Source organism: Nansenia antarctica (genome assembly GCF_963989245.1).
Source record: "Nansenia antarctica genome assembly, chromosome: 12".
Taxonomy (NCBI): Eukaryota; Metazoa; Chordata; class Actinopteri; order Argentiniformes; family Microstomatidae; genus Nansenia; species Nansenia antarctica.
The window spans coordinates 12734810-12878988 of NC_137682.1; the positions used below are offsets into that span (position 1 = coordinate 12734810).

The window sequence follows — 144179 nt, forward strand, 5'->3', positions numbered from 1 at the left end:
TTTATCATTTATGGTTATTTAACTTAAACCCACGATAATGACGATTAGTTCCCACTTCACACGAGATAGATAGATGGATAGGTTGACTGTGTGAAAGATAGATAATTTGATATTTTGAAAGTGTGATCGATCGATAGATAGTTTGATTGTGTGATAGATAACTTGATATTTTGAAAGTGTGATAGATAGATCGATAGATCAATAAAGAAAAGAGTGTAAAAAAAAAGAAGTAATTGTCTCAACTTGCATTGCTGTCATCACAGCGGTCTGGCTGGCGTAGTGGTTAAATGTAAATAATAGAGCTAATGTATGTATGTATGTATGAATGTTATGGAAGTGTATTGTCTGTATTTAAGTGTTTAAGATGAACAATTGTTTGAAAGTATGGTATGAGGACCCCAGGAAGAATAGCTACTGCATATTTGCTGTATCTAATAGTGGATCCAAATAACCAAACCAAACCAAACCCCTCCTCCCCCTTACCTCCGATGGTGGTCTCCTGGAACTCGTCGAACTAGCCCTTGACGAAGCGCAGAACCAAGCTGGACTTGCCCACAGCCATGTCCCCCAGAAGCACGAGTTTGAACTGGCAGATCTTGGTCTGGGGCAGCGTGCCGTTGGGGCGACTGCTTCCTCTGGTGGTCATGATGGAGGAGGGCAGGTGGGGGGGGGGGGGTGCCACCCGGGGAGGGGGGGGGAGCTCAGACAGACGGGACTCTGGGAACGGGTACTCTCTCTCTCTCTCTCTGCCTCTCTCTCCCTCTGGTCTCCTTTCGTCTCCTGTTCTAACTAGCTAGCTCAGAGGTGATTAGATGAGCTAGTCTGCTGCACACTTGCCAGCTAAAGAGCTAACTGGATGCACTTTATTATTTTACTTAAAGTAGATATACAATCTTTCTTATTCTGCTAGAATTGGGTTTCATGGTAATACCATAATGGCATATTTACAGTACATGGACAGTGGATTGAAGCATTGGAAATGTCTGTTTTTTATAGATGGACATACGATTTTTTTTCAGGTGAGAGTAAAGTCAAAATGACATTATCTGACTGCATTGCCCACAGCAATCCAATATTCAATTATAATAATGTTATAAATTGATATGGATCAATTTATACCTCTTATTAGATTATAAATACTCTGGTTCTTATGTTGGGGGCCACCCGCTGTGCCGACGGACCACGATGCCGACAGTTTATTAGCGGATTTCTGCGAGAGCTGACAAGACGGTACATGTGGGAAAACTAGGGTTAGGGTTAGGTGCAAGGGTGCTACGGTTAAGGTTAGGGTTAGGGTTAGGGTTAGGTGCTAGGGTGCTACGGTTAAGGTTAGGGTTGGGGTTGGGGTTAGGGTTAGGGGTAGGGTTGGGGTTAGGGGTAGGGTTAGGGTTAGGGATAGGATTAGGGTTAGACATGCCAGCATGTACCAAGTCGACGTAGCACCTAACCCTAACCCTAGTTTTCCCACATGTACCGTAACAGAGAAGCGGAGAGCATTCACATGCAGGGAGGGCTGTCGGCACAACGGTCCGTCGGCATTGATTGATTGAATTGATTGAAAACCTTTATTGTCCCCAATGGGGAAATTTTGTTGTCAAACAGCTCAGTTAGGGCAGAAAACATTCAATACAGAAAACAGAAAACATTCAATAAAATACATAAAACAGTGCAGGCTCAATAAGTAAAAAGTTCCAAAAGTTCCAGCTCCAGGAAAGTGGACAGGTAGTCAAGACCACATAAGTAGCCTTGTGAACCGATGGTTCTCGAGCCTAATGGCCCATAGGGCAGGATTTTCCTGTTTCTGTAGCGTGAGGCGGCTTGATGTACAAGTACACCCCCTGGACATGACGCTGGTATGTCGCAGGGTCTTACCCCCAACCAACCCTTAATGCTGAGTTATCATCACCGAGGGGGGGGGTTCCATGCCACAGTCCATGCCACCCCCCCAGGGCAGCAAACCTAGGGGAAACACTGAGAGCAGATAGATGAACTGTTCAGTGTCAATCCTGTAGAGATGGAGATGGAGGTTAAATCTCCAGAATAATGTCCAGCTACAATCGCAACAACATTCACAACATTTCTGGAGCCTGGTAGACCCAGACAACTATAAGAATATTCACCAAGCAGCCCTGAAAGTATTTGCTTTATTTGTCTACATACGTTTGCGAATCAGCTTTTTCTGATATGAATGTAATGAAATCTACATTCTGAACAAGCCTGACAGATGACCATTTAAATGACTCTATAAGAGTGAACCTAAGTGGATACACTCCAGCATACACAACTGTAGTAGACTCCATGCAGTGACAGTCATCTCACTAAGGGTAGGAATGAGTCAACACACTTATTACACACATGCACAATATTTTTTGAAAGAGACAAAAAGACAAAATAATTCGTTATGTGAATGAATGTAAGTAATAAGATATGAGTAGCTCTCGGCCACTTACATTTTTTCAAAGTAGCTCTCAGATGAAAAAAGGTTGTAGACCCCTGCTTTATGCTGATACATGCCTGCCATCTAGTGGACATTTAAGGGTACGACCAGGTAGGGGGACATTGCTTGTAACACAATCCTCATTCCTTCTCTCTCTAGTCTAACCTAATCCCATAGTAACCTTCATAATTCAGTTCTAGATATGTATTTTCTTTATGTGGCTAACACAACTCCAATTAAACTGCTTCATAAAGTTAAAGTTAATACATGTATAGTAATAAACACTTTAATAGTAATTACTTTGTTGTTTAGTATCAGGGAGGGAGGGAGAATGGATGACCATCTTTCTTCAGTAGGCCTACCATTTCTAGCTCATGTATATTTCTAATGATTCATTATATGTCTTGTACATGATTCTTGTTATGATTCTTGTATATGATTCTTGTTATGATTACATTTCTATTGGGATATTGCCTCAAGCATAGCTGTAAACATGCTTAGCTACTATATTTGTTGCTGTAATCGCAGTTGCTTCTAGCTATGATATTTAAGATCACTTATCTAGTTACACAATCTTCAGCATAACAAGTTCATAAGATATGAAAAATGCACAAGCAAAAGGAATGCAATCCAAATTATTTTTTATTCACGGTGGGCAGCAGCTCCGGCCAAGGCTGTTTGCAGTTGTGAGCGTCCTCTGGAGGACGGGCGCTAGAGACAGGAGAGAGAGTTCATATGAGCTTCACCAGGCCTATAGCTACAGAATAGAATACTTTATTAGTTTAGTTAGTATGTCCTTGGTCTATGTGTTCTATGTGTTGACTTACCTCTGCTGTGTCCATCGTCGTGAAGACGGTTACTGGGGGGACGGAGGCCGTCTGCCTGGACCGCAGCTCAGCAGCCCAAGGCTCTTCACAGATGTGAGCATCCTCTGGAGGCGGGAACGCTTCTGTTTCTTTGAAGCTCCGCTCTCCTCACAAGGCGGCGTCTCAGCTGTCACTGGGCTGGCCGCTAGAGAGAGGAGAGAGAGTTCATATGAGCTTCACCAGGCCTATAGCTACAGAATAGAATACTTCATTCGTTTGGTTAGTATGTCCTAGGTCTATGTGTTCAACATGTTGACTTACTTCTGCTGTGTCCATCGTCGTGGGCAACCTCGATGCCCTCCTGTCCTGGGGCTGGAGGCTGGACACCATCATTGATGTCCTCCGGTCCTGGGGCTGGAGGCTGGACACCAACCTGGTTGGTCCTCTTGCACTATATCAGTTGTTACAGAAGAAGAATCAATGACAGAACATATCTCTTAAAACCCCATTATTCCTACAACAACAATGCATAGCTTGTCTGCTGTTTTATGATAAACTGGTAAGACTTTACCTTTACATTACACTTCCTTAATGTGAAATTATGTGGAATGTGGCGCATAGAGAAGCAAAGAGGCGGGTTTGTTATTATCAAACTAGTAACTAAATTAGAAACGTTATGCTAGTTATTAATTAACGTTAATTTCGCAATGTGTTTCGCAATGTGTTTTTTCTCCAGCTGACGTTATGTTAGACTCTAGAATCATGGGCATCATTTATTTTGTAAATTGTTTTTGTCAAACGTAGCTTATTATTGCCTATTAATTCTTGTACCTTACTCAATATCATTTTTGTTATATTTTTTAATTCTCACTGATTATTTTGGTGAAAGTTGTCAATTATTATGACAGAAATTGGCAGACCTCCTGCAGTACCTCTGCGGACCCCCGGTTGAAGACCACTGCTGTAGAGGATACAGGCCTGGAAGAGCTTTGAGGTTTGCTCTTCATCGATTTCGGAGGACTGCCGTCTATTTTCTTGGAGCCCTGAATGTTGAGAAAAGGTGCAAATGGAAATGCCATACCTGTTGCAGCTTATCAATCCCAATAAAGCAATGCAATTATACAAACTAAAATACTACACATATGAATATAAATGTGTAATTCTGTATCAATTAGTTAAAGACAAGGCAGTGTTATCAATTAACATTTTGAAAGATATAGATTCAGTATGTGTAATATACCTTCCAGCGAGAGAATAGTTTTCCCTTCTTTCCTTTCTTGGCTGCCTGTGCTGCACCACACGCACCAAGAAGCTCCGTCGTCAATGACGTCTCCAAAACATTGACAATTGCTGGATATTTGGACTCAGCCGCCATCTTGAGGCCTTCCTCACCACCGAACTGTTGCACAAGCTCCTTGTGAACATCCATGTAGATCTTGTAGATGTCCAGACCCCGAGGGTATTCCTGAGTCCGTGGGATGCGTGACGCTGCGCAGAAGTCTGAGAGGACCGACTCTGTGACGCGTATGCTCTTCTCATTCAGGTCTCTCGCAGATATGGCGGGAAATATATTCACCAGCAGTTTGGTGCAGATCCCTCGCACCAAGAGGCCATAATCCTCCTTGCCAAAGTTTGGCAAGACATGTGATACCCTCATATCTGGTGTCACATAGGCAAGGCGAGGTGAGTTTATTTGTAGCACATTTCATACAATAGAGGCAATTCAAAGTGCTTTACATACAGCATTGAACAATACCAAGAGGAGGATAGTAAGAAAATATATATATGTGTTACGGTACATGTGGGAATACGGTACATGTGGGAAAACTAGGGTTAGGGTTAGGTGCTAGGGTGACTTGGTACATGCTGGCATGTCGAACCCTAATTCTAACCCTAACCCTAACCCTACCCCTAACCCTAATCCTAACCTTAACCCTAGCACCCTAGCACCTAACCCTAACCCTAGTTTTCCCACATGTACCGTATTCCCACATGTACCGTAACATATGTTTTAAATTACAAGAATAGATATATATGGATAAACATTTAACAAGATAATTAATAAGATAATAGATAATGGATGAAAAGACATAGATCGAAGTGTTAGTGTTTAACCATTACTGTTGCAAAACATTTTTTTAGCTTAGATTTAAATATTTTTAGGGGCCTGTTTGATTTCTTCAGGGAGTTCCAGGAGCATGCGGCAGAGTGACTAAAAGCTGCTGCACCGTGTTTTGTTTTCACTCTTGGAATGATTAGCTGATTAGTCTACCAAGACCATTTTGTGATTTGTATACAATTGGGAGTACTTTGAATTCAATTCTCTGATAGGGCTTTCACACCGGCAAAGAACCGTGCCGGTTCGCGTTCGCATTCGGAAACCTCCGAACGTTGGCGCTGTCCGGCGAACGATACACTGGTATGAACGCGGGCTCGTTCGCCAGACAGCGCCAATGTTCGGCAATCTCAGGATTGGTGCAGTGTGTTCAAACTTCTTCGTTATATAGAGGGGTGAAACTAGATAGGGTTGGGCAATGCCTGTACCATTTGGGTCCTGCACTGAGTCCTCCTGAATAACCGTCCTTATAATAGGACATCCAGGATCAGGCGTCTGGTTAGTATGTCCTAGGTCTATGTGTTCTACATGTTGACTTACCTCTGCTTTGTCCATCGTCGTGGGCAACCTCGATGTCCTCCTGTCCTGGGGCTGGAGGCTGGACACCAGCCTGGTTGGTCCTCTTGCACTATATCAGTTGTTACAGAAGAAGAATCAATGACAGAACATATCTCTTAAAACCCCAGTATTCCTACAACAACAATGCATAGCTTGTCTGTTGTTTTACGATAAACTGGTAAGACTTTACCTTTACATTACATTTCCTTAATGTGAAATTATGTGGAATGTGGCTCTCTTATAAATTCACTGTATATTTCTGTTTTACCTTGCGCTTCACCATTGAACAGAATTTCCTGAATTTCCCTTTCTTCTTCTTCCCACTAGCATCCCTCTGAGGCTGTGTGACCGAGGCTGTGGAGGTGACCCCGGCCAGGCTCCCCTCAGTCTCTCGCTGGGCAGCGAGGGCCTGGCTCCTCTCCTTCTCCAGGTCGGAGTTGTCACAGACAAGACTCCTCTTCTCCTGCTCCATAACATGGACTTTTCTTTTGAGGTCTCTCTCTCTCTGTCTGCTTTCCTCCACCTCCCTGTCAAGCACCTGAGCCTTCTCAGCTGCCGCCAGCTTGTCCTCCAGGGCCTCTTTCTGCAGGGCCTTGATGTGGTCCTCTGCCTCCCTGGTGGCGTTGGCGGTCTCCAGGAGGGTCGCCTTGACCCCGGCCAGGCTCCCCGCAGTCTCTCGCTGGGCAGCGAGGGCCTGGCTCCTCTCCTTCAAGACTCCTCTTCTGCTCAAGACAAGACTCCTCTTCTCCTGCTCCATAACATGGACTTTTCTTTTGAGGTCTCTCTCTCTCTGTCTGCTTTTCTCCACCTCCCTGTCAAGCACCTGAGCCTTCTCAGCTGCCGCCAGCTTGTCCTCCAGGGCCTCTTTCTGCAGGGCCTTGATGTGGTCCTCTGCCTCCCTGGTGGCGTTGGCGGTCTCCAGGAGGGTCGCCTTGACCCCGGCCAGGCTCCCCGAAGTCTCTCGCTGGGCAGCGAGGGCCTGGCTCATCTCCTTCAAGACTCCTCTTCTGCTCAAGACAAGACTCCTATTCTCCTGCTCCATAACATGGACTTTTCTTTTGAGGTCTCTCCCTCTCTGTCTGCTTTTCTCCACCTCCCTGTCAAGCACCTGAGCCTTCTCAGCTGCCGCCAGCTTGTCCTCCAGGGCCTCTTTCTGCAGGGCCTTGATGTGGTCCTCTGCCTCCCTGGTGGCGTTGGCGGTCTCCAGGAGGGTCGCCTTGACCCCGGCCAGGCTCCCCGAAGTCTCTCGCTGGGCAGCGAGGGCCTGGCTCATCTCCTTCAAGACTCCTCTTCTGCTCAAGACAAGACTCCTATTCTCCTGCTCCATAACATGGACTTTTCTTTTGAGGTCTCTTCCTCTCTGTCTGCTTTTCTCCACCTCCCTGTCAAGCACCTGAGCCTTCTCAGCTGCCGCCAGCTTGTCCTCCAGGGCCTCTTTCTGCAGGGCCTTGATGTGGTCCTCTGCCTCCCTGGTGGCGTTGGCGGTCTCCAGGAGGGTCGCCTTGACCCCGGCCAGGCTCCCCTCAGTCTCTCGCTGGGCAGCGAGGGCCTGGCTCCTCTCCTTCTCCAGGTCGGAGTTGTCACAGACGAGGCTCCTCTTTTCTTGCTCCATATCGTGGAGCTTTTGGAGGAGGCCTTTCTCTCTCTGTCGGCCCTCCTCCACCTCCTCCCTCGCTCTCTCCAACTCCGCCTTTGCCAGAGCGCTGCTGGCCTTCTCCGCCTCCAGCTCAGAGTCCTTGGCCTCCAGCTCAGAGTCCTTGGCCTCCAGCTCAGAGTCCTTGGCCACGGCCCTCCACTTGGCCTCCACCACGGCCCTCCATTTCTCCCTCTTCTCCTCCAGCTTCCTCTGAGTGCTCCTGGCCTTCTCCGCCTCCAGCTCAGAGTCCTTGGCCTCCAGCTCAGAGTCCTCGGCCTCCAGCTCAGAGTCCTTGGCCACGGCCCTCCACTTGGTCTCCACCACGGCCCTCCATTTCTCCCTCTTCTCCTCCAGCTTCCTCTGAGTGCTCCTGGCCTTCTCCGCCTCCAGCTCAGAGTCCTTGGCCTCCAGCTCAGAGTCCTCGGCCTCCAGCTCAGAGTCCTTGACCACGGCCCTCCACTTGGTCTCCACCACGGCCCTCCATTTCTCCCTCTTCTCCTCCAGCTTCCTCTGAGTGCTCCTGCTCATGACTACGATATAAGAAACGGAAGGAAGAGAATATGAAATTACGTATTTTATATTTATATATTATTATTATAGAATGACTTGTCCCCTATGAGTTCATGGATGACTGTGAGGCTGTTTGAACTTCAAAAGTGACTGACGTATAGATATTGCGCGACATTGTGATCGAAGCATTAGTTGTAAGTAAGTAAGTAAGTAAGTAACGTGCCAACGTGCCAAAAATCTGTATCCTTTCCTTGTTGTATTTCTACCTTCCTAAATGATGGCTAGGACGTCGGGTTATAAAGCAAAAGCTTCTTTATATTAAAAAATCTGTTGGCATACACTTTCAGCACTTTCAAACAATAAACGAGTTATTGGATGTTCACTTTAATTCTGGACGTTACAATTTGCATTTCTCAAAAACCAACAAACTAAACTGTCAACTTCTATGACGTCTTGCCGCAAGGCCTTCTGGGACCAATTAAAGTGAATAATTTAACCTAAAAAGTTAAAACACTCTATTAATACAGGCGGGCCGTCAAGCCCATAGACTTTTACTTGTCAAGGCACATTTTTAAAGCGCAAATCTGTAATTCAAGACTCTCCGGTAATTTACACACAAGACTCACGTTGATTTCTACTCAGCGCGCGCACACACACACACACACACACACGCACACGCACACGCACACGCACACGCACACGCACACGCACACGCACACGCACACGCATGCACACACACACACGCACACACACACACACGCACACACACACACACACACACACACACACACACACCAGTGGCGTAGCGGACGGGCCCGCAAGCGACGCACCGCGGGGGGGCCCCAGCCACTAGGGGGCCCCCTAACATTGGATCCAAATTTTTTTTTTTTTTTTTTTTTTTTTTAGAATTTAAAAAAATATAAAACAAAGAAAATAAGTGGCCCTTCATTGTGTCAACCTTAATTTTAATATATAGGCCTATATTAAAAAAGATATACATAGTTAGCCGTATCCAATAGCAACATGACTTTGACGTCACACGTAGGCAGCGAGACACAAGGAAAATGAGCAAGCGAAAATACAATACAAAGTACAATAAGCATTCTTTAGGTGGTGGTAGATTCTCTATTCGGACATTATAGCCGCTATATGTGGGACTGTCGGTCCGATATTGTAAAAAAATAAAATTAAAAAATTATGTTTACGGAAGTACATGTCTCAAGTATTATCTCGGCGGTTAGTCGAGTGAAAGAAAAACAACATACAGATGATAATTCACACAATATAATACCACGAAAGCGTACAGCACTAAACAATAACATTTATTTGGGCAGCATCATACTCAAACTCAGGCAGAAGGGCAGGGTCTGGCCAGGTTCACAGTCACAGGCTGTCAGTGCATCATACAGGTACATAATTCAGCATGGTTAGGCTATATATAGCTGTTTATTTTTCTATTCTACTATTCTATTCTACTTCTGCTGTCTGCGTCTCCCTGGGTATTCCTAGACCAGATGGCAAACATTAAAGAAATGCCACAATATACCAGGACTTAAAGAAACGAGATGTCCAACAAAGGATTTGACTAACCCTGGCCAATTTTACGCAACAAGTAGACTCTGATGCAGCGGAGACAGGGTTGCCAGATGGGCTGGTTTTTGGTGGATTTAGAAGTTTTTAGATTGGTTAGGTTGGAAATTCTCAATCCCATCTGGCAACCCTTAGCGGAGAGTCTACAGCTTGTATGTTTACAGATATCGCGCTGCTGTGCACACCACACTTTGTTAAAAGAAATAAAGCTTGTACTTTTCTACTTATAATACATTCTACTGATGTAGTCTACCATTTGGTTTTAGTTATTGCTCTCACTTGTTTGTACTTTTTGCTAAGTCAAGCATTTAGAATGTAGAGTGCATATTGTGAAATTTCGCAACGTCAATAACGCATCGGCCTCTAAAAAACGCACGTTTTTTATTTTATTTTTTTTATTTTTTTACTCCGTTGCGAAAGGGCCCCCACCGCCACCTTGCGGGGGGGCCCCGGGATTTTGCGCTACGCCACTGACACACACACACACACACACACACACACACACACACACACACCTCTGGGTTCTGCTCTGTGGGCCAGAGATTCGGTTAAGGTGATGTCGTCATCGGGAAACTCCTTTTCAAGCTGCCAAGCAGACTGGACATTGAAGTCATCTCCCTGGTTCTTCTTCTTATTTGGCATTTCTATAACTTTCTACAAACATCTGAACAAGGAAGAGAATGTGAAATGACGTATTTTATATTTATATATAATTATTATAGAATGACTTGTCCCCTATGAGTTCATATATGACTGTGAGGCTGTTTGAACTTCCAAAGTGACTGACGTTGATATTGCGTGACATTGTGATTGAAGCATCAGTTGCAGGAGCAACGTGCCAAAAAGCCATTCTCCTTTTCGTATTTCTACCTTCAAAAAATATGGCTAGGACGTCGGGTTGTAAAGAAAAAGCTTCTTTATATAAGAATCTCTGTTGGCATTGACACTTTGGATCACTTTCAAACAATAAACGAGCTAGACTTTGACACTCAGCGGAGTCAGCGCTCACGCGCACACACACCCGCGCAGCCACATCCAGACCCCCGCCCCACACACACACACACACACACACACACACACACACACACACACACACACACACACACACACACACACGCACCCGCGCAGCCACACCCAGACTCCATTTTTTAACATCTTTAAATCCATGAGGTCTAGGGCCTATATACCCATCAATAGTTCACACTGCAGCAACAGCAGCATCACATCCGAGACACAGTGCCAACTAAGTTACAGTAATAAATTATTACTTCATAAATTATCACTTCATAGATGTTCTACTACCAGTAGATGTCGCTGTTTGAACACATTCCTGAGACTAACATTCACATTTTTAGCAGGAATTTCACCATCACCAAACTAGTTAGCCTATTTACAACCTGTTACATAATCATTATCCAAAGATATCGTACTCACGTAACCTCTTCAGTGTCTCTGTACCAACTGCTAAAACCATCTGTTGTTCTACTCTCACCTTCTAGAATATCACCTGGCAACCCCATTATTGGAACCCTCCAATGATGTCACTCTGACATGTAGCCTAATGTTACCATGACAACCCAGCAAAATGTAAACACAATTTATAATTTTCTGGGTTGTCAAAATGACATGGTTATTATTGCTAAAAGATGGAGGAAGTGTCATAACTGCAACAAGTTCCTCAAATTCATTGTAATAATAATAATAATAATAATAATAATAGTAATAATAATACATTAGACTTAAATAGCCCTTTTCTAGACACTCAAAGACGCTTATGTAGTACAACTACAGTAGGCTTTACATACATAAACATTTTCAGTGTTGAAAAAATACTATTAGAGGCCAACAAGAGTATTCAAGTAATCCACTCATGTGTAACCAAACAAGTATACAAACTTCTCCTTATCCTACCTAGTCAGCCCAAAGTAAAACTAAATGTTGCCAATGACACAGAGGTATTCTTTGCAGCATGACAGTGGGCTCAGAAATACATGAAGACTAATTTCCAAACAGTCTTGTTTACTGATGAGTGCCGTGCAATCCTGGATGGTCCAGATGGATGGAGTAGTGGATGGTTGGTGGATGGCCACCATGTCCCAACAAGGCTGCGACGTCAGCAAGGAGGTGGCGGAGTCATGTTTTGGGCTGGAATCATGGGGAGAGAGCTGGTAGGCCCTTTTAAGGTCCCTGAAGGTGTGAAAATGACCTCGGCAAAGTATGTAGAGTTTCTGACTGACCACTTTCTTCCGTGGTACAAAAAGAAGAACCGTGCCTTCCGTAGCAAAATCATCTTCATGCATGACAATGCACCATGTCATGCTGCAAAGAATACCTCTGTGTCATTGGCTGCTATAGGCATAAAAGGAGAGAAACTCATGGTGTGGCCCCCATCTTCCCCTGACCTCAACCCTATTGAGAACCTTTGGAGCATCCTCAAGCAAAATATATATGAGGGTGGGAGGCAGTTCACATCAAAACAGCAGCTCTGGGAGGCTATTCTGGCATCCTGCAAAGAAATTCAAGCAGAAACTGTCCAAAAACTTCAATGGATGCAAGAAGTGTGAAGGTGATATCAAAGAAGGGGTCCTAAGTTAACATGTAACTTGACCTGTTAAGATGTTTTTGTTTGAAATAGCTTTTGATTTCAGTAAATATGACCTCCTAATATGACCTCCTAACCCTAAATTCATCAAATTACCATTTTTAGTTCTTTACAACCTATACAATGTTTTGAAACTCTGTTGTGCATAATAATTTGGAACAGTGCATTTTGAGTTTTTTATTTTAAAAAAAATTACTGTTATCATTGGGAGGTTTGTTCAATAAAATTTGAATTATACTCTAACGGTTGATGACTTGAAAATTATACTGATTGTCATTTGCATCGACTATTTAGGAAAATCTGAGAAAAATATATTTTGCATAATAATTTGGAACGAGGTGTAGTAGAGCCGCCTTAGAATGTAAATCTGCTATTTACACACAACGATCATTAGAGGGCGCTTCTTTTTTAGCCTGCCTCCGACACAAAAAAACTGCAAAACAGCTTTACTATCTTATCCTGAAGTGATTTTGAAAATGTAAGGATACTGGGTGGTAAAACACAGATATCTAGTAAAAGTCATGAAAGGAGGGTCCTGAAATGTTATCGAGTGCAAAGATATTTAAAAAAAAAATACTCACAGGGGTCACCATGACCCCTCACTCTTCTAGTGTTAAGAAAATACTTCCCCCAATTCTACATCAACCTGTGACCCCATCTACTTCTTGAGATCTGAGCAGATTGGACAGGTGTACACAATTGTTGGACGGGCTGGCTGTAATGCATGGAAAGGTATGACACCATTTCCTGTTCCATCCCATACATGACAATGAGCCCGTTTTCTGATGTCTACCTCCTCCTGCCTCTCCTGGTGTAAAGCTGTGGTGAAGATCAAATACAAAAACATCTGTCTCATCCATAAAATTCTGCATAACAAAGCTCCTCCCCCGCAGCTTGATGTGCTTTAAAGCACGGATGTATGATAGGGTGCTGGAATTCTATAAAGAGGTGTTTAAAGCCTGGGGTAGTTTTTTGCCTGAGGTAGGATATCAGTGTGAGAAGAGAGGGGAGATACTAAATGTTCCAGTTTTATTGAACCCTGTAATAAGAAGAGAGGGGAAAATGTTAGAATCTAGGAGTTTCTGGAGGGCAGGACTGATTAGAGTAAGGGATTTTAGGTATGAGGTAGTGCCAGGGTTCCTATCAGAGCAGGCAATTATAGAAGTTGTTAGGGAAACAGATGAGGAGATGAGAAGGGGAGAAATAGTGAGCAAATAGTGAGCGGCACTTCTGTTTCAACTCTTACTCTTCACTGTTACTTATGCTGGTGTTAGAAATACATCACTAAAATGAAAACATGCGGTATATAAACTAGCTAGCTAGCTAGAGATTAACATTTGACTACAAATAGTTACACAACTAACTAGCTTGTTAATTGGGTTAAGAGTAAATAATAGGCTACAGACTAATATGAAGTCAATTAATAACTGACAATGGCATATATTCTCATGTGAAAAAGATCGTTCTGTACTTACCAAATGATCAGCTGATATGTTCTCTCTATAAATAGTGATTTGCAGGATTTGAGAGGAATTCAAACAACCCACGACCCTCTGACTCTGTAGCTTTGCTCCGTAGCTTGTAAACCAACACGTCCCACAGAATTGTTGAATTGAACGTAATAAAAGTCAAATGCTATGACATCATCATAATCTCCATAGACTTCCCATTTACAGACAACACAGAATTCAAGTCTTCCAAGACATTCATTATTGGCTCTTCACACATTGCCTTTCCTTGTGTCAGGCTCATCATGGGAAGAGCCCATAATTAGTCATGTTGTTTCCATGTAGGCCATCAAGTTCAAAAAGATGTCCTTTGGTACGGACAAGCTGATTGTCAGTCACATCCACCTTGAATAAAACACAATTTAGTCATGTCCTCATGACTAAATGGTGTATCGCGCATTTCTCACAAGATGTGACTCAATGCGCTTCACATGATGACAGAAAGGTAAAAAAACTGTACACTGTGCAGCCAGGAAAATTCCCTTGCAGCCCTCTACTCATAGAGCGACTACTACCAGTTTGCCTACCAGCACACACAGCGCCACCCAAACCAGCCGCCCCACACACCCGACCCGCCCTACCACCAGCACACCCGGCCCAACCAAGCACAGACCATAATAGCCCCACACCAGGCTAGCCAAGCAGGTGCCCCAGCGGCAGAACAGACCAGGCACCCGAGGCGGCTGGGGGCCCTCAGAGGAGATGCCCGAGGACCTCCGGCACATAGCAAGCAAGCAAGGGCGAAAAACCTGATGATCACATGATCAGCTGATATGTTCTCTCTATAAATAGTGATTTGCAGGATTTGAGAGGAATTCAAACAACCCACGACCCTCTGACTTTGTAGCTTTGCTCCGTAGCTTGTAAACCAACACATGTCCCACAGAATTGTTGAATTGAACGTAATAAAAGTCAAATGCTATGACATCATCATAATCTCCATAGACTTCCCATTTACAGACAACACAGAATTCAAGTCTTCCAAGACATTCATTATTGGCTCTTCACACATTGCTTTTCCTTGTCTCAGGCTCAGCATGGGAAGAGCCCATAATTAGTCAGAGTTGCATTCTGGTTGTAAAGACCACAATTCACATTTAATCTCAACAGGTTTGATTACATTTGTTGTTAATTAGGCTATTCAAGAATTCTTCAACCTCAGGCACAGAACAGTGAAATATCAGTTTCATTTTTTTTTTTAAAGAAGTTAATATCGGCAGATGTCTGTAATCTGAAAATGTTTCCATTTTGTTGATTATCATTATTAAAAAATAATTGTAATAAATATTGCAATAGCCTATTTAACAATTGACAGCGCTAAGTACATTCATGGGTAGGCTTATCTTTACCTTCTGTATCATACAAACTATTCTGCCATCTATACACATGTTCTGAAAGGTTTGAGCTCAGCAGAGAAGCTGTGGTAACACCATGTTCCTACCTGATCCCTGGTGATTGGCCACATCTATACAGTGTTGAATACCTCTACCAGTTGAGAAGGTCAATCCTGTGACGATTTGTCTTTTCCTCATCATTCAGCAAGCACATCTTAACCTCTGATCCTCCACCTAGAAATATATGGTAAAAATGCACCGCATAAGCCATTCTGATGCAGGTCATTAAGGAATCATACCCCACGATTTAATTAAAATAATAATAATATAGCCTAATAATTACATTAAAACAGCTATTAGAGGTCGGTACTGAATACGGTATGCCGGTCTAATTCAAGTCACAGCCAAGTGAAATAATCATTTGAAGTACTGTAAATTCTAAATGTGACCAGTTAGTGGGAACCAATGTAGGGTTTATACTCTAGGCCACTTCTTGTTAACACTTTTGTTTACTATTGCAGTAAATCTATAGGCGGGATTGATTAGGGTTTGTGTCAAAGTCGATAAGGGTTTGAACTGGAAATGTAACACATTAAAAGTGAATTCCTGTTTTCCCATACTGAGAATACTAAATAAAATGTGTACAATTGTTACAAATTGTTGACCGAGATTCTCTCAGTGAGGAAAATACAATACATCCGCTATACTAGGCCTACTGAATACGAACAATCAGCATTAGCGCAACAGTTTACATGATAAGTAGCCTATGTAGGCATGTTAAATTGAGTGGTCAAATGATCTGTTGCACCTGCTCATACCGAAAGATGAGTCCTGCTGGGATTTTTCCGACTTCATCTTCGTCCTCCGGTATCAAGAACATGTATATGGACTTCATAGTCATATTATACCGCACTTGCAATTCATTAAATTACCGGAAGACCCTGTTAGTGGTGCGTAAAAGTTTTGACCGACTATCACCGTTTCAAATCTCACTTGTTTTCCTTTAAATTAAAGCACAACAGATCAAAGTGGGCGGAGCTTAAGTCAAAGTGGGCGGAGCTTGTGTCAAAGTGGGCGGAGCTTAAGTCAAAGTAGGCGGAGCTTGTGTCAAAGTGGGCGGAGCTTGTTATGGAGTTCATTCTACCCTCCATTGCCTAACTACACCCTGGGAGTTCATTCTACCCTCCACAGTCTTAGAACATACATATACTTACCACACTACACTATCATATATCACACTTTACCGTCCTTCCTCCTACTTTTTTTTTTAAAGTGTTTTGGAGGGAAAACCAAATTCAAAAAAAAAAAAAAAAAATTAATTTTTTGCACCCGTTGTGGTGCAATTAAAGTTTAATTGACCGTCTATGCAGCACCATTGTTAAGTGGATTTGTCGCACTTGCAAAATGCTGTGAAATGTTTGACGATAAAACATTTATAAACGTCATTGTCAATATCCGTCATAATGCCCTATTTCATCACCTGTTTCCATGGAGCGGCCGTGATTTTCTGTGCGCTCTGTTGGTGCATAATAATAATAATAATAATAATAATATTAATATTAATAACAACAATAATAACGTTTATTTGTATAGCACTTTTCTTGCAAACATAATAATAATAATAATGACCTGCTGTATGCAGAGTGTCGTTATAAAGTTGGTACCGTTATCTTGATGGCGTAGCTTATATATTTGCCTATGTAGATACCATAGACACATATACCATGGCTCAATACACAATATGTTTCTGAAATTCATAAATTAATTGGATATGCAGACAAATAAAAGGACATGGCAACTTCCCTCTGCCCAGTACTGTCTAGTAGAAAGCACCACATGTTATACATTTGTCTAACCATGTCCTTACCGTTACTACTGCACCATTGCTTGTCCCAGTTGAACTACCTTGCACAACAATACACAACAACACACATTAATCACACACACACAATAATATTCTTGCTCCAATAAACATTTATGTTTAAACGTGCCTTCTTATTTTTAGCTGAAAGTAATGGCTTTCTTCTGGCCACTCTTCCATAAAGCTCCAGCTCTATGGAGTGTACGGCTAATTGTGGTCCTATGGACAGATACTCCAGTCTCTGCTGTACTCTGCAGCTCCTCCAGGGTTACCTTTGGTCTCTGTGCTGCCTCTCTGATTAATGCCCCCCTTGCCCCGTCCGTGAGTTTTGGTGGGCGGCCCTCTCTTGGCAGGTTTGTTGTGGTGCCATGTTCTTTCCATTTGATTATGATGGATTTGATGGTGCTCCTGGGGATCATCAAAGATTTGGATATTTTTTTATAACCCAACCCTGACTTGTACTTCTCAACAACTTTGTCTCGGACTTGTTTGGAGAGTTCCTTGGTATTCATGGCAGTGTTTGGTTGGTGGTGCCTCTTGCTTAGGTGTTGCAGCCTCTGGGGCCTTTCAGAAAAGGTGTGTATATACTGACAGATCATGTGACACTTAGATTGCATACAAGTGGACTTCATTTCACTAATTATGTGTCTTCTGAAGGTAATTGGTTGCACCAGAAGTGTTTAGGGGCTTCATAACAAAGGGGGTGAATACATATGAGCATGCCAATTTTCAGTTCTTTATTTTTTTAAATTCTTTTTATATATATATATTTCTCATTTCATTTAAAAACTAACACTATTTTGTGCAGATTCATCAAATACAATTCTGATAAAAAAAATGTTTAAATTACAGGTTGTAATGTAATAAAATAGGTAAAAAGCCAAGGGGGGTGAATACATTTGCAAGGCACTGTACATACATCCAGACAGACACACCCATTCCCAAACTTTTACTTTTATTAAAAGTCATAAAAGAGGGCACAACATTTACAAACAAGCATGGGACAGTTCAGTAGCTCTTTGTGGTCTCGTATGCGTCTGGGAAGGGGTGCATGATACTGCTTTTCATGCAGTCTCTTCACCAAAGAGTGTCCATAAAGGAAAGCTTAATTTAAATTCACGTGTTATCTCAATCTGTATATTAATTCCTGAACTTAATTTAATTCCTGGTTAACCATTACCATATTAAATTAACTAATTGTTCTGTGCAAACCTAAAGATACTATCTATCTGCCACTGAGTCTCAATGGCCTAGCTTGACTTTGACAACTGAACAAATATTTAAGTTGAATTTCAGTTGTGACCCTAAAAACATGTATTGGCCTAAAAATGTAATCTCAAACTAAACAACCTGTGGCAACTGTTCAACTGTTCAACATGTGGCCAGAGCCCATGACCAGGGGCAGGATGCCAGCGTTGGGTACCACGTTCCATGACAGGGTCAAGGTGATGTTCTTGTTTGCCCTGGGAGGAAAGAATACTTAGTTTAAAAAAAAATCACACTCACTCAAGCCCACACGCACACTTCAGATCTAGAGTTTATAGAGGCTACATGTCAGGGTTTTTCCTGGCTCAAAATGTTTTGTTTACTAAATCTAAATCTAAGTCTCTTTGTAGGATACAGGTCTACTCTGTATACTGCAAGTATATCTAGATGTATGATATATAATATACATGATAACATGATAACATATAGGATAACATGATAACGTTACAACCGGTTTCATTTTCAAGTTTTTGTGCAGCGGAAGCCGGCAAAGATATGAGCAAGTGCTCATATGACGTAAAAGTCGCATTAAACGCGACTTGACAGTTCAGACGGGGGGCGGGGGCGCGTTGCTAAATAGCAGATATGTGTCCTATTATGGCAAGCCGTTTTAACATTTATTAGCTACATTTGACTAGTCGAAATTCGATTTTTACTAGTCTAAATTTGTATTCAAGATATCTATAACGTCATTCTGACTAGTCAAAACGACAGTTAGAGATATCTGTAATTCAGTTTTGACTAGTCAAAATGTAATTACAGATATCAGCAGTGATGTCACCGAAAACGACACTCAACTCGTCACACATCCTTAAATGACATTGCAGATATCTGTAATTCAGTTTTGACTAGTCAAAATAATAGTTGCAGATATCTCAAACGTCATTATGACTAGTCCGAATTGTATTGCATGACGATGCTCATGATGCGAGGTATCTCATGATATTGGCGGGACCAGCAAAGCATTTGATGAGTGTTGGCAGAAGCAATGGCGGTTGCTGTGGTGGATAGGATAGCGCGAAAATGCCATGAAATAGAGAGAATATATCATCAAGGGATTTGTGGTGAACGTGAGATTCGTTCACTAGATGCTTGTACTAGAAATAGGGCTGCAACTAACGATTATTTTGGTAGTCGACTAATCTGTCGATTATTTTTCCGATTAGTCACGATTAGTCGTGTGGCTTTTCGCTGCGCGTAAATGGCGACGCAGAAGCATAAATCCGGCTTAACTAGCTATCTAACCTAACGTTACGCCAAGCTACAGCTGCTCACAGAGCTAGTTGACTGGCTAGCTAGCATTGCTGGCTAGACTACAGACAGCTCACGTTAGTAGGCTACGCTTGGCGCTGTTTATCTTACAGACAGCTCGCTGGTGGACTCAACATAATTGAAATAGCATTCACTTATCAAGCATCATTCATGATCATCCACCATGACTACCTGGTATTTTAATAGCGACCACCCCTCACTTCATTTCATCTCGCGTTCTCCTGGCTTCAACATGGAAAACCCCTGCTACGTAACGTTACATACAAGCGCCTCTGTCTGTCACATGCGCACAGGGCAAATAAATTAATAGCACAAACGCTCATAGCATGTCAACAGCCCTGTCCATGAGACGTTGTTTTCCAACATGTAACAGTAAAGCTAACATAAACATTACGACCCTAACAATATAACGTTAGCCAGTTGGCTAACAACGTTAGCTAAAACTTACCCAGCTGATTCTTGCATGGCTCCCTAAAAAAAAAAAAACTTTTTTTTAATATACTTTTTTTATGCGATTAGTCGACAACAACATTTCACGTCGACGAATTTTCGTAACCGATTAGTCGTGACTAGTCGACTAATCGTTGCAGCCCTAACTAGAAATCTACAGCGCAGTAATTGAAGCTGCTCCAGCGTTTTCTGACAACAACAGACATATCTGAAACGTCATTTCGCCTAGTCTAAACTCTAATTTAAGATATCTGTAATAACATTTCGACTAGGCAGAATGAAAGTTAAAGATATCACCAATTTGAGATATCAATCATTAAAAATGAATTTCAAGATATCTATAACTTTATAATAGATATCTACAATCGGCGACCTTGAGTGCCATGAAAGGCGCCATATAAATAAAATGTATTATTACAATTAAATTACGATTATTCCTAATTCCAGTTTGAGATATCTACAACTTCATTCAAGATATCTTCAACTTAATTTAAGATATCTTTAAGGACAATGTAGATATCTTGAATTAATGGGAATTAAAGATATCTTGAACTGGAAGTATGACTAGTCAGAATGAAACCGTAGATATCTGAAACTGTAATTACAACTAGTCATAATTCAGTTGCAGATATCGGCAATGTGAATAGCTGATATCTACAACTGAATTGTAGATATCTGTAATGACAAACCCCATACACTTGAATGGCAAAATACATTTGAATCTTACTAGTCAAAATATAATAACAGATATCTAAAATGTGAGTTTTGATTAGTCCAAATATAATTAAAGATATCTTGAATTTGAGTTTTGACTAGGCAAAATGATGTTGCAGATATCAGTAATGAATATCCATTGTAGCTAATAAATGTTAAAACGGCTTGCCATAGTCCGATATAATACCACCTCTGAACGCGACCCAGGTCTGATTTTAAAAAGTCAGATTTCATGTGATTTGCGCTATTCACATGGTCATGCATAAATCAGACCTGAGTCACAAAAAAATCGGATTTGGGTCGCATTTCACTGCCATGTGAACGAAGCCCTAGTGACCCTGCACCCTGCAGCTCTTTTAACACCAGACAGTGAAAAGGCCAATTGAATTCATGTATGGTTTATCAGTGGGTACCCAGTTAAAAGCCATAACCATCAGACTGTATTCTGTGTGTGTATATGTATCTGTGTGTGGGTGTGTGTCTGTATAATATCTAAGCACCTGGTGGATATCAGTATCACTGTGAGTGCCTGTGAGTGTACATTTGTGAAAGTTGTCAATCAAGTGTATGTGTGTATCTTGTGTGAACCAGTTGTTGTGTATTTGTGATTGGGTGTGTGAACCCGCATGGTGTGCATTTGTGAAAGTCTGTGTGTGTGTGTGTGTGTGTGTGTGTGTGTGTGTGTCCAGGTCCCACTCTGTACCTCAGGCTGTCCGGGGGGAGTGGGAGGGGATGACAGTGATGGGGCCGTAGGGATGCCCCTGACACACACCCAGCTCTCTGCCAGTCACCCGCTCTGGACAAACACAGTGGCATACAGGTCAGAACACACCAGAACCAGAAGACCGACCCCATGTAGTAATAATTTTAAATGTAATAATTTTGCCATTTAGCAGACGCTTTTATCCAAAGCGATTTACAATTACGAATTACAGGGACATTCCCCCTGGAGTAACTGAGGGCTAAGTGCCTTACTCAAGGGCACACTAGTAGTGTTCAGGCAGGAGCTTCAGGCGGGATTTGAACTCACAACCTTCCGATCACAAGTCCAACTCACTATCCACTAGACCACCACTACCCCTATGTAGTCCTACAAGTGTCTAATGCCTGAGCTGAGCCCCAAACAGTGGTCCATCTTTGGTTGGACAACAAAGTTCTATTCTAAAATAAATAAGGTCAGCCCACTTTTCAGGGCCAAAAGTGAAGTGGAAAGTAAAGTCAGTCTTTCCATTTACATTTTTGGAATTTAGTGGACACCTTTTTTGGTAATATACAGTTGAGAAACTGAACAGGGGGATTCAGAGGTTTAAGGAGGGACAGTTAAGGTGTAGCCTGAAAAGATGAAGTCTATGGCAGAAGATAGGGAGAGACTCTGCAATCCTGACAGCAATGGGGAGCAATCTTCAGATTTAAATCCAATTTAACACGCCATTATATGGCACTCTATCATCAATTCAGTCATTCAACTCCTCACCTAACAGTTGGAAGAACATTTGAGCTGCAGTACTGCGGTCTGCATCAGGGGGCAGCAGAGAGTGGAAGTCCTCTTCCAATGACACCTTTCTGGAGAGGGAGATGAAGAAGAGGAGAGAGGAGTGTTTATTGTAGCATTGATAGTGGTTTACCTGTGGTTCTCTGATGAAGGGTGCTCCGTAGGGACGGGTTAGGTTGATCCATTTATCTATCAGTCAATCACGGACTTCCGCATCGATACAAAGATATCTAATCGACAAATCGAAAAAACCCATTACAAGTACTCAGTATTTGTGAGATTAAAAAATGCATGTGGCCGTGTTTTTTCATTCATTTACATAACAACCTCGCTGAGTTCATTCATCCCCTCTCAGTTGTTGCCATGGGCTATTGCCACTGCTCACGATAATGTTGTTCAATGTAAACTTTGCAATAGTAAATTCACATACCACCATTTGGCAACTGTAATACTTCAATACTTCAAAACAAAACACCCAGCGATCTCCAGTGATGCTGAGACACAGGCAAACTGACATGACTAACTTCACAGTTCAAACACAGACCTATGAAATGGTTATTTATTTTACATCGTGGACATAGATACGAGTTTGAATAAACAAGATAATTTAAGTCAGCATAAATATAGCATGCACGATCGATAAATGACATTTAGCATCCATCATCTAACTGATTGTGAAAAATGCAGTCGGACCCATCGACATTTACCTCAGCAGGCTCTCAGGGGTGAGCTCTGGTTCTCTCTCAGGGAGGTCGACACACTCCTCCACTATGTCCTCCATAGCCACCACCACCTCCTCTTCTATGGGAGACCTGCCCCCCCACACATAAACACACACACACACACACACACACACACACACACACCATTATTAGGTAGAGTATCTTCACCCATTAGCCATCAGTTACAATTCTAAGAATTGACTTTTGACATGAAAATGTTAGTACACGTTGCTACTTGCCCTCTACACCCTGACAAAATGTAAAAAATGGCACCTGGGATTATGGACGCCAGATTAGATGTCAAGCCACTCCTACTAACCCCCCCTTTAAAAAATAATAATCTATATTTAATATTCAATTTATATTTCAGTCGCTCTCATCCTCTTTCTAGAGAGATAATGTTCACTGAATTCTTTTTCTCATCTCTCACCGTCTGCTGGCCGGAGTGTGTTCTTTGGACACTTCCTGGAGCTCTGAGACAGCTGAAAGAAACATGTGATCGATCAGGCTCATGATCAAGCCCACTGTAGTAGACAATTGACTATCTTCCCCAAGCACACCCCATGTAAACGGACTACAGAAACCTTAAGCTCCTAGCCACTTTACTACTGAACTATCTATTATCACTAGTTGCACCACTAGTGTATTCTGTCTTATCTGTACTATTGTCACCTTTATCTGGTATTATGCCCATTTTTTTCTCCATGTATGTCCTGTACTACTGTTACTTTCTTGAATTATGTCTATTGCCTTATGTCTTGTGCTGCAACATAATGTCAGGAACCGAAGCCTAAGAATGTTACTCTCTTACACTTGTGTAATGTGATGTAACAATAAACTTGAAACTTGAGATAGATCCCCTGGTGTCTGACCTGAGGTTTCAGAGGGGGCTCGTCCTGACTCCCTCAGCTCTCGTGTGACCTGTGTACAGAGGACACTCATCGACACATGCACTGTAGACATGTTGTGTCGTGACAGAGAATGTACTCTCAATAATCTGGATGAATCATGGGTCGACGTATATCAACAAACAAACCAACGTGGGGAACGGTGGTGGAATAACGTTGTAGCTTGATGCACTCGTCTTGCAATACTGTTGTTGAAGTGTGCATTGTCGGTGCTGTGTTGGTGTGTTATTGTAAGTGTACAGCTAAACTAGCTAGCTACATTGACATTGGGAATGCAGTTGAAGAAGTGATTCTGCATGCATGCAGGGTCATCATCAAAATGTCAACTATGGCAATGCATTTGAACATGCAAATAGATATGGATATAGATAGGAACTACATATCAGCAGCAATACTTTTGGAAAATATGATTTGAGCCTAGCTGAACACATCCCATATGCCAACAAAAACAAACAATACAGTATAATAACTCCTTATTTTGTTGGCAATGAAGAGGTGCAAATAAGCGTATTTTGTAGTTTTTGTCTGAGAAATAGTCCTAATTTGGCTACAATCTCATATCGTGATCGTATTGAATCGTGAGTTGAGTGCATTGTTACATCCCTACTAAAAACTAATGTTCATTGATTGATGGTTGAATGAAAACAAATGCGGTCATAGTCAACAGAAATAAAGAATTTACCCCTCTCACGCCAGAGCCCCTCCTCTCTCTGTCCTTCTCCACCCCCATGTCTACGTCGACCTCAGAGTCTCCCCCCTCCCTGCTGCTCTTCTTCCTGAGGACAGCACACTGTTGCCATAGTGACAGGAGGTCAGGGTGGAGGTGAGCTGTGTTAGGGAAGAGGGTAAGGAGGGGTGGGGGTGGGGGCAAAGAGAAGATAAGCAAACTTGTCTTATCTTAATCGTAGTCATCTACTTATGTGATCGCTCTCTCTAAAAACGCCACAAGGGTTGTCTATCTATCCATCTATCCATCCATCCACCCATCCGTCCAATCGTCCCTTCCTGGGTCCATCTATCCATCATGGACTGAACTGCATACTTCCTCCCTAGACCGCAATGTCCACCAACTCACAATATATCATCACTATCATCTGCGGTGGCATATATACGCTGGGAAAGATCCATTATGTCTACCTCTGGGTACGCTGAAACGTCAGACCTTGTCATCCAAGTTTCTCTCAGTAGAGGTATGAGATACTCACGGCAGGCGGGGGCGCTGAAGAGCTCTCCGGGGGCGGCCGTGGACCGGGAGGCGGGGTCTATCAGCACCTTGGACTGGGAGAGAGAGACAGCAATACTAGGCAAAGAGGTCAACTACACTTCCTCAAGCACGGATCACCAATAGGCGGCCCGCAGGCCAGATCCGGCCACTCTATAATGTGCAGCTTTATCACACAGCACAATGCCACAGATGTCGCAAGTTTTGAGGGAGCGTGCAATTGGCATGCTGACTCCAGGAATGTCCACCAGAGCTGTTGCCGGTGAATTGAAAATGTATTTCTCTACCATAAACCATCTCCAAAGTCGTTTCCAATTCCAATTCTCGGACACACCTTTGGAGACGGCTTATGGTAGAGAAATGAACATTCAATTCACGGGCAACAGCTCTGGTGGACATTGCTGCCAATTGCACGCTCCCTCAAAACCTGCGACATCTGTGGCATTGTGCTATGTGATAAAACTGCACATTTTAGAGTGGCCTTTTATTGTGACCAGCCTACTGAACAGTACTTCCTTAAAACAAAACAAAAAGATCTATTTAGATACCCAGACAAAGATACTTGACTGATTTGAAGAATCAATCCTTCAGTGAATTCCTCTGGTGCCTGGTAGGAGGGTGGGTGGTCTTACCAGGGGCATGGTCTCAGCAAGAGGGTCCTTGATCTGCAACTGCATTGCCTCCATGGAGATCTGCGTGTGAGGGTCGGCGAAAACAAGCTGTCGCCTGCGACCCTGTCTCTTAGGAGAGGGGACAACTTCGGGGAGCTAGGTGTCGGAGAGAAGGAGGTAGAAAAGGATGTAGCGGCAGAGTGGAATGTTAGAGGTAGAGAGGAGAGAAAGGATGTAGAGGCAGAGAGAAGGAGAGAGAGGATGTAGAGGCAGAGAGAAGGAGGGAGAGGATGTAGAGGCAGAGAGAAGGAGGGAGGATGTAGAGGAAGAGAGAAGGAGGGAGAGGATGTAGAGGCAGAGAGAAGGAGGGAGAGGATGTAGAGGCAGAGAGAAGGAGAGAGAGGATGTAGAGGCAGAGAGAAGGAGAGAGAGGATGTAGAGGCAGAGAGAAGGAGGGAGAGGATGTAGAGGCAGAGAGAAGGAGAGAGGATGTAGAGGCAGAGAGAAGGAGAGAGGATGTAGAGGCAGAGAGAAGGAGAGAGAGGATGTAGAGGCAGAGAGAAGGAGAGAGGATGTAGAGGCAGAGAGAAGGAGGGAGAGGATGTAGAGGCAGAGAGAAGGAGAGAGAGGATGTAGAGGCAGAGAGAAGGAGGGAGAGGATGTAGAGGCAGAGAGAAGGAGGGAGAGGATGTAGAGGCAGAGAGAAGGAGGGAGAGGATGTAGAGGCAGAGAGAAGGAGGGAGAGGATGTAGAGGCAGAGAGAAGGAGGGAGAGGATGTAGAGGCAGAGAGAAGGAGGGAGGATGTAGAGGCAGAGAGAAGGAGGGAGAGGATGTAGAGGCAGAGAGAAGGAGGGAGAGGATGTAGAGGCAGAGAGAAGGAGGGAGGATGTAGAGGCAGAGAGAAGGAGGGAGAGGATGTAGAGGCAGAGAGAAGGAGAGAGAGGATGTAGAGGCAGAGAGAAGGAGAGAGAGGATGTAGAGGCAGAGAGAAGGAGGGAGAGGATGTAGAGGCAGAGAGAAGGAGAGAGGATGTAGAGGCAGAGAGAAGGAGAGAGGATGTAGAGGCAGAGAGAAGGAGAGAGGATGTAGAGGCAGAGAGAAGGAGGGAGAGGATGTAGAGGCAGAGAGAAGGAGGGAGGATGTAGAGGCAGAGAGAAGGAGGGAGAGGATGTAGACGCAGAGAGAAGGAGGGAGGATGTAGAGGCAGAGAGAAGGAGAGAGAGGATGTAGAGGCAGAGAGAAGGAGAGAGAGGATGTAGAGGCAGAGAGAAGGAGGGAGAGGATGTAGAGGCAGAGAGAAGGAGGGAGAGGATGTAGAGGCAGAGAGAAGGAGGGAGGATGTAGAGGCAGAGAGAAGGAGAGGGAGGATGTAGAGGCAGAGAGAAGGAGGGAGAGGATGTAGACGCAGAGAGAAGGAGGGAGGATGTAGAGGCAGAGAGAAGGAGAGAGAGGATGTAGAGGCAGAGAGAAGGAGAGAGAGGATGTAGAGGCAGAGAGAAGGAGGGAGAGGATGTAGAGGCAGAGAGAAGGAGGGAGAGGATGGAGAGGCAGAGAGAAGGAGGGAGAGGATGTAGAGGCAGAGAGAAGGAGAGAGAGGATGTAGAGGCAGAGAGAAGGAGGGAGAGGATGTAGAGGCAGAGAGAAGGAGAGAGGATGTAGAGGCAGAGAGAAGGAGGGAGAGGATATAGAGGCAGAGAGAAGGAGAGAGAGGATGTAGAGGCAGAGAGAAGGAGAGAGAGGATGTAGAGGCAGAGAGAAGGAGAGAGAGGATGTAGAGGCAGAGAGAAGGAGAGAGGATGTAGAGGCAGAGGCAGAGAGAAGGAGAGAGGATGTAGAGGCAGAGAGAAGGAGGGAGAGGATGTAGAGGCAGAGAGAAGGAGGGAGAGGATGTAGAGGCAGAGAGAAGGAGGGAGGATGTAGAGGCAGAGAGAAGGAGAGAGAGGATGTAGAGGCAGAGAAGGAGGGAGAGGATGTAGAGGCAGAGAAGGAGGGAGAGGATGTAGAGGCAGAGAAGGTGGGAGAGGATGTAGAGGCAGAGAGAAGGAGGGAGAGGATGTAGAGGCAGAGAGAAGGAGAGAGAGGATGTAGAGGCAGAGAGAAGGAGGGAGAGGATGTAGAGGCAGAGAGAAGGAGAGAGGATGTAGAGGCAGAGAGAAGGAGGGAGAGAAAAAATAAACATCTACAAACAAAGCTGTGTGTATGCATGGTTGATGAATGAGGCCTATTGAGACACTACAGCGAGTCTGTGACGGTAATAGTATAAGCGTGTAACTGGCGACCGTGAAAAGAAATAAACAACCGTCAAACACTTTATTACATACATTTCCGCCTATCTATCAAACTGTCTCCACCCCCTCTAGCACACTATCTCCCTTCTAGCCCTTCCAATCCTCTCCAACCTGACATTTTTTGTTAATTTGTAATAATAATAAAAAATACAATTACTAATAATAAAGTGTTATAAAGTGTTATTTAACAGTTATTGGAATGTTTGTGTCCAGGTAGAAGACTGGAAATCTGGAAATTAATAAATTCTTTATTCACGATGTGTCCTATTCTCCAAAAAAGAAAAGAAAAAGAAAAGTGCTTCCTCTTTTCTTTCACTGTGCTCAACGCATAACTCACTGGGAACTTCAGAGTGTATATCTGGTACATCATTGTTGTGACGGTAAGACTGTGTGTATATATGAATGGCTAAAACGAGGGCTACGACTATTACCAAGTCTATCGCTGGGTTTATCCGCAAAGACCTTTGCCCGTACAGTGTAGTCGAAAACGAAGGTTTCCGACGAATGCGCCATAACACTGGCACCAATATATGAAATACTGTGTCAAAAATATTTAACTGAAACGGCTATTCGAGTGTTGTATGTAGTTCTTCCTTTAAACATTTTAACTCCTGCTTTCTGGGCAGTTAAGCCTTCTGGCACTTTATTTTGTATGAATGATGGCAGACACACATGGACAAGTTGCAGAAGAGTAACCTTAGATAGTCTATTAGGCTAGGCTGATGACTGTAACTGAATGTAACTGTCTCCATTTCTCACACACACACACACACACACACACACACACACACACACAAGCACAAACACACACACACACACACACACAAACAAACATACATACACACACCTCTCCACAAGAGCTCTCCGGCGCTCTCTCCGGCGCTCTGTCCGGTGTTCTCTCTGGCCCTCTCTCTGGCGATCTCTCTGGCGCTCTCTCTGGCGCTCTCTCTGGCGCTCTCTCTGGCGCTCTCTCCGGTGTTCTCTCTGTCCCCTTCTCTGACTCGTCCTCTCTCTCTGAGGAGTACGGGGCCTCTAGTGGCATCTCCATGGGCTGGCCCGTTTCCTTGTCCAGCAGCCACACACTGTCCCCCACCACCACCGTGTCCTTCAGCCTGGACATGCACACACACACACACACACACACACACACACACACACACACACACACACACACACACACACACACACAATGGTGGGTACTATCTTAATAACCATCTAGCTTCCTCATTTATTGTAATCAGAAAACACACACAGCAAAAATGAAGACTGTTCAAGTCCTAGCTGGACTTGAACAGTGACCACAGCCCTTGTGGCAGTAAGATCCGCCTGTGAAAGGGTCCCAGGGGACTTACTGGTCAATAGATGTCATGGCTCCCTCCTGGTCCCTTGTTCTCTCCGTCTCTCCCTCTCTCTCCCTTTCCCTCTCCTCAATCTCTGCGTCTGTCACACACACATTTTAATCATTTATTTCTGTCCACATAGAAACAAGTATACAAGGACACAAATACTGAAGGCACAGATGGGATGCATTCACAAACAGACATGGACAATGTCTTTCACATACAACAGGACAAGACTCACGGGTACAAGTAACACCGTCTCCGCCATATTTGGCGGCTGCCAATAATCGCAGAGACAGAGCAATACTTGCTGAGCCTTTTTGCTTCTCCCTTGGACATTCCCAGTAGACACACACACACACACACACACCTTTTCACTCCTTTCACGCTAACAAATGTCCATATCGATCGCCTGTCATTACTTAGAGAATCCTACTATCCTCTCTCATCTCTCTTACCCCAGTCGAATAGGTCTGGCTGCTCCAGAAGCAAGTCGATCACTCTGCCTGTGGCTTCAGTTAGCTCCGCTCCCTCAAACTGATGGAGAGAGACAGGGAGAGAGAGATAAGTAACCATAAAAAACCCAGCTCAACACTTGTGTCTTGAGCCATTCAGTGGGGAACAGTATTCTTACGTCAACATCAACGAAATACAACATCAAAATATAAAACACAATTTTCGATAAAAACAGTGCTAATAACTTAGTGAATCTTGATTTATTATTCAGCACAGTCTATGGCGGTGGTGGGTAAGGCTAAAACGTTCATCCTACGTTATTTGGCGTTCAGGAGACCTGTAAAGAATGGGATGGGTAATGTTTTGTATCTTGCTGTTCTTGTTTTGGGGATCTCAGTTGGGTAGTTTCTGATTTGGCGATTTGATATTTGGGCTCTGGTAGGTGGCAGCCAGGTTCTGAAGGGGGAATTCAGAAGACCCAAGGCAAAGTCCTTGCACAGTGTATTTCTTCTGTCTTAAGTATGTTGCATCAGGTAAGGGACTACTGTTGTTATCAGGCCAAGAACCCACTGGTCTGATCCCATAACGTTAATGGGAGACTGTGGTATCAGTCAATTATTCAGTGCAGGAGTGCCCGTGTGTTTGGCTTGGTAGGCCAAAATGAACCCTGAGTGGTTAACTGTGGGCCAAAAAACCCTGACCATCCATTACAACGAATACTTGAAATTGCCCATTTGGGAGTGCAATTATTCATATTATGATTTTATTACTAGTGACTAGTAGTGACCACTACTAGACCACATATGTGACATGTTCTAATGCTTTGATCCTCATATGTAATGATCAGACTTTTCTTTAGAAAAATGTGAATACAATTCCTTGTTGTTGAAAATAAATGACACATCACTAGTCAACTAATGCAGCTTGTTTTGTGAGCCTGCTAAGTATTGTCATAGTTTAACTAGGTAGCAGTGGGGATTACTCACCGAATCCATTGCGTTGCAGTATTTTGGCTTGACTAGCGAGTTTGTGTTGTGATTCTCAACAATGTTGAAACGTAGTTCCGTGTTTCAAAAGAAAAGTCAGAACATTTTGACTGGTCGCCGATATGAGGACCAAAGCATTAGAACGTGTCACATAATGTTGCTGGTGAAAAGGTCTGTATGTCGGCGATTCTCACGTCACGCAAATGACCTTTTTAAAATATATATATAAATGTGAAGTGTTGAAGTGTTGAAGAGCCCACTCGATATAATAATAATAATAATAATAACTTGCTTTAATCATTATATAATAATAATTTAATTATTGAGTCATTTAAAGGCAATATTTAAAAGATGGGTTTTTAGTCTTGACTTGAAAATATTTGCTGAGGTTATAACAAACAACAGTTTGTTACTTATGATTTGTGAATTGTATTCACTACATCATCTGCCATGGACTACTAGGTAAGTGATAGATGGCTTGTAAACAAACTTACGTTTTAGGACGTGTGATCATCTAATTATGTGGAGTTATGTGTTTTTAGCATGTTGATGTTCAATCAGCATGTTGTGATGTGATGCTACAAATGCAGTTAGGTGTTCATAGTGATGTTCCTTGCTAGCTACTAGCAACTGTTTTGCGTGTGTTTTGATTCAGAGCGTCTTTCTCCGGTATTTGGTTTGAGGGGTACCAACATTCAAATAAGCATATCTTCTTCAACTAGATTTCAGATGTCAATGTATGACACATCGTTTGAAAGCTTACAATCTGCACTTTCATAATATGGAAAAACAGTTCAAACGAATGAATTTCAAAATGACAATTTTCGATGCTAATCCAAGAACCCTCTCCCAGGCCCACGCCTTCACCTGAGTGAAGTGAAGCATGACCGGCTCCGGCTCTTTCAGGGTGATGGCTTCTGGCGTGGATTGGTTCAAACCTGAGGTGAGAGGGACATAGAGACAAGAGAAGGAAAAGAAAAAAGGGAGAGTGGAGGAAAAGTACCAACGTTAGAGACGCTGATCTCTTGGTGAAGATTTGTCATCTGATCTCAATAACAGACTATGTTTTAGCCCTGTCCGGAAGCAACGGTGTGCCCTTGAAACTCGTAAAGATCTTTAGAGGATTTTACAAGTGGAAGCAATATACCTATTCCATTCTGTCACATCCACACATGCTTATATTAGGGGGGGGCAACTCTAACATGTCTTATTATCTTTCTAGCGGAAACTTCTGGTGAGTATTTTGACCTTATTCCCACTTTCTGTTTCAGTCTGTGTCTTTTTTTTTGCAACTCGAGAAAGAAGCTTCTTGTAGAGTTACAACTAGTAGAGGTTGGCTAGGAATTGACTCACCCTGGCTAGGAATTGACTCACCATGGCTAGGAATTGACTCACCCTCCCCCTCCGATGCGGTTCTGGAACTGACCACTGGAGAGCGCTGTGTAGTCACAGCCGCCATAATCTGCATTGGTTGGGGAAGTAACAGAATCGCCATAAAACAAGGTCAATCAATATACCACCTTTTCTGTGTGCTAAGCCTTAGAATAATGCTTTGTAAATACATTTGATGAATCAACAGAGAATTTGAATTCTAACTCTAATTAAAGTAGAGAAAATGTTTTGTTGTTGGTTAACGTTGAAAGTACCTGAGGGATCCTGTAGGGACTGGGGAGCTGGTCTCCTGAGCCCATCACACCAAAGAAGGGGTCTGGAGCCCCCTCAGCCTCCTCCAGAAGGAACAGGGAATCAGCCACGTTCAGGGCTAGTCTGGGACACAAAAGGGCCAATGTTAAATGCAAAATGGCTGCTATGCATTGCCCAGGTGGGTCTGACACATAGGCAGGGAGTGGGGTGAGATGTCCTCATACTAGAGCATAAGTGTAAGCATAGTTACAAGCTTATGTTTGAGTTTATGGTTAGACCGAGGCTACAGGTAGGGTTATAGGCTGCTCATCCGGTTAGACTGAAACGTTATCCCTAACCAAACATAAACTTACTGTATACCTAACCACAACCTTTACCCTGAAGATAACAATTTCTTACAGTAAGCGTGTTGTGTTTCTGGGTTACGGGACTGATCTTTATTTATGATGGGGGTGGTACACGGATGGATTTAACCTCTAAAATACCAAAATTGACGACCCTCCCCTTACGCAAAATATATTTTCGCATAGCCCTCGAATACTTGAAAAACATACATTGGCTCTCCCCCTACAAAGATGAATGATTAAAACACAGTGGTGTTGCCACACGCTGTAAACATTTCAAGGCAAATTAAACTATATATTTAGTAATGATAGAGTAACTACCTTTGATCGACAACACTATTGTTGTTAAAACTAAAGCAAAAGTGAAAGCGTTATGATGTTCCTTTTGACAAGAATAAACGTGAGTCGGGTTGTGATCATGCAACCCAGCTCCATACTGTTCAAGAGTCCTGGGGAGAACCCTGCTGTCCATAGTGCCGTCATTTCAGCTAAACAGCTATTACAGAATCATTGGCGATTCATAATCTATATTTTGTACATTTCATGCAATTCCACAGCAACATTTCTAAACACTGGAGAAAAACCTGCCATCCTGCATCAATTTAGTGCCATACCAAGGGCCTATATTTCACTTTGAAAGAGTCAGTGTTGCACACAAGATCTAGATCGATCAAGTGTTTCATAGGCACTACAACACACATGAAATTAACATAGTACATGTTGTTTTTGATTAAATAATTTTCGCCCTAAAGTAACCTAGCTTTTAATTACTTTACTTTGGCTGCGTTTTTTATTATTATTCTGAAATACTGTACACATCTCAGCAATGACAGTTGGATTTGTAAAGTGTTCTTCATACAGAACAAACAACAGAAGAAGAAAAAAATAAGCCTTCTGCATATACTCTGTCTACACAAAGGCCACAAGACCTTGTCAACATCACAGGTAATGTTCTCCCTGGCCAAGCAGAGGGGAAAGTATCGCCTGGCATGACGAATCCAGCCCTGATATACTTCAGATATATTTCAACACAGGAGAGCTCACCTTTAGCCCTTATTGCTTAAGCTATGATTGCTAATTCAAATGCAATAGGTGTTTGCCCATATGGAGTGTGATTGATGTTTTGAGTTTAGCATTCTGAATGGTAGTGTTTTCCATGTGAACACAAGAGATTTTATCAAGGAAGTGTGTGCCAAATGTAGAGAATTGTATTTAGTGTTTTGTTAACTGGGTGGTTTAGCGTGGCAAAATTAGTGATAAGCAAGAAATGTGTTTGTCAGAATTGGTGTGAGATAAAATACACCAGTTTCAGGTTTTGGTCATTGTGTTTGAGGTTTGGATGTTAGTGTTAAAGCGAAAACCTGTAAACACTTTATTTATTTGTTGTTCGACCACTGGTTGATTTTGTGGCGCTGTTCCGACTTTCAGGACTTCAGAAATCGACAGTTTGTCTTGCTTATGTCTTGCTTTCAGACAGTTTCTTTCTTCAAACTGATCACTGTTGTTTTCATTCTCGAACTGCTATCACAGAATACTGTATACTTTAGCTCCTACATAAACTAAGAAGGACACAGGTTAAAGTATACCATTCGTTCTTGAGATCACTTTAGTACGGAGCCCCCCTGGGGTCACATGGTAGGAAAACATTATTTGATGTGTGAATCCGTTCCCTCGGTTAAGTAAATCTGTTCCCTCGGTTTAGTAATTAGTTCGTTCGGTTTAGTAATTAGTTCCCTCGGTTTAGTAATTAGTTCCCTCGGTTTAGTAATTCGTTATGGTTAGGGTTAGGCCCTACGAGCCAGAACGATCGCAAGGATTCTAACCCTAAACCTAACCCTAACCCTGACCCTAATCCTGGTAGGGCCTAACCCTAACCCTTGGGACCCCAGGGGGGGTCCGTACTTTAGCCTTGTGAGAGGAAGGGGAATTAGCTCAAACACACAAAACGAGCGGCTCTTCAGATTTGCGATGACCCAACACTCGTTGTTGGTCAGTGGTCCACTGAACGAATACTACTGTGTATTTCCACCGTATTTCATATTTAGTAACATGTAAGTAAAAAACAAAGTTGTCAGAAGCAGGATTTGAACCCATGACTCCAGATGAGATTGCAACCTGAACCCAGTAACTAATATAGAGTTCTGTATATACCGTGGTAATATGATTCATTCGCGTATTATAATTATAATTTTTTACCGCGTAAAGGTTTGCCAAATTAACCGCGATCGTTAACGAATAAACTAATATTTCCCTTTTTAGCTTTGAGAACTTCTGAGAAGTACGGCTAAAACAAACCCTTTACTCTGAGGGTGTTGAGGGGAGACGATGGTAAATGCCTACTCTGGGGCAGGTGTGTGGGTGACATTGTGTATGTGTGTGTGTAAGCGTGCATGTATGATGTGTGTCCCCTGACCTGTCAGGCTCAGGCAAGTCGATGCTTATGTGTATCTTGGAGCGCAGCAGGCGCTCGATGGTCTGCTGAATCTCATCTGGAAAAGAGCAGGGAAGTTACTACAGTATATCATGAGGTCAAGGTACTGTGTGACATCACATTCATTTTACAGGCTGCACAGTTACCGTGGTGATTCTGCGTGGGTGACCTGGAAGATGATGTGATTCTGCATCTACAGTACCATCACAACTAACTTTGCTGAAGTGTTTATGGTTTATGCTGCATTCTGCGGTGGAGGAGGTCATAAATCTAACAGTTTGGCTGGTAACGAAAGATAAACTACTACTACGAATTAATTCTGCTAAATGGTAATAAAATAAAAGGTATTATTGTGTACCAGAGTGTTTTGAAGAGACGGTAAGCCTCATCCTTTAGTGAGTTGTATCTACCTCTAATGACAATGTGCTGCATGTGCTGTGTTTTATCAATGAGTGTGTATGGAGGTGAGTGCGTGTAGTAGTAGGTCCTGTGGCTTTGGTGGTTTGTATTTCAGATCAACCAGTGCCCTTCACTGTGCAGCTGTCAGACCTGATGTATTACTTTACCTTACTCTCATTTCTGTGTGTATCGACAGCAGTTCTTTCCACAATGACATTTGTTATGCCCTTCATTTCAGGGCATAAAATGCCCTGCCTTCCCCCAGCCCCACTCCCTCCCTCCCTCCCTCTCTCACCCAGAAGAAAAGCACACTGGCGGTGGTAGACGATGACTACGCCGTACTGGAGCTGGGAAGACAGGTAGAGGGAGAAGCGGGGCCGGGGGAGGCCTGGTTGGAGGGGAGGCACCCGCACCATCACATAGTCCATGATGTCATCACTAGGATCAACGTGACACATATCAGACACACACCCATCAAAGATTCTGATCTAAAGCACCAGTGTGTGACCTTCAGACCTGGGTCAAATACTATTTGAAATCCTTTCAAATACTTGAGCGTTTACTTGAGCCTGTCTGGAGTCCCTGAATGGCATGATTTGCACTTTTGGGGATTATTCAACAATGGTTCAATTGCTCCAGGCGCCATCAGTCAAGCACAGATATTTGAAATATAACATGTGTTATTTAAACCTATGTCTGGTGGCCTCATGCTGTACTGTAAAGTCTGACACACAATGTACATCATTAAGCATTTAGCAGATGCCTTTATCCAAAGCGACTTACACAAATACATTTGTCTGAAGTAAGTGAATCATCTATGCATCAGTCATTACAAGAAAGTAATCTATGCTATGACCAGGGGCCATTGGCAGTTACAATGCAGGACAGGTAAGATGTAGTCTGAAGAGATCAGAAAGGTCTGTACAAGAATTAGTACTGCTGTGACAGAAGTTTCAATAAAACCATAATGCTAAATCAATACCTCGTATTCCCTCAGACAGTGGAGGGGATGGGGGGGGGGGGGGTTTACATACCATGTTTTCCCAACATTGACCTTCAGAAGCTCCCTGCGTGTTATTCTGGTTCCTTTCGTGGCTGCCAACCTAAAACCACCCAGATCAGGCATGAAAATGGGTCGGGGTGAAAAAGGTGAGAAGGATACGAGACCCGGAACCTGCTAGGCGGTCCCGGCGGAAAGTTTTTTTTGTGGAATAATTAGCTTCCATGTGCTCATATCTGATTTCTTTTAGATTTACTCTAGTGGTGGTCACATGCAGAATTACAAGATTAAAAAAAATAAAAAATAAAAAAAAGTATGGATGTCTATTATGGATTCAAAACGGCGAATTTCGCCGAAAGGTGAGCGATTATCATGCCTGTATATTACATTACCTCAGAATACCACCAACAACATCACATTAACTATGTTACATTACCTCAGAATACACCAGGAACATCACATTAACTATATTACATTACCTCAGAATACACCAGGAACATCACATTAACTATGTTACATTACCTCAGAATACACTAGAAACATCACATTAACTATGTTACATTACCTCAGAATACCACCAACAACATCACATTAACTATGTTACATTACCTCAGAATACCACCAACAACATCACATTAACTATATTACATTACCTCAGAATACACCAACAACATCACATTAACTATATTACATTACCTCAGAATACACCAACAACATCACATTAACTATGTTACATTACCTCAGAATACACCAGGAACATCACATTAACTATGTTACATTACCTCAGAATACACCAACAACATCACATTAACTATATTACATGACCTAAGAATACACCAGGAACATCACATTAACTATGTTACATTACCTCAGAATACACCAACAACATCACATTAACTATGTTACATTACCTCAGAATACACCAGGAACATCACATTAACTATGTTACATTACCTCAGAATACACCAGGAACATCACATTAACTATATTACATTACCTCAGAATACCACCAACAACATCACATTAACTATATTACATTACCTCAGAATACACCAACAACATCACATTAACTATGTTACATTACCTCAGAATACCACCAACAACATCACATTAACTATATTACATTACCTCAGAATACACCAACAACATCACATTAACTATATTACATTACCTCAGAATACACCAACAACCTCACATTAACTATATTACATTACCTCAGAATACACCAACAACATCACATTAACTATATTACATTACCTCAGAATACCACCAACAACATCACATTAACTATATTACATGACCTCAGAATACACCAGGAACATCACATTAACTATGTTACATTACCTCAGAATACACCAGGAACATCACATTAACTATGTTACATTACCTCAGAATACCACCAACAACAACATCACATTAACTATATTACATTACCTCAGAATACACCAGGAACATCACATTAACTATGTTACATTACCTCAGAATACACCAGGAACATCACATTAACTATGTTACATTACCTCAGAATACCACCAGGAACATCACATTAACTATATTACATTACCTCAGAATACCACCAACAACATCACATTAACTATGTTACATTACCTCAGAATACCACCAACAACATCACATTAACTATGTTACATTACCTCAGAATACACCAGGAACATCACATTAACTATATTACATTACCTCAGAATACACTAGAAACATCACATTAACTATGTTACATTACCTCAGAATACACCAACAACATCACATTAACTATATTACATTACCTCAGAATACACCAGGAACATCACATTAACTATGTTACATTACCTCAGAATACCACCAACAACCTCACATTAACTATGTTACATTACCTCAGAATACACCAACAACATCACATTAACTATGTTACATTACCTCAGAATACACTAGAAACATCACATTAACTATGTTACATTACCTCAGAATACACCAGGAACATCACATTAACTAGATGGAACAGCCAACAGCATTGTAACATCAGGGTTCTTCCCAAAGAATGAAAGCGGTATTACATACAAATACATATCCAGCTATTCCTCACAGGTTGAACTGAAAAGGTGCAGGCTTTAGTTTCCAGTTGAGTTATATGAGCTAGATCCCTTTCAGTGAGGTTTTTATCAGAAGCTAGCTACAGAGGTAACTTGTTAGCATCAAGCTAAACTCTTAGCTAGCTACATGTTGTCATGGACTTACCAAATGGTGGAAAAGCAGCCACTGCGACGTCGAAGAACATTAGGATAATAAAACATTTCCTCACTCTCACAAAAGTGCCAACGTTGCAAAGGAAACGGGGTTGGTCGGTAGCTATCTCGGAATGAATTATTCGGGTTTCAAACTATGTGATGACTCTCCTAAATCCCCTCAGGAAAGTCCGCGAGTGAGGAGATTCCCGCTGTTGACAAAGACTGAATTACTACTGGTTATTACTGGTCCAATCAGCGATGAGATTACCTTCTGGTCCAATCAGATGTGGGATTACCTGTTTTGACCAATCGCCTTTCTCTACTTGCCTTAGATACAACAATCTGAATTACTACTGGTTATTACTGGTCCAATCAGCGATGAGATTACCTTCTGGTCCAATCAGATGTGAGATTACCTGTTTTGACCAATCGCCTTTCTCTACTTGCCTTAGATACAGCAATCTAAATATCTGTGACTGTAACCAAAGTGATAATAATTTATACAACAGTTAGTTCCGACCAAGTGATTTGATTGGACAAGAGGCATTCCATGAGTTACGATATACAGTATAACAGCACTGGGACTTTTTAACTATATGTATCACTCCGCCGCACAGATGTTCTACTAACATCACTGTTTGAATGTGTGCTTAAAGGTGCAATCTATACAACTTCATTTTGGGTCTTAAGTGCTACCGTTGCACTTGTTTGTAAACTAGGGAGGTGGATCTTGGAGCTGCAGAACCTTCAGTTGCCACTGGGGAAATATAGTTGACTATTCCTTTACAGTTTTTCTCAATTGCTTTGGTGCATTTCTCTGATCAGAATTAAAATTCTCATAACTGTTAGTTCAACCTCCACAACATTTAGTCATTTGTGCACATCATAGTAGCAGTTTCTCATTGCTTCCAACAAATTGCAAATGCTTTTGGACATGCATCAATTGCTGTCATACAATTCTCTGCTGTTTTATAACATTATCATTTTCTTATGTCATGTCAGTCAAAATGAACTTTACTTTTGGATGCTGAATAGTCATTCCCTATAAAAACTAATAGTCCTCATTTCATTGCTTGAGTCATTACATACAAAAATGTTGAACAAGTTGTCAAAATCTGTCAAGCAAATTTTACACATTTCTTTCTATTTTTTTCCTGAAAAAACAATTTCTCTCAGGTGAACCTCAGCTTTCACTGATGTGAGGAGTGTGTGAAGCATTAATTGTAACCAATGATATGCCACTTCTCCACAGTCACTCAGAGCTGAATCTCATGAACCCTCAATTGGCAAGCATATATGAACCGAGCAGGACATAGTGTGTACCATTTTGACAATACTGTGACACAGAAATAGAAGGTCAGCATCGTGGAAGAGGGGCGAGGATGCGGGGAGGGGACAAAACAGGGGAAGAGGAAGAAGAGGCCAAGTACATAGGCAGATTCCTGATGAAATTAGGGCTACAATTGTGGACCATGTCGTCAATCACAGCCTCACAATGGCTGAGGCTGGCCGAAGGGTGCAGCCAAATGTTGGGAGAACCACTGTAAATTCAATTATTCAAACATTTCGTCGGGAGAACAGGTGTGTATATTGGACAGTAATTCAGCAGTAAATCTGCACTGCACTACTGTCATTGTGTCATATCATACATGAAGCTTACAGTGGGACAAGAACTTGTCACTTTTTACATTTTACATTTAGACTTACAGCTTTACTGCAGCACAGATTTACTGTATTGTAGTGTAAAGTAAATATTTGCCATATTTACAGTATGGTACTGTACTGCAGCATTTTACAAGTGGGAAGCACTGTTATTGTACACTACAGTAATATGGGTTAAAGCAGTATATCTCATGTTTACTGTACATTACTGTAATTTTACTCTGCACCACATAGACATGACAAGGCAAGACCACCTCGCAGAGGTGGAAAAGGGCCCCTTTTTACTCCACAACAAGAGGAAGCCATTTGTGCAATGGTGATTGCAAACAATGCCATAAGATTGAGAGAGATATATTAATAGAACAAGAGGATGACAATATCTTTGTGTTCTATGCATACTCTAATGTCCAGTGCTGTAAACTGGTTACTTTGTGTAGTGCCATGCAGTACACTTACCTGACAGTTCATACTGTACAATATGTTGTCCAAAATGCATTATGTTACACATCGGGTGGGAGGGATTGGCCAGCATGGCCGCCAGTTTTTTCCCCATCCTCTGTTCTGCCACCACCTCTAGGCTGTCCAGCCCTGTTTAATGAAAACATGACAAAGCCATTTGACTATCTTGTTCATAAACAATGGTGTCAGGACTTTTCATTTTGATGACACTGACACTTTCATTGACATGAATACTTGCTTTTGAGGAATGAACTATCCATTTTGAGCAAGTGACACGCTTTTGCAGGTTATCAACAAGGTTTTGCAGTTTGTACTACCGGTAATTGTTTTGAGAAAAGCACTAACTGTTGTGCAAATGTTAATAGTGATGTGAGAAATGCACCAAAGCGACTGAGAAAAACTGTAAGTGACCAGTGAGCTTGTTTATAGTAAATGATGTGATATGCAACAAAAAGAAAATCACATGTTAGTTAATGTGTTTGTTGTTTCCTGGAAACCACTTGGACACAGTGTTGTAGAGCTGCTATACTTTCAGTCCTTGGTTTGGTCTTTGTCACAAGTTGATCAGAGGAACCTTTTCTATGTATTGCTCAATCCTTTAAAGGGACACTTAACCTCATATTTTGTTCTCCCTTGTTTTCTCATGCTGTGGAGACGAATGATGTTCAAAAGTGGTGATGTGTCCCTTTAACTTCAACAGAAGAAGCCATGACAGAGGTATCTTCTTTTTTCCCTCTGGCCAATCCATTACAAACGTAGGAGTTTGAGGCAGGATAGGGCCTCCTTAAATTGTCAATGATGAAGTGGTAGATGAAAAGTATTACATCCCAAATCCAATCTCCAACTAAGCTAGCGCCATTATCTTACCAGTACATCCAAACATATACAAATGTGCAGGTACACACACACACACTCTCTTCCTACATTTTTTTCTGAAGGCCTACGTCTTTCTCAAGATATGCCATTGGAATCCTCTCCATGATTCCGGTCTCCTTCTCTGGTTGCTACTGCAGCAAGCTAATATAGAAGCTTAGACCACAGAATCTAGATCACATCAGGCTAGCTAGACCAAAGTCGAGCCATCACATGACAGACACACACAATTTCACTCACATTACTCTTCCCTTCACTCGGAGGTCACTTCCAGTCAGTGGCTCATGTGCACTTGGTTCTTTCAATAGAAAAGGAGCTAACTCAATGAACAACCGTTATACAAAACGTACATATTATATTAAAGTCATTTTGTTTGATGGTCACCAAGGGCCATTTTCAAAGTTAAAAGTCACAGGGTATTGCTAAGTAAAGTAGATACTGTACAGTACAGAAGGAAATTGCTTCCATTGTCCTTATTTGGCACACATCGCCACATCTCAAACGTTTCCTTGGATACCAATGTTTACATGTTTACACATTTCTTTCTGAATAAATGAATATACAAAAACATATATATATATATATTTTTTTTTATAACAAAGAAGGCAACACATACATTAAAGAAATCTAACAAACTAAACCGGTTGTAACACAGTCTATTTTCTATTTCTGTGTGGCAGCGTCAATGCACATACATACATACATCCAGACAGACACACCCATTCCCAAACTTTCACTTTTATTAAAAGTCATAAAAGAGGGCACAACATTTACAAACAAGCATGGGGCAGTTCAGTAGCTCTTTGTGGTCTCGTATGCATCTGGGAAGGGGAGGGACATGTGGCCAGAGCCCATGACCAGGGGCAGGATGCCAGCGTTGGGTACCACATTCCATGACAGGGTCAAGGTGATGTTCTTGTTTGCCCTGGGAGGAAAGAAATACTTAGTTAAAAAAGGGTTTTTCCTGGCTCAAAATAAGGCTTAGGTGGAAGAAGTCTTCCATGGCTATTACGTATATAATGTAACAATAGTCTAGCAGCACCTGCTGGGATGACCGAATTGTAGCAATGAATGCATGGATGGTTCTTACATGGTTTTTCTTGCAAGATTTCTCAGAGAAGGCTTAGGCGGGGCGAGAAAAGCCTTAGGCGAGCCACCTAAGCCTTTTCAATGCAGAAAAAACCCTGGATGTGAACCATGTAACACATTGTGTAATTTCCCCTTTTATTCCAGGAGGCTGATTCTGCCATCATGTCGAGGTTGTTTTAGAGTATTACGGTAAATTGTGTTGTACTACCATCTGCTGCATATAAATAATACTGCATCACAATTCACAATTCATATGTAGCAGCTGCTGCTTACTCCTCAGTAGATAATCAAAATGACAGTGAGGTGACTGACGATACATTCCAATTAATACATTCCACATTAAAGTTGGTGGGTTGGGGGGTAGGTGGGGCTTCTTACCGGAGACCGTTTCCATCATCAAAGAAGAAGTACTTGGACTTTGTGTCCCTCAGGTTTAGCTTGGTGCTTTCTCCTCTCAGGACAATCTTGTCCCACAGGACCACCTGGTTCAGGACCTGGAATCAAACAAACATATGCAACACTTTACACTTCTGCAGCCATTGTACCTGTGCAGATTATACACGCCACACCCGAATTATTCTGAAGTGCTCCTGCTCTTGTTTGCCACTGTAAAGTCAAAGACAAATTTCCACATTGTGTGAATAAAAACATGTTCTATTCTATCCTTGCAGTCATGTCTTTACCACCACTAACATGCTGACAATCTTCTCTTGCATTTCATCAAGTAAAAAGTGCATGACCAAGTGGAGCACTGTTATTGTCAAGAAAACAAGAAAGGGAGGATGCATGCTTGTGCTTGCTTATGTTGCTTTTGGTTGCATACTCAGCAGACATGTAGAGGAAGAGCTGCTTGACGTTCCAGTCGAATATCGGCCTCAGATGTGAAGAGGGTTAAGGCAATCAACATAATTAATGACCAAATGATGATGATTCACTGATGATCCATTCAGCCAATAAAGTCATTAATGACCAAAAACAACATTTGATGTGGGAAATTATGGCTGCTTATCAAAAGCCACCAAAAAACAGGAAATTTAAAAGAATTACCACAACCACCCATAACTTCACCTACAGTATGCACTTACCGTACATGGTTTCCAGCACACTCCTTTTACACCTGCTATAGTGCTGTATGTTGGTCTACTGTACAGTGTACTCACCACTGGGCAGGCTGGTTAGGATTCAACGCTTCTCTCAAACAGCAAATGCTGATCGCCAAATAAGAAATAGCACAGAGGTGCACAATAGCAACACGTTCTCATCATTCGAATGCATGCATTTGTTTACCTCCTGCATGCCAAAGCCTTAAGCCTAAGTTACCATGACAACATTACCTGAAACCTTGACAATAAGACAGGCCCCATTTCCTTCCCGTCTCACACATTTGTCTGATGAGCAGCGCAAGAGAAAGGATATCAGCCGAGAGGTCAAAGGTGATGAAGCCCAGATCACTTCTTTCCCTCGGTCCTGTGAAGTCATCCACGTTTTTCCTGTGGAATGGCAAAGGCAGTACAAATTCTGTGTACCGTAGACATCTAGTGATACTACTAAACAGCCCACAATTTCTGGTTGTCCAGCATTACAACCTAGTGTTTCTTTTTTGGTGTTGAAAATGAACGAATCTAAGCCCATGACACAGTTTTGGCCTATTTTTTTTTTATGCTCAGTTGGTTACTGAATGTGGAATGTGTCCAGCTGATAAGGTATGTTGACAACATTATGACAACAAAAGGAAGTTTGTCGCAGCACCTACAGTTCTAGCTCACCGTTATCTAGACAGCCCTGACGTGCTCTTCTCTGATTGGATAACGGGCAGGTGGCAGAGCAGCTGCTGGCATCATGTATCTGAAGGTGTTTTAAAACTAGCCAGCAAAACGCATGATGCCAATTAATGGACCAGCAGAGGAGGAGACCAGCAGAGGAGGAGACCAGTAGAGGAGGAGACCAGTAGAGGAGGAGACCAGCAGAGGAGGAGACCAGTAGAGGAGGAGACCAGCAGAGGAGGAGACCAGTAGAGGAGGAGACCAGTAGAGGAGGAGACCAGTAGAGGAGACCAGTAGAGGAGGAGACCAGTAGAGGAGGAGACCAGTAGAGGAGGAGACCAGTAGAGGAGGAGACCAGCAGAGGAGGAGACCAGTAGAGGAGGAGACCAGTAGAGGAGACCAGTAGAGGAGACCAGTAGAGGAGGAGACCAGCAGAGGAGGAGACCAGCAGAGGAGGAGACCAGTAGAGGAGGAGACCAGTAGAGGAGACCAGTAGAGGAGACCAGCAGAGGAGGAGACCAGTAGAGGAGGAGACCAGTAGAGGAGGAGACCAGTAGAGGAGGAGACCAGTAGAGGAGACCAGCAGAGGAGGAGACCAGTAGAGGAGGAGACCAGTAGAGGAGGAGACCAGTAGAGGAGGAGACCAGTAGAGAAGGAGACCAGTAGAGGAGGAGACCAGCAGAGGAGGAGACCAGTAGAGGAGACCAGTAGAGGAGGAGACCAGTAGAGGAGACCAGTAGAGAAGGAGACCAGTAGAGGAGACCAGTAGAGAAGGAGACCAGTAGAGGAGACCAGTAGAGGAGACCAGTAGAGGAGGAGACCAGTAGAGGAGGAGACCAGTAGAGGAGACCAGTAGAGGAGGAGACCAGTAGAGGAGGAGACCAGTAGAGGAGACCAGTAGAGGAGGAGACCAGTAGAGGAGGAGACCAGTAGAGGAGGAGACCAGTAGAGGAGACCAGTAGAGGAGGAGACCAGTAGAGGAGGAGACCAGTAGAGGAGGAGACCAGTAGAGGAGGAGACCAGTAGAGGAGACCAGCAGAGGAGCCAGTAGAGGAGGAGACCAGTAGAGGAGGAGACCAGTAGAGGAGCCAGTAGAGGAGGAGACCAGTAGAGGAGGAGACCAGCAGAGGAGGAGACCAGTAGAGGAGACCAGTAGAGGAGACCAGTAGAGGAGGAGACCAGTAGAGGAGACCAGCAGAGGAGGAGACCAGCAGAGGAGGAGACCAGCAGAGGAGGAGACCAGTAGAGGACAAGGCAAGGGTGAAAAACCTGTACACTGTACATCCAGACAAAGGTAAAAAACCTGTACACTGTACATCCAGACAAAGGAAAAAAACCTGTACACTGTTTATCCAGGAAAAAAATTGTTGCGTTCAGCTTTTAAAATCCTGTGAGACATGTTTGGTTAAGACCACAATTCACATTTCGTCTCAACAGGTGGGATTACATTTGTTGTTAAACAAGATGGTGAAGTGGTTGAGGTATTGTGCGCTCAGCCACTTCACCATTTTGTTGAAAAGACGTATTACGAATTTGGCCTGAGTATGCACTCCCACGAGATAGGAGTATGTTCCTTAAAACGAGATGGCAAGATGAAAATGCTGACCCTCCTCAAAAGATAGGTGAAATGTTGACTTTGATATTTGCTTGTCTATCAGCCAGTGGAGGTCAAAATGTTGTTTCCACGTAGGCCATCAAGTTCAAAAAGATGTCCTTTGGTATGGACAAGCTGGTTGTCAGTCACATCCACCTTGAATAAAACACCATTTAGTCATGTCATCAAATTGACCTACATATGATTTAGTATACAGTACATTTAGTTGACCCTTTGTCTGTGTAGTAATGTTATATTTAATTTAGTAACACAACTCTTCTAAATAATGAGTCACTACAGTTATTACAAGTACTATCCATGGATCAAGCCACATCATGTAAAGTGTGACCAATAAATTAGTCCATTCTGGCGTTTCAACACCAAATTAACACGGCACTTCTGTTTCAACTCTTACTCTTCACTGTTACTTATGCTGGTGTTAGAAATACATCACTAAAATGAAAACATGCGGTATATAAACTAGCTAGCTAGCTAGAGATTAACATTTGACTACAAATAGTTACACAACTAACTAGCTTGTTAATTGGGTTAAGAGTAAATTATAGGCTACAGACTAATATGAAGTCAATTAATAACTGACAATGGCATATATTCTCATGTGAAAAAGATCGTTCTGTACTTACCAAATGATCAGCTGATATGTTCTCTCTATAAATAGTGATTTGCAGGATTTGAGAGGAATTCAAACAACCCACGACCCTCTGACTCTGTAGCTTTGCTCCGTAGCTTGTAAACCAACACGTCCCACAGAATTGTTGAATTGAACGTAATAAAAGTCAAATGCTATGACATCATCATAATCTCCATAGACTTCCCATTTACAGACAACACAGAATTCAAGTCTTCCAAGACATTCATTATTGGCTCTTCACACATTGCCTTTCCTTGTGTCAGGCTCATCATGGGAAGAGCCCATAATTAGTCATGTTGTTTCCATGTAGGCCATCAAGTTCAAAAAGATGTCCTTTGGTACGGACAAGCTGATTGTCAGTCACATCCACCTTGAATAAAACACAATTTAGTCATGTCCTCATGACTAAATGGTGTATCGCGCATTTCTCACAAGATGTGACTCAATGCGCTTCACATGATGACAGAAAGGTAAAAAAACTGTACACTGTGCAGCCAGGAAAATTCCCTTGCAGCCCTCTACTCATAGAGCGACTACTACCAGTTTGCCTACCAGCACACACAGCGCCACCCAAACCAGCCGCCCCACACACCCGACCCGCCCTACCACCAGCACACCCGGCCCAACCAAGCACAGACCATAATAGCCCCACACCAGGCTAGCCAAGCAGGTGCCCCAGCGGCAGAACAGACCAGGCACCCGAGGCGGCTGGGGGCCCTCAGAGGAGATGCCCGAGGACCTCCGGCACATAGCAAGCAAGCAAGGGCGAAAAACCTGATGATCACATGATCAGCTGATATGTTCTCTCTATAAATAGTGATTTGCAGGATTTGAGAGGAATTCAAACAACCCACGACCCTCTGACTTTGTAGCTTTGCTCCGTAGCTTGTAAACCAACACATGTCCCACAGAATTGTTGAATTGAACGTAATAAAAGTCAAATGCTATGACATCATCATAATCTCCATAGACTTCCCATTTACAGACAACACAGAATTCAAGTCTTCCAAGACATTCATTATTGGCTCTTCACACATTGCTTTTCCTTGTCTCAGGCTCAGCATGGGAAGAGCCCATAATTAGTCAGAGTTGCATTCTGGTTGTAAAGACCACAATTCACATTTAATCTCAACAGGTTTGATTACATTTGTTGTTAATTAGGCTATTCAAGAATTCTTCAACCTCAGGCACAGAACAGTGAAATATCAGTTTCATTTTTTTTTTTAAAGAAGTTAATATCGGCAGATGTCTGTAATCTGAAAATGTTTCCATTTTGTTGATTATCATTATTAAAAAATAATTGTAATAAATATTGCAATAGCCTATTTAACAATTGACAGCGCTAAGTACATTCATGGGTAGGCTTATCTTTACCTTCTGTATCATACAAACTATTCTGCCATCTATACACATGTTCTGAAAGGTTTGAGCTCAGCAGAGAAGCTGTGGTAACACCATGTTCCTACCTGATCCCTGGTGATTGGCCACATCTATACAGTGTTGAATACCTCTACCAGTTGAGAAGGTCAATCCTGTGACGATTTGTCTTTTCCTCATCATTCAGCAAGCACATCTTAACCTCTGATCCTCCACCTAGAAATATATGGTAAAAATGCACCGCATAAGCCATTCTGATGCAGGTCATTAAGGAATCATACCCCACGATTTAATTAAAATAATAATAATATAGCCTAATAATTACATTAAAACAGCTATTAGAGGTCGGTACTGAATACGGTATGCCGGTCTAATTCAAGTCACAGCCAAGTGAAATAATCATTTGAAGTACTGTAAATTCTAAATGTGACCAGTTAGTGGGAACCAATGTAGGGTTTATACTCTAGGCCACTTCTTGTTAACACTTTTGTTTACTATTGCAGTAAATCTATAGGCGGGATTGATTAGGGTTTGTGTCAAAGTCGATAAGGGTTTGAACTGGAAATGTAACACATTAAAAGTGAATTCCTGTTTTCCCATACTGAGAATACTAAATAAAATGTGTACAATTGTTACAAATTGTTGACCGAGATTCTCTCAGTGAGGAAAATACAATACATCCGCTATACTAGGCCTACTGAATACGAACAATCAACATTAGCGCAACAGTTTACATGATAAGTAGCCTATGTAGGCATGTTAAATTGAGTGGTCAAATGATCTGTTGCACCTGCTCATACCGAAAGATGAGTCCTGCTGGGATTTTTCCGACTTCATCTTCGTCCTCCGGTATCAAGAACATGTATATGGACTTCATAGTCATATTATACCGCACTTGCAATTCATTAAATTACCGGAAGACCCTGTTAGTGGTGCGTAAAAGTTTTGACCGACTATCACCGTTTCAAATCTCACTTGTTTTCCTTTAAATTAAAGCACAACAGATCAAAGTGGGCGGAGCTTAAGTCAAAGTGGGCGGAGCTTGTGTCAAAGTGGGCGGAGCTTAAGTCAAAGTAGGCGGAGCTTGTGTCAAAGTGGGCGGAGCTTGTTATGGAGTTCATTCTACCCTCCATTGCCTAACTACACCCTGGGAGTTCATTCTACCCTCCACAGTCTTAGAACATACATATACTTACCACACTACACTATCATATATCACACTTTACCGTCCTTCCTCCTACTTTTTTTTTAAAAGTGTTTTGGAGGGAAAACCAAATTCAAAAAAAAAAAAATAATAATAATTTTTTGCACCCGTTGTGGTGCAATTAAAGTTTAATTGACCGTCTATGCAGCACCATTGTTAAGTGGATTTGTCGCACTTGCAAAATGCTGTGAAATGTTTGACGATAAAACATTTATAAACGTCATTGTCAATATCCGTCATAATGCCCTATTTCATCACCTGTTTCCATGGAGCGGCCGTGATTTTCTGTGCGCTCTGTTGGTGCATAATAATAATAATAATAATAATATTAATATTAATAACAACAATAATAACGTTTATTTGTATAGCACTTTTCTTGCAAACATAATAATAATAATAATGACCTGCTGTATGCAGTGTCGTTATAAAGTTGGTACCGTTATCTTGATGGCGTAGCTTATATATTTGCCTATGTAGATACCATAGACACATATACCATGGCTCAATACACAATGTTTCTGAAATTCATAAATTAATTGGATATGCAGACAAATAAAAGGACATGGCAACTTCCCTCTGCCCAGTACTGTCTAGTAGAAAGCACCACATGTTATACATTTGTCTAACCATGTCCTTACCGTTACTACTGCACCATTGCTTGTCCCAGTTGAACTACCTTGCACAACAATACACAACAACACACATTAATCACACACACACACACACAATAATATTCTTGCTCCAATAAACATTTATGTTTAAACGTGCCTTCTTATTTTTAGCTGAAAGTAATGGCTTTCTTCTGGCCACTCTTCCATAAAGCTCCAGCTCTATGGAGTGTACGGCTAATTGTGGTCCTATGGACAGATACTCCAGTCTCTGCTGTACTCTGCAGCTCCTCCAGGGTTACCTTTGGTCTCTGTGCTGCCTCTCTGATTAATGCCCCCCTTGCCCCGTCCGTGAGTTTTGGTGGGCGGCCCTCTCTTGGCAGGTTTGTTGCCATGTTCTTTCCATTTGATTATGATGGATTTGATGGTGCTCCTGGGGATCATCAAAGATTTGGATATTTTTTTATAACCCAACCCTGACTTGTACTTCTCAACAACTTTGTCTCGGACTTGTTTGGAGAGTTCCTTGGTCTTCATGGCAGTGTTTGGTTGGTGGTGCCTCTTGCTTAGGTGTTGCAGCCTCTGGGGCCTTTCAGAAAAGGTGTGTATATACTGACAGATCATGTGACACTTAGATTGCATACAAGTGGACTTCATTTCACTAATTATGTGTCTTCTGAAGGTAATTGGTTGCACCAGAAGTGTTTAGGGGCTTCATAACAAAGGGGGTGAATACATATGAGCATGCCAATTTTCAGTTCTTTATTTTTTTAAATTCTTTTTATATATATATATTTCTCATTTCATTTAAAAACTAACACTATTTTGTGCAGATTCATCAAATACAATTCTGATAAAAAAAATGTTTAAATTACAGGTTGTAATGTAATAAAATAGGTAAAAAGCCAAGGGGGGTGAATACATTTGCAAGGCACTGTACATACATCCAGACAGACACACCCATTCCCAAACTTTTACTTTTATTAAAAGTCATAAAAGAGGGCACAACATTTACAAACAAGCATGGGACAGTTCAGTAGCTCTTTGTGGTCTCGTATGCGTCTGGGAAGGGGTGCATGATACTGCTTTTCATGCAGTCTCTTCACCAAAGAGTGTCCATAAAGGAAAGCTTAATTTAAATTCACGTGTTATCTCAATCTGTATATTAATTCCTGAACTTAATTTAATTCCTGGTTAACCATTACCATATTAAATTAACTAATTGTTCTGTGCAAACCTAAAGATACTATCTATCTGCCACTGAGTCTCAATGGCCTAGCTTGACTTTGACAACTGAACAAATATTTAAGTTGAATTTCAGTTGTGACCCTAAAAACATGTATTGGCCTAAAAATGTAATCTCAAACTAAACAACCTGTGGCAACTGTTCAACTGTTCAACATGTGGCCAGAGCCCATGACCAGGGGCAGGATGCCAGCGTTGGGTACCACGTTCCATGACAGGGTCAAGGTGATGTTCTTGTTTGCCCTGGGAGGAAAGAATACTTAGTTTAAAAAAAAATCACACTCACTCAAGCCCACACGCACACTTCAGATCTAGAGTTTATAGAGGCTACATGTCAGGGTTTTTCCTGGCTCAAAATGTTTTGTTTACTAAATCTAAATCTAAGTCTCTTTGTAGGATACAGGTCTACTCTGTATACTGCAAGTATATCTAGATGTATGATATATAATATACATGATAACATGATAACATATAGGATAACATGATAACGTTACAACCGGTTTCATTTTCAAGTTTTTGTGCAGCGGAAGCCGGCAAAGATATGAGCAAGTGCTCATATGACGTAAAAGTCGCATTAAACGCGACTTGACAGTTCAGACGGGGGGCGGGGGCGCGTTGCTAAATAGCAGATATGTGTCCTATTATGGCAAGCCGTTTTAACATTTATTAGCTACATTTGACTAGTCGAAATTCGATTTTTACTAGTCTAAATTTGTATTCAAGATATCTATAACGTCATTCTGACTAGTCAAAACGACAGTTAGAGATATCTGTAATTCAGTTTTGACTAGTCAAAATGTAATTACAGATATCAGCAGTGATGTCACCGAAAACGACACTCAACTCGTCACACATCCTTAAATGACATTGCAGATATCTGTAATTCAGTTTTGACTAGTCAAAATAATAGTTGCAGATATCTCAAACGTCATTATGACTAGTCCGAATTGTATTGCATGACGATGCTCATGATGCGAGGTATCTCATGATATTGGCGGGACCAGCAAAGCATTTGATGAGTGTTGGCAGAAGCAATGGCGGTTGCTGTGGTGGATAGGATAGCGCGAAAATGCCATGAAATAGAGAGAATATATCATCAAGGGATTTGTGGTGAACGTGAGATTCGTTCACTAGATGCTTGTACTAGAAATAGGGCTGCAACTAACGATTATTTTGGTAGTCGACTAATCTGTCGATTATTTTTCCGATTAGTCACGATTAGTCGTGTGGCTTTTCGCTGCGCGTAAATGGCGACGCAGAAGCATAAATCCGGCTTAACTAGCTATCTAACCTAACGTTACGCCAAGCTACAGCTGCTCACAGAGCTAGTTGACTGGCTAGCTAGCATTGCTGGCTAGACTACAGACAGCTCACGTTAGTAGGCTACGCTTGGCGCTGTTTATCTTACAGACAGCTCGCTGGTGGACTCAACATAATTGAAATAGCATTCACTTATCAAGCATCATTCATGATCATCCACCATGACTACCTGGTATTTTAATAGCGACCACCCCTCACTTCATTTCATCTCGCGTTCTCCTGGCTTCAACATGGAAAACCCCTGCTACGTAACGTTACATACAAGCGCCTCTGTCTGTCACATGCGCACAGGGCAAATAAATTAATAGCACAAACGCTCATAGCATGTCAACAGCCCTGTCCATGAGACGTTGTTTTCCAACATGTAACAGTAAAGCTAACATAAACATTACGACCCTAACAATATAACGTTAGCCAGTTGGCTAACAACGTTAGCTAAAACTTACCCAGCTGATTCTTGCATGGCTCCCTAAAAAAAAAAAACGTTTTTTTTAATATACTTTTTTTATGCGATTAGTCGACAACAACATTTCACGTCGACGAATTTTCGTAATCGATTAGTCGTGACTAGTCGACTAATCGTTGCAGCCCTAACTAGAAATCTACAGCGCAGTAATTGAAGCTGCTCCAGCGTTTTCTGACAACAACAGACATATCTGAAACGTCATTTCGCCTAGTCTAAACTCTAATTTAAGATATCTGTAATAACATTTCGACTAGGCAGAATGAAAGTTAAAGATATCACCAATTTGAGATATCAATCATTAAAAATGAATTTCAAGATATCTATAACTTTATAATAGATATCTACAATCGGCGACCTTGAGTGCCATGAAAGGCGCCATATAAATAAAATGTATTATTACAATTAAATTACGATTATTCCTAATTCCAGTTTGAGATATCTACAACTTCATTCAAGATATCTTCAACTTAATTTAAGATATCTTTAAGGACAATGTAGATATCTTGAATTAATGGGAATTAAAGATATCTTGAACTGGAAGTATGACTAGTCAGAATGAAACCGTAGATATCTGAAACTGTAATTACAACTAGTCATAATTCAGTTGCAGATATCGGCAATGTGAATAGCTGATATCTACAACTGAATTGTAGATATCTGTAATGACAAACCCCATACACTTGAATGGCAAAATACATTTGAATCTTACTAGTCAAAATATAATAACAGATATCTAAAATGTGAGTTTTGATTAGTCCAAATATAATTAAAGATATCTTGAATTTGAGTTTTGACTAGGCAAAATGATGTTGCAGATATCAGTAATGAATATCCATTGTAGCTAATAAATGTTAAAACAGCTTGCCATAGTCCGATATAATACCACCTCTGAACGCGACCCAGGTCTGATTTTAAAAAGTCAGATTTCATGTGATTTGCGCTATTCACATGGTCATGCATAAATCAGACCTGAGTCACAAAAAAATCGGATTTGGGTCGCATTTCACTGCCATGTGAACGAAGCCCTAGTGACCCTGCACCCTGCAGCTCTTTTAACACCAGACAGTGAAAAGGCCAATTGAATTCATGTATGGTTTATCAGTGGGTACCCAGTTAAAAGCCATAACCATCAGACTGTATTCTGTGTGTGTATATGTATCTGTGTGTGGGTGTGTGTCTGTGTGCCTGTATAATATCTAAGCACCTGGTGGATATCAGTATCACTGTGAGTGCCTGTGAGTGTACATTTGTGAAAGTTGTCAATCAAGTGTATGTGTGTATCTTGTGTGAACCAGTTGTTGTGTATTTGTGATTGGGTGTGTGAACCCGCATGGTGTGCATTTGTGAAAGTCTGTGTGTGTGTGTGTGTGTGTGTGTGTGTGTGTGTGTGTGTGTGTGTGTCCAGGTCCCACTCTGTACCTCAGGCTGTCCGGGGGGAGTGGGAGGGGATGACAGTGATGGGGCCGTAGGGATGCCCCTGACACACACCCAGCTCTCTGCCAGTCACCCGCTCTGGACAAACACAGTGGCATACAGGTCAGAACACACCAGAACCAGAAGACCGACCCCATGTAGTAATAATTTTAAATGTAATAATTTTGCCATTTAGCAGACGCTTTTATCCAAAGCGATTTACAATTACGAATTACAGGGACATTCCCCCTGGAGTAACTGAGGGCTAAGTGCCTTACTCAAGGGCACACTAGTAGTGTTCAGGCAGGAGCTTCAGGCGGGATTTGAACTCACAACCTTCCGATCACAAGTCCAACTCACTATCCACTAGACCACCACTACCCCTATGTAGTCCTACAAGTGTCTAATGCCTGAGCTGAGCCCCAAACAGTGGTCCATCTTTGGTTGGACAACAAAGTTCTATTCTAAAATAAATAAGGTCAGCCCACTTTTCAGGGCCAAAAGTGAAGTGGAAAGTAAAGTCAGTCTTTCCATTTACATTTTTGGAATTTAGTGGACACCTTTTTTGGTAATATACAGTTGAGAAACTGAACAGGGGGATTCAGAGGTTTAAGGAGGGACAGTTAAGGTGTAGCCTGAAAAGATGAAGTCTATGGCAGAAGATAGGGAGAGACTCTGCAATCCTGACAGCAATGGGGAGCAATCTTCAGATTTAAATCCAATTTAACACGCCATTATATGGCACTCTATCATCAATTCAGTCATTCAACTCCTCACCTAACAGTTGGAAGAACATTTGAGCTGCAGTACTGCGGTCTGCATCAGGGGGCAGCAGAGAGTGGAAGTCCTCTTCCAATGACACCTTTCTGGAGAGGGAGATGAAGAAGAGGAGAGAGGAGTGTTTATTGTAGCATTGATAGTGGTTTACCTGTGGTTCTCTGATGAAGGGTGCTCCGTAGGGACGGGTTAGGTTGATCCATTTATCTATCAGTCAATCACGGACTTCCGCATCGATACAAAGATATCTAATCGACAAATCGAAAAAACCCATTACAAGTACTCAGTATTTGTGAGATTAAAAAATGCATGTGGCCGTGTTTTTTCATTCATTTACATAACAACCTCGCTGAGTTCATTCATCCCCTCTCAGTTGTTGCCATGGGCTATTGCCACTGCTCACGATAATGTTGTTCAATGTAAACTTTGCAATAGTAAATTCACATACCACCATTTGGCAACTGTAATACTTCAATACTTCAAAACAAAACACCCAGCGATCTCCAGTGATGCTGAGACACAGGCAAACTGACATGACTAACTTCACAGTTCAAACACAGACCTATGAAATGGTTATTTATTTTACATCGTGGACATAGATACGAGTTTGAATAAACAAGATAATTTAAGTCAGCATAAATATAGCATGCACGATCGATAAATGACATTTAGCATCCATCATCTAACTGATTGTGAAAAATGCAGTCGGACCCATCGACATTTACCTCAGCAGGCTCTCAGGGGTGAGCTCTGGTTCTCTCTCAGGGAGGTCGACACACTCCTCCACTATGTCCTCCATAGCCACCACCACCTCCTCTTCTATGGGAGACCTGCCCCCCCACACATAAACACACACACACACACACACACACACACACCATTATTAGGTAGAGTATCTTCACCCATTAGCCATCAGTTACAATTCTAAGAATTGACTTTTGACATGAAAATGTTAGTACACGTTGCTACTTGCCCTCTACACCCTGACAAAATGTAAAAAATGGCACCTGGGATTATGGACGCCAGATTAGATGTCAAGCCACTCCTACTAACCCCCCCTTTAAAAAATAATAATCTATATTTAATATTCAATTTATATTTCAGTCGCTCTCATCCTCTTTCTAGAGAGATAATGTTCACTGAATTCTTTTTCTCATCTCTCACCGTCTGCTGGCCGGAGTGTGTTCTTTGGACACTTCCTGGAGCTCTGAGACAGCTGAAAGAAACATGTGATCGATCAGGCTCATGATCAAGCCCACTGTAGTAGACAATTGACTATCTTCCCCAAGCACACCCCATGTAAACGGACTACAGAAACCTTAAGCTCCTAGCCACTTTACTACTGAACTATCTATTATCACTAGTTGCACCACTAGTGTATTCTGTCTTATCTGTACTATTGTCACCTTTATCTGGTATTATGCCCATTTTTTTCTCCATGTATGTCCTGTACTACTGTTACTTTCTTGAATTATGTCTATTGCCTTATGTCTTGTGCTGCAACATAATGTCAGGAACCGAAGCCTAAGAATGTTACTCTCTTACACTTGTGTAATGTGATGTAACAATAAACTTGAAACTTGAGATAGATCCCCTGGTGTCTGACCTGAGGTTTCAGAGGGGGCTCGTCCTGACTCCCTCAGCTCTCGTGTGACCTGTGTACAGAGGACACTCATCGACACATGCACTGTAGACATGTTGTGTCGTGACAGAGAATGTACTCTCAATAATCTGGATGAATCATGGGTCGACGTATATCAACAAACAAACCAACGTGGGGAACGGTGGTGGAATAACGTTGTAGCTTGATGCACTCGTCTTGCAATACTGTTGTTGAAGTGTGCATTGTCGGTGCTGTGTTGGTGTGTTATTGTAAGTGTACAGCTAAACTAGCTAGCTACATTGACATTGGGAATGCAGTTGAAGAAGTGATTCTGCATGCATGCAGGGTCATCATCAAAATGTCAACTATGGCAATGCATTTGAACATGCAAATAGATATGGATATAGATAGGAACTACATATCAGCAGCAATACTTTTGGAAAATATGATTTGAGCCTAGCTGAACACATCCCATATGCCAACAAAAACAAACAATACAGTATAATAACTCCTTATTTTGTTGGCAATGAAGAGGTGCAAATAAGCGTATTTTGTAGTTTTTGTCTGAGAAATAGTCCTAATTTGGCTACAATCTCATATCGTGAATCGTATTGAATCGTGAGTTGAGTGCATTGTTACATCCCTACTAAAAACTAATGTTCATTGATTGATGGTTGAATGAAAACAAATGCGGTCATAGTCAACAGAAATAAAGAATTTACCCCTCTCACGCCAGAGCCCCTCCTCTCTCTGTCCTTCTCCACCCCCATGTCTACGTCGACCTCAGAGTCTCCCCCCTCCCTGCTGCTCTTCTTCCTGAGGACAGCACACTGTTGCCATAGTGACAGGAGGTCAGGGTGGAGGTGAGCTGTGTTAGGGAAGAGGGTAAGGAGGGGTGGGGGTGGGGGCAAAGAGAAGATAAGCAAACTTGTCTTATCTTAATCGTAGTCATCTACTTATGTGATCGCTCTCTCTAAAAACGCCACAAGGGTTGTCTATCTATCCATCTATCCATCCATCCACCCATCCGTCCAATCGTCCCTTCCTGGGTCCATCTATCCATCATGGACTGAACTGCATACTTCCTCCCTAGACCGCAATGTCCACCAACTCACAATATATCATCACTATCATCTGCGGTGGCATATATACGCTGGGAAAGATCCATTATGTCTACCTCTGGGTACGCTGAAACGTCAGACCTTGTCATCCAAGTTTCTCTCAGTAGAGGTATGAGATACTCACGGCAGGCGGGGGCGCTGAAGAGCTCTCCGGGGGCGGCCGTGGACCGGGAGGCGGGGTCTATCAGCACCTTGGACTGGGAGAGAGAGACAGCAATACTAGGCAAAGAGGTCAACTACACTTCCTCAAGCACGGATCACCAATAGGCGGCCCGCAGGCCAGATCCGGCCACTCTATAATGTGCAGCTTTATCACACAGCACAATGCCACAGATGTCGCAAGTTTTGAGGGAGCGTGCAATTGGCATGCTGACTCCAGGAATGTCCACCAGAGCTGTTGCCGGTGAATTGAAAATGTATTTCTCTACCATAAACCATCTCCAAAGTCGTTTCCAATTCCAATTCTCGGACACACCTTTGGAGACGGCTTATGGTAGAGAAATGAACATTCAATTCACGGGCAACAGCTCTGGTGGACATTGCTGCCAATTGCACGCTCCCTCAAAACCTGCGACATCTGTGGCATTGTGCTATGTGATAAAACTGCACATTTTAGAGTGGCCTTTTATTGTGACCAGCCTACTGAACAGTACTTCCTTAAAACAAAACAAAAAGATCTATTTAGATACCCAGACAAAGATACTTGACTGATTTGAAGAATCAATCCTTCAGTGAATTCCTCTGGTGCCTGGTAGGAGGGTGGGTGGTCTTACCAGGGGCATGGTCTCAGCAAGAGGGTCCTTGATCTGCAACTGCATTGCCTCCATGGAGATCTGCGTGTGAGGGTCGGCGAAAACAAGCTGTCGCCTGCGACCCTGTCTCTTAGGAGAGGGGACAACTTCGGGGAGCTAGGTGTCGGAGAGAAGGAGGTAGAAAAGGATGTAGCGGCAGAGTGGAATGTTAGAGGTAGAGAGGAGAGAAAGGATGTAGAGGCAGAGAGAAGGAGAGAGAGGATGTAGAGGCAGAGAGAAGGAGGGAGAGGATGTAGAGGCAGAGAGAAGGAGGGAGGATGTAGAGGAAGAGAGAAGGAGGGAGAGGATGTAGAGGCAGAGAGAAGGAGGGAGAGGATGTAGAGGCAGAGAGAAGGAGAGAGAGGATGTAGAGGCAGAGAGAAGGAGAGAGAGGATGTAGAGGCAGAGAGAAGGAGGGAGAGGATGTAGAGGCAGAGAGAAGGAGAGAGGATGTAGAGGCAGAGAGAAGGAGAGAGGATGTAGAGGCAGAGAGAAGGAGAGAGAGGATGTAGAGGCAGAGAGAAGGAGAGAGGATGTAGAGGCAGAGAGAAGGAGGGAGAGGATGTAGAGGCAGAGAGAAGGAGAGAGAGGATGTAGAGGCAGAGAGGAGGGAGAGGATGTAGAGGCAGAGAGAAGGAGGGAGAGGATGTAGAGGCAGAGAGAAGGAGGGAGAGGATGTAGAGGCAGAGAGAAGGAGGGAGAGGATGTAGAGGCAGAGAGAAGGAGGGAGAGGATGTAGAGGCAGAGAGAAGGAGGGAGGATGTAGAGGCAGAGAGAAGGAGGGAGAGGATGTAGAGGCAGAGAGAAGGAGGGAGAGGATGTAGAGGCAGAGAGAAGGAGGGAGGATGTAGAGGCAGAGAGAAGGAGGGAGAGGATGTAGAGGCAGAGAGAAGGAGAGAGAGGATGTAGAGGCAGAGAGAAGGAGAGAGAGGATGTAGAGGCAGAGAGAAGGAGGGAGAGGATGTAGAGGCAGAGAGAAGGAGAGAGGATGTAGAGGCAGAGAGAAGGAGAGAGGATGTAGAGGCAGAGAGAAGGAGAGAGGATGTAGAGGCAGAGAGAAGGAGGGAGAGGATGTAGAGGCAGAGAGAAGGAGGGAGGATGTAGAGGCAGAGAGAAGGAGGGAGAGGATGTAGACGCAGAGAGAAGGAGGGAGGATGTAGAGGCAGAGAGAAGGAGAGAGAGGATGTAGAGGCAGAGAGAAGGAGAGAGAGGATGTAGAGGCAGAGAGAAGGAGGGAGAGGATGTAGAGGCAGAGAGAAGGAGGGAGAGGATGTAGAGGCAGAGAGAAGGAGGGAGGATGTAGAGGCAGAGAGAAGGAGAGGGAGGATGTAGAGGCAGAGAGAAGGAGGGAGAGGATGTAGACGCAGAGAGAAGGAGGGAGGATGTAGAGGCAGAGAGAAGGAGAGAGAGGATGTAGAGGCAGAGAGAAGGAGAGAGAGGATGTAGAGGCAGAGAGAAGGAGGGAGAGGATGTAGAGGCAGAGAGAAGGAGGGAGAGGATGGAGAGGCAGAGAGAAGGAGGGAGAGGATGTAGAGGCAGAGAGAAGGAGAGAGAGGATGTAGAGGCAGAGAGAAGGAGGGAGAGGATGTAGAGGCAGAGAGAAGGAGAGAGGATGTAGAGGCAGAGAGAAGGAGGGAGAGGATATAGAGGCAGAGAGAAGGAGAGAGAGGATGTAGAGGCAGAGAGAAGGAGAGAGAGGATGTAGAGGCAGAGAGAAGGAGAGAGAGGATGTAGAGGCAGAGAGAAGGAGAGAGGATGTAGAGGCAGAGGCAGAGAGAAGGAGAGAGGATGTAGAGGCAGAGAGAAGGAGGGAGAGGATGTAGAGGCAGAGAGAAGGAGGGAGAGGATGTAGAGGCAGAGAGAAGGAGGGAGGATGTAGAGGCAGAGAGAAGGAGAGAGAGGATGTAGAGGCAGAGAAGGAGGGAGAGGATGTAGAGGCAGAGAAGGAGGGAGAGGATGTAGAGGCAGAGAAGGTGGGAGAGGATGTAGAGGCAGAGAGAAGGAGGGAGAGGATGTAGAGGCAGAGAGAAGGAGAGAGAGGATGTAGAGGCAGAGAGAAGGAGGGAGAGGATGTAGAGGCAGAGAGAAGGAGAGAGGATGTAGAGGCAGAGAGAAGGAGGGAGAGAAAAAATAAACATCTACAAACAAAGCTGTGTGTATGCATGGTTGATGAATGAGGCCTATTGAGACACTACAGCGAGTCTGTGACGGTAATAGTATAAGCGTGTAACTGGCGACCGTGAAAAGAAATAAACAACCGTCAAACACTTTATTACATACATTTCCGCCTATCTATCAAACTGTCTCCACCCCCTCTAGCACACTATCTCCCTTCTAGCCCTTCCAATCCTCTCCAACCTGACATTTTTTGTTAATTTGTAATAATAATAAAAAATACAATTACTAATAATAAAGTGTTATAAAGTGTTATTTAACAGTTATTGGAATGTTTGTGTCCAGGTAGAAGACTGGAAATCTGGAAATTAATAAATTCTTTATTCACGATGTGTCCTATTCTCCAAAAAAGAAAAGAAAAAGAAAAGTGCTTCCTCTTTTCTTTCACTGTGCTCAACGCATAACTCACTGGGAACTTCAGAGTGTATATCTGGTACATCATTGTTGTGACGGTAAGACTGTGTGTATATATGAATGGCTAAAACGAGGGCTACGACTATTACCAAGTCTATCGCTGGGTTTATCCGCAAAGACCTTTGCCCGTACAGTGTAGTCGAAAACGAAGGTTTCCGACGAATGCGCCATAACACTGGCACCAATATATGAAATACTGTGTCAAAAATATTTAACTGAAACGGCTATTCGAGTGTTGTATGTAGTTCTTCCTTTAAACATTTTAACTCCTGCTTTCTGGGCAGTTAAGCCTTCTGGCACTTTATTTTGTATGAATGATGGCAGACACACATGGACAAGTTGCAGAAGAGTAACCTTAGATAGTCTATTAGGCTAGGCTGATGACTGTAACTGAATGTAACTGTCTCCATTTCTCACACACACACACACACACACACACACACACACACACACACACACACACACAAGCACAAACACACACACACACACACACACACAAACAAACATACATACACACACCTCTCCACAAGAGCTCTCCGGCGCTCTCTCCGGCGCTCTGTCCGGTGTTCTCTCTGGCCCTCTCTCTGGCGATCTCTCTGGCGCTCTCTCTGGCGCTCTCTCTGGCGCTCTCTCTGGCGCTCTCTCCGGTGTTCTCTCTGTCCCCTTCTCTGACTCGTCCTCTCTCTCTGAGGAGTACGGGGCCTCTAGTGGCATCTCCATGGGCTGGCCCGTTTCCTTGTCCAGCAGCCACACACTGTCCCCCACCACCACCGTGTCCTTCAGCCTGGACATGCACACACACACACACACACACACACACACACACACACACACACACACACACACACACACACAATGGTGGGTACTATCTTAATAACCATCTAGCTTCCTCATTTATTGTAATCAGAAAACACACACAGCAAAAATGAAGACTGTTCAAGTCCTAGCTGGACTTGAACAGTGACCACAGCCCTTGTGGCAGTAAGATCCGCCTGTGAAAGGGTCCCAGGGGACTTACTGGTCAATAGATGTCATGGCTCCCTCCTGGTCCCTTGTTCTCTCCGTCTCTCCCTCTCTCTCCCTTTCCCTCTCCTCAATCTCTGCGTCTGTCACACACACATTTTAATCATTTATTTCTGTCCACATAGAAACAAGTATACAAGGACAGAAATACTGAAGGCACAGATGGGATGCATTCACAAACAGACATGGACAATGTCTTTCACATACAACAGGACAAGACTCACGGGTACAAGTAACACCGTCTCCGCCATATTTGGCGGCTGCCAATAATCGCAGAGACAGAGCAATACTTGCTGAGCCTTTTTGCTTCTCCCTTGGACATTCCCAGTAGACACACACACACACACACACACCTTTTCACTCCTTTCACGCTAACAAATGTCCATATCGATCGCCTGTCATTACTTAGAGAATCCTACTATCCTCTCTCATCTCTCTTACCCCAGTCGAATAGGTCTGGCTGCTCCAGAAGCAAGTCGATCACTCTGCCTGTGGCTTCAGTTAGCTCCGCTCCCTCAAACTGATGGAGAGAGACAGGGAGAGAGAGATAAGTAACCATAAAAAACCCAGCTCAACACTTGTGTCTTGAGCCATTCAGTGGGGAACAGTATTCTTACGTCAACATCAACGAAATACAACATCAAAATATAAAACACAATTTTCGATAAAAACAGTGCTAATAACTTAGTGAATCTTGATTTATTATTCAGCACAGTCTATGGCGGTGGTGGGTAAGGCTAAAACGTTCATCCTACGTTATTTGGCGTTCAGGAGACCTGTAAAGAATGGGATGGGTAATGTTTTGTATCTTGCTGTTCTTGTTTTGGGGATCTCAGTTGGGTAGTTTCTGATTTGGCGATTTGATATTTGGGCTCTGGTAGGTGGCAGCCAGGTTCTGAAGGGGGAATTCAGAAGACCCAAGGCAAAGTCCTTGCACAGTGTATTTCTTCTGTCTTAAGTATGTTGCATCAGGTAAGGGACTACTGTTGTTATCAGGCCAAGAACCCACTGGTCTGATCCCATAACGTTAATGGGAGACTGTGGTATCAGTCAATTATTCAGTGCAGGAGTGCCCGTGTGTTTGGCTTGGTAGGCCAAAATGAACCCTGAGTGGTTAACTGTGGGCCAAAAAACCCTGACCATCCATTACAACGAATACTTGAAATTGCCCATTTGGGAGTGCAATTATTCATATTATGATTTTATTACTAGTGACTAGTAGTGACCACTACTAGACCACATATGTGACATGTTCTAATGCTTTGATCCTCATATGTAATGATCAGACTTTTCTTTAGAAAAATGTGAATACAATTCCTTGTTGTTGAAAATAAATGACACATCACTAGTCAACTAATGCAGCTTGTTTTGTGAGCCTGCTAAGTATTGTCATAGTTTAACTAGGTAGCAGTGGGGATTACTCACCGAATCCATTGCGTTGCAGTATTTTGGCTTGACTAGCGAGTTTGTGTTGTGATTCTCAACAATGTTGAAACGTAGTTCCGTGTTTCAAAAGAAAAGTCAGAACATTTTGACTGGTCGCCGATATGAGGACCAAAGCATTAGAACGTGTCACATAATGTTGCTGGTGAAAAGGTCTGTATGTCGGCGATTCTCACGTCACGCAAATGACCTTTTTAAAATATATATATAAATGTGAAGTGTTGAAGTGTTGAAGAGCCCACTCGATATAATAATAATAATAATAATAACTTGCTTTAATCATTATATAATAATAATTTAATTATTGAGTCATTTAAAGGCAATATTTAAAAGATGGGTTTTTAGTCTTGACTTGAAAATATTTGCTGAGGTTATAACAAACAACAGTTTGTTACTTATGATTTGTGAATTGTATTCACTACATCATCTGCCATGGACTACTAGGTAAGTGATAGATGGCTTGTAAACAAACTTACGTTTTAGGACGTGTGATCATCTAATTATGTGGAGTTATGTGTTTTTAGCATGTTGATGTTCAATCAGCATGTTGTGATGTGATGCTACAAATGCAGTTAGGTGTTCATAGTGATGTTCCTTGCTAGCTACTAGCAACTGTTTTGCGTGTGTTTTGATTCAGAGCGTCTTTCTCCGGTATTTGGTTTGAGGGGTACCAACATTCAAATAAGCATATCTTCTTCAACTAGATTTCAGATGTCAATGTATGACACATCGTTTGAAAGCTTACAATCTGCACTTTCATAATATGGAAAAACAGTTCAAACGAATGAATTTCAAAATGACAATTTTCGATGCTAATCCAAGAACCCTCTCCCAGGCCCACGCCTTCACCTGAGTGAAGTGAAGCATGACCGGCTCCGGCTCTTTCAGGGTGATGGCTTCTGGCGTGGATTGGTTCAAACCTGAGGTGAGAGGGACATAGAGACAAGAGAAGGAAAAGAAAAAAGGGAGAGTGGAGGAAAAGTACCAACGTTAGAGACGCTGATCTCTTGGTGAAGATTTGTCATCTGATCTCAATAACAGACTATGTTTTAGCCCTGTCCGGAAGCAACGGTGTGCCCTTGAAACTCGTAAAGATCTTTAGAGGATTTTACAAGTGGAAGCAATATACCTATTCCATTCTGTCACATCCACACATGCTTATATTAGGGGGGGGCAACTCTAACATGTCTTATTATCTTTCTAGCGGAAACTTCTGGTGAGTATTTTGACCTTATTCCCACTTTCTGTTTCAGTCTGTGTCTTTTTTTTTGCAACTCGAGAAAGAAGCTTCTTGTAGAGTTACAACTAGTAGAGGTTGGCTAGGAATTGACTCACCCTGGCTAGGAATTGACTCACCATGGCTAGGAATTGACTCACCCTCCCCCTCCGATGCGGTTCTGGAACTGACCACTGGAGAGCGCTGTGTAGTCACAGCCGCCATAATCTGCATTGGTTGGGGAAGTAACAGAATCGCCATAAAACAAGGTCAATCAATATACCACCTTTTCTGTGTGCTAAGCCTTAGAATAATGCTTTGTAAATACATTTGATGAATCAACAGAGAATTTGAATTCTAACTCTAATTAAAGTAGAGAAAATGTTTTGTTGTTGGTTAACGTTGAAAGTACCTGAGGGATCCTGTAGGGACTGGGGAGCTGGTCTCCTGAGCCCATCACACCAAAGAAGGGGTCTGGAGCCCCCTCAGCCTCCTCCAGAAGGAACAGGGAATCAGCCACGTTCAGGGCTAGTCTGGGACACAAAAGGGCCAATGTTAAATGCAAAATGGCTGCTATGCATTGCCCAGGTGGGTCTGACACATAGGCAGGGAGTGGGGTGAGATGTCCTCATACTAGAGCATAAGTGTAAGCATAGTTACAAGCTTATGTTTGAGTTTATGGTTAGACCGAGGCTACAGGTAGGGTTATAGGCTGCTCATCCGGTTAGACTGAAACGTTATCCCTAACCAAACATAAACTTACTGTATACCTAACCACAACCTTTACCCTGAAGATAACAATTTCTTACAGTAAGCGTGTTGTGTTTCTGGGTTACGGGACTGATCTTTATTTATGATGGGGGTGGTACACGGATGGATTTAACCTCTAAAATACCAAAATTGACGACCCTCCCCTTACGCAAAATATATTTTCGCATAGCCCTCGAATACTTGAAAAACATACATTGGCTCTCCCCCTACAAAGATGAATGATTAAAACACAGTGGTGTTGCCACACGCTGTAAACATTTCAAGGCAAATTAAACTATATATTTAGTAATGATAGAGTAACTACCTTTGATCGACAACACTATTGTTGTTAAAACTAAAGCAAAAGTGAAAGCGTTATGATGTTCCTTTTGACAAGAATAAACGTGAGTCGGGTTGTGATCATGCAACCCAGCTCCATACTGTTCAAGAGTCCTGGGGAGAACCCTGCTGTCCATAGTGCCGTCATTTCAGCTAAACAGCTATTACAGAATCATTGGCGATTCATAATCTATATTTTGTACATTTCATGCAATTCCACAGCAACATTTCTAAACACTGGAGAAAAACCTGCCATCCTGCATCAATTTAGTGCCATACCAAGGGCCTATATTTCACTTTGAAAGAGTCAGTGTTGCACACAAGATCTAGATCGATCAAGTGTTTCATAGGCACTACAACACACATGAAATTAACATAGTACATGTTGTTTTTGATTAAATAATTTTCGCCCTAAAGTAACCTAGCTTTTAATTACTTTACTTTGGCTGCGTTTTTTATTATTATTCTGAAATACTGTACACATCTCAGCAATGACAGTTGGATTTGTAAAGTGTTCTTCATACAGAACAAACAACAGAAGAAGAAAAAAATAAGCCTTCTGCATATACTCTGTCTACACAAAGGCCACAAGACCTTGTCAACATCACAGGTAATGTTCTCCCTGGCCAAGCAGAGGGGAAAGTATCGCCTGGCATGACGAATCCAGCCCTGATATACTTCAGATATATTTCAACACAGGAGAGCTCACCTTTAGCCCTTATTGCTTAAGCTATGATTGCTAATTCAAATGCAATAGGTGTTTGCCCATATGGAGTGTGATTGATGTTTTGAGTTTAGCATTCTGAATGGTAGTGTTTTCCATGTGAACACAAGAGATTTTATCAAGGAAGTGTGTGCCAAATGTAGAGAATTGTATTTAGTGTTTTGTTAACTGGGTGGTTTAGCGTGGCAAAATTAGTGATAAGCAAGAAATGTGTTTGTCAGAATTGGTGTGAGATAAAATACACCAGTTTCAGGTTTTGGTCATTGTGTTTGAGGTTTGGATGTTAGTGTTAAAGCGAAAACCTGTAAACACTTTATTTATTTGTTGTTCGACCACTGGTTGATTTTGTGGCGCTGTTCCGACTTTCAGGACTTCAGAAATCGACAGTTTGTCTTGCTTATGTCTTGCTTTCAGACAGTTTCTTTCTTCAAACTGATCACTGTTGTTTTCATTCTCGAACTGCTATCACAGAATACTGTATACTTTAGCTCCTACATAAACTAAGAAGGACACAGGTTAAAGTATACCATTCGTTCTTGAGATCACTTTAGTACGGAGCCCCCCTGGGGTCACATGGTAGGAAAACATTATTTGATGTGTGAATCCGTTCCCTCGGTTAAGTAAATCTGTTCCCTCGGTTTAGTAATTAGTTCGTTCGGTTTAGTAATTAGTTCCCTCGGTTTAGTAATTAGTTCCCTCGGTTTAGTAATTCGTTATGGTTAGGGTTAGGCCCTACGAGCCAGAACGATCGCAAGGATTCTAACCCTAAACCTAACCCTAACCCTGACCCTAATCCTGGTAGGGCCTAACCCTAACCCTTGGGACCCCAGGGGGGGTCCGTACTTTAGCCTTGTGAGAGGAAGGGGAATTAGCTCAAACACACAAAACGAGCGGCTCTTCAGATTTGCGATGACCCAACACTCGTTGTTGGTCAGTGGTCCACTGAACGAATACTACTGTGTATTTCCACCGTATTTCATATTTAGTAACATGTAAGTAAAAAACAAAGTTGTCAGAAGCAGGATTTGAACCCATGACTCCAGATGAGATTGCAACCTGAACCCAGTAACTAATATAGAGTTCTGTATATACCGTGGTAATATGATTCATTCGCGTATTATAATTATAATTTTTTACCGCGTAAAGGTTTGCCAAATTAACCGCGATCGTTAACGAATAAACTAATATTTCCCTTTTTAGCTTTGAGAACTTCTGAGAAGTACGGCTAAAACAAACCCTTTACTCTGAGGGTGTTGAGGGGAGACGATGGTAAATGCCTACTCTGGGGCAGGTGTGTGGGTGACATTGTGTATGTGTGTGTGTAAGCGTGCATGTATGATGTGTGTCCCCTGACCTGTCAGGCTCAGGCAAGTCGATGCTTATGTGTATCTTGGAGCGCAGCAGGCGCTCGATGGTCTGCTGAATCTCATCTGGAAAAGAGCAGGGAAGTTACTACAGTATATCATGAGGTCAAGGTACTGTGTGACATCACATTCATTTTACAGGCTGCACAGTTACCGTGGTGATTCTGCGTGGGTGACCTGGAAGATGATGTGATTCTGCATCTACAGTACCATCACAACTAACTTTGCTGAAGTGTTTATGGTTTATGCTGCATTCTGCGGTGGAGGAGGTCATAAATCTAACAGTTTGGCTGGTAACGAAAGATAAACTACTACTACGAATTAATTCTGCTAAATGGTAATAAAATAAAAGGTATTATTGTGTACCAGAGTGTTTTGAAGAGACGGTAAGCCTCATCCTTTAGTGAGTTGTATCTACCTCTAATGACAATGTGCTGCATGTGCTGTGTTTTATCAATGAGTGTGTATGGAGGTGAGTGCGTGTAGTAGTAGGTCCTGTGGCTTTGGTGGTTTGTATTTCAGATCAACCAGTGCCCTTCACTGTGCAGCTGTCAGACCTGATGTATTACTTTACCTTACTCTCATTTCTGTGTGTATCGACAGCAGTTCTTTCCACAATGACATTTGTTATGCCCTTCATTTCAGGGCATAAAATGCCCTGCCTTCCCCCAGCCCCACTCCCTCCCTCCCTCCCTCTCTCACCCAGAAGAAAAGCACACTGGCGGTGGTAGACGATGACTACGCCGTACTGGAGCTGGGAAGACAGGTAGAGGGAGAAGCGGGGCCGGGGGAGGCCTGGTTGGAGGGGAGGCACCCGCACCATCACATAGTCCATGATGTCATCACTAGGATCAACGTGACACATATCAGACACACACCCATCAAAGATTCTGATCTAAAGCACCAGTGTGTGACCTTCAGACCTGGGTCAAATACTATTTGAAATCCTTTCAAATACTTGAGCGTTTACTTGAGCCTGTCTGGAGTCCCTGAATGGCATGATTTGCACTTTTGGGGATTATTCAACAATGGTTCAATTGCTCCAGGCGCCATCAGTCAAGCACAGATATTTGAAATATAACATGTGTTATTTAAACCTATGTCTGGTGGCCTCATGCTGTACTGTAAAGTCTGACACACAATGTACATCATTAAGCATTTAGCAGATGCCTTTATCCAAAGCGACTTACACAAATACATTTGTCTGAAGTAAGTGAATCATCTATGCATCAGTCATTACAAGAAAGTAATCTATGCTATGACCAGGGGCCATTGGCAGTTACAATGCCTGACAGGTAAGATGTAGTCTGAAGAGATCAGAAAGGTCTGTACAAGAATTAGTACTGCTGTGACAGAAGTTTCAATAAAACCATAATGCTAAATCAATACCTCGTATTCCCTCAGACAGTGGAGGGGATGGGGGGGGGGGGGGTTTACATACCATGTTTTCCCAACATTGACCTTCAGAAGCTCCCTGCGTGTTATTCTGGTTCCTTTCGTGGCTGCCAACCTAAAACCACCCAGATCAGGCATGAAAATGGGTCGGGGTGAAAAAGGTGAGAAGGATACGAGACCCGGAACCTGCTAGGCGGTCCCGGCGGAAAGTTTTTTTTGTGGAATAATTAGCTTCCATGTGCTCATATCTGATTTCTTTTAGATTTACTCTAGTGGTGGTCACATGCAGAATTACAAGATTAAAAAAAATAAAAAATAAAAAAAAGTATGGATGTCTATTATGGATTCAAAACGGCGAATTTCGCCGAAAGGTGAGCGATTATCATGCCTGTATATTACATTACCTCAGAATACCACCAACAACATCACATTAACTATGTTACATTACCTCAGAATACACCAGGAACATCACATTAACTATATTACATTACCTCAGAATACACCAGGAACATCACATTAACTATGTTACATTACCTCAGAATACACTAGAAACATCACATTAACTATGTTACATTACCTCAGAATACCACCAACAACATCACATTAACTATGTTACATTACCTCAGAATACCACCAACAACATCACATTAACTATATTACATTACCTCAGAATACACCAGGAACATCACATTAACTATGTTACATTACCTCAGAATACACCAACAACATCACATTAACTATATTACATTACCTCAGAATACACCAACAACATCACATTAACTATGTTACATTACCTCAGAATACACCAGGAACATCACATTAACTATGTTACATTACCTCAGAATACACCAACAACATCACATTAACTATATTACATGACCTCAGAATACACCAGGAACATCACATTAACTATGTTACATTACCTCAGAATACACCAACAACATCACATTAACTATGTTACATTACCTCAGAATACACCAGGAACATCACATTAACTATGTTACATTACCTCAGAATACACCAGGAACATCACATTAACTATATTACATTACCTCAGAATACCACCAACAACATCACATTAACTATATTACATTACCTCAGAATACACCAACAACATCACATTAACTATGTTACATTACCTCAGAATACCACCAACAACATCACATTAACTATATTACATTACCTCAGAATACACCAACAACATCACATTAACTATATTACATTACCTCAGAATACACCAACAACCTCACATTAACTATATTACATTACCTCAGAATACACCAACAACATCACATTAACTATATTACATTACCTCAGAATACCACCAACAACATCACATTAACTATATTACATGACCTCAGAATACACCAGGAACATCACATTAACTATGTTACATTACCTCAGAATACACCAGGAACATCACATTAACTATGTTACATTACCTCAGAATACCACCAACAACAACATCACATTAACTATATTACATTACCTCAGAATACACCAGGAACATCACATTAACTATGTTACATTACCTCAGAATACACCAGGAACATCACATTAACTATGTTACATTACCTCAGAATACCACCAGGAACATCACATTAACTATATTACATTACCTCAGAATACCACCAACAACATCACATTAACTATGTTACATTACCTCAGAATACCACCAACAACATCACATTAACTATGTTACATTACCTCAGAATACACCAGGAACATCACATTAACTATATTACATTACCTCAGAATACACTAGAAACATCACATTAACTATGTTACATTACCTCAGAATACACCAACAACATCACATTAACTATATTACATTACCTCAGAATACACCAGGAACATCACATTAACTATGTTACATTACCTCAGAATACCACCAACAACCTCACATTAACTATGTTACATTACCTCAGAATACACCAACAACATCACATTAACTATGTTACATTACCTCAGAATACACTAGAAACATCACATTAACTATGTTACATTACCTCAGAATACACCAGGAACATCACATTAACTAGATGGAACAGCCAACAGCATTGTAACATCAGGGTTCTTCCCAAAGAATGAAAGCGGTATTACATACAAATACATATCCAGCTATTCCTCACAGGTTGAACTGAAAAGGTGCAGGCTTTAGTTTCCAGTTGAGTTATATGAGCTAGATCCCTTTCAGTGAGGTTTTTATCAGAAGCTAGCTACAGAGGTAACTTGTTAGCATCAAGCTAAACTCTTAGCTAGCTACATGTTGTCATGGACTTACCAAATGGTGGAAAAGCAGCCACTGCGACGTCGAAGAACATTAGGATAATAAAACATTTCCTCACTCTCACAAAAGTGCCAACGTTGCAAAGGAAACGGGGTTGGTCGGTAGCTATCTCGGAATGAATTATTCGGGTTTCAAACTATGTGATGACTCTCCTAAATCCCCTCAGGAAAGTCCGCGAGTGAGGAGATTCCCGCTGTTGACAAAGACTGAATTACTACTGGTTATTACTGGTCCAATCAGCGATGAGATTACCTTCTGGTCCAATCAGATGTGGGATTACCTGTTTTGACCAATCGCCTTTCTCTACTTGCCTTAGATACAACAATCTGAATTACTACTGGTTATTACTGGTCCAATCAGCGATGAGATTACCTTCTGGTCCAATCAGATGTGAGATTACCTGTTTTGACCAATCGCCTTTCTCTACTTGCCTTAGATACAGCAATCTAAATATCTGTGACTGTAACCAAAGTGATAATAATTTATACAACAGTTAGTTCCGACCAAGTGATTTGATTGGACAAGAGGCATTCCATGAGTTACGATATACAGTATAACAGCACTGGGACTTTTTAACTATATGTATCACTCCGCCGCACAGATGTTCTACTAACATCACTGTTTGAATGTGTGCTTAAAGGTGCAATCTATACAACTTCATTTTGGGTCTTAAGTGCTACCGTTGCACTTGTTTGTAAACTAGGGAGGTGGATCTTGGAGCTGCAGAACCTTCAGTTGCCACTGGGGAAATATAGTTGACTATTCCTTTACAGTTTTTCTCAATTGCTTTGGTGCATTTCTCTGATCAGAATTAAAATTCTCATAACTGTTAGTTCAACCTCCACAACATTTAGTCATTTGTGCACATCATAGTAGCAGTTTCTCATTGCTTCCAACAAATTGCAAATGCTTTTGGACATGCATCAATTGCTGTCATACAATTCTCTGCTGTTTTATAACATTATCATTTTCTTATGTCATGTCAGTCAAAATGAACTTTACTTTTGGATGCTGAATAGTCATTCCCTATAAAAACTAATAGTCCTCATTTCATTGCTTGAGTCATTACATACAAAAATGTTGAACAAGTTGTCAAAATCTGTCAAGCAAATTTTACACATTTCTTTCTATTTTTTTCCTGAAAAAACAATTTCTCTCAGGTGAACCTCAGCTTTCACTGATGTGAGGAGTGTGTGAAGCATTAATTGTAACCAATGATATGCCACTTCTCCACAGTCACTCAGAGCTGAATCTCATGAACCCTCAATTGGCAAGCATATATGAACCGAGCAGGACATAGTGTGTACCATTTTGACAATACTGTGACACAGAAATAGAAGGTCAGCATCGTGGAAGAGGGGCGAGGATGCGGGGAGGGGACAAAACAGGGGAAGAGGAAGAAGAGGCCAAGTACATAGGCAGATTCCTGATGAAATTAGGGCTACAATTGTGGACCATGTCGTCAATCACAGCCTCACAATGGCTGAGGCTGGCCGAAGGGTGCAGCCAAATGTTGGGAGAACCACTGTAAATTCAATTATTCAAACATTTCGTCGGGAGAACAGGTGTGTATATTGGACAGTAATTCAGCAGTAAATCTGCACTGCACTACTGTCATTGTGTCATATCATACATGAAGCTTACAGTGGGACAAGAACTTGTCACTTTTTACATTTTACATTTAGACTTACAGCTTTACTGCAGCACAGATTTACTGTATTGTAGTGTAAAGTAAATATTTGCCATATTTACAGTATGGTACTGTACTGCAGCATTTTACAAGTGGGAAGCACTGTTATTGTACACTACAGTAATATGGGTTAAAGCAGTATATCTCATGTTTACTGTACATTACTGTAATTTTACTCTGCACCACATAGACATGACAAGGCAAGACCACCTCGCAGAGGTGGAAAAGGGCCCCTTTTTACTCCACAACAAGAGGAAGCCATTTGTGCAATGGTGATTGCAAACAATGCCATAAGATTGAGAGAGATATATTAATAGAACAAGAGGATGACAATATCTTTGTGTTCTATGCATACTCTAATGTCCAGTGCTGTAAACTGGTTACTTTGTGTAGTGCCATGCAGTACACTTACCTGACAGTTCATACTGTACAATATGTTGTCCAAAATGCATTATGTTACACATCGGGTGGGAGGGATTGGCCAGCATGGCCGCCAGTTTTTTCCCCATCCTCTGTTCTGCCACCACCTCTAGGCTGTCCAGCCCTGTTTAATGAAAACATGACAAAGCCATTTGACTATCTTGTTCATAAACAATGGTGTCAGGACTTTTCATTTTGATGACACTGACACTTTCATTGACATGAATACTTGCTTTTGAGGAATGAACTATCCATTTTGAGCAAGTGACACGCTTTTGCAGGTTATCAACAAGGTTTTGCAGTTTGTACTACCGGTAATTGTTTTGAGAAAAGCACTAACTGTTGTGCAAATGTTAATAGTGATGTGAGAAATGCACCAAAGCGACTGAGAAAAACTGTAAGTGACCAGTGAGCTTGTTTATAGTAAATGATGTGATATGCAACAAAAAGAAAATCACATGTTAGTTAATGTGTTTGTTGTTTCCTGGAAACCACTTGGACACAGTGTTGTAGAGCTGCTATACTTTCAGTCCTTGGTTTGGTCTTTGTCACAAGTTGATCAGAGGAACCTTTTCTATGTATTGCTCAATCCTTTAAAGGGACACTTAACCTCATATTTTGTTCTCCCTTGTTTTCTCATGCTGTGGAGACGAATGATGTTCAAAAGTGGTGATGTGTCCCTTTAACTTCAACAGAAGAAGCCATGACAGAGGTATCTTCTTTTTTCCCTCTGGCCAATCCATTACAAACGTAGGAGTTTGAGGCAGGATAGGGCCTCCTTAAATTGTCAATGATGAAGTGGTAGATGAAAAGTATTACATCCCAAATCCAATCTCCAACTAAGCTAGCGCCATTATCTTACCAGTACATCCAAACATATACAAATGTGCAGGTACACACACACACACTCTCTTCCTACATTTTTTTCTGAAGGCCTACGTCTTTCTCAAGATATGCCATTGGAATCCTCTCCATGATTCCGGTCTCCTTCTCTGGTTGCTACTGCAGCAAGCTAATATAGAAGCTTAGACCACAGAATCTAGATCACATCAGGCTAGCTAGACCAAAGTCGAGCCATCACATGACAGACACACACAATTTCACTCACATTACTCTTCCCTTCACTCGGAGGTCACTTCCAGTCAGTGGCTCATGTGCACTTGGTTCTTTCAATAGAAAAGGAGCTAACTCAATGAACAACCGTTATACAAAACGTACATATTATATTAAAGTCATTTTGTTTGATGGTCACCAAGGGCCATTTTCAAAGTTAAAAGTCACAGGGTATTGCTAAGTAAAGTAGATACTGTACAGTACAGAAGGAAATTGCTTCCATTGTCCTTATTTGGCACACATCGCCACATCTCAAACGTTTCCTTGGATACCAATGTTTACATGTTTACACATTTCTTTCTGAATAAATGAATATACAAAAACATATATATATATATATTTTTTTATAACAAAGAAGGCAACACATACATTAAAGAAATCTAACAAACTAAACCGGTTGTAACACAGTCTATTTTCTATTTCTGTGTGGCAGCGTCAATGCACATACATACATACATCCAGACAGACACACCCATTCCCAAACTTTCACTTTTATTAAAAGTCATAAAAGAGGGCACAACATTTACAAACAAGCATGGGGCAGTTCAGTAGCTCTTTGTGGTCTCGTATGCATCTGGGAAGGGGAGGGACATGTGGCCAGAGCCCATGACCAGGGGCAGGATGCCAGCGTTGGGTACCACATTCCATGACAGGGTCAAGGTGATGTTCTTGTTTGCCCTGGGAGGAAAGAAATACTTAGTTAAAAAAGGGTTTTTCCTGGCTCAAAATAAGGCTTAGGTGGAAGAAGTCTTCCATGGCTATTACGTATATAATGTAACAATAGTCTAGCAGCACCTGCTGGGATGACCGAATTGTAGCAATGAATGCATGGATGGTTCTTACATGGTTTTTCTTGCAAGATTTCTCAGAGAAGGCTTAGGCGGGGCGAGAAAAGCCTTAGGCGAGCCACCTAAGCCTTTTCAATGCAGAAAAAACCCTGGATGTGAACCATGTAACACATTGTGTAATTTCCCCTTTTATTCCAGGAGGCTGATTCTGCCATCATGTCGAGGTTGTTTTAGAGTATTACGGTAAATTGTGTTGTACTACCATCTGCTGCATATAAATAATACTGCATCACAATTCACAATTCATATGTAGCAGCTGCTGCTTACTCCTCAGTAGATAATCAAAATGACAGTGAGGTGACTGACGATACATTCCAATTAATACATTCCACATTAAAGTTGGTGGGTTGGGGGGTAGGTGGGGCTTCTTACCGGAGACCGTTTCCATCATCAAAGAAGAAGTACTTGGACTTTGTGTCCCTCAGGTTTAGCTTGGTGCTTTCTCCTCTCAGGACAATCTTGTCCCACAGGACCACCTGGTTCAGGACCTGGAATCAAACAAACATATGCAACACTTTACACTTCTGCAGCCATTGTACCTGTGCAGATTATACACGCCACACCCGAATTATTCTGAAGTGCTCCTGCTCTTGTTTGCCACTGTAAAGTCAAAGACAAATTTCCACATTGTGTGAATAAAAACATGTTCTATTCTATCCTTGCAGTCATGTCTTTACCACCACTAACATGCTGACAATCTTCTCTTGCATTTCATCAAGTAAAAAGTGCATGACCAAGTGGAGCACTGTTATTGTCAAGAAAACAAGAAAGGGAGGATGCATGCTTGTGCTTGCTTATGTTGCTTTTGGTTGCATACTCAGCAGACATGTAGAGGAAGAGCTGCTTGACGTTCCAGTCGAATATCGGCCTCAGATGTGAAGAGGGTTAAGGCAATCAACATAATTAATGACCAAATGATGATGATTCACTGATGATCCATTCAGCCAATAAAGTCATTAATGACCAAAAACAACATTTGATGTGGGAAATTATGGCTGCTTATCAAAAGCCACCAAAAAACAGGAAATTTAAAAGAATTACCACAACCACCCATAACTTCACCTACAGTATGCACTTACCGTACATGGTTTCCAGCACACTCCTTTTACACCTGCTATAGTGCTGTATGTTGGTCTACTGTACAGTGTACTCACCACTGGGCAGGCTGGTTAGGATTCAACGCTTCTCTCAAACAGCAAATGCTGATCGCCAAATAAGAAATAGCACAGAGGTGCACAATAGCAACACGTTCTCATCATTCGAATGCATGCATTTGTTTACCTCCTGCATGCCAAAGCCTTAAGCCTAAGTTACCATGACAACATTACCTGAAACCTTGACAATAAGACAGGCCCCATTTCCTTCCCGTCTCACACATTTGTCTGATGAGCAGCGCAAGAGAAAGGATATCAGCCGAGAGGTCAAAGGTGATGAAGCCCAGATCACTTCTTTCCCTCGGTCCTGTGAAGTCATCCACGTTTTTCCTGTGGAATGGCAAAGGCAGTACAAATTCTGTGTACCGTAGACATCTAGTGATACTACTAAACAGCCCACAATTTCTGGTTGTCCAGCATTACAACCTAGTGTTTCTTTTTTGGTGTTGAAAATGAACGAATCTAAGCCCATGACACAGTTTTGGCCTATTTTTTTTTTATGCTCAGTTGGTTACTGAATGTGGAATGTGTCCAGCTGATAAGGTATGTTGACAACATTATGACAACAAAAGGAAGTTTGTCGCAGCACCTACAGTTCTAGCTCACCGTTATCTAGACAGCCCTGACGTGCTCTTCTCTGATTGGATAACGGGCAGGTGGCAGAGCAGCTGCTGGCATCATGTATCTGAAGGTGTTTTAAAACTAGCCAGCAAAACGCATGATGCCAATTAATGGACCAGCAGAGGAGGAGACCAGCAGAGGAGGAGACCAGTAGAGGAGGAGACCAGTAGAGGAGGAGACCAGCAGAGGAGGAGACCAGTAGAGGAGGAGACCAGCAGAGGAGGAGACCAGTAGAGGAGGAGACCAGTAGAGGAGGAGACCAGTAGAGGAGACCAGTAGAGGAGGAGACCAGTAGAGGAGACCAGCAGAGGAGGAGACCAGTAGAGGAGGAGACCAGTAGAGGAGGAGACCAGCAGAGGAGGAGACCAGTAGAGGAGGAGACCAGTAGAGGAGACCAGTAGAGGAGACCAGTAGAGGAGGAGACCAGCAGAGGAGGAGACCAGCAGAGGAGGAGACCAGTAGAGGAGGAGACCAGTAGAGGAGACCAGTAGAGGAGACCAGCAGAGGAGGAGACCAGTAGAGGAGGAGACCAGTAGAGGAGGAGACCAGTAGAGGAGGAGACCAGTAGAGGAGACCAGCAGAGGAGGAGACCAGTAGAGGAGGAGACCAGTAGAGGAGGAGACCAGTAGAGGAGGAGACCAGTAGAGAAGGAGACCAGTAGAGGAGGAGACCAGCAGAGGAGGAGACCAGTAGAGGAGACCAGTAGAGGAGGAGACCAGTAGAGGAGACCAGTAGAGAAGGAGACCAGTAGAGGAGACCAGTAGAGAAGGAGACCAGTAGAGGAGACCAGTAGAGGAGACCAGTAGAGGAGGAGACCAGTAGAGGAGGAGACCAGTAGAGGAGACCAGTAGAGGAGGAGACCAGTAGAGGAGGAGACCAGTAGAGGAGACCAGTAGAGGAGGAGACCAGTAGAGGAGACCAGTAGAGGAGGAGACCAGTAGAGGAGACCAGTAGAGGAGGAGACCAGTAGAGGAGGAGACCAGTAGAGGAGGAGACCAGTAGAGGAGACCAGCAGAGGAGCCAGTAGAGGAGGAGACCAGTAGAGGAGGAGACCAGTAGAGGAGCCAGTAGAGGAGGAGACCAGTAGAGGAGGAGACCAGCAGAGGAGGAGACCAGTAGAGGAGACCAGTAGAGGAGACCAGTAGAGGAGGAGACCAGTAGAGGAGACCAGCAGAGGAGGAGACCAGCAGAGGAGGAGACCAGCAGAGGAGGAGACCAGTAGAGGACAAGGCAAGGGTGAAAAACCTGTACACTGTACATCCAGACAAAGGTAAAAAACCTGTACACTGTACATCCAGACAAAGGAAAAAAACCTGTACACTGTTTATCCAGGAAAAAAATTGTTGCGTTCAGCTTTTAAAATCCTGTGAGACATGTTTGGTTAAGACCACAATTCACATTTCGTCTCAACAGGTGGGATTACATTTGTTGTTAAACAAGATGGTGAAGTGGTTGAGGTATTGTGCGCTCAGCCACTTCACCATTTTGTTGAAAAGACGTATTACGAATTTGGCCTGAGTATGCACTCCCACGAGATAGGAGTATGTTCCTTAAAACGAGATGGCAAGATGAAAATGCTGACCCTCCTCAAAAGATAGGTGAAATGTTGACTTTGATATTTGCTTGTCTATCAGCCAGTGGAGGTCAAAATGTTGTTTCCACGTAGGCCATCAAGTTCAAAAAGATGTCCTTTGGTATGGACAAGCTGGTTGTCAGTCACATCCACCTTGAATAAAACACCATTTAGTCATGTCATCAAATTGACCTACATATGATTTAGTATACAGTACATTTAGTTGACCCTTTGTCTGTGTAGTAATGTTATATTTAATTTAGTAACACAACTCTTCTAAATAATGAGTCACTACAGTTATTACAAGTACTATCCATGGATCAAGCCACATCATGTAAAGTGTGACCAATAAATTAGTCCATTCTGGCGTTTCAACACCAAATTAACACGGCACTTCTGTTTCAACTCTTACTCTTCACTGTTACTTATGCTGGTGTTAGAAATACATCACTAAAATGAAAACATGCGGTATATAAACTAGCTAGCTAGCTAGAGATTAACATTTGACTACAAATAGTTACACAACTAACTAGCTTGTTAATTGGGTTAAGAGTAAATTATAGGCTACAGACTAATATGAAGTCAATTAATAACTGACAATGGCATATATTCTCATGTGAAAAAGATCGTTCTGTACTTACCAAATGATCAGCTGATATGTTCTCTCTATAAATAGTGATTTGCAGGATTTGAGAGGAATTCAAACAACCCACGACCCTCTGACTCTGTAGCTTTGCTCCGTAGCTTGTAAACCAACACGTCCCACAGAATTGTTGAATTGAACGTAATAAAAGTCAAATGCTATGACATCATCATAATCTCCATAGACTTCCCATTTACAGACAACACAGAATTCAAGTCTTCCAAGACATTCATTATTGGCTCTTCACACATTGCCTTTCCTTGTGTCAGGCTCATCATGGGAAGAGCCCATAATTAGTCATGTTGTTTCCATGTAGGCCATCAAGTTCAAAAAGATGTCCTTTGGTACGGACAAGCTGATTGTCAGTCACATCCACCTTGAATAAAACACAATTTAGTCATGTCCTCATGACTAAATGGTGTATCGCGCATTTCTCACAAGATGTGACTCAATGCGCTTCACATGATGACAGAAAGGTAAAAAAACTGTACACTGTGCAGCCAGGAAAATTCCCTTGCAGCCCTCTACTCATAGAGCGACTACTACCAGTTTGCCTACCAGCACACACAGCGCCACCCAAACCAGCCGCCCCACACACCCGACCCGCCCTACCACCAGCACACCCGGCCCAACCAAGCACAGACCATAATAGCCCCACACCAGGCTAGCCAAGCAGGTGCCCCAGCGGCAGAACAGACCAGGCACCCGAGGCGGCTGGGGGCCCTCAGAGGAGATGCCCGAGGACCTCCGGCACATAGCAAGCAAGCAAGGGCGAAAAACCTGATGATCACATGATCAGCTGATATGTTCTCTCTATAAATAGTGATTTGCAGGATTTGAGAGGAATTCAAACAACCCACGACCCTCTGACTTTGTAGCTTTGCTCCGTAGCTTGTAAACCAACACATGTCCCACAGAATTGTTGAATTGAACGTAATAAAAGTCAAATGCTATGACATCATCATAATCTCCATAGACTTCCCATTTACAGACAACACAGAATTCAAGTCTTCCAAGACATTCATTATTGGCTCTTCACACATTGCTTTTCCTTGTCTCAGGCTCAGCATGGGAAGAGCCCATAATTAGTCAGAGTTGCATTCTGGTTGTAAAGACCACAATTCACATTTAATCTCAACAGGTTTGATTACATTTGTTGTTAATTAGGCTATTCAAGAATTCTTCAACCTCAGGCACAGAACAGTGAAATATCAGTTTCATTTTTTTTTAAAGAAGTTAATATCGGCAGATGTCTGTAATCTGAAAATGTTTCCATTTTGTTGATTATCATTATTAAAAAATAATTGTAATAAATATTGCAATAGCCTATTTAACAATTGACAGCGCTAAGTACATTCATGGGTAGGCTTATCTTTACCTTCTGTATCATACAAACTATTCTGCCATCTATACACATGTTCTGAAAGGTTTGAGCTCAGCAGAGAAGCTGTGGTAACACCATGTTCCTACCTGATCCCTGGTGATTGGCCACATCTATACAGTGTTGAATACCTCTACCAGTTGAGAAGGTCAATCCTGTGACGATTTGTCTTTTCCTCATCATTCAGCAAGCACATCTTAACCTCTGATCCTCCACCTAGAAATATATGGTAAAAATGCACCGCATAAGCCATTCTGATGCAGGTCATTAAGGAATCATACCCCACGATTTAATTAAAATAATAATAATATAGCCTAATAATTACATTAAAACAGCTATTAGAGGTCGGTACTGAATACGGTATGCCGGTCTAATTCAAGTCACAGCCAAGTGAAATAATCATTTGAAGTACTGTAAATTCTAAATGTGACCAGTTAGTGGGAACCAATGTAGGGTTTATACTCTAGGCCACTTCTTGTTAACACTTTTGTTTACTATTGCAGTAAATCTATAGGCGGGATTGATTAGGGTTTGTGTCAAAGTCGATAAGGGTTTGAACTGGAAATGTAACACATTAAAAGTGAATTCCTGTTTTCCCATACTGAGAATACTAAATAAAATGTGTACAATTGTTACAAATTGTTGACCGAGATTCTCTCAGTGAGGAAAATACAATACATCCGCTATACTAGGCCTACTGAATACGAACAATCAACATTAGCGCAACAGTTTACATGATAAGTAGCCTATGTAGGCATGTTAAATTGAGTGGTCAAATGATCTGTTGCACCTGCTCATACCGAAAGATGAGTCCTGCTGGGATTTTTCCGACTTCATCTTCGTCCTCCGGTATCAAGAACATGTATATGGACTTCATAGTCATATTATACCGCACTTGCAATTCATTAAATTACCGGAAGACCCTGTTAGTGGTGCGTAAAAGTTTTGACCGACTATCACCGTTTCAAATCTCACTTGTTTTCCTTTAAATTAAAGCACAACAGATCAAAGTGGGCGGAGCTTAAGTCAAAGTGGGCGGAGCTTGTGTCAAAGTGGGCGGAGCTTAAGTCAAAGTAGGCGGAGCTTGTGTCAAAGTGGGCGGAGCTTGTTATGGAGTTCATTCTACCCTCCATTGCCTAACTACACCCTGGGAGTTCATTCTACCCTCCACAGTCTTAGAACATACATATACTTACCACACTACACTATCATATATCACACTTTACCGTCCTTCCTCCTACTTTTTTTTTAAAAGTGTTTTGGAGGGAAAACCAAATTCAAAAAAAAAAAAAAAAAATTTTTTGCACCCGTTGTGGTGCAATTAAAGTTTAATTGACCGTCTATGCAGCACCATTGTTAAGTGGATTTGTCGCACTTGCAAAATGCTGTGAAATGTTTGACGATAAAACATTTATAAACGTCATTGTCAATATCCGTCATAATGCCCTATTTCATCACCTGTTTCCATGGAGCGGCCGTGATTTTCTGTGCGCTCTGTTGGTGCATAATAATAATAATAATAATAATAATATTAATATTAATAACAACAATAATAACGTTTATTTGTATAGCACTTTTCTTGCAAACATAATAATAATAATAATGACCTGCTGTATGCAGAGTGTCGTTATAAAGTTGGTACCGTTATCTTGATGGCGTAGCTTATATATTTGCCTATGTAGATACCATAGACACATATACCATGGCTCAATACACAATGTTTCTGAAATTCATAAATTAATTGGATATGCAGACAAATAAAAGGACATGGCAACTTCCCTCTGCCCAGTACTGTCTAGTAGAAAGCACCACATGTTATACATTTGTCTAACCATGTCCTTACCGTTACTACTGCACCATTGCTTGTCCCAGTTGAACTACCTTGCACAACAATACACAACAACACACATTAATCACACACACACACACACAATAATATTCTTGCTCCAATAAACATTTATGTTTAAACGTGCCTTCTTATTTTTAGCTGAAAGTAATGGCTTTCTTCTGGCCACTCTTCCATAAAGCTCCAGCTCTATGGAGTGTACGGCTAATTGTGGTCCTATGGACAGATACTCCAGTCTCTGCTGTACTCTGCAGCTCCTCCAGGGTTACCTTTGGTCTCTGTGCTGCCTCTCTGATTAATGCCCCCCTTGCCCCGTCCGTGAGTTTTGGTGGGCGGCCCTCTCTTGGCAGGTTTGTTGCCATGTTCTTTCCATTTGATTATGATGGATTTGATGGTGCTCCTGGGGATCATCAAAGATTTGGATATTTTTTTATAACCCAACCCTGACTTGTACTTCTCAACAACTTTGTCTCGGACTTGTTTGGAGAGTTCCTTGGTCTTCATGGCAGTGTTTGGTTGGTGGTGCCTCTTGCTTAGGTGTTGCAGCCTCTGGGGCCTTTCAGAAAAGGTGTGTATATACTGACAGATCATGTGACACTTAGATTGCATACAAGTGGACTTCATTTCACTAATTATGTGTCTTCTGAAGGTAATTGGTTGCACCAGAAGTGTTTAGGGGCTTCATAACAAAGGGGGTGAATACATATGAGCATGCCAATTTTCAGTTCTTTATTTTTTTAAATTCTTTTTATATATATATATTTCTCATTTCATTTAAAAACTAACACTATTTTGTGCAGATTCATCAAATACAATTCTGATAAAAAAAATGTTTAAATTACAGGTTGTAATGTAATAAAATAGGTAAAAAGCCAAGGGGGGTGAATACATTTGCAAGGCACTGTACATACATCCAGACAGACACACCCATTCCCAAACTTTTACTTTTATTAAAAGTCATAAAAGAGGGCACAACATTTACAAACAAGCATGGGACAGTTCAGTAGCTCTTTGTGGTCTCGTATGCGTCTGGGAAGGGGTGCATGATACTGCTTTTCATGCAGTCTCTTCACCAAAGAGTGTCCATAAAGGAAAGCTTAATTTAAATTCACGTGTTATCTCAATCTGTATATTAATTCCTGAACTTAATTTAATTCCTGGTTAACCATTACCATATTAAATTAACTAATTGTTCTGTGCAAACCTAAAGATACTATCTATCTGCCACTGAGTCTCAATGGCTTAGCTTGACTTTGACAACTGAACAAATATTTAAGTTGAATTTCAGTTGTGACCCTAAAAACATGTATTGGCCTAAAAATGTAATCTCAAACTAAACAACCTGTGGCAACTGTTCAACTGTTCAACATGTGGCCAGAGCCCATGACCAGGGGCAGGATGCCAGCGTTGGGTACCACGTTCCATGACAGGGTCAAGGTGATGTTCTTGTTTGCCCTGGGAGGAAAGAATACTTAGTTTAAAAAAAAAAATCACACTCACTCAAGCCCACACGCACACTTCAGATCTAGAGTTTATAGAGGCTACATGTCAGGGTTTTTCCTGGCTCAAAATGTTTTGTTTACTAAATCTAAATCTAAGTCTCTTTGTAGGATACAGGTCTACTCTGTATATTGCAAGTATATCTAGATGTATGATATATAATATACATGATAACATGATAACATATAGGATAACATGATAGGATAACATGATAACGTTACAACCGGTTTCATTTTCAAGTTTTTGTGCAGCGGAAGCCGGCAAAGATATGAGCAAGTGCTCATATGACGTAAAAGTCGCATTAAACGCAACTTGACAGTTCAGACGGGGGGCGGGGGCGCGTTGCTAAATATCAGATATGTGTCCTATTATGGCAAGCCGTTTTAACATTTATTAGCTAAATTTGACTAGTCGTTATTCGATTTTTACTAGTCTAAATTTGTATTCAAGATATCTATAACGTCATTCTGACTAGTCAAAACGACAGTTAGAGATATCTGTAATTCAGTTTTGACTAGTCAAAATGTAATTACAGATATCAGCAGTGATGTCACCGAAAACGACACTCAACTCGTCACATATCCTTAAATGACATTGCAGATATCTGTAATTCAGTTTTGACTAGTCAAAATAATAGTTGCAGATATCTCAAACGTCATTATGACTAGTCCGAATTGTATTGCATGACGATGCTCATGATGCGAGGTATCTCATGATATTGGCGGGACCAGCAAAGCATTTGATGAGTGTTGGCAGAAGCAATGGCGGTTGCTGTGGTGGATAGGATAGCGCGAAAATGCCATGAAATAGAGAGAATATCATCAAGGGATTTGTGGTGAACGTGAGATTCGTTCACTAGATGCTTGTACTAGAAATCTACAGCGCAGTAATTGAAGCTGCTCCAGCGTTTTCTGACAACAACAGACATATCTGAAACGTCATTTCGCCTAGTCTAAACTCTAATTTAAGATATCTGTAATAACATTTCGACTAGGCAGAATGAAAGTTAAAGATATCACCAATTTGAGATATCAATCATTAAAAATGAATTTCAAGATATCTACAACTTTATAATAGATATCTACAATTAAATTACGATTATTCCTAATTCCAGTTTGAGATATCTACAACTTCATTCAAGATATCTTCAACTTAATTTAAGATATCTTTAAGGACAATGTAGATATCTTGAATTAATGGGAATTAAAGATATCTTGAACTGGAAGTATGACTAGTCAGAATGAAACCGTAGATATCTGAAACTGTAATTACAACTAGTCATAATTCAGTTGCAGATATCGGCAATGTGAATAGCTGATATCTACAACTGAATTGTAGATATCTGTAATGACAAACCCCATACACTTGAATGGCAAAATACATTTGAATCTTACTAGTCAAAATATAATTACAGATATCTAAAATGTGAGTTTTGATTAGTCAAAATATAATTAAAGATATCTTGAATTTGAGTTTTGACTAGGCAAAATGATGTTGCAGATATCAGTAATGAATATCCATTGTAGCTAATAAATGTTAAAACGGCTTGCCATAGTCCGATATAATACCACCTCTGAACGCGACCCAGGTCTGATTTAAAAAAGTCAGATTTCATGTGATTTGCGCTATTCACATGGTCATGCATAAATCAGACCTGAGTCACAAAAAAATCGGATTTGGGTCGCATTTCACTGCCATGTGAACGAAGCCCTAGTGACGTAACCCTGCATCTCTTTTAACACCAGACAGTGAAAAGGCCAATTGAATTCATGTATGGTTTATCAGTGGGTACCCAGTTAAAAGCCATAACCATCAGACTGTATTCTGTGTGTGTATATGTATCTGTGTGTGTGTGTGTGTGTGTGTGTGTGTGTGTGTGTGTGTGTGTGTGTGTGTGTGTGTGTGTGTGTGTCTGTGTGCCTGTATAATATCTAAGCACCTGGTGGATATCAGTATCACTGTGAGTGCCTGTGAGTGTAAATTTGTGAAAGTTGTCAATCAAGTGTATGTGTGTATCTTGTGTGAACCAGTTGTTGTGTATTTGTGATTGGGTGTGTGAACCTGCATGGTGTGCATTTGTGAAAGTCTGTGTGTGTGTGTGTGTGTGTGTGTGTGTGTGTGTGTCCAGGTCCCACTCTGTACCTCAGGCTGTCCGGGGGGAGTGGGAGGGGATGACAGTGATGGGGCCGTAGGGATGCCCCTGACACACACCCAGCTCTCTGCCAGTCACCCGCTCTGGACAAACACAGTGGCACACAGGTCAGAACACACCAGAACCAGAAGACCGACCCCATGTAGTCCTACAAGTGTCTAATGCCTGAGCTGAGCCCCAAACAGTGGTCCATCTTTGGTTGGACAACAAAGTTCTATTCTAAAATAAATAAGGTCAGCCCACTTTTCAGGGCCAAAAGTGAAGTGGAAAGTAAAGTCAGTCTTTCCATTTACATTTTTGGAATTTAGTGGACACCTTTTTTGGTAATATACAGTTGAGAAACTGAACAGGGGGATTCAGAGGTTTAAGGAGGGACAGTTAAGGTGTAGCCTGAAAAGATGAAGTCTATGGCAGAAGATAGGGAGAGACTCTGCAATCCTGACAGCAATGGGGAGCAATCTTCAGATTTAAATCCAATTTAACACGCCATTATATGGCACTCTATCATCAATTCAGTCATTCAACTCCTCACCTAACAGTTGGAAGAACATTTGAGCTGCAGTACTGCGGTCTGCATCAGGGGGCAGCAGAGAGTGGAAGTCCTCTTCCAATGACACCTTTCTGGAGAGGGAGATGAAGAAGAGGAGAGAGGAGTGTTTAATGTAGCATTGATAGTGGGTTCCTGTGGTTCTCTGATGAAGGGTGCTCGGAAGGGACGGGTTAGGTTGATCCATTTATCTATCAGTCAATCACGGACTTCCGCATCGATACAAAGATATCTAATCGACAAATCGAAAAAACCCATTACAAGTACTCAGTATTTGTGAGATTAAAAAATGCTTGAAAATGTTTTTTCATTCATTTAACAACCTCGCTGAGTTCATTCATCCCCTCTCAGTTGTTGCCATGGGCTATTGCCACTTCTCACGATAATGTTGTTCAATGTAAACTTTGCAATAGTAAATTCACATACCACCATTTGGCAACTGTAATGCTTCAATACTTCAAAACAAAACACCCAGCGATCTCCAGTGATGCTGAGACACAGGCAAACTGACATGACTAACTTCACAGTTCAAACACAGACCTATGAAATGGTTATTTATTTTACATCGTGGACATAGATACGAGTTTGAATAAACAAGATAATTTAAGTCAGCATAAATATAGCATGCACGATCGATAAATGACATTTAGCATCCATCAACTAACTGATTGTGAAAAATGCAGTCGGACCCATCGACATTTACCTCAGCAGGCTCTCAGGGGTGAGCTCTGGTTCTCTCTCAGGGAGGTCGACACAGTCCTCCACTATGTCCTCCATAGCCACCACCACCTCCTCTTCTATGGGAGACCTGCCCCCCCACACATAAACACACACACACACACACACACACACACACACACACACACACACCATTATTAGGTAGAGTATCTTCACCCATTAGCCATCAGTTACAATTCTAAGAATTGACTTTTGACATGAAAATGTTAGTACACGTTGCTACTTGCCCTCTACACCCTGACAAAATGTAAAAAATGGCACCTGGGATTATGGACAGGGCCATAGATGTCAAGCCACTCCTACTAACCCCCCCTTTAAAAAAAAAAATCTATATTTAATATTCAATTTATATTTCAGTCGCTCTCATCCTCTTTCTAGAGAGATAATGTTCACTGAATTCTTTTTCTCATCTCTCACCGTCTGCTGGCCGGAGTGTGTTCTTTGGACACTTCCTGGAGCTCTGAGACAGCTGAAAGAAACATGTGATCGATCAGGCTCATGATCAAGCCCACTGTAGTAGACAATTGACTATCTTCCCCAAGCACACCCCATGTAAACGGACTACAGAAACCTTAAGCTCCTAGCCACTTTACTACTGAACTATCTATTATCACTAGTTGCACCACTAGTGTATTCTGTCTTATCTGTACTATTGTCACCTTTATCTGGTATTATGCCCATTTTTTTCTCCATGTATGTCCTGTACTACTGTTACTTTCTTGAATTATGTCTATTGCCTTATGTCTTGTGCTGCAACATAATGTCAGGAACCGAAGCCTAAGAATGTTACTCTCTTACACTTGTGTAATGTGATGTAACAATAAACTTGAAACTTGAGATAGATCCCCTGGTGTCTGACCTGAGGTTTCAGAGGGGGCTCGTCCTGACTCCCTCAGCTCTCGTGTGACCTGTGTACAGAGGACACTCATCGACACATGCACTGTAGACATGTTGTGTCGTGACAGAGAATGTACTCTCAATAATCTGGATGAATCATGGGTCGACGTATATCAACAAACAAACCAACGTGGGGAACGGTGGTGGAATAACGTTGTAGCTTGATGCACTCGTCTTGCAATACTGTTGTTGAAGTGTGCATTGTCGGTGCTGTGTTGGTGTGTTATTGTAAGTGTACAGCTAAACTAGCTAGCTACATTGACATTGGGAATGCAGTTGAAGAAGTGATTCTGCATGCATGCAGGGTCATCATCAAAATGTCAACTATGGCAATGCATTTGAACATGCAAATAGATATGGATATAGATAGGAACTACATATCAGCAGCAATACTTTTGGAAAATATGATTTGAGCCTAGCTGAACACATCCCATATGCCAACAAAAACAAACAATACAGTATAATAACTCCTTATTTTGTTGGCAATGAAGAGGTGCAAATAAGCGTATTTTGTAGTTTTTGTCTGAGAAATAGTCCTAATTTGGCTACAATCTCATATCGTGAATCGTATTGAATCGTGAGTTGAGTGCATTGTTACATCCCTACTAAAAACTAATGTTCATTGATTGATGGTTGAATGAAAACAAATGCGGTCATAGTCAACAGAAATAAAGAATTTACCCCTCTCACGCCAGAGCCCCTCCTCTCTCTGTCCTTCTCCACCCCCATGTCTACGTCGACCTCAGAGTCTCCCCCCTCCCTGCTGCTCTTCTTCCTGAGGACAGCACACTGTTGCCATAGTGACAGGAGGTCAGGGTGGAGGTGAGCTGTGTTAGGGAAGAGGGTAAGGAGGGGTGGGGGTGGGGGCAAAGAGAAGATAAGCAAACTTGTCTTATCTTAATCGTAGTCATCTACTTATGTGATCGCTCTCTCTAAAAACGCCACAAGGGTTGTCTATCTATCCATCTATCCATCCATCCACCCATCCGTCCAATCGTCCCTTCCTGGGTCCATCTATCCATCATGGACTGAACTGCATACTTCCTCCCTAGACCGCAATGTCCACCAACTCACAATATATCATCACTATCATCTGCGGTGGCATATATACGCTGGGAAAGATCCATTATGTCTACCTCTGGGTACGCTGAAACGTCAGACCTTGTCATCCAAGTTTCTCTCAGTAGAGGTATGAGATACTCACGGCAGGCGGGGGCGCTGAAGAGCTCTCCGGGGGCGGCCGTGGACCGGGAGGCGGGGTCTATCAGCACCTTGGACTGGGAGAGAGAGACAGCAATACTAGGCAAAGAGGTCAACTACACTTCCTCAAGCACGGATCACCAATAGGCGGCCCGCAGGCCAGATCCGGCCACTCTATAATGTGCAGCTTTATCACACAGCACAATGCCACAGATGTCGCAAGTTTTGAGGGAGCGTGCAATTGGCATGCTGACTCCAGGAATGTCCACCAGAGCTGTTGCCGGTGAATTGAAAATGTATTTCTCTACCATAAACCATCTCCAAAGTCGTTTCCAATTCCAATTCTCGGACACACCTTTGGAGACGGCTTATGGTAGAGAAATGAACATTCAATTCACGGGCAACAGCTCTGGTGGACATTGCTGCCAATTGCACGCTCCCTCAAAACCTGCGACATCTGTGGCATTGTGCTATGTGATAAAACTGCACATTTTAGAGTGGCCTTTTATTGTGACCAGCCTACTGAACAGTACTTCCTTAAAACAAAACAAAAAGATCTATTTAGATACCCAGACAAAGATACTTGACTGATTTGAAGAATCAATCCTTCAGTGAATTCCTCTGGTGCCTGGTAGGAGGGTGGGTGGTCTTACCAGGGGCATGGTCTCAGCAAGAGGGTCCTTGATCTGCAACTGCATTGCCTCCATGGAGATCTGCGTGTGAGGGTCGGCGAAAACAAGCTGTCGCCTGCGACCCTGTCTCTTAGGAGAGGGGACAACTTCGGGGAGCTAGGTGTCGGAGAGAAGGAGGTAGAAAAGGATGTAGCGGCAGAGTGGAATGTTAGAGGTAGAGAGGAGAGAAAGGATGTAAAGGCAGAGAGAAGGAGAGAGAGGATGTAGAGGCAGAGAGAAGGAGGGAGAGGATGTAGAGGCAGAGAGAATGAGAGAGAGGATGTAGAGGCAGAGAGAAGGAGGGAGAGGATGTAGAGGCAGAGAGAAGGAGGGAGGATGTAGAGGCAGAGAGAAGGAGGGAGAGGATGTAGAGGCAGAGAGAAGGAGAGAGGATGTAGAGGCAGAGAAGGAGGGAGAGGATGTAGAGGCAGAGAGAAGGAGGGAGAGGATGTAGAGGCAGAGAGAAGGAGAGAGGATGTAGAGGCAGAGAGAAGGAGAGAGAGGATGTAGAGGCAGAGAGAAGGAGAGAGGATGTAGAGGCAGAGAGAAGGAGGGAGAGGATGTAGAGGCAGAGAGAAGGAGAGAGAGGATGTAGAGGCAGAGAGAAGGAGGGAGAGGATGTAGAGGCAGAGAGAAGGAGGGAGAGGATGTAGAGGCAGAGAGAAGGAGGGAGAGGATGTAGAGGCAGAGAGAAGGAGGGAGAGGATGTAGAGGCAGAGAGAAGGAGGGAGAGGATGTAGAGGCAGAGAGAAGGAGGGAGGATGTAGAGGCAGAGAGAAGGAGGGAGAGGATGTAGAGGCAGAGAGAAGGAGGGAGAGGATGTAGAGGCAGAGAGAAGGAGGGAGGATGTAGAGGCAGAGAGAAGGAGGGAGAGGATGTAGAGGCAGAGAGAAGGAGAGAGAGGATGTAGAGGCAGAGAGAAGGAGGGAGAGGATGTAGAGGCAGAGAGAAGGAGAGAGGATGTAGAGGCAGAGAGAAGGAGAGAGGATGTAGAGGCAGAGAGAAGGAGAGAGGATGTAGAGGCAGAGAGAAGGAGGGAGAGGATGTAGAGGCAGAGAGAAGGAGGGAGGATGTAGAGGCAGAGAGAAGGAGGGAGAGGATGTAGACTCAGAGAGAAGGAGGGAGGATGTAGAGGCAGAGAGAAGGAGAGAGAGGATGTAGAGGCAGAGAGAAGGAGAGAGAGGATGTAGAGGCAGAGAGAAGGAGGGAGAGGATGTAGAGGCAGAGAGAAGGAGGGAGAGGATGTAGAGGCAGAGAGAAGGAGGGAGGATGTAGAGGCAGAGAGAAGGAGAGGGAGGATGTAGAGGCAGAGAGAAGGAGGGAGAGGATGTAGACGCAGAGAGAAGGAGGGAGGATGTAGAGGCAGAGAGAAGGAGAGAGAGGATGTAGAGGCAGAGAGAAGGAGAGAGAGGATGTAGAGGCAGAGAGAAGGAGGGAGAGGATGTAGAGGCAGAGAGAAGGAGGGAGAGGATGTAGAGGCAGAGAGAAGGAGGGAGAGGATGTAGAGGCAGAGAGAAGGAGAGAGAGGATGTAGAGGCAGAGAGAAGGAGGGAGAGGATGTAGAGGCAGAGAGAAGGAGAGAGGATGTAGAGGCAGAGAGAAGGAGGGAGAGGATATAGAGGCAGAGAGAAGGAGAGAGAGGATGTAGAGGCAGAGAGAAGGAGAGAGAGGATGTAGAGGCAGAGAGAAGGAGAGAGAGGATGTAGAGGCAGAGAGAAGGAGAGAGGATGTAGAGGCAGAGGCAGAGAGAAGGAGAGAGGATGTAGAGGCAGAGAGAAGGAGGGAGAGGATGTAGAGGCAGAGAGAAGGAGGGAGAGGATGTAGAGGCAGAGAGAAGGAGGGAGGATGTAGAGGCAGAGAGAAGGAGAGAGAGGATGTAGAGGCAGAGAAGGAGGGAGAGGATGTAGAGGCAGAGAAGGAGGGAGAGGATGTAGAGGCAGAGAAGGTGGGAGAGGATGTAGAGGCAGAGAGAAGGAGGGAGAGGATGTAGAGGCAGAGAGAAGGAGAGAGAGGATGTAGAGGCAGAGAGAAGGAGGGAGAGGATGTAGAGGCAGAGAGAAGGAGAGAGGATGTAGAGGCAGAGAGAAGGAGGGAGAGAAAAAATAAACATCTACAAACAAAGCTGTGTGTATGCATGGTTGATGAATGAGGCCTATTGAGACACTACAGCGAGTCTGTGACGGTAATAGTATAAGCGTGTAACTGGCGACCGTGAAAAGAAATAAACAACCGTCAAACACTTTATTACATACATTTCCGCCTATCTATCAAACTGTCTCCACCCCCTCTAGCACACTATCTCCCTTCTAGCCCTTCCAATCCTCTCCAACCTGACATTTTTTGTTAATTTGTAATAATAATAAAAAATACAATTACTAATAATAAAGTGTTATAAAGTGTTATTTAACAGTTATTGGAATGTTTGTGTCCAGGTAGAAGACTGGAAATCTGGAAATTAATAAATTCTTTATTCACGATGTGTCCTATTCTCCAAAAAAGAAAAGAAAAAGAAAAGTGCTTCCTCTTTTCTTTCACTGTGCTCAACGCATAACTCACTGGGAACTTCAGAGTGTATATCTGGTACATCATTGTTGTGACGGTAAGACTGTGTGTATATATGAATGGCTGAAACGAGGGCTACGACTATTACCAAGTCTATCGCTGGGTTTATCCGCAAAGACCTTTGCCCGTACAGTGTAGTCGAAAACGAAGGTTTCCGACGAATGCGCCATAACACTGGCACCAATATATGAAATACTGTGTCAAAAATATTTAACTGAAACGGCTATTCGAGTGTTGTATGTAGTTCTTCCTTTAAACATTTTAACTCCTGCTTTCTGGGCAGTTAAGCCTTCTGGCACTTTATTTTGTATGAATGATGGCAGACACACATGGACAAGTAGCAGAAGAGTAACCTTAGATAGTCTATTAGGCTAGGCTGATGACTGTAACTGAATGTAACTGTCTCCATTTCTCACACACACACACACACACACACACACACACACACACACACACACACACACACAAGCACAAACACACACACACACACACACAAACAAACACACATACACACACCTCTCCACAAGAGCTCTCCGGCGCTCTCTCCGGCGCTCTGTCCGGTGTTCTCTCTGGCCCTCTCTCTGGCGATCTCTCTGGCGCTCTCTCTGGCGCTCTCTCTGGCGCTCTCTCCGGTGTTCTCTCTGTCCCCTTCTCTGACTCGTCCTCTCTCTCTGAGGAGTACGGGGCCTCTAGTGGCATCTCCATGGGCTGGCCCGTTTCCTTGTCCAGCAGCCACACACTGTCCCCCACCACCACCGTGTCCTTCAGCCTGGACATGCACACACACACACACACACACACACACACACACACACACACACACACACAATGGTGGGTACTATCTTAATAACCATCTAGCTTCCTCATTTATTGTAATCAGAAAACACACACAGCAAAAATGAAGACTGTTCAAGTCCTAGCTGGACTTGAACAGTGACCACAGCCCTTGTGGCAGTAAGATCCGCCTGTGAAAGGGTCCCAGGGGACTTACTGGTCAATAGATGTCATGGCTCCCTCCTGGTCCCTTGTTCTCTCCGTCTCTCCCTCTCTCTCCCTTTCCCTCTCCTCAATCTCTGCGTCTGTCACACACACATTTTAATCATTTATTTCTGTCCACATAGAAACAAGTATACAAGGACACAAATACTGAAGGCACAGATGGGATGCATTCACAAACAGACATGGACAATGTCTTTCACATACAACAGGACAAGACTCACGGGTACAAGTAACACCGTCTCCGCCATATTTGGCGGCTGCCAATAATCGCAGAGACAGAGCAATACTTGCTGAGCCTTTTTGCTTCTCCCTTGGACATTCCCAGTAGACACACACACACACACACACACACCTTTTCACTCCTTTCACGCTAACAAATGTCCATATCGATCGCCTGTCATTACTTAGAGAATCCTACTATCCTCTCTCATCTCTCTTACCCCAGTCGAATAGGTCTGGCTGCTCCAGAAGCAAGTCGATCACTCTGCCTGTGGCTTCAGTTAGCTCCGCTCCCTCAAACTGATGGAGAGAGACAGGGAGAGAGAGATAAGTAACCATAAAAAACCCAGCTCAACACTTGTGTCTTGAGCCATTCAGTGGGGAACAGTATTCTTACGTCAACATCAACGAAATACAACATCAAAATATAAAACACAATTTTGGATAAAAACAGTGCTAATAACTTAGTGAATCTTGATTTATTATTCAGCACAGTCTATGGCGGTGGTGGGTAAGGCTAAAACGTTCATCCTACGTTATTTGGCGTTCAGGAGACCTGTAAAGAATGGGATGGGTAATGTTTTGTATCTTGCTGTTCTTGTTTTGGGGATCTCGAGTTGGGTAGTTTCTGATTTGGCGATTTGATATTTGGGCTCTGGTAGGTGGCAGCCAGGTTCTGAAGGGGGAATTCAGAAGACCCAAGGCAAAGTCCTTGCACAGTGTATTTCTTCTGTCTTAAGTATGTTGCATCAGGTAAGGGACTACTGTTGTTATCAGGCCAAGAACCCACTGGTCTGATCCCATAACGTTAATGGGAGACTGTGGTATCAGTCAATTATTCAGTGCAGGAGTGCCCGTGTGTTTGGCTTGGTAGGCCAAAATGAACCCTGAGTGGTTAACTGTGGGCCAAAAAACCCTGACCATCCATTACAACGAATACTTGAAATTGCCCATTTGGGAGTGCAATTATTCATATTATGATTTTATTACTAGTGACTAGTAGTGACCACTACTAGACCACATATGTGACATGTTCTAATGCTTTGATCCTCATATGTAATGATCAGACTTTTCTTTAGAAAAATGTGAATACAATTCCTTGTTGTTGAAAATAAATGACACATCACTAGTCAACTAATGCAGCTTGTTTTGTGAGCCTGCTAAGTATTGTCATAGTTTAACTAGGTAGCAGTGGGGATTACTCACCGAATCCATTGCGTTGCAGTATTTTGGCTTGACTAGCGAGTTTGTGTTGTGATTCTCAACAATGTTGAAACGTAGTTCCGTGTTTCAAAAGAAAAGTCAGAACATTTTGACTGGTCGCCGATATGAGGACCAAAGCATTAGAACGTGTCACATAATGTTGCTGGTGAAAAGGTCTGTATGTCGGCGATTCTCACGTCACGCAAATGACCTTTTTAAAATATATATATAAATGTGAAGTGTTGAAGTGTTGAAGAGCCCACTCGATATAATAATAATAATAATAATAATAATAACTTGCTTTAATCATTATATAATAATAATTTAATTATTGAGTCATTTAAAGGCAATATTTAAAAGATGGGTTTTTAGTCTTGACTTGAAAATATTTGCTGAGGTTATAACAAACAACAGTTTGTTACTTATGATTTGTGAATTGTATTCACTACATCATCTGCCATGGACTACTAGGTAAGTGATAGATGGCTTGTAAACAAACTTACGTTTTAGGACGTGTGCAAAAGCAAGGACTGTGTGATCATCTAATTATGTGGAGTTATGTGTTTTTAGCATGTTGATGTTCAATCAGCATGTTGTGATGTGATGCTACAAATGCAGTTAGGTGTTCATAGTGATGTTCCTTGCTAGCTACTAGCAACTGTTTTGCGTGTGTTTTGATTCAGAGCGTCTTTCTCCGGTATTTGGTTTGAGGGGTACCAACATTCAAATAAGCATATCTTCTTCAACTAGATTTCAGATGTCAATGTATGACACATCGTTTGAAAGCTTACAATCTGCACTTTCATAATATGGAAAAGCAGTTCAAACGAATGAATTTCAAAATGACAATTTTCGATGCTAATCCAAGAACCCTCTCCCAGGCCCACGCCTTCACCTGAGTGAAGTGAAGCATGACCGGCTCCGGCTCTTTCAGGGTGATGGCTTCTGGCGTGGATTGGTTCAAACCTGAGGTGAGAGGGACATAGAGACAAGAGAAGGAAAAGAAAAAAGGGAGAGTGGAGGAAAAGTACCAACGTTAGAGACGCTGATCTCTTGGTGAAGATTTGTCATCTGATCTCAATAACAGACTATGTTTTAGCCCTGTCCGGAAGCAACGGTGTGCCCTTGAAACTCGTAAAGATCTTTAGAGGATTTTACAAGTGGAAGCAATATACCTATTCCATTCTGTCACATCCACACATGCTTATATTAGGGGGGGGCAACTCTAACATGTCTTATTATCTTTCTAGCGGAAACTTCTGGTGAGTATTTTGACCTTATTCCCACTTTCTGTTTCAGTCTGTGTCTTTTTTTTTGCAACTCGAGAAAGAAGCTTCTTGTAGAGTTACAACTAGTAGAGGTTGGCTAGGAATTGACTCACCCTGGCTAGGAATTGACTCACCATGGCTAGGAATTGACTCACCCTCCCCCTCCGATGCGGTTCTGGAACTGACCACTGGAGAGCGCTGTGTAGTCACAGCCGCCATAATCTGCATTGGTTGGGGAAGTAACAGAATCGCCATAAAACAAGGTCAATCAATATACCACCTTTTCTGTGTGCTAAGCCTTAGAATAATGCTTTGTAAATACATTTGATGAATCAACAGAGAATTTGAATTCTAACTCTAATTAAAGTAGAGAAAATGTTTTGTTGTTGGTTAACGTTGAAAGTACCTGAGGGATCCTGTAGGGACTGGGGAGCTGGTCTCCTGAGCCCATCACACCAAAGAAGGGGTCTGGAGCCCCCTCAGCCTCCTCCAGAAGGAACAGGGAATCAGCCACGTTCAGGGCTAGTCTGGGACACAAAAGGGCCAATGTTAAATGCAAAATGGCTGCTATGCATTGCCCAGGTGGGTCTGACACATAGGCAGGGAGTGGGGTGAGATGTCCTCATACTAGAGCATAAGTGTAAGCATAGTTACAAGCTTATGTTTGAGTTTATGGTTAGACCGAGGCTACAGGTAGGGTTATAGGCTGCTCATCCGGTTAGACTGAAACGTTATCCCTAACCAAACATAAACTTACTGTATACCTAACCACAACCTTTACCCTGAAGATAACAATTTCTTACAGTAAGCGTGTTGTGTTTCTGGGTTACGGGACTGATCTTTATTTATGATGGGGGTGGTACACGGATGGATTTAACCTCTAAAATACCAAAATTGACGACCCTCCCCTTACGCAAAATATATTTTCGCATAGCCCTCGAATACTTGAAAAACATACATTGGCTCTCCCCCTACAAAGATGAATGATTAAAACACAGTGGTGTTGCCACACGCTGTAAACATTTCAAGGCAAATTAAACTATATATTTAGTAATGATAGAGTAACTACCTTTGATCGACAACACTATTGTTGTTAAAACTAAAGCAAAAGTGAAAGCGTTATGATGTTCCTTTTGACAAGAATAAACGTGAGTCGGGTTGTGATCATGCAACCCAGCTCCATACTGTTCAAGAGTCCTGGGGAGAACCCTGCTGTCCATAGTGCCGTCATTTCAGCTAAACAGCTATTACAGAATCATTGGCGATTCATAATCTATATTTTGTACATTTCATGCAATTCCACAGCAACATTTCTAAACACTGGAGAAAAACCTGCCATCCTGCATCAATTTAGTGCCATACCAAGGGCCTATATTTCACTTTGAAAGAGTCAGTGTTGCACACAAGATCTAGATCGATCAAGTGTTTCATAGGCACTACAACACACATGAAATTAACATAGTACATGTTGTTTTTGATTAAATAATTTTCGCCCTAAAGTAACCTAGCTTTTAATTACTTTACTTTGGCTGCGTTTTTTATTATTATTCTGAAATACTGTACACATCTCAGCAATGACAGTTGGATTTGTAAAGTGTTCTTCATACAGAACAAACAACAGAAGAAGAAAAAAATAAGCCTTCTGCATATACTCTGTCTACACAAAGGCCACAAGACCTTGTCAACATCACAGGTAATGTTCTCCCTGGCCAAGCAGAGGGGAAAGTATCGCCTGGCATGACGAATCCAGCCCTGATATACTTCAGATATATTTCAACACAGGAGAGCTCACCTTTAGCCCTTATTGCTTAAGCTATGATTGCTAATTCAAATGCAATAGGTGTTTGCCCATATGGAGTGTGATTGATGTTTTGAGTTTAGCATTCTGAATGGTAGTGTTTTCCATGTGAACACAAGAGATTTTATCAAGGAAGTGTGTGCCAAATGTAGAGAATTGTATTTAGTGTTTTGTTAACTGGGTGGTTTAGCGTGGCAAAATTAGTGATAAGCAAGAAATGTGTTTGTCAGAATTGGTGTGAGATAAAATACACCAGTTTCAGGTTTTGGTCATTGTGTTTGAGGTTTGGATGTTAGTGTTAAAGCGAAAACCTGTAAACACTTTATTTATTTGTTGTTCGACCACTGGTTGATTTTGTGGCGCTGTTCCGACTTTCAGGACTTCAGAAATCGACAGTTTGTCTTGCTTATGTCTTGCTTTCAGACAGTTTCTTTCTTCAAACTGATCACTGTTGTTTTCATTCTCGAACTGCTATCACAGAATACTGTATACTTTAGCTCCTACATAAACTAAGAAGGACACAGGTTAAAGTATACCATTCGTTCTTGAGATCACTTTAGTACGGAGCCCCCCTGGGGTCACATGGTAGGAAAACATTATTTGATGTGTGAATCCGTTCCCTCGGTTAAGTAAATCTGTTCCCTCGGTTTAGTAATTAGTTCGTTCGGTTTAGTAATTAGTTCCCTCGGTTTAGTAATTAGTTCCCTCGGTTTAGTAATTCGTTATGGTTAGGGTTAGGCCCTACGAGCCAGAACGATCGCAAGGATTCTAACCCTAAACCTAACCCTAACCCTGACCCTAATCCTGGTAGGGCCTAACCCTAACCCTTGGGACCCCAGGGGGGGTCCGTACTTTAGCCTTGTGAGAGGAAGGGGAATTAGCTCAAACACACAAAACGAGCGGCTCTTCAGATTTGCGATGACCCAACACTCGTTGTTGGTCAGTGGTCCACTGAACGAATACTACTGTGTATTTCCACCGTATTTCATATTTAGTAACATGTAAGTAAAAAACAAAGTTGTCAGAAGCAGGATTTGAACCCATGACTCCAGATGAGATTGCAACCTGAACCCAGTAACTAATATAGAGTTCTGTATATACCGTGGTAATATGATTAATTCGCGTATTATAATTATAATTTTTTACCGCGTAAAGGTTTGCCAAATTAACCGCGATCGTTAACGAATAAACTAATATTTCCCTTTTTAGCTTTGAGAACTTCTGAGAAGTACGGCTAAAACAAACCCTTTACTCTGAGTGTGTTGAGGGGAGACGATGGTAAATGCCTACTCTGGGGCAGGTGTGTGGGTGACATTGTGTATGTGTGTGTGTAAGCGTGCATGTATGATGTGTGTCCCCTGACCTGTCAGGCTCAGGCAAGTCGATGCTTATGTGTATCTTGGAGCGCAGCAGGCGCTCGATGGTCTGCTGAATCTCATCTGGAAAAGAGCAGGGAAGTTACTACAGTATATCATGAGGTCAAGGTACTGTGTGACATCACATTAATTTTACAGGCTGCACAGTTACCGTGGTGATTCTGCGTGGGTGACCTGGAAGATGATGTGATTCTGCATCTACAGTACCATCACAACTAACTTTGCTGAAGTGTTTATGGTTTATGCTGCATTCTGCGGTGGAGGAGGTCATAAATCTAACAGTTTGGCTGGTAACGAAAGATAAACTACTACTACGAATTAATTCTGCTAAATGGTAATAAAATAAAAGGTATTATTGTGTACCAGAGTGTTTTGAAGAGACGGTAAGCCTCATCCTTTAGTGAGTTGTATCTACCTCTAATGACAATGTGCTGCATGTGCTGTGTTTTATCAATGAGTGTGTATGGAGGTGAGTGCGTGTAGTAGTAGGTCCTGTGGCTTTGGTGGTTTGTATTTCAGATCAACCAGTGCCCTTCACTGTGCAGCTGTCAGACCTGATGTATTACTTTACCTTACTCTCATTTCTGTGTGTATCGACAGCAGTTCTTTCCACAATGACATTTGTTATGCCCTTCATTTCAGGGCATAAAATGCCCTGCCTTCCCCCAGCCCCACTCCCTCCCTCCCTCCCTCTCTCACCCAGAAGAAAAGCACACTGGCGGTGGTAGACGATGACTACGCCGTACTGGAGCTGGGAAGACAGGTAGAGGGAGAAGCGGGGCCGGGGGAGGCCTGGTTGGAGGGGAGGCACCCGCACCATCACATAGTCCATGATGTCATCACTAGGATCAACGTGACACATATCAGACACACACCCATCAAAGATTCTGATCTAAAGCACCAGTGTGTGACCTTCAGACCTGGGTCAAATACTATTTGAAATCCTTTCAAATACTTGAGCGTTTACTTGAGCCTGTCTGGAGTCCCTGAATGGCATGATTTGCACTTTTGGGGATTATTCAACAATGGTTCAATTGCTCCAGGCGCCATCAGTCAAGCACAGATATTTGAAATATAACATGTGTTATTTAAACCTATGTCTGGTGGCCTCATGCTGTACTGTAAAGTCTGACACACAATGTACATCATTAAGCATTTAGCAGATGCCTTTATCCAAAGCGACTTACACAAATACATTTGTCTGAAGTAAGTGAATCATCTATGCATCAGTCATTACAAGAAAGTAATCTATGCTATGACCAGGGGCCATTGGCAGTTACAATGCCTGACAGGTAAGATGTAGTCTGAAGAGATCAGAAAGGTCTGTACAAGAATTAGTACTGCTGTGACAGAAGTTTCAATAAAACCATAATGCTAAATCAATACCTCGTATTCCCTCAGACAGTGGAGGGGATGGGGGGGGGGGGGGTTTACATACCATGTTTTCCCAACATTGACCTTCAGAAGCTCCCTGCGTGTTATTCTGGTTCCTTTCGTGGCTGCCAACCTAAAACCACCCAGATCAGGCATGAAAATGGGTCGGGGTGAAAAAGGTGAGAAGGATACGAGACCCGGAACCTGCTAGGCGGTCCCGGCGGAAAGTTTTTTTTGTGGAATAATTAGCTTCCATGTGCTCATATCTGATTTCTTTTAGATTTACTCTAGTGGTGGTCACATGCAGAATTACAAGATAAAAAAAAAAAAAAAAAAAAGTATGGATGTCTATTATGGATTCAAAACGGCGAATTTCGCCGAAAGGTGAGCGATTATCATGCCTGTATATTACATTACCTCAGAATACCACCAACAACATCACATTAACTATGTTACATTACCTCAGAATACACCAGGAACATCACATTAACTATATTACATTACCTCAGAATACACCAGGAACATCACATTAACTATGTTACATTACCTCAGAATACACTAGAAACATCACATTAACTATGTTACATTACCTCAGAATACCACCAACAACATCACATTAACTATGTTACATTACCTCAGAATACCACCAACAACATCACATTAACTATATTACATTACCTCAGAATACACCAACAACATCACATTAACTATGTTACATTACCTCAGAATACACCAGGAACATCACATTAACTATATTACATTACCTCAGAATACACCAGGAACATCACATTAACTATGTTACATTACCTCAGAATACACCAGGAACATCACATTAACTATGTTACATTACCTCAGAATACACCAGGAACATCACATTAACTATGTTACATTACCTCAGAATACCACCAACAACATCACATTAACTATATTACATTACCTCAGAATACACCAACAACATCACATTAACTATGTTACATTACCTCAGAATACCACCAACAACATCACATTAACTATATTACATTACCTCAGAATACACCAACAACATCACATTAACTATATTACATTACCTCAGAATACACCAACAACCTCACATTAACTATGTTACATTACCTCAGAATACCACCAACAACATCACATTAACTATATTACATGACCTCAGAATACACCAGGAACATCACATTAACTATGTTACATTACCTCAGAATACACCAGGAACATCACATTAACTATGTTACATTACCTCAGAATACCACCAACAACAACATCACATTAACTATATTACATTACCTCAGAATACACCAGGAACATCACATTAACTATGTTACATTACCTCAGAATACACCAGGAACATCACATTAACTATGTTACATTACCTCAGAATACCACCAGGAACATCACATTAACTATATTACATTACCTCAGAATACCACCAACAACATCACATTAACTATGTTACATTACCTCAGAATACCACCAACAACATCACATTAACTATGTTACATTACCTCAGAATACACCAGGAACATCACATTAACTATATTACATTACCTCAGAATACACTAGAAACATCACATTAACTATGTTACATTACCTCAGAATATACCAACAACATCACATTAACTATATTACATTACCTCAGAATACACCAGGAACATCACATTAACTATGTTACATTACCTCAGAATACACCAGGAACATCACATTAACTATATTACATTACCTCAGAATACACCAGGAACATCACATTAACTATGTTACATTACCTCAGAATACCACCAACAACCTCACATTAACTATGTTACATTACCTCAGAATACACTAGAAACATCACATTAACTATGTTACATTACCTCAGAATACACCAGGAACATCACATTAACTAGATGGAACAGCCAACAGCATTGTAACATCAGGGTTCTTCCCAAAGAATGAAAGCGGTATTACATACAAATACATATCCAGCTATTCCTCACAGGTTGAACTGAAAAGGTGCAGGCTTTAGTTTCCAGTTGAGTTATATGAGCTAGATCCCTTTCAGTGAGGTTTTTATCAGAAGCTAGCTACAGAGGTAACTTGTTAGCATCAAGCTAAACTCTTAGCTAGCTACATGTTGTCATGGACTTACCAAATGGTGGAAAAGCAGCCACTGCGACGTCGAAGAACATTAGGATAATAAAACATTTCCTCACTCTCACAAAAGTGCCAACGTTGCAAAGGAAACGGGGTTGGTCGGTAGCTATCTCGGAATGAATTATTCGGGTTTCAAACTATGTGATGACTCTCCTAAATCCCCTCAGGAAAGTCCGCGAGTGAGGAGATTCCCGCTGGTGACAAAGACTGAATTACTACTGGTTATTACTGGTCCAATCAGCGATGAGATTACCTTCTGGTCCAATCAGATGTGGGATTACCTGTTTTGACCAATCGCCTTTCTCTACTTGCCTTAGATACAACAATCTGAATTACTACTGGTTATTACTGGTCCAATCAGCGATGAGATTACCTTCTGGTCCAATCAGATGTGAGATTACCTGTTTTGACCAATCGCCTTTCTCTACTTGCCTTAGATACAGCAATCTAAATATCTGTGACTGTAACCAAAGTGATAATAATATATACAACAGTTAGTTCCGACCAAGTGATTTGATTGGACAAGAGGCATTCCATGAGTTACGATATACAGTATAACAGCACTGGGACTTTTAACTATATGTTATGTAAAAAGGGTGACAACTGTGAAAGGGTGAAGAACTGTCCGTGTAGCTACAGTTCACAACATTTTTTTAAAGCATTCTTTAATTCATTATAATTATGCCACCTGTTCTAACAGCCACTGTGTGTGTGTGTGTGTGTGTGTGTGTGTGTGTGTGTGTGTGTGTGTGTGTGTGTGTGTGTGTGTGTGTGTGTGTGTGTGTGTGTGTGTGTGTGTGTGTGCGTGTGTGCGTGTGTGTGTGTGTGTGTGTGTGTGTGTGTGTGTGTGGGGGGGCACTTGATGCACTTAATCATTTTGAAAACGCGGCTGAAGAACCTCCGAACTCCTCCCTTCTTCTTCTTCGTCTTCAGTTTGGTGGCTTTATCCTCTGTGAAGGAAGGACAAGATACTTGAGTGTTCTTCCATTTATTAAATGATTAATGCAACTGTTACTTTAGACACAATGATTGGTGTGAGGGTTTTTGTTTTATGATGTTAACTCGTTGCGATTTTAGAAAATTAACAGTAAAAGTAACGTACCACTGGAATCAATAGCCATGAGCTCTGAGGGCTGTAAACAAACAGAGGAGAGCAGTCTAAGAGTAGGAACAGCAACACATTATTTCCTGTAGTGTCTTACACAGGAAAACATTAATGTTATTGTGATCGTGGCTCATTTGTAATACACTTAACTTTAATGCATCATCTCGTCACTGCAAAGGGCACTGATTTTATATTTTCATAACATAATTTTGTTGTCTTAATTATTTTGGGCCATGGCCTTGGTGATGGCAGAGAGAACATCATTTTTAGGCACTTCCTCTCCAGACTGGGAGAGAAAAGAGGCAGTTGCATTCTCCATCAGCCCACTGATGTCCCTGGCAGCAGCAGCCTCCCATGTCTTCTCCATGGTGGAGGTCTTCAGTTTGGCCTCTGACCTGTTCTCTGTTAAGGATTTAGGGTTAGGGTTAGGGTTAGGTCACTTCTATAAAATAAAAATAAAATATCTATAATAAATAATATTTAATAATATAATATATGCCTGTATGTTGTTATCTAAAATCCTAACTGCAGTAATGTGATGCCTTGTTCTGTGATGCCATTCTTAAGTGAAATAAGATTTTACAGTATGGGGCGGCTGTGGCTCAGGAAGTAGAGCCGGCGTCTAATGATCGCAAAGTTGCCGGTTCAGAGATTCAATCTCTGATTGGCCACGTGTCGAGGTGTCCTTGGGCAAGACACTGAACCCCAAATCGCTCCCAGTGAGTGGGCCAGCGCCTTGCATGGTACCTTGCCGCCATTGGTGTGTGAATGTGTGTGTGAATGGGTGAATGAGAGGCCATTGTAAAGCGTTTTGGAATATGGCACTGTATAAGTGCAGTCCATTTACAGTAGGCATGATGCTTCTGTATTACCTAGCCAGGAGATGTTCAAAGGCCATCTCTACGATCTCTGGGGAGAGATCTCCAACCAATCGAAATACCCTGGAGAGAGTGACCTCCTTCAGGAGTGAGGCGAGGACAGGAAGGAGGATCTTCTTGACCGCCTCCTCCGCAGCCGGTCGGGTCTTGCACAGGAACAGGTCCATCCCCTCCATGGTTACCTTCATGTGACAGACAGAGAGTTGACTCAAGCAAGCACTTTGAGGTTTGTCTCCAGGAAATAGCAGTGTGTTGTGTTGTCATACCGTTCTGCCCATCAGCAGTGAGAGGCGGTGCTCATCCTGGATCTCCCTGCGGACTTCCTCCTCCATCTTCTCCATTCCGAGGAGCGGCTCTCCAGAGCTGTGCACAACATTCCACATTATTTCTTGCAGGAGAGTCAGGGCACTAATATGTTAATAAAATGAATTTACTGCCTGTTATTGCTGGGTATGTCAGTAAACATGTTCATGTGTTGTCCTAGTAGGCTACTTACAAGTTCAAGGAGATGGAGCTGTAAGTTGGGCTCTTTCTCTGCCATGTCATCATACCTTCATGTGAATAAAATAATGTATCAGACTGCTATCCATAGAATATATCAACCTATCTATACAGTTTGATAAAATCTCTCACTCATCTTTGATTATGCAGAGGTGGATCTTAGACTTCATAGACATAGCCAGCAGGTTCATGGGAATTTTATATTTGTACTTGAATTTTGTCATTGTATTTCTCTCCTGAGTTTAAGTTTTTGTTACCACTCCCCTGTATTATTCCCTGAAATAATAATAAAAAATGTATCACAAAAAAAGAAATCACTCACTCATCCAGCAGGAAGGGCCTCTCCGTTAACAGCCAGTTCCTCATGTCCTTAGCTGTTATATAGGAGGGGACCTCCACCGGATGTTTCAGCAACATGAACGCCTTCATGAGCTTTTTCTGCAAAAGAGGGAGACACACATTAAAGTTTTAACAGTTTATCTCCTGTGCATTTGTGCCTGACTATTGTTTCAACTTACCTCCCCGTGGAATAGGGCTTCATAATCATAACCACCCTCCATATTAACTGTGGCCATGGTAACATAAGGGAGGGAGAAACATGAAAAACCAACGAGTTAAAACAGCAAGTAACTATAAAATATAGACACACATCAAAAATATTATACTGAACATGTAATTTCTGATGCATTGGAGGAATAAATACCTAATGAAGAACAATCAATAATGGTTATTGATCGTGAATACTTGTGAATACTAATAAAACGCAGTGACAAACGGATTTCGCTAGAGAGTCGAGTATATTCTGGCAGGTCAAAACTTCTGTGAGTGAACTTGACTATGTGCGGAATGTTAAAACATTGTGACTACAAGATTATGTTACTACACCTCCATCTATGATACATTATTGCGTGGGCCGCTGAGAGATTTATTATCATTGTAGGGTGACAGCGCCACTCAGTTGTAGAAGAAGGTTACTACACCCTAACTGGACTGAGATGCCTGATCTGTTTGAGGGGGATAATAATGACCATGACTCTTGGTTCTTTTATTTCCTGTCAGGTTTTCTTCATTGAGTCGCATCTTGTGAGAAATGCGCTATACAAATAAAACTTGATTTGATAGCAGAGGGTCTGAATACTTACGTACATATCAGTATTTATGTATTTCAATTTTAATAAATCTACTGACATTTAAAAAACCGTCTTTCACGTGTGCATTGTTATCACGTGTTCCGTTGCGCAGAACTGTTGCGCAGAATTTCACTGCGTGAAATGTATTTTTGTTAGCCTTTCTGTCAGACTTTGCCTCCATTGTAGTCAGTATAGATAGCACCGTTTTATTAATGACCCCCAGGTGCGCTGAACAATTCTGGCATTGAAAATAGCACTGATATTTCAGACATCACCCCCCAACGCCACCCCCAGCGCCTGCATTTGAGCCAAGATTGGTTTTTACGCTATTAAATTAAAGCCAGATGTGTCTTAACCCTGTCTTGACTGCTTGGCCTTGGTCAGGCCTGAAACTCTGGGTCTGATGGAAATTGTTGTTTTTGGTGACAAAATACATCATGACCTTGAGTGATGCCCAATTAGCTTCGGTGTGCAAGTGGTTGAAAGGCTGCTGATGCAAAAGGTCATAAAACTGTACAGTATGACTCATCTCTCCTCTGCTTTCTCTCCTATCCTCCTCTCCTCTCCACCTGTCTCCTCTCCTCTCATCTCTCCTGTCGTCCCCTCCTCTCCTCTTCCCTCCTCTCCTGTCGTCCCTCCTCTCCTCTCCTCTCCTCTCCTTCACCTCCCCTCTCCTGTCCAACTGTCATCTCGTGTTCTCAGAGACTGTGCTGTGTGTTCAAGAGCTGGCGGTGATGAGGACACCGCTCTGAAACTCTGGGCCCTCAGCTCCCATCTGCTGGGCATCCACTGGAGATGAACATACACACACACACACACACACACACACACAGGCACGCATGCACGCACACACGCGCGAGCGCACGCACGCACACACACACACACACACACACACACACACACACACACACACACACACACACACACACACACACAGATGTGCATGGACAGATTCACACCAGTACTAAACTATACATATACCATGCTGCTTCCTTCTGTCTGTTGCAATACTATGAATACTTAAGATAATGATATAAAAGTACCTACATTTAAAAGTGTGCACGATCCAGACTATAGTTTATCATTTATGGTTATTTAACTTAAACCCACGATAATGACGCACCCCACCACCACCACCACCACCACCACCACCACCACCAAAACATGTTTATGACGTAATCCGTTGAACCCATTTGACCTCTACCACATTGTGCTTTTTTACTGGTTACACGTACATGCTACATCTATGCCACTGTGAGCAAAAACCTCTACTCTCTTTCCAGACCATAGCCGCTTTGTGGTCAGGTATACAACTTTTATTGACGACATAGAATCTACAGACTACACTGTAGTCAGTCATGTCAGTGAATGTTTTGTATTGTATGCCCTCTACTGGTGGATGTGAGAATGACAGGAATTCATTATGCTGCTGATGTGTTTGTTGAAAGGGAGGTATTTGTCTGACAAAACTATGAAAAAAACAGAACACAATACATTTTAATAACTTTTTTAATTGCACACAATATCTCAGATACACGCTCAAACTACAAAGGTCCTTGCCAAATCATGTCTGCATAGGCTACAGATAATCATAACACAACAATACAAAAAAAAAAAAATCATGTAACATGTAAAGTTGAGGAAGCTAAAGGAAACAGACAATCTAGTAAGTTAGACATCAATATTGTCAGGTTGTGCCAGCATGAAGTAAGTACTGTACAAGCCTGAAGTGATTTTAACGTCACTCAAGTGACTAAACAGCTGGGGGGTATTCCACGAAGCTCGATAAAGTTCTAAGCCTCGATAAAGTTCTAAGCCTCGAAAATGTTAGCTTGCGTTCGGTGCCATCAATGTGGTTCAAATAATTCGCTGCTTGGTTGAGCTCCTTCTGAGTCAGATATAATTAGCCTGGTCGCGACCAGGCTAAAACACAGGCTATGGTAAGACGCGCGTCAAAAAAGGCTCACAGGCGGAAACTACATCCCGAACGACAGTTCCTCTTTTAGGAAATTATTAGTTCCCACTTCACACGAGATAGATAGATGGATAGGTTGACTGTGTGAAAGATAGATAATTTGATATTTTGAAAGTGTGATCGATCGATAGATAGTTTGATTGTGTGATAGATAACTTGATATTTTGAAAGTGTGATAGATAGATCGATAGATCAATAAAGAAAAGAGTGTAAAAAAAAAGAAGTAATTGTCTCAACTTGCATTGCTGTCATCACAGCGGTCTGGCTGGCGTAGTGGTTAAATGTAAATAATAGAGCTAATGTATGTATGTATGTATGAATGTTATGGAAGTGTATTGTCTGTATTTAAGTGTTTAAGATGAACAATTGTTTGAAAGTATGGTATGAGGACCCCAGGAAGAATAGCTACTGCATATTTGCTGTATCTAATAGTGGATCCAAATAACCAAACCAAACCAAACCCCTCCTCCCCCTTACCTCCGATGGTGGTCTCCTGGAACTCGTCGAACTAGCCCTTGACGAAGCGCAGAACCAAGCTGGACTTGCCCACAGCCATGTCCCCCAGAAGCACGAGTTTGAACTGGCAGATCTTGGTCTGGGGCAGCGTGCCGTTGGGGCGACTGCTTCCTCTGGTGGTCATGATGGAGGAGGGCAGGTGGGGGGGGGGGGGGGGGGTGCCACCCGGGGAGGGGGGGGGAGCTCAGACAGACGGGACTCTGGGAACGGGTACTCTCTCTCTCTCTCTCTGCCTCTCTCTCCCTCTGGTCTCCTTTCGTCTCCTGTTCTAACTAGCTAGCTCAGAGGTGATTAGATGAGCTAGTCTGCTGCACACTTGCCAGCTAAAGAGCTAACTGGATGCACTTTATTATTTTACTTAAAGTAGATATACAATCTTTCTTATTCTGCTAGAATTGGGTTTCATGGTAATACCATAATGGCATATTTACAGTACATGGACAGTGGATTGAAGCATTGGAAATGTCTGTTTTTTATAGATGGACATACGATTTTTTTTCAGGTGAGAGTAAAGTCAAAATGACATTATCTGACTGCATTGCCCACAGCAATCCAATATTCAATTATAATAATTTTATAAATTGATATGGATCAATTTATACCTGTTATTAGATTATAAATACTCTGGTTCTTATGTTGGGGGCCACCCGCTGTGCCGACGGACCACGATGCCGACAGTTTATTAGCGGATTTCTGCGAGAGCTGACAAGACGGTACATGTGGGAAAACTAGGGTTAGGGTTAGGTGCAAGGGTGCTACGGTTAAGGTTAGGGTTAGGGTTAGGGTTAGGTGCTAGGGTGCTACGGTTAAGGTTAGGGTTGGGGTTGGGGTTAGGGTTAGGGGTAGGGTTGGGGTTAGGGGTAGGGTTAGGGTTAGGGATAGGATTAGGGTTAGGGTTAGACATGCCAGCATGTACCAAGTCGACGTAGCACCTAACCCTAACCCTAGTTTTCCCACATGTACCGTAACAGAGAAGCGGAGAGCATTCACATGCAGGGAGGGCTGTCGGCACAACGGTCCGTCGGCATTGATTGATTGAATTGATTGAAAACCTTTATTGTCCCCAATGGGGAAATTTTGTTGTCAAACAGCTCAGTTAGGGCAGAAAACATTCAATACAGAAAACAGAAAACATTCAATAAAATACATAAAACAGTGCAGGCTCAATAAGTAAAAAGTTCCAAAAGTTCCAGCTCCAGGAAAGTGGACAGGTAGTCAAGACCACATAAGTAGCCTTGTGAACCGATGGTTCTCGAGCCTAATGGCCCATAGGGCAGGATTTTCCTGTTTCTGTAGCGTGAGGCGGCTTGATGTACAAGTACACCCCCTGGACATGACGCTGGTATGTCGCAGGGTCTTACCCCCAACCAACCCTTAATGCTGAGTTATCATCACCGAGGGGGGGGGTTCCATGCCACAGTCCATGCCACCCCCCCAAGGCAGCAAACCTAGGGGAAACACTGAGAGCAGATAGATGAACTGTTCAGTGTCAATCCTGTAGAGATGGAGATGGAGGTTAAATCTCCAGAATAATGTCCAGCTACAATCGCAACAACATTCACAACATTTCTGGAGCCTGGTAGACCCAGACAACTATAAGAATATTCACCAAGCAGCCCTGAAAGTATTTGCTTTATTTGTCTACATACGTTTGCGAATCAGCTTTTTCTGATATGAATGTAATGAAATCTACATTCTGAACAAGCCTGACAGATGACCATTTAAATGACTCTATAAGAGTGAACCTAAGTGGATACACTCCAGCATACACAACTGTAGTAGACTCCATGCAGTGACAGTCATCTCACTAAGGGTAGGAATGAGTCAACACACTTATTACACACATGCACAATATTTTTTGAAAGAGACAAAAAGACAAAATAATTCGTTATGTGAATGAATGTAAGTAATAAGATATGAGTAGCTCTCGGCCACTTACATTTTTTCAAAGTAGCTCTCAGATGAAAAAAGGTTGTAGACCCCTGCTTTATGCTGATACATGCCTGCCATCTAGTGGACATTTAAGGGTACGACCAGGTAGGGGGATATTGCTTGTAACACAATCCTCATTCCTTCTCTCTCTAGTCTAACCTAATCCCATAGTAACCTTCATAATTCAGTTCTAGATATGTATTTTCTTTATGTGGCTAACACAACTCCAATTAAACTGCTTCATAAAGTTAAAGTTAATACATGTATAGTAATAAACACTTTAATAGTAATTACTTTGTTGTTTAGTATCAGGGAGGGAGGGAGAATGGATGACCATCTTTCTTCAGTAGGCCTACCATTTCTAGCTCATGTATATTTCTAATGATTCATTATATGTCTTGTACATGATTCTTGTTATGATTCTTGTATATGATTCTTGTATATGATTCTTGTTATGATTACATTTCTATTGGGATATTGCCTCAAGCATAGCTGTAAACATGCTTAGCTACTATATTTGTTGCTGTAATCGCAGTTGCTTCTAGCTATGATATTTAAGATCACTTATCTAGTTACACAATCTTCAGCATAACAAGTTCATAAGATATGAAAAATGCACAAGCAAAAGGAATGCAATCCAAATTATTTTTTATTCACGGTGGGCAGCAGCTCCGGCCAAGGCTGTTTGCAGTTGTGAGCGTCCTCTGGAGGACGGGCGCTAGAGACAGGAGAGAGAGTTCATATGAGCTTCACCAGGCCTATAGCTACAGAATAGAATACTTTATTAGTTTAGTTAGTATGTCCTTGGTCTATGTGTTCTATGTGTTGACTTACCTCTGCTGTGTCCATCGTCGTGAAGACGGTTACTGGGGGGACGGAGGCCGTCTGCCTGGACCGCAGCTCAGCAGCCCAAGGCTCTTCACAGATGTGAGCATCCTCTGGAGGCGGGAACGCTTCTGTTTCTTTGAAGCTCCGCTCTCCTCACAAGGCGGCGTCTCAGCTGTCACTGGGCTGGCCGCTAGAGAGAGGAGAGAGAGTTCATATGAGCTTCACCAGGCCTATAGCTACAGAATAGAATACTTCATTCGTTTGGTTAGTATGTCCTAGGTCTATGTGTTCTACATGTTGACTTACTTCTGCTGTGTCCATCGTCGTGGGCAACCTCGATGCCCTCCTGTCCTGGGGCTGGAGGCTGGACACCATCATTGATGTCCTCCGGTCCTGGGGCTGGAGGCTGGACACCAACCTGGTTGGTCCTCTTGCACTATATCAGTTGTTACAGAAGAAGAATCAATGACAGAACATATCTCTTAAAACCCCATTATTCCTACAACAACAATGCATAGCTTGTCTGCTGTTTTATGATAAACTGGTAAGACTTTACCTTTACATTACACTTCCTTAATGTGAAATTATGTGGAATGTGGCGCATAGAGAAGCAAAGAGGCGGGTTTGTTATCAAACTAGTAACTAAATTAGAAACGTTATGCTAGTTATTAATTAACGTTAATTTCGCAATGTGTTTCGCAATGTGTTTTTTCTCCAGCTGACGTTATGTTAGACTCTAGAATCATGGGCATCATTTATTTTGTAAATTGTTTTTGTCAAACGTAGCTTATTATTGCCTATTAATTCTTGTACCTTACTCAATATCATTTTTGTTATATTTTTTAATTCTCACTGATTATTTTGGTGAAAGTTGTCAATTATTATGACAGAAATTGGCAGACCTCCTGCAGTACCTCTGCGGACCCCCGGTTGAAGACCACTGCTGTAGAGGATACAGGCCTGGAAGAGCTTTGAGGTTTGCTCTTCATCGATTTCGGAGGACTGCCGTCTATTTTCTTGGAGCCCTGAATGTTGAGAAAAGGTGCAAATGGAAATGCCATACCTGTTGCAGCTTATCAATCCCAATAAAGCAATGCAATTATACAAACTAAAATACTACACATATGAATATAAATGTGTAATTCTGTATCAATTAGTTAAAGACAAGGCAGTGTTATCAATTAACATTTTGAAAGATATAGATTCAGTATGTGTAATATACCTTCCAGCGAGAGAATAGTTTTCCCTTCTTTCCTTTCTTGGCTGCCTGTGCTGCACCACACGCACCAAGAAGCTCCGTCGTCAATGACGTCTCCAAAACATTGACAATTGCTGGATATTTGGACTCAGCCGCCATCTTGAGGCCTTCCTCACCACCGAACTGTTGCACAAGCTCCTTGTGAACATCCATGTAGATCTTGTAGATGTCCAGACCCCGAGGGTATTCCTGAGTCCGTGGGATGCGTGACGCTGCGCAGAAGTCTGAGAGGACCGACTCTGTGACGCGTATGCTCTTCTCATTCAGGTCTCTCGCAGATATGGCGGGAAATATATTCACCAGCAGTTTGGTGCAGATCCCTCGCACCAAGAGGCCATAATCCTCCTTGCCAAAGTTTGGCAAGACATGTGATACCCTCATATCTGGTGTCACATAGGCAAGGCGAGGTGAGTTTATTTGTAGCACATTTCATACAATAGAGGCAATTCAAAGTGCTTTACATACAGCATTGAACAATACCAAGAGGAGGATAGTAAGAAAATATATATATATGTGTTACGGTACATGTGGGAATACGGTACATGTGGGAAAACTAGGGTTAGGGTTAGGTGCTAGGGTGACTTGGTACATGCTGGCATGTCGAACCCTAATTCTAACCCTAACCCTAACCCTACCCCTAACCCTAATCCTAACCTTAACCCTAGCACCCTAGCACCTAACCCTAACCCTAGTTTTCCCACATGTACCGTATTCCCACATGTACCGTAACATATGTTTTAAATTACAAGAATAGATATATATGGATAAACATTTAACAAGATAATTAATAAGATAATTGATAATGGATGAAAAGACATAGATCGAAGTGTTAGTGTTTAACCATTACTGTTGCAAAACATTTTTTTAGCTTAGATTTAAATATTTTTAGGGGCCTGTTTGATTTCTTCAGGGAGTTCCAGGAGCATGCGGCAGAGTGACTAAAAGCTGCTGCACCGTGTTTTGTTTTCACTCTTGGAATGATTAGCTGATTAGTCTACCAAGACCATTTTGTGATTTGTATACAATTGGGAGTACTTTGAATTCAATTCTCTGATAGGGCTTTCACACCGGCAAAGAACCGTGCCGGTTCGCGTTCGCATTCGGAAACCTCCGAACGTTGGCGCTGTCCGGCGAACGATACACTGGTATGAACGCGGGCTCGTTCGCCAGACAGCGCCAATGTTCAGCAATCTCAGGATTCAAACTTCTTCGTTATATAGAGGGGTGAAACTAGATAGGGTTGGGCAATGCCTGTACCATTTGGGTCCTGCACTGAGTCCTCCTGAATAACCGTCCTTATAATAGGACATCCAGGATCAGGCGTCTGGTTAGTATGTCCTAGGTCTATGTGTTCTACATGTTGACTTACCTCTGCTTTGTCCATCGTCGTGGGCAACCTCGATGTCCTCCTGTCCTGGGGCTGGAGGCTGGACACCAGCCTGGTTGGTCCTCTTGCACTATATCAGTTGTTACAGAAGAAGAATCAATGACAGAACATATCTCTTAAAACCCCAGTATTCCTACAACAACAATGCATAGCTTGTCTGTTGTTTTACGATAAACTGGTAAGACTTTACCTTTACATTACATTTCCTTAATGTGAAATTATGTGGAATGTGGCTCTCTTATAAATTCACTGTATATTTCTGTTTTACCTTGCGCTTCACCATTGAACAGAATTTCCTGAATTTCCCTTTCTTCTTCTTCCCACTAGCATCCCTCTGAGGCTGTGTGACCGAGGCTGTGGAGGTGACCCCGGCCAGGCTCCCCTCAGTCTCTCGCTGGGCAGCGAGGGCCTGGCTCCTCTCCTTCTCCAGGTCGGAGTTGTCACAGACAAGACTCCTCTTCTCCTGCTCCATAACATGGACTTTTCTTTTGAGGTCTCTCTCTCTCTGTCTGCTTTCCTCCACCTCCCTGTCAAGCACCTGAGCCTTCTCAGCTGCCGCCAGCTTGTCCTCCAGGGCCTCTTTCTGCAGGGCCTTGATGTGGTCCTCTGCCTCCCTGGTGGCGTTGGCGGTCTCCAGGAGGGTCGCCTTGACCCCGGCCAGGCTCCCCGCAGTCTCTCGCTGGGCAGCGAGGGCCTGGCTCCTCTCCTTCAAGACTCCTCTTCTGCTCAAGACAAGACTCCTCTTCTCCTGCTCCATAACATGGACTTTTCTTTTGAGGTCTCTCTCTCTCTGTCTGCTTTTCTCCACCTCCCTGTCAAGCACCTGAGCCTTCTCAGCTGCCGCCAGCTTGTCCTCCAGGGCCTCTTTCTGCAGGGCCTTGATGTGGTCCTCTGCCTCCCTGGTGGCGTTGGCGGTCTCCAGGAGGGTCGCCTTGACCCCGGCCAGGCTCCCCGAAGTCTCTCGCTGGGCAGCGAGGGCCTGGCTCATCTCCTTCAAGACTCCTCTTCTGCTCAAGACAAGACTCCTATTCTCCTGCTCCATAACATGGACTTTTCTTTTGAGGTCTCTCCCTCTCTGTCTGCTTTTCTCCACCTCCCTGTCAAGCACCTGAGCCTTCTCAGCTGCCGCCAGCTTGTCCTCCAGGGCCTCTTTCTGCAGGGCCTTGATGTGGTCCTCTGCCTCCCTGGTGGCGTTGGCGGTCTCCAGGAGGGTCGCCTTGACCCCGGCCAGGCTCCCCGAAGTCTCTCGCTGGGCAGCGAGGGCCTGGCTCATCTCCTTCAAGACTCCTCTTCTGCTCAAGACAAGACTCCTATTCTCCTGCTCCATAACATGGACTTTTCTTTTGAGGTCTCTTCCTCTCTGTCTGCTTTTCTCCACCTCCCTGTCAAGCACCTGAGCCTTCTCAGCTGCCGCCAGCTTGTCCTCCAGGGCCTCTTTCTGCAGGGCCTTGATGTGGTCCTCTGCCTCCCTGGTGGCGTTGGCGGTCTCCAGGAGGGTCGCCTTGACCCCGGCCAGGCTCCCCTCAGTCTCTCGCTGGGCAGCGAGGGCCTGGCTCCTCTCCTTCTCCAGGTCGGAGTTGTCACAGACGAGGCTCCTCTTTTCTTGCTCCATATCGTGGAGCTTTTGGAGGAGGCCTTTCTCTCTCTGTCGGCCCTCCTCCACCTCCTCCCTCGCTCTCTCCAACTCCGCCTTTGCCAGAGCGCTGCTGGCCTTCTCCGCCTCCAGCTCAGAGTCCTTGGCCTCCAGCTCAGAGTCCTTGGCCTCCAGCTCAGAGTCCTTGGCCACGGCCCTCCACTTGGCCTCCACCACGGCCCTCCATTTCTCCCTCTTCTCCTCCAGCTTCCTCTGAGTGCTCCTGGCCTTCTCCGCCTCCAGCTCAGAGTCCTTGGCCTCCAGCTCAGAGTCCTCGGCCTCCAGCTCAGAGTCCTTGGCCACGGCCCTCCACTTGGTCTCCACCACGGCCCTCCATTTCTCCCTCTTCTCCTCCAGCTTCCTCTGAGTGCTCCTGGCCTTCTCCGCCTCCAGCTCAGAGTCCTTGGCCTCCAGCTCAGAGTCCTCGGCCTCCAGCTCAGAGTCCTTGACCACGGCCCTCCACTTGGTCTCCACCACGGCCCTCCATTTCTCCCTCTTCTCCTCCAGCTTCCTCTGAGTGCTCCTGCTCATGACTACGATATAAGAAACGGAAGGAAGAGAATATGAAATTACGTATTTTATATTTATATATTATTATTATAGAATGACTTGTCCCCTATGAGTTCATGGATGACTGTGAGGCTGTTTGAACTTCAAAAGTGACTGACGTATAGATATTGCGCGACATTGTGATCGAAGCATTAGTTGTAAGTAAGTAAGTAAGTAAGTAACGTGCCAACGTGCCAAAAATCTGTATCCTTTCCTTGTTGTATTTCTACCTTCCTAAATGATGGCTAGGACGTCGGGTTATAAAGCAAAAGCTTCTTTATATTAAAAAATCTGTTGGCATACACTTTCAGCACTTTCAAACAATAAACGAGTTATTGGATGTTCACTTTAATTCTGGACGTTACAATTTGCATTTCTCAAAAACCAACAAACTAAACTGTCAACTTCTATGACGTCTTGCCGCAAGGCCTTCTGGGACCAATTAAAGTGAATAATTTAACCTAAAAAGTTAAAACACTCTATTAATACAGGCGGGCCGTCAAGCCCATAGACTTTTACTTGTCAAGGCACATTTTTAAAGCGCAAATCTGTAATTCAAGACTCTCCGGTAATTTACACACAAGACTCACGTTGATTTCTACTCAGCGCGCGCACACACTCACACACACACACACACGCACACGCACACGCACACGCACACGCACACGCACACGCACACGCATGCACACACACACGCACACACACACACGCACACACACACACACACACACACACACACACACACACACACACACACCTCTGGGTTCTGCTCTGTGGGCCAGAGATTCGGTTAAGGTGATGTCGTCATCGGGAAACTCCTTTTCAAGCTGCCAAGCAGACTGGACATTGAAGTCATCTCCCTGGTTCTTCTTCTTATTTGGCATTTCTATAACTTTCTACAAACATCTGAACAAGGAAGAGAATGTGAAATGACGTATTTTATATTTATATATAATTATTATAGAATGACTTGTCCCCTATGAGTTCATATATGACTGTGAGGCTGTTTGAACTTCCAAAGTGACTGACGTTGATATTGCGTGACATTGTGATTGAAGCATCAGTTGCAGGAGCAACGTGCCAAAAAGCCATTCTCCTTTTCGTATTTCTACCTTCAAAAAATATGGCTAGGACGTCGGGTTGTAAAGAAAAAGCTTCTTTATATAAGAATCTCTGTTGGCATTGACACTTTGGATCACTTTCAAACAATAAACGAGCTAGACTTTGACACTCAGCGGAGTCAGCGCTCGCGCGCACACACACCCGCGCAGCCACATCCAGACCCCCGCCCCACACACACACACACACACACACACACACACACACACACACACACACGCACCCGCGCAGCCACACCCAGACTCCATTTTTTAACATCTTTAAATCCATGAGGTCTAGGGCCTATATACCCATCAATAGTTCACACTGCAGCAACAGCAGCATCACATCCGAGACACAGTGCCAACTAAGTTACAGTAATAAATTATTACTTCATAAATTATCACTTCATAGATGTTCTACTACCAGTAGATGTCGCTGTTTGAACACATTCCTGAGACTAACATTCACATTTTTAGCAGGAATTTCACCATCACCAAACTAGTTAGCCTATTTACAACCTGTTACATAATCATTATCCAAAGATATCGTACTCACGTAACCTCTTCAGTGTCTCTGTACCAACTGCTAAAACCATCTGTTGTTCTACTCTCACCTTCTAGAATATCACCTGGCAACCCCATTATTGGAACCCTCCAATGATGTCACTCTGACATGTAGCCTAATGTTACCATGACAACCCAGCAAAATGTAAACACAATTTATAATTTTCTGGGTTGTCAAAATGACATGGTTATTATTGCTAAAAGATGGAGGAAGTGTCATAACTGCAACAAGTTCCTCAAATTCATTGTAATAATAATAATAATAATAATAATAATAGTAATAATAATACATTAGACTTAAATAGCCCTTTTCTAGACACTCAAAGACGCTTATGTAGTACAACTACAGTAGGCTTTACATACATAAACATTTTCAGTGTTGAAAAAATACTATTAGAGGCCAACAAGAGTATTCAAGTAATCCACTCATGTGTAACCAAACAAGTATACAAACTTCTCCTTATCCTACCTAGTCAGCCCAAAGTAAAACTAAATGTTGCCAATGACACAGAGGTATTCTTTGCAGCATGACAGTGGGCTCAGAAATACATGAAGACTAATTTCCAAACAGTCTTGTTTACTGATGAGTGCCGTGCAATCCTGGATGGTCCAGATGGATGGAGTAGTGGATGGTTGGTGGATGGCCACCATGTCCCAACAAGGCTGCGACGTCAGCAAGGAGGTGGCGGAGTCATGTTTTGGGCTGGAATCATGGGGAGAGAGCTGGTAGGCCCTTTTAAGGTCCCTGAAGGTGTGAAAATGACCTCGGCAAAGTATGTAGAGTTTCTGACTGACCACTTTCTTCCGTGGTACAAAAAGAAGAACCGTGCCTTCCGTAGCAAAATCATCTTCATGCATGACAATGCACCATGTCATGCTGCAAAGAATACCTCTGTGTCATTGGCTGCTATAGGCATAAAAGGAGAGAAACTCATGGTGTGGCCCCCATCTTCCCCTGACCTCAACCCTATTGAGAACCTTTGGAGCATCCTCAAGCAAAATATATATGAGGGTGGGAGGCAGTTCACATCAAAACAGCAGCTCTGGGAGGCTATTCTGGCATCCTGCAAAGAAATTCAAGCAGAAACTGTCCAAAAACTTCAATGGATGCAAGAAGTGTGAAGGTGATATCAAAGAAGGGGTCCTAAGTTAACATGTAACTTGACCTGTTAAGATGTTTTTGTTTGAAATAGCTTTTGATTTCAGTAAATATGACCTCCTAATATGACCTCCTAACCCTAAATTCATCAAATTACCATTTTTAGTTCTTTACAACCTATACAATGTTTTGAAACTCTGTTGTGCATAATAATTTGGAACAGTGCATTTTGAGTTTTTTATTTAAAAAAAAATTACTGTTATCATTGGGAGGTTTGTTCAATAAAATTTGAATTATACTCTAACGGTTGATGACTTGAAAATTATACTGATTGTCATTTGCATCGACTATTTAGGAAAATCTGAGAAAAATATATTTTGCATAATAATTTGGAACGAGGTGTAGTAGAGCCGCCTTAGAATGTAAATCTGCTATTTACACACAACGATCATTAGAGGGCGCTTCTTTTTTAGCCTGCCTCCGACACAAAAAAACTGCAAAACAGCTTTACTATCTTATCCTGAAGTGATTTTGAAAATGTAAGGATACTGGGTGGTAAAACACAGATATCTAGTAAAAGTCATGAAAGGAGGGTCCTGAAATGTTATCGAGTGCAAAGATATTTTAAAAAAAAATACTCACAGGGGTCACCATGACCCCTCACTCTTCTAGTGTTAAGAAAATACTTCCCCCAATTCTACATCAACCTGTGACCCCATCTACTTCTTGAGATCTGAGCAGATTGGACAGGTGTACACAATTGTTGGACGGGCTGGCTGTAATGCATGGAAAGGTATGACACCATTTCCTGTTCCATCCCATACATGACAATGAGCCCGTTTTCTGATGTCTACCTCCTCCTGCCTCTCCTGGTGTAAAGCTGTGGTGAAGATCAAATACAAAAACATCTGTCTCATCCATAAAATTCTGCATAACAAAGCTCCTCCCCCGCAGCTTGATGTGCTTTAAAGCACGGATGTATGATAGGGTGCTGGAATTCTATAAAGAGGTGTTTAAAGCCTGGGGTAGTTTTTTGCCTGAGGTAGGATATCAGTGTGAGAAGAGAGGGGAGATACTAAATGTTCCAGTTTTATTGAACCCTGTAATAAGAAGAGAGGGGAAAATGTTAGAATCTAGGAGTTTCTGGAGGGCAGGACTGATTAGAGTAAGGGATTTTAGGTATGAGGTAGTGCCAGGGTTCCTATCAGAGCAGGCAATTATAGAAGTTGTTAGGGAAACAGATGAGGAGATGAGAAGGGGAGAAATAGTGAGCAAATAGTGAGCGGCACTTCTGTTTCAACTCTTACTCTTCACTGTTACTTATGCTGGTGTTAGAAATACATCACTAAAATGAAAACATGCGGTATATAAACTAGCTAGCTAGCTAGAGATTAACATTTGACTACAAATAGTTACACAACTAACTAGCTTGTTAATTGGGTTAAGAGTAAATGATAGGCTACAGACTAATATGAAGTCAATTAATAACTGACAATGGCATATATTCTCATGTGAAAAAGATTGTTCTGTACTTACCAAATGATCAGCTGATATGTTCTCTCTATAAATAGTGATTTGCAGGATTTGAGAGGAATTCAAACAACCCACGACCCTCTGACTCTGTAGCTTTGCTCCGTAGCTTGTAAACCAACACGTCCCACAGAATTGTTGAATTGAACGTAATAAAAGTCAAATGCTATGACATCATCATAATCTCCATAGACTTCCCATTTACAGACAACACAGAATTCAAGTCTTCCAAGACATTCATTATTGGCTCTTCACACATTGCCTTTCCTTGTGTCAGGCTCATCATGGGAAGAGCCCATAATTAGTCATGTTGTTTCCATGTAGGCCATCAAGTTCAAAAAGATGTCCTTTGGTACGGACAAGCTGATTGTCAGTCACATCCACCTTGAATAAAACACAATTTAGTCATGTCCTCATGACTAAATGGTGTATCGCGCATTTCTCACAAGATGTGACTCAATGCGCTTCACATGATGACAGAAAGGTAAAAAAACTGTACACTGTGCAGCCAGGAAAATTCCCTTGCAGCCCTCTACTCATAGAGCGACTACTACCAGTTTGCCTACCAGCACACACAGCGCCACCCAAACCAGCCGCCCCACACACCCGACCCGCCCTACCACCAGCACACCCGGCCCAACCAAGCACAGACCATAATAGCCCCACACCAGGCTAGCCAAGCAGGTGCCCCAGCGGCAGAACAGACCAGGCACCCGAGGCGGCTGGGGGCCCTCAGAGGAGATGCCCGAGGACCTCCGGCACATAGCAAGCAAGCAAGGGCGAAAAACCTGATGATCACATGATCAGCTGATATGTTCTCTCTATAAATAGTGATTTGCAGGATTTGAGAGGAATTCAAACAACCCACGACCCTCTGACTTTGTAGCTTTGCTCCGTAGCTTGTAAACCAACACATGTCCCACAGAATTGTTGAATTGAACGTAATAAAAGTCAAATGCTATGACATCATCATAATCTCCATAGACTTCCCATTTACAGACAACACAGAATTCAAGTCTTCCAAGACATTCATTATTGGCTCTTCACACATTGCTTTTCCTTGTCTCAGGCTCAGCATGGGAAGAGCCCATAATTAGTCAGAGTTGCATTCTGGTTGTAAAGACCACAATTCACATTTAATCTCAACAGGTTTGATTACATTTGTTGTTAATTAGGCTATTCAAGAATTCTTCAACCTCAGGCACAGAACAGTGAAATATCAGTTTCATTTTTTTTTTTAAAGAAGTTAATATCGGCAGATGTCTGTAATCTGAAAATGTTTCCATTTTGTTGATTATCATTATTAAAAAATAATTGTAATAAATATTGCAATAGCCTATTTAACAATTGACAGCGCTAAGTACATTCATGGGTAGGCTTATCTTTACCTTCTGTATCATACAAACTATTCTGCCATCTATACACATGTTCTGAAAGGTTTGAGCTCAGCAGAGAAGCTGTGGTAACACCATGTTCCTACCTGATCCCTGGTGATTGGCCACATCTATACAGTGTTGAATACCTCTACCAGTTGAGAAGGTCAATCCTGTGACGATTTGTCTTTTCCTCATCATTCAGCAAGCACATCTTAACCTCTGATCCTCCACCTAGAAATATATGGTAAAAATGCACCGCATAAGCCATTCTGATGCAGGTCATTAAGGAATCATACCCCACGATTTAATTAAAATAATAATAATATAGCCTAATAATTACATTAAAACAGCTATTAGAGGTCGGTACTGAATACGGTATGCCGGTCTAATTCAAGTCACAGCCAAGTGAAATAATCATTTGAAGTACTGTAAATTCTAAATGTGACCAGTTAGTGGGAACCAATGTAGGGTTTATACTCTAGGCCACTTCTTGTTAACACTTTTGTTTACTATTGCAGTAAATCTATAGGCGGGATTGATTAGGGTTTGTGTCAAAGTCGATAAGGGTTTGAACTGGAAATGTAACACATTAAAAGTGAATTCCTGTTTTCCCATACTGAGAATACTAAATAAAATGTGTACAATTGTTACAAATTGTTGACCGAGATTCTCTCAGTGAGGAAAATACAATACATCCGCTATACTAGGCCTACTGAATACGAACAATCAACATTAGCGCAACAGTTTACATGATAAGTAGCCTATGTAGGCATGTTAAATTGAGTGGTCAAATGATCTGTTGCACCTGCTCATACCGAAAGATGAGTCCTGCTGGGATTTTTCCGACTTCATCTTCGTCCTCCGGTATCAAGAACATGTATATGGACTTCATAGTCATATTATACCGCACTTGCAATTCATTAAATTACCGGAAGACCCTGTTAGTGGTGCGTAAAAGTTTTGACCGACTATCACCGTTTCAAATCTCACTTGTTTTCCTTTAAATTAAAGCACAACAGATCAAAGTGGGCGGAGCTTAAGTCAAAGTGGGCGGAGCTTGTGTCAAAGTGGGCGGAGCTTAAGTCAAAGTAGGCGGAGCTTGTGTCAAAGTGGGCGGAGCTTGTTATGGAGTTCATTCTACCCTCCATTGCCTAACTACACCCTGGGAGTTCATTCTACCCTCCACAGTCTTAGAACATACATATACTTACCACACTACACTATCATATATCACACTTTACCGTCCTTCCTCCTACTTTTTTTTTTTTTTAAAGTGTTTTGGAGGGAAAACCAAATTCAAAAAAAAAAAAAAAATATTTAATTTTTTGCACCCGTTGTGGTGCAATTAAAGTTTAATTGACCGTCTATGCAGCACCATTGTTAAGTGGATTTGTCGCACTTGCAAAATGCTGTGAAATGTTTGACGATAAAACATTTATAAACGTCATTGTCAATATCCGTCATAATGCCCTATTTCATCACCTGTTTCCATGGAGCGGCCGTGATTTTCTGTGCGCTCTGTTGGTGCATAATAATAATAATAATAATAATATTAATATTAATAACAACAATAATAACGTTTATTTGTATAGCACTTTTCTTGCAAACATAATAATAATAATAATGACCTGCTGTATGCAGAGTGTCGTTATAAAGTTGGTACCGTTATCTTGATGGCGTAGCTTATATATTTGCCTATGTAGATACCATAGACACATATACCATGGCTCAATACACAATATGTTTCTGAAATTCATAAATTAATTGGATATGCAGACAAATAAAAGGACATGGCAACTTCCCTCTGCCCAGTACTGTCTAGTAGAAAGCACCACATGTTATACATTTGTCTAACCATGTCCTTACCGTTACTACTGCACCATTGCTTGTCCCAGTTGAACTACCTTGCACAACAATACACAACAACACACATTAATCACACACACACACACACACACAATAATATTCTTGCTCCAATAAACATTTATGTTTAAACGTGCCTTCTTATTTTTAGCTGAAAGTAATGGCTTTCTTCTGGCCACTCTTCCATAAAGCTCCAGCTCTATGGAGTGTACGGCTAATTGTGGTCCTATGGACAGATACTCCAGTCTCTGCTGTACTCTGCAGCTCCTCCAGGGTTACCTTTGGTCTCTGTGCTGCCTCTCTGATTAATGCCCCCCTTGCCCCGTCCGTGAGTTTTGGTGGGCGGCCCTCTCTTGGCAGGTTTGTTGTGGTGCCATGTTCTTTCCATTTGATTATGATGGATTTGATGGTGCTCCTGGGGATCATCAAAGATTTGGATATTTTTTTATAACCCAACCCTGACTTGTACTTCTCAACAACTTTGTCTCGGACTTGTTTGGAGAGTTCCTTGGTCTTCATGGCAGTGTTTGGTTGGTGGTGCCTCTTGCTTAGGTGTTGCAGCCTCTGGGGCCTTTCAGAAAAGGTGTGTATATACTGACAGATCATGTGACACTTAGATTGCATACAAGTGGACTTCATTTCACTAATTATGTGTCTTCTGAAGGTAATTGGTTGCACCAGAAGTGTTTAGGGGCTTCATAACAAAGGGGGTGAATACATATGAGCATGCCAATTTTCAGTTCTTTATTTTTTTAAATTCTTTTTATATATATATATTTCTCATTTCATTTAAAAACTAACACTATTTTGTGCAGATTCATCAAATACAATTCTGATAAAAAAAATGTTTAAATTACAGGTTGTAATGTAATAAAATAGGTAAAAAGCCAAGGGGGGTGAATACATTTGCAAGGCACTGTACATACATCCAGACAGACACACCCATTCCCAAACTTTTACTTTTATTAAAAGTCATAAAAGAGGGCACAACATTTACAAACAAGCATGGGACAGTTCAGTAGCTCTTTGTGGTCTCGTATGCGTCTGGGAAGGGGTGCATGATACTGCTTTTCATGCAGTCTCTTCACCAAAGAGTGTCCATAAAGGAAAGCTTAATTTAAATTCACGTGTTATCTCAATCTGTATATTAATTCCTGAACTTAATTTAATTCCTGGTTAACCATTACCATATTAAATTAACTAATTGTTCTGTGCAAACCTAAAGATACTATCTATCTGCCACTGAGTCTCAATGGCCTAGCTTGACTTTGACAACTGAACAAATATTTAAGTTGAATTTCAGTTGTGACCCTAAAAACATGTATTGGCCTAAAAATGTAATCTCAAACTAAACAACCTGTGGCAACTGTTCAACTGTTCAACATGTGGCCAGAGCCCATGACCAGGGGCAGGATGCCAGCGTTGGGTACCACGTTCCATGACAGGGTCAAGGTGATGTTCTTGTTTGCCCTGGGAGGAAAGAATACTTAGTTTAAAAAAAAATCACACTCACTCAAGCCCACACGCACACTTCAGATCTAGAGTTTATAGAGGCTACATGTCAGGGTTTTTCCTGGCTCAAAATGTTTTGTTTACTAAATCTAAATCTAAGTCTCTTTGTAGGATACAGGTCTACTCTGTATACTGCAAGTATATCTAGATGTATGATATATAATATACATGATAACATGATAACATATAGGATAACATGATAACGTTACAACCGGTTTCATTTTCAAGTTTTTGTGCAGCGGAAGCCGGCAAAGATATGAGCAAGTGCTCATATGACGTAAAAGTCGCATTAAACGCGACTTGACAGTTCAGACGGGGGGCGGGGGCGCGTTGCTAAATAGCAGATATGTGTCCTATTATGGCAAGCCGTTTTAACATTTATTAGCTACATTTGACTAGTCGAAATTCGATTTTTACTAGTCTAAATTTGTATTCAAGATATCTATAACGTCATTCTGACTAGTCAAAACGACAGTTAGAGATATCTGTAATTCAGTTTTGACTAGTCAAAATGTAATTACAGATATCAGCAGTGATGTCACCGAAAACGACACTCAACTCGTCACACATCCTTAAATGACATTGCAGATATCTGTAATTCAGTTTTGACTAGTCAAAATAATAGTTGCAGATATCTCAAACGTCATTATGACTAGTCCGAATTGTATTGCATGACGATGCTCATGATGCGAGGTATCTCATGATATTGGCGGGACCAGCAAAGCATTTGATGAGTGTTGGCAGAAGCAATGGCGGTTGCTGTGGTGGATAGGATAGCGCGAAAATGCCATGAAATAGAGAGAATATATCATCAAGGGATTTGTGGTGAACGTGAGATTCGTTCACTAGATGCTTGTACTAGAAATAGGGCTGCAACTAACGATTATTTTGGTAGTCGACTAATCTGTCGATTATTTTTTCGATTAGTCACGATTAGTCGTGTGGCTTTTCGCTGCGCGTAAATGGCGACGCAGAAGCATAAATCCGGCTTAACTAGCTATCTAACCTAACGTTACGCCAAGCTACAGCTGCTCACAGAGCTAGTTGACTGGCTAGCTAGCATTGCTGGCTAGACTACAGACAGCTCACGTTAGTAGGCTACGCTTGGCGCTGTTTATCTTACAGACAGCTCGCTGGTGGACTCAACATAATTGAAATAGCATTCACTTATCAAGCATCATTCATGATCATCCACCATGACTACCTGGTATTTTAATAGCGACCACCCCTCACTTCATTTCATCTCGCGTTCTCCTGGCTTCAACATGGAAAACCCCTGCTACGTAACGTTACATACAAGCGCCTCTGTCTGTCACATGCGCACAGGGCAAATAAATTAATAGCACAAACGCTCATAGCATGTCAACAGCCCTGTCCATGAGACGTTGTTTTCCAACATGTAACAGTAAAGCTAACATAAACATTACGACCCTAACAATATAACGTTAGCCAGTTGGCTAACAACGTTAGCTAAAACTTACCCAGCTGATTCTTGCATGGCTCCCTAAAAAAAAAAAACGTTTTTTTTAATATACTTTTTTTATGCGATTAGTCGACAACAACATTTCACGTCGATGAATTTTCGTAATCGATTAGTCGTGACTAGTCGACTAATCGTTGCAGCCCTAACTAGAAATCTACAGCGCAGTAATTGAAGCTGCTCCAGCGTTTTCTGACAACAACAGACATATCTGAAACGTCATTTCGCCTAGTCTAAACTCTAATTTAAGATATCTGTAATAACATTTCGACTAGGCAGAATGAAAGTTAAAGATATCACCAATTTGAGATATCAATCATTAAAAATGAATTTCAAGATATCTATAACTTTATAATAGATATCTACAATCGGCGACCTTGAGTGCCATGAAAGGCGCCATATAAATAAAATGTATTATTACAATTAAATTACGATTATTCCTAATTCCAGTTTGAGATATCTACAACTTCATTCAAGATATCTTCAACTTAATTTAAGATATCTTTAAGGACAATGTAGATATCTTGAATTAATGGGAATTAAAGATATCTTGAACTGGAAGTATGACTAGTCAGAATGAAACCGTAGATATCTGAAACTGTAATTACAACTAGTCATAATTCAGTTGCAGATATCGGCAATGTGAATAGCTGATATCTACAACTGAATTGTAGATATCTGTAATGACAAACCCCATACACTTGAATGGCAAAATACATTTGAATCTTACTAGTCAAAATATAATAACAGATATCTAAAATGTGAGTTTTGATTAGTCCAAATATAATTAAAGATATCTTGAATTTGAGTTTTGACTAGGCAAAATGATGTTGCAGATATCAGTAATGAATATCCATTGTAGCTAATAAATGTTAAAACGGCTTGCCATAGTCCGATATAATACCACCTCTGAACGCGACCCAGGTCTGATTTTAAAAAGTCAGATTTCATGTGATTTGCGCTATTCACATGGTCATGCATAAATCAGACCTGAGTCACAAAAAAATCGGATTTGGGTCGCATTTCACTGCCATGTGAACGAAGCCCTAGTGACCCTGCACCCTGCAGCTCTTTTAACACCAGACAGTGAAAACGCCAATTGAATTCATGTATGGTTTATCAGTGGGTACCCAGTTAAAAGCCATAACCATCAGACTGTATTCTGTGTGTGTATATGTATCTGTGTGTGGGTGTGTGTCTGTGTGCCTGTATAATATCTAAGCACCTGGTGGATATCAGTATCACTGTGAGTGCCTGTGAGTGTACATTTGTGAAAGTTGTCAATCAAGTGTATGTGTGTATCTTGTGTGAACCAGTTGTTGTGTATTTGTGATTGGGTGTGTGAACCCGCATGGTGTGCATTTGTGAAAGTCTGTGTGTGTGTGTGTGTGTGTGTGTGTGTGTGTCCAGGTCCCACTCTGTACCTCAGGCTGTCCGGGGGGAGTGGGAGGGGATGACAGTGATGGGGCCGTAGGGATGCCCCTGACACACACCCAGCTCTCTGCCAGTCACCCGCTCTGGACAAACACAGTGGCATACAGGTCAGAACACACCAGAACCAGAAGACCGACCCCATGTAGTAATAATTTTAAATTTAATAATTTTGCCATTTAGCAGACACTTTTATCCAAAGCGACTTACAATTACGAATTACAGGGACATTCCCCCTGGAGTAACTGAGGGCTAAGTGCCTTACTCAAGGGCACACTAGTAGTGTTCAGGCAGGAGCTTCAGGCGGGATTTGAACTCACAACCTTCCGATCACAAGTCCAACTCACTATCCACTAGACCACCACTACCCCTATGTAGTCCTACAAGTGTCTAATGCCTGAGCTGAGCCCCAAACAGTGGTCCATCTTTGGTTGGACAACAAAGTTCTATTCTAAAATAAATAAGGTCAGCCCACTTTTCAGGGCCAAAAGTGAAGTGGAAAGTAAAGTCAGTCTTTCCATTTACATTTTTGGAATTTAGTGGACACCTTTTTTGGTAATATACAGTTGAGAAACTGAACAGGGGGATTCAGAGGTTTAAGGAGGGACAGTTAAGGTGTAGCCTGAAAAGATGAAGTCTATGGCAGAAGATAGGGAGAGACTCTGCAATCCTGACAGCAATGGGGAGCAATCTTCAGATTTAAATCCAATTTAACACGCCATTATATGGCACTCTATCATCAATTCAGTCATTCAACTCCTCACCTAACAGTTGGAAGAACATTTGAGCTGCAGTACTGCGGTCTGCATCAGGGGGCAGCAGAGAGTGGAAGTCCTCTTCCAATGACACCTTTCTGGAGAGGGAGATGAAGAAGAGGAGAGAGGAGTGTTTATTGTAGCATTGATAGTGGTTTACCTGTGGTTCTCTGATGAAGGGTGCTCCGTAGGGACGGGTTAGGTTGATCCATTTATCTATCAGTCAATCACGGACTTCCGCATCGATACAAAGATATCTAATCGACAAATCGAAAAAACCCATTACAAGTACTCAGTATTTGTGAGATTAAAAAATGCATGTGGCCGTGTTTTTTCATTCATTTACATAACAACCTCGCTGAGTTCATTCATCCCCTCTCAGTTGTTGCCATGGGCTATTGCCACTGCTCACGATAATGTTGTTCAATGTAAACTTTGCAATAGTAAATTCACATACCACCATTTGGCAACTGTAATACTTCAATACTTCAAAACAAAACACCCAGCGATCTCCAGTGATGCTGAGACACAGGCAAACTGACATGACTAACTTCACAGTTCAAACACAGACCTATGAAATGGTTATTTATTTTACATCGTGGACATAGATACGAGTTTGAATAAACAAGATAATTTAAGTCAGCATAAATATAGCATGCACGATCGATAAATGACATTTAGCATCCATCATCTAACTGATTGTGAAAAATGCAGTCGGACCCATCGACATTTACCTCAGCAGGCTCTCAGGGGTGAGCTCTGGTTCTCTCTCAGGGAGGTCGACACACTCCTCCACTATGTCCTCCATAGCCACCACCACCTCCTCTTCTATGGGAGACCTGCCCCCCCACACATAAACACACACACACACACACACACACACACCATTATTAGGTAGAGTATCTTCACCCATTAGCCATCAGTTACAATTCTAAGAATTGACTTTTGACATGAAAATGTTAGTACACGTTGCTACTTGCCCTCTACACCCTGACAAAATGTAAAAAATGGCACCTGGGATTATGGACGCCAGATTAGATGTCAAGCCACTCCTACTAACCCCCCCTTTAAAAAATAATAATCTATATTTAATATTCAATTTATATTTCAGTCGCTCTCATCCTCTTTCTAGAGAGATAATGTTCACTGAATTCTTTTTCTCATCTCTCACCGTCTGCTGGCCGGAGTGTGTTCTTTGGACACTTCCTGGAGCTCTGAGACAGCTGAAAGAAACATGTGATCGATCAGGCTCATGATCAAGCCCACTGTAGTAGACAATTGACTATCTTCCCCAAGCACACCCCATGTAAACGGACTACAGAAACCTTAAGCTCCTAGCCACTTTACTACTGAACTATCTATTATCACTAGTTGCACCACTAGTGTATTCTGTCTTATCTGTACTATTGTCACCTTTATCTGGTATTATGCCCATTTTTTTCTCCATGTATGTCCTGTACTACTGTTACTTTCTTGAATGATGTCTATTGCCTTATGTCTTGTGCTGCAACATAATGTCAGGAACCGAAGCCTAAGAATGTTACTCTCTTACACTTGTGTAATGTGATGTAACAATAAACTTGAAACTTGAGATAGATCCCCTGGTGTCTGACCTGAGGTTTCAGAGGGGGCTCGTCCTGACTCCCTCAGCTCTCGTGTGACCTGTGTACAGAGGACACTCATCGACACATGCACTGTAGACATGTTGTGTCGTGACAGAGAATGTACTCTCAATAATCTGGATGAATCATGGGTCGACGTATATCAACAAACAAACCAACGTGGGGAACGGTGGTGGAATAACGTTGTAGCTTGATGCACTCGTCTTGCAATACTGTTGTTGAAGTGTGCATTGTCGGTGCTGTGTTGGTGTGTTATTGTAAGTGTACAGCTAAACTAGCTAGCTACATTGACATTGGGAATGCAGTTGAAGAAGTGATTCTGCATGCATGCAGGGTCATCATCAAAATGTCAACTATGGCAATGCATTTGAACATGCAAATAGATATGGATATAGATAGGAACTACATATCAGCAGCAATACTTTTGGAAAATATGATTTGAGCCTAGCTGAACACATCCCATATGCCAACAAAAACAAACAATACAGTATAATAACTCCTTATTTTGTTGGCAATGAAGAGGTGCAAATAAGCGTATTTTGTAGTTTTTGTCTGAGAAATAGTCCTAATTTGGCTACAATCTCATATCGTGAATCGTATTGAATCGTGAGTTGAGTGCATTGTTACATCCCTACTAAAAACTAATGTTCATTGATTGATGGTTGAATGAAAACAAATGCGGTCATAGTCAACAGAAATAAAGAATTTACCCCTCTCACGCCAGAGCCCCTCCTCTCTCTGTCCTTCTCCACCCCCATGTCTACGTCGACCTCAGAGTCTCCCCCCTCCCTGCTGCTCTTCTTCCTGAGGACAGCACACTGTTGCCATAGTGACAGGAGGTCAGGGTGGAGGTGAGCTGTGTTAGGGAAGAGGGTAAGGAGGGGTGGGGGTGGGGGCAAAGAGAAGATAAGCAAACTTGTCTTATCTTAATCGTAGTCATCTACTTATGTGATCGCTCTCTCTAAAAACGCCACAAGGGTTGTCTATCTATCCATCTATCCATCCATCCACCCATCCGTCCAATCGTCCCTTCCTGGGTCCATCTATCCATCATGGACTGAACTGCATACTTCCTCCCTAGACCGCAATGTCCACCAACTCACAATATATCATCACTATCATCTGCGGTGGCATATATACGCTGGGAAAGATCCATTATGTCTACCTCTGGGTACGCTGAAACGTCAGACCTTGTCATCCAAGTTTCTCTCAGTAGAGGTATGAGATACTCACGGCAGGCGGGGGCGCTGAAGAGCTCTCCGGGGGCGGCCGTGGACCGGGAGGCGGGGTCTATCAGCACCTTGGACTGGGAGAGAGAGACAGCAATACTAGGCAAAGAGGTCAACTACACTTCCTCAAGCACGGATCACCAATAGGCGGCCCGCAGGCCAGATCCGGCCACTCTATAATATGCAGCTTTATCACACAGCACAATGCCACAGATGTCGCAAGTTTTGAGGGAGCGTGCAATTGGCATGCTGACTCCAGGAATGTCCACCAGAGCTGTTGCCGGTGAATTGAAAATGTATTTCTCTACCATAAACCATCTCCAAAGTCGTTTCCAATTCCAATTCTCGGACACACCTTTGGAGACGGCTTATGGTAGAGAAATGAACATTCAATTCACGGGCAACAGCTCTGGTGGACATTGCTGCCAATTGCACGCTCCCTCAAAACCTGCGACATCTGTGGCATTGTGCTATGTGATAAAACTGCACATTTTAGAGTGGCCTTTTATTGTGACCAGCCTACTGAACAGTACTTCCTTAAAACAAAACAAAAAGATCTATTTAGATACCCAGACAAAGATACTTGACTGATTTGAAGAATCAATCCTTCAGTGAATTCCTCTGGTGCCTGGTAGGAGGGTGGGTGGTCTTACCAGGGGCATGGTCTCAGCAAGAGGGTCCTTGATCTGCAACTGCATTGCCTCCATGGAGATCTGCGTGTGAGGGTCGGCGAAAACAAGCTGTCGCCTGCGACCCTGTCTCTTAGGAGAGGGGACAACTTCGGGGAGCTAGGTGTCGGAGAGAAGGAGGTAGAAAAGGATGTAGCGGCAGAGTGGAATGTTAGAGGTAGAGAGGAGAGAAAGGATGTAGAGGCAGAGAGAAGGAGAGAGAGGATGTAGAGGCAGAGAGAAGGAGGGAGGATGTAGAGGAAGAGAGAAGGAGGGAGAGGATGTAGAGGCAGAGAGAAGGAGGGAGAGGATGTAGAGGCAGAGAGAAGGAGAGAGAGGATGTAGAGGCAGAGAGAAGGAGAGAGAGGATGTAGAGGCAGAGAGAAGGAGGGAGAGGATGTAGAGGCAGAGAGAAGGAGAGAGGATGTAGAGGCAGAGAGAAGGAGAGAGGATGTAGAGGCAGAGAGAAGGAGAGAGAGGATGTAGAGGCAGAGAGAAGGAGAGAGGATGTAGAGGCAGAGAGAAGGAGGGAGAGGATGTAGAGGCAGAGAGAAGGAGAGAGAGGATGTAGAGGCAGAGAGAAGGAGGGAGAGGATGTAGAGGCAGAGAGAAGGAGGGAGAGGATGTAGAGGCAGAGAGAAGGAGGGAGAGGATGTAGAGGCAGAGAGAAGGAGGGAGAGGATGTAGAGGCAGAGAGAAGGAGGGAGAGGATGTAGAGGCAGAGAGAAGGAGGGAGGATGTAGAGGCAGAGAGAAGGAGGGAGAGGATGTAGAGGCAGAGAGAAGGAGGGAGAGGATGTAGAGGCAGAGAGAAGGAGGGAGGATGTAGAGGCAGAGAGAAGGAGGGAGAGGATGTAGAGGCAGAGAGAAGGAGAGAGAGGATGTAGAGGCAGAGAGAAGGAGAGAGAGGATGTAGAGGCAGAGAGAAGGAGGGAGAGGATGTAGAGGCAGAGAGAAGGAGAGAGGATGTAGAGGCAGAGAGAAGGAGAGAGGATGTAGAGGCAGAGAGAAGGAGAGAGGATGTAGAGGCAGAGAGAAGGAGGGAGAGGATGTAGAGGCAGAGAGAAGGAGGGAGGATGTAGAGGCAGAGAGAAGGAGGGAGAGGATGTAGACGCAGAGAGAAGGAGGGAGGATGTAGAGGCAGAGAGAAGGAGAGAGAGGATGTAGAGGCAGAGAGAAGGAGAGAGAGGATGTAGAGGCAGAGAGAAGGAGGGAGAGGATGTAGAGGCAGAGAGAAGGAGGGAGAGGATGTAGAGGCAGAGAGAAGGAGGGAGGATGTAGAGGCAGAGAGAAGGAGAGGGAGGATGTAGAGGCAGAGAGAAGGAGGGAGAGGATGTAGACGCAGAGAGAAGGAGGGAGGATGTAGAGGCAGAGAGAAGGAGAGAGAGGATGTAGAGGCAGAGAGAAGGAGAGAGAGGATGTAGAGGCAGAGAGAAGGAGGGAGAGGATGTAGAGGCAGAGAGAAGGAGGGAGAGGATGGAGAGGCAGAGAGAAGGAGGGAGAGGATGTAGAGGCAGAGAGAAGGAGAGAGAGGATGTAGAGGCAGAGAGAAGGAGGGAGAGGATGTAGAGGCAGAGAGAAGGAGAGAGGATGTAGAGGCAGAGAGAAGGAGGGAGAGGATATAGAGGCAGAGAGAAGGAGAGAGAGGATGTAGAGGCAGAGAGAAGGAGAGAGAGGATGTAGAGGCAGAGAGAAGGAGAGAGAGGATGTAGAGGCAGAGAGAAGGAGAGAGGATGTAGAGGCAGAGGCAGAGAGAAGGAGAGAGGATGTAGAGGCAGAGAGAAGGAGGGAGAGGATGTAGAGGCAGAGAGAAGGAGGGAGAGGATGTAGAGGCAGAGAGAAGGAGGGAGGATGTAGAGGCAGAGAGAAGGAGAGAGAGGATGTAGAGGCAGAGAAGGAGGGAGAGGATGTAGAGGCAGAGAAGGAGGGAGAGGATGTAGAGGCAGAGAAGGTGGGAGAGGATGTAGAGGCAGAGAGAAGGAGGGAGAGGATGTAGAGGCAGAGAGAAGGAGAGAGAGGATGTAGAGGCAGAGAGAAGGAGGGAGAGGATGTAGAGGCAGAGAGAAGGAGAGAGGATGTAGAGGCAGAGAGAAGGAGGGAGAGAAAAAATAAACATCTACAAACAAAGCTGTGTGTATGCATGGTTGATGAATGAGGCCTATTGAGACACTACAGCGAGTCTGTGACGGTAATAGTATAAGCGTGTAACTGGCGACCGTGAAAAGAAATAAACAACCGTCAAACACTTTATTACATACATTTCCGCCTATCTATCAAACTGTCTCCACCCCCTCTAGCACACTATCTCCCTTCTAGCCCTTCCAATCCTCTCCAACCTGACATTTTTTGTTAATTTGTAATAATAATAAAAAATACAATTACTAATAATAAAGTGTTATAAAGTGTTATTTAACAGTTATTGGAATGTTTGTGTCCAGGTAGAAGACTGGAAATCTGGAAATTAATAAATTCTTTATTCACGATGTGTCCTATTCTCCAAAAAAGAAAAGAAAAAGAAAAGTGCTTCCTCTTTTCTTTCACTGTGCTCAACGCATAACTCACTGGGAACTTCAGAGTGTATATCTGGTACATCATTGTTGTGACGGTAAGACTGTGTGTATATATGAATGGCTAAAACGAGGGCTACGACTATTACCAAGTCTATCGCTGGGTTTATCCGCAAAGACCTTTGCCCGTACAGTGTAGTCGAAAACGAAGGTTTCCGACGAATGCGCCATAACACTGGCACCAATATATGAAATACTGTGTCAAAAATATTTAACTGAAACGGCTATTCGAGTGTTGTATGTAGTTCTTCCTTTAAACATTTTAACTCCTGCTTTCTGGGCAGTTAAGCCTTCTGGCACTTTATTTTGTATGAATGATGGCAGACACACATGGACAAGTTGCAGAAGAGTAACCTTAGATAGTCTATTAGGCTAGGCTGATGACTGTAACTGAATGTAACTGTCTCCATTTCTCACACACACACACACACACACACACACACACACACACACACACACAAGCACAAACACACACACACACACACACAAACAAACATACATACACACACCTCTCCACAAGAGCTCTCCGGCGCTCTCTCCGGCGCTCTGTCCGGTGTTCTCTCTGGCCCTCTCTCTGGCGATCTCTCTGGCGCTCTCTCTGGCGCTCTCTCTGGCGCTCTCTCTGGCGCTCTCTCCGGTGTTCTCTCTGTCCCCTTCTCTGACTCGTCCTCTCTCTCTGAGGAGTACGGGGCCTCTAGTGGCATCTCCATGGGCTGGCCCGTTTCCTTGTCCAGCAGCCACACACTGTCCCCCACCACCACCGTGTCCTTCAGCCTGGACATGCACACACACACACACACACACACACACACACACACACACACACACACACACACACACAATGGTGGGTACTATCTTAATAACCATCTAGCTTCCTCATTTATTGTAATCAGAAAACACACACAGCAAAAATGAAGACTGTTCAAGTCCTAGCTGGACTTGAACAGTGACCACAGCCCTTGTGGCAGTAAGATCCGCCTGTGAAAGGGTCCCAGGGGACTTACTGGTCAATAGATGTCATGGCTCCCTCCTGGTCCCTTGTTCTCTCCGTCTCTCCCTCTCTCTCCCTTTCCCTCTCCTCAATCTCTGCGTCTGTCACACACACATTTTAATCATTTATTTCTGTCCACATAGAAACAAGTATACAAGGACACAAATACTGAAGGCACAGATGGGATGCATTCACAAACAGACATGGACAATGTCTTTCACATACAACAGGACAAGACTCACGGGTACAAGTAACACCGTCTCCGCCATATTTGGCGGCTGCCAATAATCGCAGAGACAGAGCAATACTTGCTGAGCCTTTTTGCTTCTCCCTTGGACATTCCCAGTAGACACACACACACACACACACACCTTTTCACTCCTTTCACGCTAACAAATGTCCATATCGATCGCCTGTCATTACTTAGAGAATCCTACTATCCTCTCTCATCTCTCTTACCCCAGTCGAATAGGTCTGGCTGCTCCAGAAGCAAGTCGATCACTCTGCCTGTGGCTTCAGTTAGCTCCGCTCCCTCAAACTGATGGAGAGAGACAGGGAGAGAGAGATAAGTAACCATAAAAAACCCAGCTCAACACTTGTGTCTTGAGCCATTCAGTGGGGAACAGTATTCTTACGTCAACATCAACGAAATACAACATCAAAATATAAAACACAATTTTCGATAAAAACAGTGCTAATAACTTAGTGAATCTTGATTTATTATTCAGCACAGTCTATGGCGGTGGTGGGTAAGGCTAAAACGTTCATCCTACGTTATTTGGCGTTCAGGAGACCTGTAAAGAATGGGATGGGTAATGTTTTGTATCTTGCTGTTCTTGTTTTGGGGATCTCAGTTGGGTAGTTTCTGATTTGGCGATTTGATATTTGGGCTCTGGTAGGTGGCAGCCAGGTTCTGAAGGGGGAATTCAGAAGACCCAAGGCAAAGTCCTTGCACAGTGTATTTCTTCTGTCTTAAGTATGTTGCATCAGGTAAGGGACTACTGTTGTTATCAGGCCAAGAACCCACTGGTCTGATCCCATAACGTTAATGGGAGACTGTGGTATCAGTCAATTATTCAGTGCAGGAGTGCCCGTGTGTTTGGCTTGGTAGGCCAAAATGAACCCTGAGTGGTTAACTGTGGGCCAAAAAACCCTGACCATCCATTACAACGAATACTTGAAATTGCCCATTTGGGAGTGCAATTATTCATATTATGATTTTATTACTAGTGACTAGTAGTGACCACTACTAGACCACATATGTGACATGTTCTAATGCTTTGATCCTCATATGTAATGATCAGACTTTTCTTTAGAAAAATGTGAATACAATTCCTTGTTGTTGAAAATAAATGACACATCACTAGTCAACTAATGCAGCTTGTTTTGTGAGCCTGCTAAGTATTGTCATAGTTTAACTAGGTAGCAGTGGGGATTACTCACCGAATCCATTGCGTTGCAGTATTTTGGCTTGACTAGCGAGTTTGTGTTGTGATTCTCAACAATGTTGAAACGTAGTTCCGTGTTTCAAAAGAAAAGTCAGAACATTTTGACTGGTCGCCGATATGAGGACCAAAGCATTAGAACGTGTCACATAATGTTGCTGGTGAAAAGGTCTGTATGTCGGCGATTCTCACGTCACGCAAATGACCTTTTTAAAATATATATATAAATGTGAAGTGTTGAAGTGTTGAAGAGCCCACTCGATATAATAATAATAATAATAATAATAATAATAACTTGCTTTAATCATTATATAATAATAATTTAATTATTGAGTCATTTAAAGGCAATATTTAAAAGATGGGTTTTTAGTCTTGACTTGAAAATATTTGCTGAGGTTATAACAAACAACAGTTTGTTACTTATGATTTGTGAATTGTATTCACTACATCATCTGCCATGGACTATTAGGTAAGTGATAGATGGCTTGTAAACAAACTTACGTTTTAGGACGTGTGCAAAAGCAAGGACTGTGTGATCATCTAATTATGTGGAGTTATGTGTTTTTAGCATGTTGATGTTCAATCAGCATGTTGTGATGTGATGCTACAAATGCAGTTAGGTGTTCATAGTGATGTTCCTTGCTAGCTACTAGCAACTGTTTTGCGTGTGTTTTGATTCAGAGCGTCTTTCTCCGGTATTTGGTTTGAGGGGTACCAACATTCAAATAAGCATATCTTCTTCAACTAGATTTCAGATGTCAATGTATGACACATCGTTTGAAAGCTTACAATCTGCACTTTCATAATATGGAAAAACAGTTCAAACGAATGAATTTCAAAATGACAATTTTCGATGCTAATCCAAGAACCCTCTCCCAGGCCCACGCCTTCACCTGAGTGAAGTGAAGCATGACCGGCTCCGGCTCTTTCAGGGTGATGGCTTCTGGCGTGGATTGGTTCAAACCTGAGGTGAGAGGGACATAGAGACAAGAGAAGGAAAAGAAAAAAGGGAGAGTGGAGGAAAAGTACCAACGTTAGAGACGCTGATCTCTTGGTGAAGATTTGTCATCTGATCTCAATAACAGACTATGTTTTAGCCCTGTCCGGAAGCAACGGTGTGCCCTTGAAACTCGTAAAGATCTTTAGAGGATTTTACAAGTGGAAGCAATATACCTATTCCATTCTGTCACATCCACACATGCTTATATTAGGGGGGGGCAACTCTAACATGTCTTATTATCTTTCTAGCGGAAACTTCTGGTGAGTATTTTGACCTTATTCCCACTTTCTGTTTCAGTCTGTGTCTTTTTTTTTGCAACTCGAGAAAGAAGCTTCTTGTAGAGTTACAACTAGTAGAGGTTGGCTAGGAATTGACTCACCCTGGCTAGGAATTGACTCACCATGGCTAGGAATTGACTCACCCTCCCCCTCCGATGCGGTTCTGGAACTGACCACTGGAGAGCGCTGTGTAGTCACAGCCGCCATAATCTGCATTGGTTGGGGAAGTAACAGAATCGCCATAAAACAAGGTCAATCAATATACCACCTTTTCTGTGTGCTAAGCCTTAGAATAATGCTTTGTAAATACATTTGATGAATCAACAGAGAATTTGAATTCTAACTCTAATTAAAGTAGAGAAAATGTTTTGTTGTTGGTTAACGTTGAAAGTACCTGAGGGATCCTGTAGGGACTGGGGAGCTGGTCTCCTGAGCCCATCACACCAAAGAAGGGGTCTGGAGCCCCCTCAGCCTCCTCCAGAAGGAACAGGGAATCAGCCACGTTCAGGGCTAGTCTGGGACACAAAAGGGCCAATGTTAAATGCAAAATGGCTGCTATGCATTGCCCAGGTGGGTCTGACACATAGGCAGGGAGTGGGGTGAGATGTCCTCATACTAGAGCATAAGTGTAAGCATAGTTACAAGCTTATGTTTGAGTTTATGGTTAGACCGAGGCTACAGGTAGGGTTATAGGCTGCTCATCCGGTTAGACTGAAACGTTATCCCTAACCAAACATAAACTTACTGTATACCTAACCACAACCTTTACCCTGAAGATAACAATTTCTTACAGTAAGCGTGTTGTGTTTCTGGGTTACGGGACTGATCTTTATTTATGATGGGGGTGGTACACGGATGGATTTAACCTCTAAAATACCAAAATTGACGACCCTCCCCTTACGCAAAATATATTTTCGCATAGCCCTCGAATACTTGAAAAACATACATTGGCTCTCCCCCTACAAAGATGAATGATTAAAACACAGTGGTGTTGCCACACGCTGTAAACATTTCAAGGCAAATTAAACTATATATTTAGTAATGATAGAGTAACTACCTTTGATCGACAACACTATTGTTGTTAAAACTAAAGCAAAAGTGAAAGCGTTATGATGTTCCTTTTGACAAGAATAAACGTGAGTCGGGTTGTGATCATGCAACCCAGCTCCATACTGTTCAAGAGTCCTGGGGAGAACCCTGCTGTCCATAGTGCCGTCATTTCAGCTAAACAGCTATTACAGAATCATTGGCGATTCATAATCTATATTTTGTACATTTCATGCAATTCCACAGCAACATTTCTAAACACTGGAGAAAAACCTGCCATCCTGCATCAATTTAGTGCCATACCAAGGGCCTATATTTCACTTTGAAAGAGTCAGTGTTGCACACAAGATCTAGATCGATCAAGTGTTTCATAGGCACTACAACACACATGAAATTAACATAGTACATGTTGTTTTTGATTAAATAATTTTCGCCCTAAAGTAACCTAGCTTTTAATTACTTTACTTTGGCTTCGTTTTTTATTATTATTCTGAAATACTGTACACATCTCAGCAATGACAGTTGGATTTGTAAAGTGTTCTTCATACAGAACAAACAACAGAAGAAGAAAAAAATAAGCCTTCTGCATATACTCTGTCTACACAAAGGCCACAAGACCTTGTCAACATCACAGGTAATGTTCTCCCTGGCCAAGCAGAGGGGAAAGTATCGCCTGGCATGACGAATCCAGCCCTGATATACTTCAGATATATTTCAACACAGGAGAGCTCACCTTTAGCCCTTATTGCTTAAGCTATGATTGCTAATTCAAATGCAATAGGTGTTTGCCCATATGGAGTGTGATTGATGTTTTGAGTTTAGCATTCTGAATGGTAGTGTTTTCCATGTGAACACAAGAGATTTTATCAAGGAAGTGTGTGCCAAATGTAGAGAATTGTATTTAGTGTTTTGTTAACTGGGTGGTTTAGCGTGGCAAAATTAGTGATAAGCAAGAAATGTGTTTGTCAGAATTGGTGTGAGATAAAATACACCAGTTTCAGGTTTTGGTCATTGTGTTTGAGGTTTGGATGTTAGTGTTAAAGCGAAAACCTGTAAACACTTTATTTATTTGTTGTTCGACCACTGGTTGATTTTGTGGCGCTGTTCCGACTTTCAGGACTTCAGAAATCGACAGTTTGTCTTGCTTATGTCTTGCTTTCAGACAGTTTCTTTCTTCAAACTGATCACTGTTGTTTTCATTCTCGAACTGCTATCACAGAATACTGTATACTTTAGCTCCTACATAAACTAAGAAGGACACAGGTTAAAGTATACCATTCGTTCTTGAGATCACTTTAGTACGGAGCCCCCCTGGGGTCACATGGTAGGAAAACATTATTTGATGTGTGAATCCGTTCCCTCGGTTAAGTAAATCTGTTCCCTCGGTTTAGTAATTAGTTCGTTCGGTTTAGTAATTAGTTCCCTCGGTTTAGTAATTAGTTCCCTCGGTTTAGTAATTCGTTATGGTTAGGGTTAGGCCCTACGAGCCAGAACGATCGCAAGGATTCTAACCCTAAACCTAACCCTAACCCTGACCCTAATCCTGGTAGGGCCTAACCCTAACCCTTGGGACCCCAGGGGGGGTCCGTACTTTAGCCTTGTGAGAGGAAGGGGAATTAGCTCAAACACACAAAACGAGCGGCTCTTCAGATTTGCGATGACCCAACACTCGTTGTTGGTCAGTGGTCCACTGAACGAATACTACTGTGTATTTCCACCGTATTTCATATTTAGTAACATGTAAGTAAAAAACAAAGTTGTCAGAAGCAGGATTTGAACCCATGACTCCAGATGAGATTGCAACCTGAACCCAGTAACTAATATAGAGTTCTGTATATACCGTGGTAATATGATTCATTCGCGTATTATAATTATAATTTTTTACCGCGTAAAGGTTTGCCAAATTAACCGCGATCGTTAACGAATAAACTAATATTTCCCTTTTTAGCTTTGAGAACTTCTGAGAAGTACGGCTAAAACAAACCCTTTACTCTGAGTGTGTTGAGGGGAGACGATGGTAAATGCCTACTCTGGGGCAGGTGTGTGGGTGACATTGTGTATGTGTGTGTGTAAGCGTGCATGTATGATGTGTGTCCCCTGACCTGTCAGGCTCAGGCAAGTCGATGCTTATGTGTATCTTGGAGCGCAGCAGGCGCTCGATGGTCTGCTGAATCTCATCTGGAAAAGAGCAGGGAAGTTACTACAGTATATCATGAGGTCAAGGTACTGTGTGACATCACATTCATTTTACAGGCTGCACAGTTACCGTGGTGATTCTGCGTGGGTGACCTGGAAGATGATGTGATTCTGCATCTACAGTACCATCACAACTAACTTTGCTGAAGTGTTTATGGTTTATGCTGCATTCTGCGGTGGAGGAGGTCATAAATCTAACAGTTTGGCTGGTAACGAAAGATAAACTACTACTACGAATTAATTCTGCTAAATGGTAATAAAATAAAAGGTATTATTGTGTACCAGAGTGTTTTGAAGAGACGGTAAGCCTCATCCTTTAGTGAGTTGTATCTACCTCTAATGACAATGTGCTGCATGTGCTGTGTTTTATCAATGAGTGTGTATGGAGGTGAGTGCGTGTAGTAGTAGGTCCTGTGGCTTTGGTGGTTTGTATTTCAGATCAACCAGTGCCCTTCACTGTGCAGCTGTCAGACCTGATGTATTACTTTACCTTACTCTCATTTCTGTGTGTATCGACAGCAGTTCTTTCCACAATGACATTTGTTATGCCCTTCATTTCAGGGCATAAAATGCCCTGCCTTCCCCCAGCCCCACTCCCTCCCTCCCTCCCTCTCTCACCCAGAAGAAAAGCACACTGGCGGTGGTAGACGATGACTACGCCGTACTGGAGCTGGGAAGACAGGTAGAGGGAGAAGCGGGGCCGGGGGAGGCCTGGTTGGAGGGGAGGCACCCGCACCATCACATAGTCCATGATGTCATCACTAGGATCAACGTGACACATATCAGACACACACCCATCAAAGATTCTGATCTAAAGCACCAGTGTGTGACCTTCAGACCTGGGTCAAATACTATTTGAAATCCTTTCAAATACTTGAGCGTTTACTTGAGCCTGTCTGGAGTCCCTGAATGGCATGATTTGCACTTTTGGGGATTATT

The 144179-nt window shown here is 42.5% G+C and overlaps 5 protein-coding genes across 5 annotated transcripts; all 5 read right to left on the bottom strand.

Annotated features, from left to right (window-relative positions):
• Positions 1-21364: 21364 nt before the first annotated feature.
• LOC308168868 (meiotic recombination protein REC8 homolog) lies at positions 21365-35932 on the bottom strand (the record flags this gene model as incomplete). Its single annotated transcript, XM_080543512.1, has 14 exons — positions 21365-21456; positions 22135-22223; positions 22860-22964; positions 23305-23356; positions 23747-23795; positions 24474-24610; positions 24988-25060; positions 25637-25761; positions 29703-29781; positions 31554-31624; positions 32082-32148; positions 32333-32453; positions 35088-35163; positions 35800-35932. 14 exons carry the CDS (start codon positions 35930-35932, stop codon positions 21365-21367), a joined length of 1269 nt encoding a protein of 422 aa, XP_080399638.1.
• Positions 35933-42509: 6577 nt separating this feature from the next.
• Positions 42510-49075, bottom strand: LOC308168869 (signal peptidase complex subunit 3-like; the record flags this gene model as incomplete). Its single annotated transcript, XM_080543513.1, has 5 exons — positions 42510-42642; positions 43185-43300; positions 43611-43680; positions 44189-44296; positions 48993-49075. The coding sequence occupies 5 exons, from the start codon at positions 49073-49075 to the stop codon at positions 42510-42512; spliced, it is 510 nt and encodes a 169-aa protein (XP_080399639.1).
• Positions 49076-54455: 5380 nt separating this feature from the next.
• On the bottom strand, positions 54456-69023 carry LOC308168870 (meiotic recombination protein REC8 homolog; the record flags this gene model as incomplete). The annotated part of the gene is made up of 14 exons (XM_080543514.1): positions 54456-54547; positions 55226-55314; positions 55951-56055; positions 56390-56441; positions 56832-56880; positions 57560-57696; positions 58074-58146; positions 58723-58847; positions 62794-62872; positions 64645-64715; positions 65173-65239; positions 65424-65544; positions 68179-68254; positions 68891-69023. The coding sequence occupies 14 exons, from the start codon at positions 69021-69023 to the stop codon at positions 54456-54458; spliced, it is 1269 nt and encodes a 422-aa protein (XP_080399640.1).
• A 6618-nt stretch (positions 69024-75641) lies between these two features.
• Positions 75642-82199, bottom strand: LOC308168871 (signal peptidase complex subunit 3-like; the record flags this gene model as incomplete). Its single annotated transcript, XM_080543515.1, has 5 exons — positions 75642-75774; positions 76317-76432; positions 76743-76812; positions 77321-77428; positions 82117-82199. The coding sequence occupies 5 exons, from the start codon at positions 82197-82199 to the stop codon at positions 75642-75644; spliced, it is 510 nt and encodes a 169-aa protein (XP_080399641.1).
• A 4606-nt stretch (positions 82200-86805) lies between these two features.
• On the bottom strand, positions 86806-106855 carry LOC308168872 (meiotic recombination protein REC8 homolog; the record flags this gene model as incomplete). Its single annotated transcript, XM_080543516.1, has 19 exons — positions 86806-86897; positions 87347-87435; positions 88065-88169; positions 88517-88568; positions 88959-89007; positions 89687-89823; positions 90201-90273; positions 90850-90974; positions 94869-94947; positions 96746-96816; positions 97274-97340; positions 97525-97645; positions 100280-100355; positions 100992-101134; positions 101731-101799; positions 105774-105961; positions 106046-106142; positions 106603-106718; positions 106799-106855. 19 exons carry the CDS (start codon positions 106853-106855, stop codon positions 86806-86808), a joined length of 1806 nt encoding a protein of 601 aa, XP_080399642.1.
• Positions 106856-144179: the final 37324 nt, after the last annotated feature.